Source organism: Narcine bancroftii, chromosome 8 (genome assembly GCF_036971445.1).
Source record: "Narcine bancroftii isolate sNarBan1 chromosome 8, sNarBan1.hap1, whole genome shotgun sequence".
Taxonomy (NCBI): Eukaryota; Metazoa; Chordata; class Chondrichthyes; order Torpediniformes; family Narcinidae; genus Narcine; species Narcine bancroftii.
In genome coordinates, this window is record NC_091476.1 from 132,110,843 (window position 1) to 132,255,021 (window position 144,179).

At 41.2% G+C, this 144,179-nt stretch overlaps 1 long non-coding RNA gene across 3 annotated transcripts; it reads left to right on the forward strand.

Annotated features, from left to right (window-relative positions):
- Positions 1 to 7,971: 7,971 nt before the first annotated feature.
- On the forward strand, positions 7,972 to 89,963 carry LOC138741190 (uncharacterized). Of its 3 annotated transcripts, none has more exons than XR_011343374.1 (5): positions 7,972 to 10,095; positions 22,767 to 22,854; positions 66,958 to 67,206; positions 67,827 to 68,006; positions 88,976 to 89,963. It is a non-coding gene; the product is annotated as an uncharacterized lncRNA (long non-coding RNA). The 3 variants fall into 3 exon arrangements; XR_011343375.1 differs by lacking the exon at positions 88,976 to 89,963 and adding an exon at positions 66,589 to 66,713 and having other exon boundaries at positions 67,827 to 68,104; XR_011343373.1 differs by lacking the exon at positions 88,976 to 89,963 and having other exon boundaries at positions 67,827 to 68,104.
- Positions 89,964 to 144,179: the final 54,216 nt, after the last annotated feature.

Below are 144,179 nucleotides of genomic sequence, written 5' to 3' on the forward strand. Positions count from 1 at the left end.
CATCCGATTGCATTTTCCGTTCCTCAGTGCAAAACATGCAGACACACAACCTGACATAACACACATTATACATATTCAGGGCAAGTATTCACACACAAATAAATAGTTTTGTAAATATGAGAGTCTCAGATAGTTAGTGTGAGCATTTCTTTTGGACAATCAGCATTCTCACTGATGGTGAGAATTACTATTCCTCAGCCTGGTGGTGCTGGGTCTGATACACCTGTATCATTTTCCCAGCTGGAGCAGCTGAAAGATGTTGTATGTGGGGTCCTCAATGATTTTGTGTGCCCTCTTCAGACAATGACCCTAGTAGATCACATCAATGTGGGGAGTAGGGGTGGGTGGTGCAAGGGGGAGGAGACCCAAGTGATCCTCTCTGCCACATTTGTGGTCCCGTGGAATGACTAAAAGACGTCAGATCCGCCTATTACTGCATCAATACACTATAGTTTTGATGGTCATGAGAGAGGCTTCTTCAGTCTTGGCCCTCACTTGCAGATGAAGCTGGTGGGAGCAGGGAAAAAAGGCAGGAATGATGAATGAGTGATGGAAATGGGGAGTTATTGGAATGGCAATGAGAAATGGGAGCAGTGAGGTGATGAAAAAAAGAAAACAGATAGCAAGGAGAATGTGAGGAAGAAGATGAAGAATGTAGAGATGAGATCAACTGGCAGAAAAACTGCAGCAGACAAAAAACAGAAGCTCAATGATGTTGTCCAGGGTGATCCGTGCTTCCTTTTGGATTGTAACAGGACAGGTAAAATGAATTAATGTGAGATGCATTCATTAAAAAAACAAATCTGAATGATGTCTCATTATTTTATAGAAACCTAAATCTGATTTGAATTTTATAATCAGGCTTGGTTTCTTATTTTGGTAGCTGAGCTGCAGTCAATAAAAGGACATCCACTTACCAGGAAAAGGCAGTGGGTGATCCAAAGCCCAGAATGATTGAATTGAAATAAAGTAAAAGCAATTCTCAATGGATCTCAAATATCATAATTAGTTCAATGTCTGAAACAGCCCTGAAGCCTCTTTCTGAAGTTCTGCAACTTGATGTGTTTGAAATGAAATATCTGCAGAAAGGTTGATGAATTTTGACAGATTAAATCTGGAACAAATGATGCGATGCAAAGCTATTAAAAAAAAATTGTTCCTGGGATGCGTGTGCCACCGACATAGGAGAGGTCTGTGTCTGATCCCCCGGACAATGAGAGCAGGTGGTCAGATAAACTCTGGGCTGTTTCCACCTCGAAACTGGCAGCGTTCCCAGCACAGGAATATCATTGTGCCATGGCTGCTCAACATCAGATCCCCAGGCTCTATTCTGACCTCCGGTGCTTTCTATGTGGAGTAGCACCTTCTCAACTCTGGGACTCCAGTTTTCTCCCATATCCCAGATCAATTGTCCTCTGCATCATCACAAGTGTGAGGGATAAATGGTGAGGGTTAATTGATGGGAATGTGGGGAAACTTAAATGGGATCGACTTTCAGCATGGATTTAGTGGAACAAAGGGCCTGGGTGTTTCTATGGTGTGCGATTCAGTGATGAAAGTTTGACAGCAACTCCCCCTTCCCCCCCAACCTTTACTATCTAAGACAGTGGTTCGCAACCTTTCCCAACTCAAATACCACTTTATGTATTTCCTATGTCATAGGTGCTTTGTGATTAGTAAGGGATTGCTTAAGGTGGGATGTGGGTGGAAAGAAATAAATTTGAGAACCACTGTTTTAATCATGCCTAATTGACTTGTTATGTGCATGGTTTCATAACTCCAAAGGAAATGGGCCAATGACAATTTTTTTTCAAGCAAAATATTTTGGTAACAATTGGGTCTAGAGCAGTGGTTCTCAACCTTCCCTTCCCACTCACATACCACCTTAAGCAATCCCTTACAAATCACAGAGCACCAATGACATAGAAAATACTTAAAGTGGTATGTGAGTTAGAAGAAAAAAGTTGGGAACCACTGATCTAGGAGGACAAGGGCTTTGGGTGCACTAAAACAACCATTCAAGTCACATGTCACACTGATTTGAAAATAGATAATTGGTGCATCAACATCATTGGGCCTAAATCCTCGAGCTACCAATACAGCATCCTTGATCAGAAGGACTGCTGTGGTTCAAGGAGGTGTCTCCCCACCACCTTCTCAAGGAATTAGAAATGATAAATGTCAGTAACATCCAAATCCTGATAGAACTAATAGAACCAGAGGGAGTTTATTGGGAGGTACAGGTTCATGGACCAGAAGGGCCTGTTACCATGCTGTTATGTCTAAATTTTTTTAAAATTAAAATCAAAGTCTTAAAGTAATGATCCAGAGATAAGAGTTCAAGTAGTAATCATGGCACTGATTTACAATTCAAGTAATCAGTAATGTACAGTCTAAAAGTGGATGTTAATGAGAGAATGAATTGGGATTTTAAAAACCTCCCTTCTTTCTGTGACTGAGTCTGGCATGAATGTGACTTCAGATCCAGAGGAAAGTGATTGACTCTTAACTGGTCTTGGAAATGATCCAGGGGGAAAAAAAAATCTTTGCTTCCGTAGCAATATCACCCCTATTTCCACCAAAACAGACATTTTTTTGAGATAATAAATACCATCTGTCTCTGTCTGTGAATAAAAATATCCTTACTGTTCTGTACCTGAATGGCCAGGGATGGGAGTTCCCAAGCTAGTAAATTAAAAGGGAAAGATGCCACTGTTATTTATCCAATTTCTTCCAAAATATCAGACAAAAAAGTTGTCAATATTAGCAAAATTTGACAGGTCAAGTTGGAAAGAGAGATTGCGCATTACCTTAAAGAGGCACATGCAGAGCTTATTCCAAAATTCTTCAGAATTCCAAATTCTGATGGTGCAGCAAGGGTTCCTTCTGTGTGTCTATTGCGAATGTTGTGTACCACTGCCTCAGTTATCCGAGTGTGTCTGCCTGCTTCTTTGAAAGCCATTTGGAAGGCCAGAGCAGGGGTTAATAAGGAGGAACTTGTGGCATCATGAACCAAGGACAATGTTATTTTCCTATCAATATTATCCAGCAAAGACTGGCATCCAACAAGTGCCATTCATCTGTTTGGGGGGGGGGGGGGGATATTGGTGGAGTTCCAAATCAAGTAATCAGAGAACTTTCTGCCTTTATTTAGATGCAACGGTGTTAATCTGATTGAAAGTCATGCGGAGTTGCTTGCACAAAATAGCAAATATTTCCACAGCATATTGGTGTTTTATATGTCCAATTCTAATGATTTCAGCGGGACGAGATTTCAGAAGCAACAAACCTGGTTATTCAATTTAATCAACTGAGGGCAAAATCATATCCAGCCCAGCAAAGTAGTTAACAAAATAGCTGAACAACTTGGAAAGCTTGTATCCTTGGCAACGAGGCACTCCCCGCATTGAAATGTCAACTGCAATTATCCGCTCAACTTTATTGTTTAATCCCCAGTTCCATCTCAGAGATGGTGTTAGCATTCGAGTCAAAATATATTGGAAGGCATCAAAATTAAGCAGCCAGTGAAGAGCAGCACTTTGTCATCCATGAAGCTAAAACACTGGAAAGAAAGCATTGCTATGCCTGGAGGGAATCATTCTAACTTCACCGCTCATTGAATTCGGGATGTGCTAGTTGATATTAGAAGCATATTGATCGACAACAATTAGATGAATACAAATTTTCATTCTCATCGAAAGTTCGATAGATCAAAATAATAAATAATGGCAGAGGAATCCCTTTGTTGCGTACTCCCAAAGAAAAGGGATTTTCCATAATAAATGGGCTGCTTGCGATGCATTTTCTGTTGCTTATTCAAACAATGCGTCTTAAACCAACACAGAGCAGCTTCTCTGCACCATTTTGTATTTTTCATATCACCTTTACTTCAAGAGCAATACTCTAATTATAGCCAATTAGAGTCAAATCTATCGAAACAAAATGACAGCTCATTCCTATCTTAGTTCTTCAACTTTTTTTAAAATTTAAGACAAAGCCTGCAGCTAAATCGCCAATGATATACAAACGAAGCTCATTTCGACAGGATATTGTTTTAGAAACTTTCATTTCCATTGGGAAGATTGCAGCAGATAAATTAAGAGGTAAAATTCATTGCAATAATTACCAAAGTGCCTTCAAGTCAGCATAAATTTAACTATTCATCCTAGAATTATTTATTTGAATTACTGTATAATTTTAAGAAATTTATAACTGTTTGAAATCCCCTCTGACACATCCACAGAGTGGCAAAACTTCTCTTTTCTCCCTGACTTTAAATGTCGCTCCTTAATTGAATAGGATACCAAACAAACAAGATTCAGTGCAATCATCTTCTGCCATCGTGGTACTGTCGGCAGGTTTGGAGATGGTGTTATTGTGTTCCGAACCACACTGTTGTATGGGTAAACTGAGTAGAGCAGGGGGTCAGGGACGTAGCTGTGTTGCTCTAGTATTGATAGATTGTGGAGATGAAGATGCATGAAGAGAAATGGAGAAAATTCTATTGCACTATTAACTTTTACCCCAGTGATGGTGGGACAGGTTTGGGGAATCAGGGAGTGTATCACTTACTGCAGGATACCAGCCTCTGTCCTGTTCTTACAGCCACAGTCCTGTTCTTACAGCTACATTCATAAGAGTGCTTTGTAAATATAATCCATGGAAAATCTCATCCAGCCTTTAACCCAGTAGAGTCCCAATGTTTGCAGAATTCTATTGCACCACGAGATGCAATTAGACTATTCTACATCTCACACCATCTTCACAGCACCATTTCCTGCCTGTCTTCATCTCTTTCTCATGGACCAGTTTGTCTGCATTTCACCAATGATTGTGGCATTGATTGGAGGCACTTATGGTCCCTCCATGCCAGCTGGTCAGTGCTCGGGGTAGCTGTTCTCTTCTCTGTTCAGCTGCCCCAATTCCCCACACTTACCAGAGTTGCTAGCAGACGTGTGCACCTTCCAAGTCTTCCATTTCTCAGCATACAGCATTGCTCAGTCATAACTTCCATGCTTCCATTTTAGAAGAACATGAAATACTGTAAAAACATTCTACCCGACCCCTCCCCTCTTGCCTCAAAATCCTTCAAGGATCATTTGAAATCCCCAGGAAAGATCAACATCAAACAAAAAAATGTTTTCAGTTAATTAAACTTAATCAAATTTAAAATTTTTGTTGGGCTTTTGGAAAATGAACTGATTCTGAAATGAAATAAAAACATGGATGAAAGAAAAATAGAGGGTTATGAGGTAGAGAGGGTTTTTCAGTAGGTTATATAGAGGTTAGAACAATATAATTGGCTGAAGGGCCAGTTCTGTGCTGTAAGGTTCAGTGTTCCACATGCAGTAAAAACATTGTGGATGCAGAAGGAAACTGTACTTGCTGGGAACCTGAAGTAAAACCAGAAACTGTTGTGAACATTCTGCAGATCAGGAAACAGAGAGATGCAGTTAGTCGGTCTTCAGTTCAACATTTATTTCAAAGCAAGCTCCTTTACTTTTGGTTCCGACTCATCAGGAGGTTATTTCCTTGTTTTCACGTATTTGTTAAAGAGTTGGCTATACCCAGAGTAGACCAGATCAAGAAGAAAGGACTGGATGGAACAACTTTGATAATTTCTTCTCTTCTATTTTAACTGGGTACCTTCTCATGTTAAGACTGTACCCTCTTGTCCTGGATTCAACCACTAAGGGAAACATCTTATTCACATCTACTCCATCCGTTCCTTTCAGCATTCAAGATGTTTCACGAGATCCCTTCATTCTTCTGTACTACAATGAATACAGTACAAGAAGCAATAAATGTTTCTCATATGTTAGCCCTTGTATTCCAGGAATCATCCTAGTAAATCTTCTCTGTACTCTCTCCAACATTATTACATCCTTTCTAAGAAAAGGGGCCCAAAACTGCATACAAATGAGGTCTCACTATTGCCCCCATAGAGCCTCATTAACACCTTACACTTGTACACTATTCCTCTTGAAACAAATGCCAAAATAGCATTCAATTTTACTACTGATCCAACCTGGTGGTTAACCTTTAGGTTATTCTGCACAAGGACCCCCAAGTCCCTTTGCACTTCCAAATTTTGAATCTTCTCCCCATCCAAATAATAATCTACCTGCTTATTTCCTCTTCCAAAGTGTACAACCGTATATTTCTCAACATTGTGTCTCATCTGCCATTTTTTTTGTCCACTCTCCTAAACTCTCCATGTCTCTGCAACTTTTTGGTTTCTTCAACACTTCCTACTCCAACACGTATCTTGGTGTCATCCACAATATTGGCCACAAAACCGTTCACTCCATCATCTAAATTGAAAAAAGAAACAGCCCTAACATTGACCCCTGCAGAACACCACTAGTAACCGACAACCAACCAGAAGAGGATCCCTTTATTCCCACCCTTTGCTTTCTGTCTATTTGGCAATGCTTCACCCAATCTAATATCTTTCCAGTAATACCACAAACTCTCATCTTAAGCAGCCTCTTATGTGGCACCTAATCGAAGGCCTTTTGAAAATCAAAATATACCACATCCACAGCCTCTCCCTTGGTGATCCTAGATATTTCCTCAAAAAATTCCAATAGGTTAGTCCAGCAGGATCTTCCCTTCATGAAACCATGCTAGTTTGGGCTTATAATGATATGCACCTCGAGATATTTCATAACCTCGTCTTTGAGAATCAACTCAAATAACTTTCCAACTACCGATGTCAGACTCGTAGGCCTATAATTTCCTTTTGTATCTGACCGAGCAGCCGCACAGCTGGACAGGCAGAATTGCCACACTGAGTGGCTGGCACAGAATGGTGTGGGCTCCCCTCCTTGTCCAGAAGCTTGTGTTTAAGACCCATGTGGGTTGAAGCGCATTGCTTCCCTGGTGGCATGTTGCCAGAGAGACAATGACTCTGAAGCGCCCTGACATCCCTCCCCCTTTGTGAGGCGCCCTGACCTCCCTCCCCCTTTGTGAGGCGCCCTGACCTCCCTCCCCCTTTGTGAGGCGCCCTGACCTCCCTCCCCCTTTGTGAGGCGCCCTGACCTCCCTCCCCCTTTGTGAGGCGCCCTGACCTCCCTCCCCCTTTGTGAGGCGCCCTGACCTCCCTCCCCCTTTGTGAGGCGCCCTGACCTCCCTCCCCCTTTGTGAGGCGCCCTGACCTCCCTCCCCCTTTGTGAGGCGCCCTGACCTCCCTCCCCCTTTGTGAGGCGCCCTGACCTCCCTCCCCCTTTGTGAGGCGCCCTGACCTCCCTCCCCCTTTGTGAGGCGCCCTGACCTCCCTCCCCCTTTGTGAGGCGCCCTGACCTCCCTCCCCCTTTGTGAGGCGCCCTGACCTCCCTCCCCCTTTGTGAGGCGCCCTGACCTCCCTCCCCCTTTGTGAGGCGCCCTGACCTCCCTCCCCCTTTGTGAGGCGCCCTGACCTCCCTCCCCCTTTGTGAGGCGCCCTGACCTCCCTCCCCCTTTGTGAGGCGCCCTGACCTCCCTCCCCCTTTGTGAGGCGCCCTGACCTCCCTCCCCCTTTGTGAGGCGCCCTGACCTCCCTCCCCCTTTGTGAGGCGCCCTGACCTCCCTCCCCCTTTGTGAGGCGCCCTGACCTCCCTCCCCCTTTGTGAGGCGCCCTGACCTCCCTCCCCCTTTGTGAGGCGCCCTGACCTCCCTCCCCCTTTGTGAGGCGCCCTGACCTCCCTCCCCCTTTGTGAGGCGCCCTGACCTCCCTCCCCCTTTGTGAGGCGCCCTGACCTCCCTCCCCCTTTGTGAGGCGCCCTGACCTCCCTCCCCCTTTGTGAGGCGCCCTGACCTCCCTCCCCCTTTGTGAGGCGCCCTGACCTCCCTCCCCCTTTGTGAGGCGCCCTGACCTCCCTCCCCCTTTGTGAGGCGCCCTGACCTCCCTCCCCCTTTGTGAGGCGCCCTGACCTCCCTCCCCCTTTGTGATGTCTGCGATTGTTTAAAATAAAACAGTTGATAGTTGATTCTTCTCTGGTGGCTGTGTTTCTGTAGCTCTGCAGTTAGTCCCACTAAATTGTTGACCCCGATAGGTGCTCAACATCTTTTGAGCCCCAACAGTAAAAGAATGAGAAAGCTTGCAGAATGGATGCTACTACTGCGCTGCACGCAATGGCTGTGAAACTGCCCACCTTCTTGCCTCACAGACCACGTCAATGGTTCCAGCAGGATGAGGCTCAGTTCCACATTAAGAACATAAATGAAGCCATTAAATTCTGGCATGTCTTCGCTTCATTAGATGAAGATTCTGCTGCCAAGGTAGATGAATTATCAACAACCTGCCCGAGGAGGATCAATACAGTACTTTTCAGGCACAGGTCCTCGTGACTTTCGGCATGCTTGACCTGGAAAGAGGCACACACTTACTCCACCTCGATGATCCGCTGATGAATGAATTGGTTGCATTACCAGGCGGCCATTTCGACTGCTTAATGTTCAAGGCAGCCTTCTTGGAATGGCTCCCTTGTGACATTGTCCAGTTGTTCTCTTCTGCTGACTTCTCCAAACCAAGAGAAGTGGCGAGGAAGGCAGACAGACTCCACAGGGTACTGCAGCCTCCTGTGGCAAAGTTTCAACAGATCTCCTTGAACAGTCAAGTCAATGCAGCCTCCAGTTCTACAGTACTCCACCAGCTACCGAGGAAGAAAAAGCCATTGGAAAGCAGTGAGTGGTGTTTCTACCAAAGGAAGTGGGGCAGGGATGCACACAGCTGTGTGCCACCGTGCAGTTATGTGGTTGACTCCTAGGGAAACAACAATGCCAACCGCCACTGATGGGCTCGGTGGTTGGCGACCAGACCGGCCTGTTATATGCTGCTGATCAACACACGGGATGCAAACTGCTAGTCGACTCCAAAGCTCAGCTCAGAATCTTTCCGCCATCCTCTTATGAGCAGGAATCTTTTGTGCCTCAAGCCAGCTGGTGTGCCACCAATGGCACTACAATAAGCAGTTATGGTACCAAGTTGACACAACTGGTATTAGGTGACACACCTCATCATTGGAGTTTCATGCTAGCGGCCGTAGGACAGGCCATTTTTGGAGCGGACTTCCTGAGGGCACATTGGAAGATGTGAAAGGGTGCCGTTTGGTCCACACTACCACATTCCACACATGCCGACATTCTCCAGGTCATCGGCTGGCAACACTGCTAGGTGTGCAACCACTCACCACCAATGATTTTGTGAACTTACACTAGATTTCCATTTAGTCTTTCCATGTCATGGAGTTCAACACTACTTAACCACTACTGGCCTGTACATTCCAAGGCACACAGACTTCCCCCTGATAGGCCACTACAGGTCAAGAAAGTTCAAAACTATGGAGGACCGAGGCATTATCTGAAGTTCTGTTAGTCCTTGGGCATCGCCACTCCATTTCGAGCTCAAAGTATTCAGCAGCCTAAGACTGGAGATTACCAATGCCTCGACGGCACAACACTGGATAGGTATCCAATATGACACATTCAAGATTTCGCCGCCAACTTCCATGACAAATGTATCTTCTCGAAGGTAGACTTAGTTAAAGGTTATCACTAAATCCTGTCCACTTTGAGGACATCCCTAAAATGGCCATTATTACTCCATTTGGTCTATTTGAGTTTCTGAGGATGCCTTCAGCCTTAAGAACACAGATCAGGTATTCCAACGCTTAATAGACGCTGTCATTAGAGATTTGCCTTTCATTTTCATCTACCTCGATGATATCTTAGTGGTCAGCAAGTCAACACAAGAGCACAGACAACAACTGCGAGAATTGTTCCAGAGGCTTTGGGATTTCCGCCTTTCTATCAACCTTGCGAAGTGTGCATTTGGCAAACACACAATTGATTTTTTGGGACACAGAATTTCGAACGCAGGTGCAGCCACCCACTTCCAGACAACGTATCTGCCATTCAGGCCTTCCCAAAGCCCACTACAGTTAAAGGGCTACAAGAATTCCTAGGAATGGTTAACTTCTATAACAAGTTCATCCCAGCAGCTGATGGGATCATGAAGTCCTTGTTCCACATCCTCACCAACAAACCTAAAAAGCTGCTCTGGACTACAAAGGCCACAGAGCATTTGACAAAGCAAAAGAGGCATTTTCAAAGGTAACTATGTTGGCTCACCCCCCGTATGTACGTACCGCTTGCACTCATGTCAGACTCATCGGACATCGCTGTGGGGGCAGTGCTAGAACAGAAAATCAGCAGTCACTGGCAACCCCTTGCATTTTTCAGCTATCATCTATACCCACCCCCACCCCCTCTTCCCTTCCCTCTGAGATCGGGGGCCAGCCTCTGCACCAGAGACATGACCACCTCAATGTCCCTGGTTGGTCACCTCAACCAGCAATATCTAAAACAATAAACCTGCTGTTGACTGGAATGGGCACAGGAATACTCTGCACTGTCTGCATCTTCCCCTTCCCTCTTCTGAACCAGCTTGTTGATGCAAAATATAACATTTTTGCCAGATTTTATTTTTCTGGCAAAGAACTAGTGCTGAATTTGAGAGATACCCAGTCACCCAGCTACCTGCCTCCTGAATTTTAGGGTTGACGACCTCCATGACACTCCTGCTGTAACTACCTCTGCCTCCCTCAAGGTCCACAGTTCATCCAACTCCAGCTCGTTTCTCAACTGAAAAATGAGGCTGAGGCTGAATGCATCTGCTGGTGTAGTCAACATGGACAATACACTGTCTCAGATTTCCCACATACCGCAACCAGAACAACTGCCTTACTAACGCCATTATCCAAATCTAAATTAAAGGATTTAAACTACCTCACCTCTCTGGTAACAGGCAAGCTAGCTCTTTCTCAGCCCAAGCCTCTCAAGACAAAGCTTCACTTGGCCACTCCTTCAGCTACCCCTGTCGATTAACTCAATTGCCCATTGCTCCCTCCAACAAATCAACTCTCAGCCTAACCTTTTGCCCTATGTTACTTTTAAACCATCAAATACTAATACTCACCAACAGCCAGCCACTCGCCCCACCTCCGACTCCAACTGCGACTTGACTGGGAATGAAGGAGAAGGCTCATCCAAAAGAAATCTTTTGCACATTTAGGATTTGAGACCTGATTTTAAAATATGCATAAACAAGCTATTAGTTTATTGCTCTCTGTCAATACTCCAAGGTTCTTATCATTTAAGTTTAGGTTTATTTATCATCCAATAATACCAGTACAATCTGATGAAACAACATCCTCAAGTTCACGGTGCACAACAGTGCTAACATTTTGACAAGACAAAATACACATGCAGACAAATTATATGTATACACAGTCCATATTATACGCACATATATTAAATTTAGCAGACATTCAGGAGTCTTACTACTCATGGGAAGAAGCTGTTCCTCAGTCTGGTGGTGCTGGCTCTAATACTCCTGTACCACTTTCCCAACGGGAGTAGCTACAAGACGCAGCATGCAGGGTGATAGAGATCCTCACTGATTTGTGAGCTCTCTTTCAAACATCGATCCCAGTCAATAATAAATATACTGTTTTAGATACTGTGGGGGGAGAGAAAGAGGGGGAAGTGACGTCAGGGTGGTCAGGTCTCTGGCACAGAAGCTGGCCCCTCAGCTCAAAAGGGAAGGGAGAAAAACAAGGAGAGCTTTTGCAATTGAGGACTCATTGGTTAGGAGAGAAGATAGGTTTGCTGGACGAGATGAGGGCTCCCGGATGGTATGTTGCCTCCCAGGGTCAGGGATGTCTCTGATCAAGTACACAGTATTCTGGAGGAAGAGGGTTGGTAGCCAGATGTTGTGGTCCATGTGGGGGCCAATGACAGATAGAAATGGTGATGAGATCCTGAAGAATGTAGGGAGTTAAGGAAAAGTTTAATAAAAAAACCTCAGGGGTGGCAATCTCGGAATTGCTGCCTGTGTCACATGCTAGAGAGGGCAGGAGTAGGAAGATATGGCAAATGAATGCGTGGCTGAAGAGTTGGTGCAGGGGTTTAGATTTGTGGATCATTGGGGTCTCTTCTGGAGTAGGACTGATCTGTACAAAAAACATAGGCTGCACCTGAACTGAAAAGGGACTAGTAACCTGGCAGGCAGGTTTGCTAGATCTATCATGCAAGGTTTCAATTAGTTTAGTGGGGGGTGGGAATCAGAATGAGAGTGCAGAGATTAGGGTAGAAGGACAACTAGATTTAAAGCGAGAGAGGAAGCAGAATGTTAAAATGAATGAAGGAGAGGGGGATAGAAAAAGCAGTGGTCATCAAAAGAGTGAATGTGGGGGACATTCTCTCAACTTCATATACTTCAATGCAAGGAGCACATGGAAATATGATATTGAAAATGTCAGTGAAACAGTTTCAGGAGGGGCATGATTGGCAGCTAAATGTTCTAGGATTTTGCTGTTTTAGGTGTGATAGAATGGGAAGATAAAAGGGTGAGGAGTTGAATTGCTTGTTAGAGAAAACATTACAACAATGCTAAGGCAGATAGATGGAAGGCTCATCCAGTGATACTATTTGGGTGGAATTAAGGAATGGAAAATGCATGAAAACATACCAGTGTATTATAGACCACCTAATGGGCAAAGGGAATTAGAGGAGCAAATTTGCAAGGAGATAGCATATATGTGGTAATTATAGGAGATTTTAACTTTCCACACATTGACTGGGATGCCCAAACTATAAAAGATATGGCTGGGTTAGAGTTTGTCAAATATGTTCAGGAACAAGATAGGTCAGATGACAGGTTTGTGTTGGGGAACATTTTGGGTCTAGTAATCATAAAACTATTAATTTTAGGTTAATTATGGAGAAGGATAAGGCTGGGCCTAGAGTTGAGATTCTTGACTGGAATAAGATCAATTTCGAGGAGATGAAATTGAAACAAGGAAAAAAAAATCAGTACAATAGTCCACAACCCCTTGACTCAGTGAAGGCATGGCTCTATATTACAAGGTACACTAACTAAATGCTCCCAAACCTTTTAGCAGATCACATCTTACCAACAGTTTCTCCAGCAACTGTCCACATTTCTAGGCCTGGAGTGAAGCAGGATAGTCCCAAACTGGTGTAAAAAAAAAGTAATGAATAGATGGCACCTTTATAGTGCTGGAGGTTCCAGCCCAGGTCATTAACAAGAACCAATGGCTCAGTGCCAGGATGGTTAATCCAATTACAACAGCCAATGGCCCAAGCCATTGGCAGGCTGGAGAGTCCAGTCAATTTACTTGGGACCAATAGCAAGGTGTGTACTAATGGGTGGGGCAGAACTAAACCTTGATTTGCAGCTGATATGTCCTCTGAGTAGATGGTGGTGTGCGTTTGGGGGGGGGGGGGGTGCAGTGTGATCACATGAGAGCCATAACCCTTAACACAGTGGTGAAGAAAGCTTTTTTTGGTATGTTGGTCTTCATAAATTAGAGTAATAAGTGTAGGAGTTGGGATGTCATTCTGAAGTCATATAAGATATTGGTGAGGCCAAATTTGGAATAACATGTGCAATTTTGGTTGCTGAATTATAGAAAGGATGTAAACAGAATAGAGAGAGTGCAGAGGAGATTTACAAGACTGTTGCCTGGGTTTCAGGGTTTGAGTTACAGGGAAAAATTAAACAGGCTAAGACTTTATTCCTTAGAGAGGGAATGTCTTCACTCAGGGGGTGATGGGAATATGGAGCAAGCTTCTAGCTGAAGTGATAGATGCAGGCTTGATTTTAATATTTAAGGAAATGTTGGATAGGTGTATGGATGAGTGCAGTATGGAAGGTTTGTGGCTGGGTGCAGGTCAGTGGGATTAGGTGGGAGAAGGTGTTTGGCATAGACTGGAAGGGCTAAACTGCCCTGTTTCTGTGCTGTAGTTGTTATATAGATACTGTTGATGGGGTGGGGAGAAGGAGAAGGGGGACCCCAATGATCCTTTCATGTGGTTGTTTCAAGCAGACACTCCAATCCACTCATCCATAGACATCCCTTCTGCAATCACCTGATCCTTTCCCATCAGGAGCATGGATGTTCCATGTTCTGGTGCTATTGGTGGCAAAGAGAGTTCTCCAGAGTGGTTAGCATTCCACTTGTAACGTGTGTTGCAGCACATGGGCACTGTGCCAATCCTTCAACAATGCAAGCCAGCTGTATTTATGGGGAAGAGTTGTTCCAAATATTAAACCTTAGAGTTCTGAATGAGTTGCAGTCTGATCAAGCTGCTGTTCACAGTTAACAATGGACTGAATGCATTTTGGCAGGTTTATTTTGAACTCCAACATTCTCTTTGCTTCAGGACTTGCTCAGTGTGTTCAAGGGATCCTGTTATTGTGTGAGAGCACCCTCTTGCTACTTTGCTTTCCTCCCACACCCAAGACATTGAATTGCTTATTGTCAAAGATATCCAGATGCATTTTTACATGCCATCCAGGCAAGTTAACTGATACAGCAATTAGGGAAGTTATACCAAATAAACCAATAATTTGTTGCTTGGGTTTCAGGGTTCGAGATACAAGGAAAAATTAAACAGGCTAAGACTTTATTCCTTGGAGAGGGAATGTCTTCACTCGGGGTGATGGGAATGGGATTCCCCCTTCTCCTTCTCCCCACTGCCCACCCCATCAACAGGATCTATATAACAATTAGAGCACAGAAACAGGCCAGTTCAGCCCTTCCAGTCTATGCCAAACACTTTCTCCCACCTAATCCCATTGACCTGCACCCAGCCATAAACCTTCCATATTGCTCTCATCCATACACCTATCCAACTTTTCCTTAAATATTAAAATCAAGCCTGCATCTATCACTTCAGCTAGATGCTTGTTCCACATTCCCATCACCCCCTGAGTGAAGACATTCCCTCTCCAAGGAATAAAGTCTTAGTCTTAACCAAAACAATAATTTCATAGTAATACAGAAGTAGTTTTACAATATGATTTTGAGAAACACAGTTAAAACTGCAGTGTGACTGACATGAGTTGCTGTGAAAGAAAGCTGCATTCCTATAGTGCCTATGACATTCCTTGGCTGAAAATTCAGTATGGAGTATGTTTACATTGGTTGGCCAACATTGTGAGCTGAAGGGGTTGTGTTGTGCTCGAGTGTTCCAGGTTTTGCTTCAATATAGGATAAACAGGATATAATGTTCACACAGAGTAAATTCACAACACAAGCAAGGTCCAAACGTTATGGAAGGGAACACCTTGAAGAGCTTAGAGTCACGTCCGTTTGTACAGTCGTTTTTTCTCGCCTGTGGCTTTCGCACCAAGACAATTTTTGTCAACTTACCTGCCTTGTGGAGAGATAATTCCCTATATCCCTAGGGAGATTTGAGTTCACCCTGCAGAATTTGTGACTCAATAACTTGTAACTTTTCAGAAACATGGACGAATACATGGATAGGACATGTTTAGAGGAATATGGGCCAAATGCAAGCAGTTAGGACAAGTGTAGGTGGGGATTTTTGGTTAGTGTGGGAAAGTTGGGTTGTAGGGGCTGTTTCCACACTATATGATTCTAACTTAACCACTAAACAACCATATCTAAAGGGAATGGGAGATAAATACAGGCCAAGATTACCTACCCAGCTATTTCTTAATTCAGAGCTATGGGGCTTTCTGCCGAAGACAACATCTCTGACAGACTCAACTCCCTAAACATGCCACTGAAGGATCAGTTTTGATTTTTGTTTAATCCAAGTTTTTGTGAAGACAACCCCTCAACTCTACTGGATATGACACACACACTATTGACAAAAAGGAGATGACTTGTCTGCAGACTGATGATTCCTACCTCTCCCCATCATCACAGAATAAGTGACAGAAGTAGTGCCAGAAAAGAACATCTGGTGTTTGTTTCTTCTGCTTTGCAAATGATTTCAGTGTTCATGTATACTCTGTATAAACATCTCAGAGCAGTACTTGGAGAGGAGTGTTTAAAAGCACCAGGAAAGGTAGGTGCTTCTTTATATTTCTCTACTGGCTAATTAGCTGTAGCCAATAAAGAGGAGAGATAAATGGAAGGACTGCCATAGGAGAGGCCAGAATGGATTTTGTAGTTTTGGCTTGAGAGGCTGCAGTAGTATAGGAATTGGGTTAAGGTAAGGGCAAACCCTTTGAATAACAAAAGCATTCAGCAAGGAGGCACAGGGAAGAATAGGATTTTCTAACTCTTTTTCTATTTCATAGACTATGGAAATGGCAGCCAGGGCAAGGGTATGTTCCTCTTGCAGAATGTGGATATTCAGGGAAGCAAACAATATGCCTGATGATTTCATCTGTGAGAAGTACATCCAACCGCTGTTCTTTACAAGCCTGGTTAGGGAACTGAAGCTGGATGAACTCTGGATCATTTGGGAGGTGATGGACAGGAGATACAGGGGAACAATCACACTTAGGATGCAGGAGGATGGAGTTCAGTGATAGGAGAGGGAACACGCAGTCAGTATAGGGCACCCCTGTATCTGTTTCTTTCAATAACATGTATGCAGTTTTGGATAGTGATGTCGGCGGGGAGGGGATGACCTAACAGACACAAGCCAATGGTGGTCAGGTCTCTGGCACAGAGTTTGGTCCTATTGGCTAAGAAAGGGAGGAGAAGAGGTGAGTTGTAGTGATAGGGGATTCCATAGTTAGCAGGACAGATAAGAGACTCTGGAAGAAATGGAGAATCCTGGGTGGTTTATTTCCTTCCAGGTGCCAGGGTCTGGGGTATCTCAGATTGATTTCACTACATTTTCAAGAGGGTAGTTGAGCAACCAGATGCCGTTGTCCATGTAGGGACCAATGTTATAGACAGGAAAGGTGATAAGATTCTGCAATGAGAGTTCAGGGAGTTAGGTGTGAAGTTGTTAGAAGGACCTCCAGGGTTATGATCTCTGGATTGCCACCTGTGCCATGTGCTAGTGAGATTTGGAATAGGATGATAATACAGCATAACGTTTGCCGAAAGATAGATTCAGGAGGGAGCGCTTCAGGTCTCCAGATCATTGGACTCTCTCCCAGGGAATGTGGGACCTGTTCTGGGAGAAGAGTTGGCATCTGAACTGGAGGAATACTAAAATCCTTGTGGGAGAGTTTGCTTGTGCTACTCTTGGGTGGGGGCGGGGGAAGGGCTTAAACTAGATTTGCAAGGGGATGGAGACTAGTGCAAGAGCAGATAGTCGAGTGGAAGAAGAAAAAGATGACAGAAATCAAAGGGTTGTGTCTGGTGGAAATAATGTTCTCAGGTGCAACCATTTCAATACAAAGAGTACTGTAGGAATAGCAGATGAGCTTAAAGCATAGATTGGCATGTGGAATTATGACATGGTGGCCATTAGTGAAACTTGGTTGCAGGAGGGGCAGGACTAGCAGCTTAATGTTCCAGGGTTCCATTGTTTCAGAGTGGAAGAGTTGAAAGGGGGAGGAGTGAAAAATATCACAGACAAGAGTTGTGATAGCAGATAACTTTAACTTTTCACTTATTGACTGGAAGTCCCATACTGTGAAAGGACTAGATGGCTTAGGGTTTGTCAAATGTATTCAGGAAGGTTTACTAAAATGTTGCCTGCATAGCAGGTATAGGTAAAAAAGAGCAAATAAGGTACTTGAGGTGTAAACAAAATGTGGGGGTGAAAAAAATGAGAGGGAGATCTGAAAGGCTAAAAAAAAAAAGGCATGAGGTTGCTTTGGCAGGCACAGTGAAGGAAACTCCTAAGGGCTTCCACAAATATATTTAGAGCAAAAGAATTGAAAGGTACAAATTTGGTCACCTTGCAGATCAGAGAGGGTGACTATACATATATGGAGCCAGAAGGGATAAGGGAGATCTTAAATGTGTTTTTTCTTTGTCTTTGTATATACACCAGAAAATGGCACAGAGTTGAGGGAAGTGACACAAATAACAGTAAGGTCATGGAACTTAAACAGATGAAAGAGAAGGAGGTGCCTGGTGTCATAAAGGGAATAAAAGTGAATAAATCATCAGGGCCTGACAAGGTATTCCTTCAGACCTTGATGCAGCCAGTCAGCCACTTTCCACCACACCTTTGTAGAAATTTGCTAGGGTTTCTCGTGTCATACCAAACCTCTGCAAAATCCTGAGGAAGTAGAGGTGCTGACATGCTTTCTTCATGATCCCATTGGTTTATTGGGTACTAGAAAGATCATCCGAGATAGTGATTCCCAAGAATTTAAATTTTCTCACTTAAATTTGATTTCCCCAATGATCACTGGACTGTATACCTCTGGCTTTCCCTTCCTGAAGACAACAATCAGCTCCTTAGTCTTGGTGACTTTCAGTACAAGGTTATTGTTGCACAATTCAACCAAGTTTTCAATTTCCCTCCTGTATACTGACTCATCACCTTTATACAAGCCACCATAGTGGTATTGTCAGCAAATTTGTAGGTGGTTTTATTGTCGTATCGAGACACGCAGACGTGAGTAGAGCAGGGTTCTAAAAAGAGAGCTCTGTGGTGCTCTGGTACTGATGGAGATTGTGAAGATGTTCTTATTGATCATCACTGTTTGTAGTGGTCTGTAGTTGATGAAATCCATGATCCAATTAAACAGTGGAGCGTTGAGTCCCAGGTCCTGGAGTTTGCTGATCAGTTTTGAGGGGATGATGGTGTTAAATGCTGAATTGTAGTTGATAAAGAGCATCCTGATGAATGCATGTTTACTGTCCAGGTGTTCCAGGGCTTTGTGGGGAGCCAGTGAGATGGCATCCATCGTAGACCTATTTCTACAATAGGCAAACTGGAACATATCCATGTCACCAATCAAACAGGGTCTGTTTGCATGCTCACCCTGCGACTTTGTGTTCCCTCTAGTTTCTCCAGTTTCCTCCCATGTTTTGAAGATGTGCAAGCAGTTTAATTGGCCAACATAATTGAATTAAGTTGCAAATGATTCAAAGGAGAATTTATGTGCATATTAAAGAACTAGTTCCAGGTGTCAAAGAGAAACAAGGAAAGGAGGCATGCAACCAGCATCTTTGATCTGCAGGAAGTCAGCATGAAGCAGATGGGTTGAATGTACAAATGAGATTGACCCTGTCCTTCTCAGTCTCCTGCCTTTCTCCTACATATGGGCATGGTATTACCCTGACCCAGAAAATATAATTGAATCTTTGAGGTGCATCTCTTCATGGTCATTAGTGAATGCAGGGGATCTGTGAATCAGCCAGTGGGAGGCAACACATCTGGTGTTAGCTACACCATCTTCCCTTTGAAGTTGAAACAAATGCCAGGGGAATGCAATGGGTTGAACAACATCAGCATGAGAAAAGGAATAATCAATATTTGGGGTTGGAACCTTTCACCGAGACTTTGTTGCTACAGATTTCAGAATCTGCACTTTCCCTTTGAAGTTTGTTAGCTTCAACTTAACTTGTATTTTGGTTTCAATATCTTTATTAAAATGACAGTTCAAACATTAGATGCAGTAAATATGCGTTCACAGAATGCATTCACTTGGCTTCTAATTTGTCCCTCATCCTGAACTCCATTCAGCAAGGATGATCTGATCAGTTCTAATGTTATGACATCCAATACTTCTGGAAAGTAATATCATATCATTGTTAAAAACCTGGCTTAATAACATTCAGCTACATCCAACATCTTGCAATGGCTGAGCTTAGGGAAGAAAAAACTCGGCACCTTTGAACAATGCAGCCTGGATTTTTCTGTGTAGTTGCCTGACAATTCCCTGGATAATAAATCAAGGTACTCACTTTGCAAGAAATAGAAGTATCCACATTTCTGGACCACCCCCCCCCCCCCCCACCACCTCACTCCCTTGTCCCCAGAGGCCTGCAAGGAAACACTGGACTCGGTCAGTATCCATCTGGAAGATGGATGCTTTGTTTTTAAAAAAACTCAAATGTTCCGATCAAGGAACAGTCGATGAGACAAAAGCCTCCCCCGAGAGATCCCCAGGGTCTGCAGCACCTGTGAAGAGTGAATAAATCTTTCATTCTTTGCATTTTGAAGTCTGAGTCTTGAAAGCATTGCTCCAGAGAAGGTGCTGGGATACTGGTGGATTGAGCATTACATCTTTATGAATATTAATTCCCTTGTTGATGCTAACTTTTATTGTTCATTATTAATTTTCCTTGAGCTGAGAGGTTTACAGGGATGTTACTTTGGGCGTTAAATTTAAATTTAGACATATACCACAGTAACAGGCCATTTTGGCCCATGAGTCCGTGCTGCCCATTTTGCAGCCCATTAACTCAGGGACAGCACCAGAATAAGTCTTAGCGGATGCCATTAGGTTAACCGTGGGGGTTAGGGTAGGCTAGTGCCTACCTGTCTATTGTGAGCCTCTTTCGTGCCGCAGCAATGCTGCCACCATCCCTTTGTAGCTTTCCAATTTAATGGATGATGAAATGAACCTCACCTCCTGTTATGAGCGAATGGAAGTACATCTCCCTGTTCAGTCTGACTTCTAATCCCTGCCCAGTAATCATGGCTTAATGCCCAATGGCTTTCATAAGGAACACAGCATCACAAGTTCAGTGCATCCTCTTGCACCCCTTTCCTCAGCTTGGTCTTGAGGGTCTGAAGCCTGGGATCATCAATGTATGTAAGTTATAAACCACACTAATACCCATTCTCCCAGTATCTTGGTGAGTGGGATGGTCTCACGGATAATCCTTCATGAACGGACAACGTCGGCCCAAACATCTGTCAAAGAACCAAGGTTAACAAGACTTTCTTTTGCAATTAAAATAACTTTCAGCTTGAGTGAATTAAGAGCTAAATTCCATTGGGGGAAAAATATTGCCAATGTTGTTTCCTTTTTGACAATGAACACAAACACTTCTGTGACTAAGGTCAGACATGAACTGTTCTCTACAAACCCTGCCAAATGCTGATTGGTCATAATCATCTCCAGTTCTTGTGACACCATTTCCATTTTTTCCACATAATTTACAACATAATAAGATTATCCACAGGACAAAACTTGACTCTATAACTAACTGTATGTTTGCCTCAGACATGAGCCATATAGATCACAACTTGGTCTGGTTTCTTGGTAGATTACGATTTTCAGTCTCCTTCCATCTTCATTTCGAGGTTCCCTTCTGAAGCAAGGCTCACCCTGATTTGGTATCGTCGTTCCTTCATGTTGTTCCCATGCGAGGTGGCTTGTGATTAAAAGGAAAATGGAGATGAGCACTAAATAATGGACTGGTCAACAAACTGCTTATGACATTTTAAAAATGGAATTATGACATAGTTGAAACTCATTTTACTGTATTCAGCAAATAAATGAGCAAAAGGGGTGGATGTCAAAAGATACATCAGCTTCAAGAGATGTGATTCCTCTATCTGGAATGAGCTAAGTAGAGAAAAATCTAGTCTCCAATCATCTTCTTGCACTCCAAAAATAGATGACTTTTTTTTATTCTGACGAAAAGCATCTCCAATATTGACATGTACTTAGAGATTAAAACATTAAAAAGAAAATGCTTTTTCAATCTAAACCTTTTCTCCAACTTTGTGCTGTGCTTTCTCAACTCTGAGTTAGAATGTGATTTTTATTTCATGACTTGTGATTGAATAACCGTACAAGTAAATGGTGTTACAAATGGAGCAATGGGAATTTTAACAGATCTATTGGCGGCCTGGACAGGAACACGAGTCACAAAATGGAATATTATAAGTCATTAACAAAGTGAATGTCATAAAATATCTGCAAAACACGACAGCGAGAGAGGAATATGCAGAGTGAGATTAGGTACCTTGGTTTTATCAGCAGAATTTACATCACAAACATTGGGAATTTATGCATGGCAACTCCTTGCCCATTTGTGAAAATAGCTACCTTACTCAACAGGTCAGCATTGACAATACATTTTAGAAAATATATTTCCACAGTTGGCACACATTTCATATAATGATTACAGTTTAATTTGTCTTGTCTCTTTCAGAAATGTTCATTTTTATGCTGCCGTGAGGTTGAACGTGTTATTTTCTTTGCTTGATAGATCAGTTATATTTTCTGGAGACTAACCTCATTATATATTTCCTATAACTAGTTGACCAGAATTATACACAATACCCCAAGTGTGGTCCATAAATGACAGTCAGGGAACGAAAAGCAAAAGAGAGCCCCCTCCCCCCAGAGCCATTGAGTGTCCATGGATTTGCCCACTGTGCTCCCACTGCAACCCGAGCACAGATGCAAACCTCCAACAAGATTAGGAAGCTTCCAGTACATTTGGTATTCTTTTGCATCTTAGTTCTGATACTTAGTACCCCTTCAGGCAGTCTCAAGCCAGTCTCCAGCAGTCCCCTGACCACAAGTTGCTTGCAGCCTGAGTGGGTTCCTCGCCTCAAGTCACCAACAGCCCTCCACTTGTGTGCTCTTAAGCCTCAGAGCTGCTCACTGGTCTGCCAGTCACCATTCCATGAGTCGTCTCCTCTGCTGCTTCTCCCTCTCAAATGGAAATGGGGGGTGGTCTCCCACTTTCTGGTGTCCTGCACTCGTCTTTTACTCCCCTCGAGTCTGCAAACCCTCATGGCTGCTGCCAAACCTAGGTGCAACCATCTTGGACCCAGAACCCATGTTCACAAGATTTTAAAATAAACTACCATTGGCTGCTATAATGAGCCATTTAAAGCCTTTATGGAGCTGACCGGTGTTGGACTGGGCAGATGGATTTCACAGGAGACCCTTGTATCTCCACTCCCTTCTCTCCATGGATCTGCACCAGCAGTAGCACTGAGGTTACTGCAACTCTGGCAGCACTGCCATTTAATTTGAAAGACACAGTAAGTAATTTTCTGTGATCCATGTTTGATCTTCTCCCTCAAATCTAACCTACTTTATATTTCAGGTGAAAACAAATACTGATGTTGAACTCGGAAAGGTCTTTGACCTGGAACGTGGACTGAGTTCTCTTTCCTTAGATGCTGCCTGACTCGGTGAGTCCTTCCTATGTTTGTTTTATTGTTTTAATTGAGGGGGACTTGCTGGAGAGAGGTTGGACTTTCTTCACTAATGTGATACAGAGAGAACAGAGTGTCAGGGACAAGTTCAAATGCTCACAAAGGAGCACACACTCTGTGGTTACCAAGCATACGTTTTGGGGAAAAGTAAATAGGATCTACTGGCCAGGTCTGAGTTTCTCCATCCAAAATGGCTTCAAATGGACATCTGAATTGTAAAATGCAAATGCCACCCCCTTCCCGTGTAATATATCCCTGACCAAAATAAAGGAATGGGAAATAAATGATGTAAAGCTGAGTTTAATCTAAATTTATGATGAAAGGTGTATGGTGACAACATTCAGCAAAATATTGGATTAATGATATATTACTCGGAAGTGTAAACAAAATGACAGGGTCATCTGTCATCTCTTATATTTTCATGAGTGCATAGTTTTGGGGCAAGATTCTCCTGTGCCTTCTGCCAAGAAATGCTACTTAATGTTGAGTTTCAGCTGCAAATGTTTAAAAAAAAGGTTTTGCCTACTGCTGAATAAGTCCTTGGGGTGGCACGGTTAGTGTAGCAGTTAGTGTGACTATTAGAGTGCAAGTGACCCGAGTTCAAATCCAGTGCTCTCTGGAAGGAGTTTGTATGTTCTCCACATGTCTGCTTAGGTTTTCCCTGGGTGGTCCAGTTTCCTCCTACTTTCTAAAATGACAATCACCTCCCTCCCCCCCCCCCCCCCACAGACCATTCACCACCTCTCCCTCGGTGTCATTCTCTCTCTCTCTCTCCCCACCCCCACCCCACTCCCACAGACGGAAAAGGAGTGCTTCCTGATGGAAATCCAGGGGCTGAAGCAGGAGAATTGTGTAATTGGGCAGCACAGATTTAAATTTAAAAAATTTAAAATTTAAAGTAACATAATTTGACCTTGTGTCCACAACTATCTCTTCTGGAGACCGTATTTGTGAGTTATCTGCAGTGTGCAGTTGTCTATTTGGCTCGTGTGCCGTGGCCAAGCAAGCTGGGACGTGGCAGCGAGGTCCTTGGGTCATAGGTTTTATATCGGAGTGGCCTTCTCCTATGCAGGTTTCTTACCCGGGCTGGAGGGGCCTGCCTCCCCTCCTAGGTCGGTCCATACTGCCCGGACCGGGGCCGAGGCCGCTGCTGCTCACCCTGTGCCCGGACTGGGGCAGCCGCCTCCCACTCCCTGCCCGGACCGGGGCCTCCGCCTGCCTCACTCGACCGAGGCCGGGGCCGCCGTCTCCCCCTTGCTCCTGCCCGTATTGGGGCCGCCGCCATCTACCCTTCGCCTGGACCGGGGCCGGGGCCGCTGCTGCTCTCCCTGTGCCTGGACTGGGGCCGCCACCTCCAACTCTCTGCCCGTATTGGGGCCTCCGCCTGCCTCACACGACCGAGGCTGGGGCCGCCGTCTCCCCCTTGCTCCTGCCCGTATCGGGGCCGCCGCCGTCTACCCTTCGCCCGGACCGGGGTCGGCAAGTCCAACGACAATGGGCGCCTCCTGTTGGAGCTCTGCGCAGAACAGCGGCTTGTCATTACAAACACCCTTTTTCAGCAGAGGGACAGCCTTAAGACCACCTGGATGCATCCCCGATCCAAACACTGGCACCTCCTGGACTACATCCTGGTGCGAGAAAGTGACAAACGAGATGTGCTCCACACCAGGGTCATGCCTAGCGCGGAATGCCACACTGACCACCGGCTGGTTCGCTGCAAGCTCAACCTTCACTTCAAGCCAAAGCCCAGGAACAATAAAGCCCCCAGAAAGAGGTTCAATGTTGGAAACCTGCAGTCAGACGAAGCGAGAGGAAACTTCCAGGCAAACCTCAAAGCAAAGCTCGACGATGCAACCCGCCTCACGGACCCGTCCCCTGAAACCCTCTGGGATCAGTTGAAGACTACCATACTGCAATCCACTGAAGAGGTACTGGGCTTCTCCTCCTGGAAAAACAAGGACTGGTTTGACGAAAACAGCCAGGAAATCCAGGAGCTGCTGGCAAAGAAGCGAGCTGCCCACCAGGCTCACCTTACAAAGCCGTCCTGTCCAGAGAAGGAACAAGCCTTCCGTCGCGCATGCAGCCATCTTCAGCGCAAACTCCGGGAGATCCAAAATGACTAGCCTCGCCAAACGAACCCAGCTCAGCGCGGACATTGGCGACTTCTGGGGTTTCTACGAGGCTCTAAAGGCTGTGTACGGCCACTCACCCCAAGTCCAAAGCCCGCTGCGCAGCTCAGACGGCAAAGTCCTCCTCAGCGACAAGATCTCCATCCTCAACCGATGGTCAGAACACTTCCAATCTCTTTTCAGTGCCAACCGCTCAGTCCAAGATTCCGCCCTGCTCCAGCTCCCTCAACAGCCCCTAAGGCTAGAGCTGGATGAGGTTCCCACCCTGGATGAGACATATAAGGCAATCGAACAACTGAAAAGTGGCAAAGCAGCAGGTATGGATGGAATCCCCCCAGAAGTCTGGAAGGCAGTTGTCTATTTACTAATGGTCTGCCTATGTTACCTGTTCTAATTGATAACTCAATTACATGTTGCATTTGAAAGTTGTAGCACTAGTGAAGTAAACAAAACTTTTTTTTTGCAAGGAAAAACAGTGGGGATGCTCGTTAAACTGCATAACATGCCTGCAGAATGCACAGTTACCGTTGTTCTCTTCTCTAAGTCAGAAGATTGTGATTCAGCACCTTTCACAAGACTGTTGAACAGAGCGATACCGAGCTGAGAGAGTACTGCAGTGTTGCAGGCGCATGTCACGTGCTTGAGTTGATGTCCAGTCAGTTTTCCAGGATGGAATTTTTAAAAATTTTGGAGATACAGCATGATAACAGGCCCTTCTGGCCCAAGAGCCCTGTGACCATTTAATTGACTAACCCTGTAGATTTTCAGAATGTGGGAGGAAACCCTCACAGAAATGGGGAGACCATGCTATATTCAAACTCGGGTTGCTGGTTCTGTAAAAGCATTTCACTTTCCACCGCACTAACCATGACTACACTCACTGACACTAGTTCAAATAGGAATAGTGGAGACCGCCCCAGTGATCGTACTGTTGCTCTCACTCTTCTGCTCATTCACACTCCCAACACGAACCCCCTCCCACCCCGCCCCTCAGCTGGAGGCACAGGAAACTGCAGATGCGGGAATCTGAAGCAGAATTAGTGGGAGAAAAAGACAGGTGTCAATGCTTTGAGTTTGAACCCTTCATCAACATGCATCAATATGCCATAATAAAGATTCTGATCTGAAATGTTGACCATTCTTAGAGGGTTATGGGTGTGAGGGAGGGAAGGTTGAGATTGTTGAGTAGGTTTACATAGGTTGACACCTGAGCTGAAGGGCCTGTACTCTGCTGCAATTTTCTATGTTCTATGAAATGTTAAAAGTTCTTTCTCCCTCACTGATGCTGTTCGACCCACCAGTTCCTCCAGCACATTGTTTTTTTATTATCGATTCACTTCCTGTCACCTCACTGTTAAATCTGCATGGAAACCATATTTTCCAGATTTACAAAGCGGTTGCACTAGGAGTGAAGCAATTTTTCTTCCATTTTGGAATCTAGTTAACTAGATCTGACAATCATTCCACTGTGGTTTAGTTTTGGCAACTTTGGATGAAGCATAAAAACAGCTGTTAAAACTTGAAATGTACATGGAGTCCTGATAAAGGATAAAAGTGGGGGGGAATGAAACAAATAAGCACCAACAAAAAAAAACAAGGAAACATGACTGCTTGTTTGAATGAACCATAAATGTAACTAATTTGGGGATTGGCGAAGAACGAGCCATCAGTTTTTTTTTCTGCCCAGTTCTGTGGGACTACATGCCAGAGCAGGGTTGACAATCAACTTCAATCAGTTGTCGGAAAGGTCACAAGGATGTCGAACCCTGCAAAACAAATTGATTTGATACTCCAGACTGGAGCTGCACATCTGCAGTTTCCAATTAGCATTTATAATGAACAAATAATAATAATAAAATATTAATGCCCTGTCAGAGATATTGAGGGCCCAGGTCAACGCTCTTGGAACTCACTAAGCACGTATTTGTTTGAAAGGTCTTACATCCTGCATTTTAATATTTTGAGTATTTTGTTAACCATTGCCTTCTTCTAAACTGCATCTCAATGGAAATGAGTGATGTTCCAAGCAATGCTTCAATATACTCCAGGTTCACATTCCATTTGCTGACGAAACAGCAATTCTGGTTGTGCACAGCTTTTTTTCAACCTTTTTAATTCAATACCAGACTGAAAACAAAGCAAAAAAAACTTTGGGGAACTCAGCGGGTGTGGAATTCTCTGTGGAGGGAGAAACCAAGGTAAAGTTTCAGACCTGTGGCCTGTAGCAGATTTCAGATTTATTGTCAGAGGTATACACGACACCGCCTACACCTCTGAGATTCATTTTCCTGCGGTCAAGGCAGAATTACCACTAATTGGAAGTGCATAAAAACTACTCAACGCACACATGTAAACACATAAACGCATAAATGTGAACAAACTGTGCAATACAGAGAAAAAAATTCAATAAAGTGCAAAAGTAAGAGTCCTTAAATGGGTTCCTGGTTGTTATTGAGGAGACTGATGGTGGAGGGGTAGCAGTTGTCCCTCAACCTGGTGGTATGAGTGTGGTGGCACCTCCACCTCTTTCCTGATGATAGCAGTGAGAACAGAGGAAGTGCTGGGTTGTGTGGATCCTTGATGATTGCTTCTGCTCTCTAATGGCAGCATTCTCTGTAAATGGGAGGGATTTGTCTGTGATGTTCTGGGCTGTGTCCATTACCTTTTGCAGGGCTTTCCGCTCAGAGGTATACCAGACCGTGATGCAGCCGGTCAGCACACTTTCCACCGCACATTTGTAGAAGTTGGACAGGGTTTCTGATGTCATACCAAACTTCCGCAAACTCTTGCAGAAGTAGAGGTGCTAACATGCTTTCTTCATGCTTTCCTTTGTGTGTTGGGTCTTGGAGAGATCCTGTGAGGTAGTGGCCCTTAATAACTTAAATTTGCTCACCCTCTTCACTCTGATCCCCCAATGACACCTCACTGAAGCATTGAGGGAAGTGCTTCTCTGTCAGAATTGCTATCTGTCTGACAAGACTTCAATCCACCTGCATGCTCAAAAAGACAGAAGGAGTTCCATGACACAAATTTGTTGAATTTTGTGGGATGACATTTTGGAAGAAACATCATTTCATTATCACATTTCTGTCTGTGGGACATGTCCATGCACAGGCAGCTTTTTCACTACATTTCAAAGGTGCTCCTTTGAAGTGCAGTGAAGTGTTTTGTGGTGTGCAATATCTTGAAAAGTTTTAGGGGTAAAAAACACCTTTATTTGCTTTAATTTGATGTTTTATTAATTCTTAGTGCTTTTATCTTTGGTAGATTTTGACAAATACGCAATAGTCTCTTTTTCTACCAGTTTTCTCCAATGTTGCTTTGAAGAATTCTGGAACATTCCATAAGACCTACTATCTATATTAATTGTCTTGGGTTTCTTTGTCCTTAATGTCTTTAAGATCTATATATTTATCATTCAATTTTAAGCTGGTATGATGAGATTTTGTATCTGCTGCCTCTTGGATATCAATGTGAAAGATTTAACACTCATTCAGAAATCCAGCAACAGTTTTATTCTTGGAATTCTATCAGCTTTGTTCATGTTTTAAAATGATTTGATGTTTTTTGATGCTGCCCCTACTTGCAATAAGCTGCTGTTCATTTTCAATGCTCTTCATTTCAGTTTTCCTGAAGGAAGTGGGGAAAAAATATTTTACGATTTTTTCTGTTGTTGGAAGGAAGTATTCATCTCTCAGGCACCTTATTTTCTGACGTTGTTGTCTAAGCCTTCCTCTTATTTTATCTTCACAAAGACAAACTTTCTTTTCTAGATCTCTTAAGGCAGTAATCAAATTTCTAATTTATCTGAGCCATTTTCTTTGCCTTTACACCAATGTAACGGGTGACACATTCTGTTGGCTATTTTTGAAACCTTCAGTTCATAAATGGACAGTGACACTTCCCTACATAGCAGTGCATATATTTCATAAAGTGATTCATTGTATATGAATTGTTTTGAAATGCCTCAAGGAAGTGATAATGTGTTTAAAAGATTTTTATTTTGTTGGCTATAACTTAAATTTCAGTTCTTTTGGATTCATTGTAAATTGATACAAGTTATGCTAGCAGATGTAACAAGGGAATAAAACTGAGCTGGCATGCACCTACCTTCAAGGAAAGAATAATTTATGGTAGACTTTCAAATATTAACTGACTGCTGCTCTGCTGTAGTATCTTACTGCAAACACTAAGGCTGCCTATTGTCTTTACTGAATTGTTCTCACTTTCATGTTTCAGTGAGTATTATTGCTGATGTCCACTTTATCTCCAGGATACTTTCACCCCGCTGAGCTCCTGCTTCCACTCTCATTCACCAAGCAATTTATGATTCAGCCATTGTATTCATGGAATCAGGAGTCACTGAGCATTTGCCAATTACTTTTTGCAATTTTTATCATTGCTAATTTGGACCCATCCTGCTTGAATCATTACCACCTGTAGTTATTTCAATCTTTTGTTAGATGTTATTATATTTTTTCTTCCCAACAGTCTCCTGTACCTAATGCCCATTGCCCCAGTTATTAGGGGTTGAGGAAACTATTATGGACTTGAGTTACATAAAGGAAGGGGATACTGGAAATAGAGGTTGATCATCTTGGCGTCTGGACAATTCTGCAGGAATTGCCCAATGGGCATCCAAAGACTAATAGTCTTCAATCTTTGGCTTGGCTTCGTGAATGAATATTTATGGAGGGGTATGTCTACATCTGCTGCAGGCTCGTTGGTGAATGACAAGTCCGATGTGGGACAGGCAGGCACGGTTGCAGCGGTTGCAAGGGAAAATTGGTGGGTTGGGGTTGGGTGTTGGGTTTTTCCTCCTTTGTCTTTTGTCAGTGAGGTGGGCTCTGCGGTCTTCTTCAAAGGAGGTTGCTGCCCGCCGAACTGTGAGGCACCAAGATGCACGGTTGGAGGCGAGACCAGCACACTGGCGGTGGTCAATGGGGCAGGCACCAAGAGCTTTCTTTAGGCAGTCCTTGTACCTCTTCTTTGGTGCACCTCTGTCTCGGTGGCCAGTGGAGAGCTCGCTATATAACACGATCTTGGGAAGACGATGGTCCTCTATTCTGGAGACGTGACCCACCCAGCACAGTTGGGTCTTCAGCAGCGTGGATTCGATGCTTGCGGATTCTGCCAGCTTGAGTACTTCGATCTTGGTGATGAAGTCATTCCAATGAATGTTGAGGATGGAGCGGAGGATGGAGTGTAATTAATAATCACCATTTATAGGGAAACCTGATGAATGAATAAAATGTGCAATTTCCCAGATCATAAATCAGATGTGAATGTATGCCTGAAAACCTGAAGAACATCAGGAAAGGAGACCATAGTGGCAAGAAGTGTTTAGTTCCTACAATTGCAATGTAATCACCATTGATAAAAAAAAAAGAATTCTAGTCAGGAGGACCATCGACCATCTCATCACAAAAGGATGTAGAACAAAAACTAGTTAGTTGTAAATTTCATACTCACTGGTGCATGGAACTCTGGTCAAAAAATACTGTCTCTAGACTGCAGAGTTGAAGGGAATTAATACAACCCTCTGTCACAAGTTCCCTTGATCATTTGATCTCTATTGCCGAATCAACTTCCTGCTGATCTATTTTTCAAATCCAACTGCCTGAGTCACCTGACTCCCATTCCCAAGAACAGCCTTCAGATAAAATCTCTGTTGAAGTCTGCTTTAGGGAGAAGAGAAGAATGGTAAGAAGCTTTAAAGATGAAGTTGGATGCTCAGATGAAGGAAAAAGGAATAGTTGGATATAGAGATTTGGGAATGTCAGAGATTTGCAGGGAACACAAAAACAGAATAGATCTGTTTGAATTTCAGCTTCTTTTTGTGTATTTCATGTGGGGGTAAAAACAATGGATCTTCATTGGACTTGCAATTTTATTCTGAATATAACATTTGATATCTCTGGAATGCTAATATTGAAACAAATTTCTGTTATGATATTATGATATCAGGATACAAATGTCAAAATGTCCTCATCCATCAAAGAATATTGATAAGACCATCAAATAAAGGAACAGAAATAGGTTATTCAGCCTATTGAGTCTGCCTCTCCATTTAATCATGAACTGATCCATTCTCCCTCTCAGCCCCACTGCCTAGCCTTCTCCCCATAACCTTTGATGCCCTGCTAGTCAAGAACCTATCAACCTCTACCTTTTTTTGTAATTCTTTATTTATCGCACTATGAACCATATCAACCAATATATTTATGGATGCATCTCTTTAAATGTTCACAGTGACATTTTCTCCTTTTTTCCCCATCCCTCCCTTCCCCCTTCCCACCCCCCTCCAATAACAGTAAATATTGGACAAATGAAATACAATAAAACAATATATTTATATAAAAGGAATGCAAACAAAAGAGACGAATAATCTACTTATTCATATTTTATCTGATCGTGTTTATCTTCTTATCATTTTAAGCGGTGGAGATCCTAGGCCTGCTCTTTCTGCCAAGTTCTATATCTGGTTCCCAGGTTTCCCCAATCATTATAACTTTGTCTTTTAAATTATATGTGATTTTTTTTTCCCAATGGGATACACTTAAACTTGGTTATATATTCCATTAATATTTATAGTCATTAAGTCCAATGTGGCCATCTTATATCTTTATTTTCACTTCTTTTCTGCCTCTCCACCACCTCCATCCCTTTTTTCCATTACTGTTTCTTAAGTTTTCCTTTTAAATCTCAATATATGACAATGCATTTAAGACATGAAATATCCCAACAATCCCCACAAGCAATAACCCTTTAACCCCAAATGAACCTCCCCTCCTTGGATTGCCTCCTGTCCCTTGACGGCAACCACAACTCCCCTTTCCATTCGGTTTGCGTACTTACTCACAAGCGTCAACCAATTTCGCAGTGACCCTTATTCTCCCCCAGCCTCCCCCAGAGAACACTATTTTCCTATACTTATAACAAAGCTCTCTCTCTTTTTTTCTCCTTCTTCCCCTTCTCTTATCCATCTTTAAATCTTTACCTTATATTTATTACATATTTTTGTATATATTTTTGCCGGTCATCCTTCTTATCACTCCTCCTCCTCTCTTCTCTTGTCCTGCAAATATTCAGCAAATTCTTGGGCTTTCTTTGGGTCCGAGAACAGTCTATTCCATTCCCCAGGAATGAATACTATGAGTACTGCTGGATGTCTTAATATAAATTTATACCCTTTCTTCCATAAGATTGTTTTCGCTGTGTTAAATTCCTTCCTCTTTAAAAGTTCAAAGCTTATGACTGGGTTAAAAAAAAAAATTTTGTCCCTTGTATTCCAACGTCTTATTGTCTTCTCTAGCCTTCTTTCTTGCCTGCTCCAGTATGTTTTCTCTTGTCGTATGTCTTAGAAATTTTATCAATATGGATCTCGGTTTTTGATGTGGTGGTGGTTTCGGAACTAGCGCTCTATGCGCCCTTTCGATTTCTATTTCTTCATGTGAGTTTGTTATTCCCAGCACCTTCGGGATCCATCCTTTTATAAATTCCTTCATATCTGACCCTTCTTTGCCTTCTTTCAGGCTCACTATTTTTATGTTGTTTCACCTACTGTAGTTTTCCAATACGTCAATTTTTTGTGACAATAAATCTTGTCTCTTTAATTTTTTTTCAGTCTCTTCCAACTTCCCTCTTAAATCATTTATCTCCATTTCTACACCAGCCTCTTGTCCCTCCACATTTTCTGCTCTTTTCCCTATTTCAATCATGACCAACTTTAAGCTTTGCATTCTGTCTTCAGCTCTTTTCATTTTTTTTTTTGATTGAACTAAATTCTAATGATAGCCATTCTTTTAATGACCTAATTTGTTCTTCGAAAAAGACTTTATCTAAACTTTGTCCTTCTATTTAACCTTCTTCTTTCTTTTGAAATTCTTGGTCTTCTTCCTCTTCTTCTGTGTCTGTATCTATGTCTGTGTCATCTTCTCTTCTCTGTATCTTTGTATCTTCATCCTTCTCTGGTGAGCTGCCTCTGTATCCTTGCTGGGTCTCCAGCTGGTGTGTCTCCTGTTGTTGGGCCTCCTGCTGCAGGTCGACCCATTGTTGGGCCTCCCGCTGCAGGTCAACCCGCTGCTGGGCCCCCCCTGCTGCAGGCCGGCCCGCTGCTGGGCACCCCCTGCTTCAGGTCGTCCCCTTGCCGGTTGCCCCCGTTGCCGCTCATCCTCTTCCTGCCCTTCATTCTCTTTCTCACCATTCTTCTTCTTTCTTCTTTACTTCCCCCAACCGAACGCCCCAATATTGGATGTCTCTCAGCTGGCAGCTCCACAGCTGAGTCCCCTTCCCGTCGGCGTTGACCTTTTCTTTTACTTGCACACTGCGCATGGGCAACTCTTTGCTCATGCGCAGTTGCGCACCTCTTCTTGGCTCTGAGAGCCATTTTTGAAGTCCACTGGTGGGAGGACACCGCTCCTCTGGGGACTCACCAACGCCGGAGATCAGCCTCTCCTCTCCACGGTGGCTCTCTGTTCCGACATGCAGGTAAGGCTTTCTTCTTTCTTCTCAGTGATTTTCCTTCTTCCCTTTTCTCTGTCATTCTTACTTTTTCTCTTTAGGGAGCCATCTTCTGTCTCTTCTCTGTAACTTTATCTTTCTCTCTATTGAGCTCTGTTTTTTCACACTTTTTGTTTCTGTTTCCACCCGACCAGCCACTACTCCATCACGTGACTTCCCAATCAACCTCTGCTTTAAGTACACCCTAAGATTTCACTCCACAGATTTACTACCTTCTGCCTTGAGAAATTCCTACACATTTCTGTTCTAAGTGGATGCTCTTCAACAATCCTGAAGTTGTGCCCTCTTCTCCTGGGTTCTCCCACCATGTGAAACAATCTTTCAATATCTACTCTGCCTGTGCCTTTCAACTTTCAAAATGTTTCAATGAGATCCTTCCCTCTAATTCTCCTAAATTCCAATGAATACAGGCAAAGAGTTGTCATACACTGCTTGACATAACCCTTTCATTCCCAGTGTCATGTATTTACCCAAAAGAATAGTCTCACACAATAATAACTGTAATCACTCTTTATTCTATTCAAGATGCTGTTTAACTCAACACATATCGAATGTAACTTATTACATGATGTCATAGCGACATTCACGTTCCCTTAACACTCTTCCCCCACAAAATAAAATTGTGCTTTTTTGTAAATAACTATACAGTTTAAATTAAATATGTTAACACTTGTGGACACTCCAGTGAAACCTAAGCACCACTTCAAATAATTATTTTAACTAGAAGTGCCAAACAATCTAACTTGAAAATGCATTAAAATGGGAAAGCACAAGTCTTAAAGTCACAGCACATAGTCTTTGGGATGTGCTGGAGGGTGTTTTTCTCTCTTGGATCTTATCAGGGATGAAGAACACAGAACAGGAGTCCGACTTTTCTGGAACAGGTAACCTCTCATCGTTGGCTCACACTACTGGCTGTGTGTCCAGTGCTTGGCTAGGATCTTGTCCCCATGATGTCTCAGTAACTGGTAACCGGGCTATCCATGGGACAGTAGAGTCAGGTTGTGCTAAAGGGAGAGCGTCAGGGGATCGTCCGAAATTGGTACTCAAACGGGCTCCTCTATTGCTCTGAATGGGTTAATATATTGTTTCCATATCTCGTCACCCACAAGTACTGAATATGAACATGAATTTAGTTTGTTGAGAAGCATGCCCCTTACCCATGTTTCTTTATGCTCCCTGTAATCTCTTACCAATACTTGTTCCCCAATCTACAGTGATCTTGTTGGCTTACTCAAGGATGTCGACTACTGAATGTGAAGCCCGATGTTTGGGTACTGAAGTAGCGAGCCATCATCAGTTTTGCTGGCATGTGTTTTGTAGTGGAGTGCGGTGTTGTACTGAATAACAGAAATGTTGTGATTTTATGATTCCATGATGTTTTTAATGAACATTTTGCTTTCATTGCCTGTTTAAAAGTCTGAAATAAGTGCTCCACTTCCCCATTCATACTCAGATGGTAAGGATGCAGATAATATGTGCAGCACATTGTTGTTTTGCAAGAACTGCTTGAAAGTGATACAAACAGAGGTCCATTGTCTGAAACCACTTCTATGGATAATCCATAACCTGCGAACACACATCTTAGTCTCTCAATTGTCTTTACTGTTGATAACCGCATTCACCACACAATAAGCCATTTTGAGTGTCCATCAACCATAATCAAAATGTTTTCACCCATAAATGGACCAGTGAAATTAGTATGAATTTGGTGCCATGGATAGGATGGGCATTTAATGGGTTAGCTCCTGCTTATGGTGCTTTCAGTTGCTTTTCTTGACAGATATCTCCGAACCATGTGTTCAATGTCTATGCTAATCGATGGCCACCAGATGTGCATGCATGCCAGAGCCTTCATCCAGACCATTCCTGGATGATTAGTGTGGAGCTCCTTTAGAATGGCCTCTTGCCATTTTATGTGGCTGACTGTTGTTGTCCCCCACAACAAGCAACCCTCTGCGATTAAGATTTTGTTTTGCTGGGTATAAAAAAGCTTTCAGTTCAGGGATAATACTGTTGGCCTTGGGCCACTCATTCAAGGTGAAGTACAAAATTTATGATAGTGTGGCTTCTTACATCTTTGCTGATGGCCTTTGCTGTAATGAGCAAGTGGTAAAATTGTTCCTGGTTTAGAGTTGTGACTTCTACTGTCCAATTTATGTTCCCTTCTTTGTTAAATATGTTCTGTTGTAGGCAGTGGTAAGTGCAATAATACACAAGATTGACTGTTCTTGTCTGCAGGGCGATGCTTTATATCATAATCATACATTGTAGACTCCATCTCCCACCACTGAATTCTTGCAGTTGCTAACACAAGAAATCCTTTCTTGGGGCCTAAGATCAAGCTCAGTGGTTTATCATTAAGGTGAACTTCCTACCATGTAGGTATTGGTGAAATCACGTGAAATCAAAGATTATGGCCAGTCCTTCCTTCTCCAGTTGCAGAGAGTTTTGTTCACAGGCCAACAAAGAGTGGGAAGCACAAGTAATTTGTTGTTCTTGCTTTTCTGCGAAATGTGACAATACCGCCCCTAAACCAACAGGGGAGGTATCAGTCACTTCATTGTTCATTGTCTGGGTCGTAATGAATGAGAACATTGTCCCATGAGGTCAGCAGTTTCTTCAAATGATTGAAAGTTTTGTTGGTTTCAGCAGTCCACCGTCATTTCAGGTCTTTTTTGAACAGTTGGTTGAATGGGTTGCATAGGGTTGACATGTTGGGGATATGCTTTTGATAATGGTTAACCAAGCCTGAGAACGATTGTAACTCGGCTTGATTCGATGGTGGGGTGCAGTGTGAATAGCTTTAGTGCAAGTTACATCCATTCTAACTCCTTCATGATCAATTGTAAATTCCAAATATGTTACTGAGGGTACCATAAATATACACTTGTCTTGAGGCAGTCAGACTTTAGCTTGTTCCAGCCAGGCTAGGACCTTTTTCCAAGTTTGTTAGATGCTCTGCGTCCTCATAACCTGTAATGATGATCCCATCTAGGTGACATCCAACATTCAGTCCTTGCAATAATTTGTCCATAACAGCTTGAAAAATTGCTGGGGCTGATAATATTCCATACGGCATCCTGATATAAGTGAACAACCCCAGGTGAATGTTGATAGCAACATACTTCCTTGATTCAGGATCCAATTCAACTTGTTGATATGCTTGTGATAAGTCATTTCATGAACTTTTTTCCACTATTCAGAGCTTGAAATAATTCCCCTGGTCTTGGAATTGGATGTCCAGAGACTTTCAGGCTTGATTAATTGTGACCTTATAGTCAGTACAATTTCTAATTTCACCACTGGCTTTTCTGATCGGTTCAATAGGAGCTCCCACATCACTGTATGGAAGTTCCTCAATTATTCCTTCACTTTCTAATCTGTTGAGTTCAGTCTCATTTCCTTTTTTAAATAGCAAAATGTACCAACCTTGGCTTAACGAACTTAGATTTGGCTTCCAGTTTTAATTGCAATTTGACCTGGATTCCCTGAAATTTTCCCAAGTTCTTTCCAAACACCACTTTGCTTTGATTTTTTTTATCATCAGCAGTTTGTACATTGTTCATCGCATCAATTGCCTTCCAATCCAGTTGGATGTGCGACATCCAATCCCTTCCAAGCAAGGAGGGTCCTTTTGTATATGTAAAGAGTTGGTCCTTTCTTTGCCTGTCCCTTATACTCGATGTCCACTTCACATTTCCCTCGCACTTTAACTTTCTCTGCTGTAACTGTCCTTAACATTGTGCCAGACTTTCATTTTAAGTTTGGGCAGTAGTTTGTCTTTCAGATTTTTTGGCATTAATGACATAGCAGTCCCCTGTATCAAGTTCCATCTGGACAGGCCCATTGTTAACTTTAACACAGACAAGAATTTCTACCTGCAACCAAATACACTATGGATGTACATTAATGCTAATGCCCTGTCATCCTTGGAGTCGCTTTTGTTCTCTGGCTCACTGCTAGAACTTCTGTCCTTTCACATTATGGTTTTAACTTTGGAAGATTGTTTTTATACTTAAATTTGTTTTTTTTTATTCCTCCTGTGACTATCTTTCTCTTGGACAATTTGACTTGTGTCCTACATTGTCACACATATGTGCTCACCATGTGACGATCGGCCATTTTGGAACTCATAGCTATCTCATAGGTGGACAATGTCCAGATTTCTTGTGATCAGCAATCATTGTTTGTCATGGCAGTCAGCCAAATTGATTACCAACATGTTTCTCAAAGCCTTGTTCAAAAAATTTCCAAAACGACACGTCTCCGTCAACTTATGCAATTTGGCCAAATATTGGCTCACTGTTTTGCCAGCCTTTTGGTTTCTGGTATAGAATTTGTATCTTTCCATGATCCCTTTTGGTTTTGGGGACAGATAGTCTCTGAAAAGGTCACATAACTCTTCATAAGACTTGGTGTGCCGTTTTACCAGTGTCAATAGAGTCTTGATCAGTCCGTATGTTCTTCTCCCCATCTCACTAAAAAACAACACCTTTTTTATTGCAAGTCTCAGCATCTTTCACATCATGGGCCATACAGTACATATCAAACCTATCTACATAATCATACCAGTCTTTATTCTCTCTATATTCCCCAAAATGTCTTTCTGCCATTTTCATTATTTAATATTCAGTACCAAAATAAATCCACTATCCAAGTATTGTTTATTGTCTCTCTTTCATCGCCTTCATTCCAGTTTTTTTCCCTGATGATGAACACATGCTTTCATCCCATTGTCATCCCAGTCACCATTTACACCACAAAAATTCTCACCTCCAATGACCTCTTTACCCTAAATCCCATAGATTCTGTCATCTGGAGTGTAAAATTTTTGTTTTATCTTCGTTGCCAATTCCGTTGTGTATTTACCCTAAAGATATTCTCACCGGATAGGAACTATGACCACTCTTTATTCCATTCAAGATGGTGTCTAAGTGAACACACATATTGAATCAACTTTTTACATGATGTCACACGGATTCTCATAACACCCAGAATCATCCAAGAGAACCTCCTTTGAACCTTCTCCAAAGTCAGAACATGTTTTCTTAAATGAGGAGCCTAAAACTGCTCACAATATTCCAAGTGGGGTATAAACCCTTAATAATGCATCCCTGCTCTTATATTCTATTAGTCTTGAAATGAATGACCCATTGCATGTGGCTTCTTCACCATTATCTCAACATGCAAGTTTACCTTCAGGTAATCATGCTCAAGGACTCCCAGGTCCCCTTGCTCATCTATTTCGACTCATAGATCTGTTGAATGGCAGTTATTTTGAAGATTATTAAGGTGCACTGTTTCTTTTATTAAACAAAATATGAATTGAAGGATCTACGTTTAGCTTTGATGGGTTGTTCAGTGGTAATTCTGGAGCAGTGGAGCAAGTGATATATCAGACATGGTTTTTGCCAAAAGTGAAGTTCTGCAGTCACTGGTGACTCTGGGTAATGATTCTACATCACATGTCCCAACGCACTGAGGGGTGCAGTAGAACAGAGCGATACCACAGTTCAAATATATAATTCCTTGAAAGTGGTTTCACAGGTAGATTGGTTCTTAATGAGACACATTGGCCGTCATAAATCAAAGTATTGAATTTAGGAGTTGGGGTGTAATGGTGAACTTGTAAAAGACTGATGAAAATTGGAGTATTCTGACATGACAAAAGCACTTGATAAATAACATTTTGAGAGTGGAGCCTTGAAGATGTTGGCTAACACTGAAACAGTGGTTCAGAGACCTCTTCGCCCGCTCCTTCTTAAGTCCCAGGAATCTATTCAGATGCTGGGGAGCATGTTCTATAAATATATCACACTCACAGATAATTTCATAGAATAGGAATTGAAGAGTGCTCTGGATTTATTAACCTTTATTTCTTTCCTGATGTAAGCAGGTAATTTTTTTTCAATTTCCTGTCTTTCTTCTTAAATGAAACAGACTTGTTTGCTTCCTGCGTTAATCAGCTAGAAGCTGACCACAGCCTTTGAGGAAAATGAGGCAAAATTGCAACTTCATCGAGAGCAGAGTGAAAGTTTTGCAAAGAAATTTGAATTTGAGAGGAAAAGTAAAGAGGGATATGTAAAATGTAATTTAGATGAAGGCGAAGTATAGTATTTGGCTTTCAGCACAGGGCAAAGAACCAAAGTGTGGCCCAGAGGCCATCTCACCTATCAAGAAACAACCAATCTTCCATGTGCAGTCTCAGTTGCAGTATTAAGGCTGTTGTCTCATTTGGAACCATTTTCTAGTTTGTGTTAACAAAATATTGATGAAGAAGGACATTTAATCAAAAGCCAAGAACAGCAGATTCTGAAAATCTGAAACAAGACCAGCGAGCTCAGGAATTATCAATGGCTGAGGCAGCAAATACTGACTGAGAAACTGCATTCATGTTCGGGTCAATGACTTTTCTTCAGATCCCATCTTTGCATTTTTTCAAAAAAAATCATTCCTGTGCTCTGCAATTAATCCACTTGAGCAGATCCCTGCTTTTTGCTTCCCCTGCTCATTATTTCACAGACGTCCATTGAATTGTTGATCAAACTTTGCAACGACAAGAATTTTCAAGCATGAGTTCTGCTTGCCTTTTAGTAATTTGAACCTTGACTCACTGCCTTTAGACCAATTGAACCTTTTAGTTTGACATTCCTGCCTTTTCACTTCTGGTCCAACAGCCAAAGACATTAGAAGGAAGTCATATTATTCCTATTATTCAATCGTAGATGATTGAACTTTATAACTATGCAAGGTTACTTTTGGTGTTATTCATGTTAAAATATATTTGTACAAATTCTGTCTCTAACACTGTTGAGTTTCTGTTTGAGGACTTCCATATATTTAATGATGAAACTCTGAGATCTTTTTCAGTCTATTGCAAGGGACATCTTTGACTGGGAACATTTGTTGAATGATGATGAAAGTATCTCAAGACAAAATCTCCCACCCGTACTGCTACTCTGTGCAGAAACAAATGTACAATTTATGACTAAATGTCATTTATACTTTGAAGATCAGTTGCTTCTGGAAAGCAGTTGTGCATCCACTTCCACTGCAAGGCAAGGCTCCGAAATCATTCTGGTGGCACCGAGTGACTGTGTCGGATAACCATCCACTCTCTGGGGATTGAGCGGCTCCTGGAATGGCTGGAAGCTACTGGGAACAAATCTGATTTGCCTGTTGTCTTAAAGTGCTTGAACCCTAGTGTGACCATTCACGATTAATTTGGTTACATTGGTTTTCCCATGCTTTCTGTAAACGTTAAAATCAAAATGGAGAAAGGGTGAGGTGACTTTCTTGTGATGCTTGGATAGCACACAGATGTAAGCTTTTCAAACTTATCTCAGTAAGCATGACAATAAACTAAACTAACTGGACAGTCAGATCAGATCAGGAATCATTTATTGTCATGCAATAAAACAGAAATGTAATATTACATAAAATTGCCTTTAGTTTGTCATATGGCAGACAAAGATTTGTCATTAGCATTGCCTGGAGCCCCATACAGTCAGACAAAGAAAAGCAAAAGAAAATCCTCAGATTCACTGAGTGTCCATGGATTCCCCTCCAGTGCTCCCACAATCTCGTAGAGACTCCAGTTCAGTTCAAACCATCGCAACCTGAGCCAGATCCAAACCTCCGACACAATGAGGAAGCCTTCAGCACCCAGGGTTATTTGGCAGCCCTTCTTGCTCTCATCACCCTCTCAAATCCAAGTTCCAATATTTGGATTCATAAGCCAGCCCACAGCCTGTTATGAGTTTTTTGACCTCAAGTCACCAGAATCCCATGGCCTTTGTGGGTTCCTTGCCCACAAGTAGCCAACAGCTCATCACCTGTGTGTGTCCTTTGGCTGCAGAGCACCTCGCTGGTCCGCTACCATGGTCATCGTCCTTAGAGTTGTCTTCTCTGCTTCTCCTGTACAGGGGGTGTACTCCCCATTACTGGTGCCCTGCACCAGTTCGCTGCTCCCCAGAGTTGGCAACTCCTCAAAGCTGCTGGTGTATGTATGCACCTCCATGTTAGGCCAAGACTACGCGGTCGCAGGATTTTAATTTGAACACCTTTGGCTCCTTTAACAGGTCATTTAAAGCTGTCAGCAGTTGGACTGGATGGTTGAACCCCATGGAGATCACTGTGTCTTCACTCTATGCTATCTGCAGGTCCAACCAGTGGTAGCGCTGCTGTTACAACAACTCTGGCAACACGGCCAATTTTGTTGGATATTCTTGCCCGAGTAATTTGCAGAGGTGGGCGCTGACCCTTCCCGAGTGTTAGACATTTGAGTTACAAAGGGAAGATGGTGTCAATTGAATTTTTCTGTTTGTGAATAGTAGCTGTGATGGGATCGCAAACACGTTCCTTTAATGGTAAAGCAGTCAAATGGACAGTTTGAAGCTGAGAAAGAGAAAATCAAGGGAAAACTTAAATTCTTCAGACTGTAGGTGGTCACCTCGGGAGTATGGAAGAGGGAAGCATGTCGTTATCTTAAAGGAAATGAACAATATGGGCTGGTGTGATAATACATCATGAAAGGCTCACTAGATAGCCTCTCTCATCCAGGTTTGTAAGCAGCAGTGATTTCCCAAACACCCTGATCAAATGCAAGCTGCTCAGTTTGGCAGGTGCACTCAAAAGTTTTGGTCGAGAATTATTTTCGAAAGTGAAGATAGTAAACAAAGACTAAGCAAGCTTCTCCAAATGATTGTATAAAAATTCAATTTCATTTAAGTACTGCTTCTATCATAAAATGATTAACAGTATTAAAGATGAACGGCAAATGGTTGAAACAATTATGACTGGCAAGGATCTAGTTGAGGGATTGAAGATCAAGGTGCAGATGCATTGATTGGGAAGGTTGTAGAGGATAAAAGGCAATGATGAATAGTTGTAGTAGGAAACAGTTGTATATGCATATGCACACCCACACCCTCTTTGATGCATACAGGAAAATAAAGATTTATATGCTTTTCATACAGCTTCAGAGAAACTGCCACATAAAGTTGTATACTGTGTATACAAAGGTGCTGGAGAACAAAAATCTCCTCTTCATGTGGTTCGATTCTTCATAAATGTGCAATAGTCAAGGCTAAAAAGAAGATCAGAAATATCACCCCATGATGAAATGTGTTGTCCTGACAACCATCGTGTTTTGCCGAAAAGTGCAACTTGCAGAGTTGAGAATGCAACAATGAGGAGGCCTTGGGTTCATGTATATCTGTGTGAAGCTGTTCAAGACATAGTATAACTCACAGAGACACCTTCATTTTCAATCAAGGAAATGATGGAAATGGAAGGCCGTGACAACATGTGTCACATTTTGAGTTTTAGGCAAAAGAACTATTGGCATTTTTAAAAATTTGCTAATTATGGAAAATAAGTCAAAGTTTACAGAAACTGAAGGTCATTTAATGCAAGGTCTAATATTAACAAAATGTAGCCCCAAGAAATTGAATGTCTGTTAATGCTGGATTTAATGTTAGTCTGCTGAGAAGAAGGTCAGAGCAGGTTTGCACACCCAGTTTCAAGGTCACAGTGGCCCAGAAATTCACTAAAAGAAGTAGACCCATTGGCCCATCGAGTCTGCTCTGCCATTCATCCACCCACTCAGCCCCACTGGCCGGTTTCATCCCATAACCATTGACTAATCAAATACCTGTCGATCTCTGCCTTAAATACACCCAGCGATCTAACTTTCACAGCTACGTGTGACAACAAGTTCCACAGACTTACGATCCTCTAACTAAAGACATTTATCTGCATCTCTCTTATAGTAAATCTTCTCTGAACTCTCTCTCCAATGCCCAACACATTTTTTTCTCAAGTACAATGCACAAAACTGTACTCCAGGTGAGATCTCACCAGTGCTTTATAAAGACTCATCATTACATCCCTGCTCTTGTAGGCTGTCCCTTTAGAAATGAATGCCAAAATTTTATTCAGCTTCTTCACAGCTGACTCAATCTGGAGGTCAGCCTTTGGGGTATTCTGCACGAGGGCTCGCAAGTCCCTTTACCCCTCCAAATTTTGAATTTTCTCTCCATCTAAATAATAGTCTGCCTGTCTATTTCTTCTACCAAAGTGCATGATCGTACACATTCCAACCTTGTATTTAATCTGCCACCTCTTTGCCCATTCACCTAATCTATCGGTTAGCTTAACAGTTAACAAATTTGAACCCAATTCCCAGTAATCGGGAATTGGGTTCAAATCCCACACTGTAAAGAGTTTGTTTGTTCTCCTTGTGCCTGCATGGGTGTTTTACAGAGGTTCTGATTTCCTCTAACCATTCAAAACATACCGGGATTGGGTGGGATGTCCAAATTTAAAATTTAAATTTATATTCAAGTCCCCCTGCAGCCTTTTGGTATCCTCACCACCACTTCCCCTCTCATCTATTTTGGTATCATCTGCAAATTTAGACACAAAGCCATCTATTCCATAATCAAAATCATTTATAGATGATGTAAAGAGAAACAGCTTCAACACTGACCTCTGGCGCTGCCCATGTGTGCATGGAAATGCTCACATCAAATTGTTAAATAATGAGATTTATCCATGTTTGGGTCAGATGACCAAAAGCTACATTTTAAAATTTAAAGTTCTATTTAAACTTAAATTTGGAGATACAGCACGGTGACAGGTCCTTCTAGCCCATGAATTAATGCCACCCAATTACACCGATCTGACCAATTAGCCAACTAACCTCGTATATCTTTGGAGGGGGGAAGAAACCAGAGTCCTGGAGAAAACCAATGCAGACACAGGGGAAATGTACAAACTCCATACAAACAGCAGCAGATTTGAGCCTGGACCACTTACGCTGCACTAACCTTGCTGTTGGGAGGTGGGGATGTTTAGTGATATGGGCCTAGAGTCATTTTGTATCCCAACAGTTGAAGATATGGCCAAGGAATGATCACACGGCTAGTCTGAAATTGTGCAGTCATTTGAGGTTTTTTGGACTTCAGAAATTAGAGCTAGGGGAAGGCATATAGAATCTTCACTGCCAATATTAATGAAAATGCAGTGTTGATCCATTGCCAAATAAAGTGTGCTCAGTTTTCCCAAAATGTCATCTTGGATTAGCTTCAGAACATTATCTCTGATATAATGTATTCGTTATTTGGAAGTGAAAAACAGAAGGTTTATTCGCTGGATAATACATCAGTGTTGAAATTAATATTGATGTCTTTACACAGTGTTTTGAAATCAAAATCCCACAGAGAATTTTGATTATCTTGCTTGCTCCAGTTGTTTATCGCAATCTGTTCTCACAAACTGATGTGCAGATTTTCCCATATTCATATTTTATAACTTTTAATTCTCAAGCAAATCATTTACGAATGTATCTTCATAATTTAACTGTGCTCAATTATTGGCTGATTACTATTTTCCAATAGCAAGAGATAGTTCTTCAGAATTACAGCCTCACACTTTGCTACAAACTGACCAATGAATGAGATCTTCATTGGGACAGCAGAGAGGCCGCTGAATATTCTCAGCCAGAAGGTGAATCAGATCTCTTGGTTTGAATTCTGAATGGTAGAAAGGACCAAAAATGAAAAGTAGATGAAATTGTGCGACTTTGAATTGTACAGTAGATTGACAACACTCTGAGGTATGACTCAGAGACCTTCAAAAAATCCCAAGCCACAGGAGCAATATGCCATCACCTGGGCCCTTGGGGTTAATCATAATTTTAATTTAATTTAATTTAGATATTTAGCACAATAACTGGCCCTTCTGGCCCACAAGCCTGGCCACCCAAATACCCCAATTAATTTACAACTCCCATATGTTTTGAAAGGTGAGAGGAAACTAGAGCATCCAGAGGAAACCTAAACAAACATGGGGAGAATATAGAAACTTCTTACAGACAACAAGGGATTCAAACCTGGATCACTGGTACTGTAATAGATTTGTGCTGATGTACTTTTTTATCCTGTTACGAACCCAAAGGACCCCAAAACCCAGCAGCAATAGACATTCACCAAGAAAAGTAGTTACTTAAATAAAAGTTGTTTATAATTATCTTTAAACATGAAAATAGAATCAAACTTTAACTTATCTCTATACTTAACTAAACCAAATGAATCCCCTTCTAAATCTAAGCGCACGTGTATGATGTGTGTGTAAATTTAAGAAAAGTTATTTGGTTCACAGTTCAATCTCACTTCTTCTTCTTCTTCCAAGTTCTCTGGTTGCAGCCAATTCTTATACTGTGCACAGAATTTAACATGTATAAAGTTCACCAGGCTTTGGTGCTCGAAAGTTAAATGCTTACTGCTCAGGAAGATTATTGTAGGGTTTGCAGAGAGAAATTTGTTGTTCCAGGATTTCCACAACTGAGGTACCACCATTAGTCACCTCAATGTCTCGCTGATGAAACTTGCCCCCATCAGGTTTCTCCAGATGATAGCCTCTTTCTTTCAGGCTATCACAGAGTTCCTTTCTGTTCCGCTTATTCCAAGAGAAACATCAGACAGATAGCACTTTCAGCCATCTGCCACTCTGGAACTTTCAGTTTCCCACCTGCTTTTCCTGGCTTGTTTCAGGTGTGAATGTTCAGTCTCTTTCAATGTCACACACACACACTGGCTGAGAGGGCTTGTAGAACTTGTCTTCTCTCTCTCTCCAACCATCAACTGCCACAAAGCCCATGTCACTCACTCACTTGCAAAAATTCCCACCATCTTCAGTAAACAACAGGAGTTATCCTTCTGCTCCCATCTGTTGTTTTAGATAATCAAAACTCGGATGTGACTTTTCTGTGAGCACTCTGTTAGGTACTTGCAAACAGCCAGTTTGTCTCCTCTTCCAAACAATGGTCTATTCATTTCATGGCATCATTTCAATTAACACCTACTTGTGAAATAAGATCTGTTTTAAAATGCGTGTATGTATGTAACCCACTAATCTTACCAAATTCCTCCCAATATTTACCCATTACAATCCTACTCAAGAGGGTTGAACCCCCCCCCCCCCCGACCCACCCCAGTCAAAAAATTTATATAGTTAAACCTTGAATACACTTAGCCTTAGACCATTGCTGACTGGAGTAGAAATTCCAAAGTTGGGAATTTGGTGAAGATTGAAGGTGAAAACTAAGGACTGAAACAGGACATTCTGTGCAACAAGAGAGGGGACGTGGGAGAATTCTATTCCGAATGGCAGGAAGGGCCAAAGACTGAAAGGTAGATCAAACTATGAAGTGAGAAAGCTCATCCTCACCTTGACACTTGCCCTTCTCTGCTGCCAGTTGCAGATTCTCAAGCAGAGAAAACATATACTTGTCATCTCCACTATCAGGATGTTTCAATGAAATATTTTCTCCTTCTACTGTCTGCACAATCTGCTCTTGCACAAGATATTTCTTTTGTCTTTCCACCAAAACTTATCTGCACTGCATTCAATTCAGCATATTTTATCTAGGGTCTTATTCCTTCAAATAACACAATCAAACCTTACTGATGGCTCTCTCTAACCTTTTATCAAGCATTAAGCTTCAATGGATTCATGAAGTTAGGGTATGATATTTGGATTGAGCAGTTAAAAAGCTATTCACATAGTATAATATATGAAAAATGATTAAGTTAGCACAAAAAAATCACTGGTCATTGCAACTTAAAGGAAAATATTATTAAAAATGGAATTTGATATCTCAATTGATACAGAAGTTTGATTAGAACATATTTTAATTTTACATTATTCTTATATATCATTGGTTCAGTTAGTTCTGCTTTTTCTCAGTTTTTAGCACAACTAGCAGGTTGACTTTAATGTAATTTGACAATTATGTGAATAGAGATGTAAAGATGGACTAGAGGTGGAGATCTTCAGACAGGATCTACAGAAGTGCTTTGCTTTAATGCTCTTTGATATTGTCTGTCCAATTTTAAGAAATAGGAGCAGAAATAGGCTATACAGCCCAATGAGTCTGTCTCGACATTTAATCATGAACTGTTTCATTTCCCCACTCAGCCCCATGCCCAGCCTCCCCATAATCTTTGATGCCCTGGCTAATCAAGAACCTATCAATCTAGGTCTTAAATACTCCCAATATCCTGGCCTCCACAACTGCTGTGGTGATCAATTCTATAAATTCACCACCCTCTGGCTGAAGAAATTCCTCTACATCCCTTTTCTAAGCAGACGCACTTCAATGATGAAGTTGTGCCTTCTTGTTCAAGACTCTCCCAACATGGGAAATGACATTTTAACATCTACCTTTCAATATTTGTAATGTTTCAATGAGATCACCACCCCCACAACCCCCCCCCCCCCCCACCACCTCCACACATTCTCCTAAATTCCAATGAATACAAGCCAAGAGCTATCGAATGCTCCTCACGTGATAAAGATTTAATTCCTGGAATCATCCAAGAAAACTCCTCTGAACCCTCTCCAACATGAAATGAGGAGCTCAAAACTACTCACAAATCTCACTTCTCATTCCTTGCTGCTTTTTACAGGACAGCCTTGTGTATCTGTGTCCGAGTGCCCACACAATGTTTGGAGATTAATTGTCAGGTTGGGCGAGAGTTATCTTGCTTTGTGGAGGCAACTCTGTAGGGAATGAAATCATCTCAATTTCCAGGAACTCTGCTTCAATGGCATCTGCAAAACCCTATAAGGAAGGCTATGATCTCCTTTGGTGAGAGTTAAAGAGTGAGATTCCAGTGCATTGTCCAGGCATGTCTAGCTTGTACATGGTCAGCACCCACCTGCTCACTACCCATGACCCTATGTGAATGGTCCTCTTCATCCTCACACCCTCACGTCAACCTCCTGCACCTTCCCCACCACCTTCAAATCCCATTTGCTTGTGGAGGTGGAGACAGAATAAACTAAAGCTGAATTAGGCCATTCAGTTCCTCCTTCAATAAGACCAAAGCTAATTGTGGCTCTTTTGTAGTGGTTCCCACATGCCAATTAAAATTATGGTCAATTTTGATCCACTCCAGCCCCCAAACAAAGTACAGAGATATCTCACAATGTTTATCTATTCCCTAGAATAATGTTCCTTCATGTCCTACATAACAATTCTGCATTCATTGTTGGCTACAAGCATGTTTACTTGTTGTAAGTGAGCTTCTGGCCTGGTCCCATATCAATCTGACATCTTCAGCGAAAGATTTTAGGATGATTATTCTTTTGCCTTGAAATACAATCTCATATTGGACGGGAACAGGGGAGTGAATGAGCAGATCTGCTTATCTCATCCCTTTTTGTGTTAAGCTTCAAGGTAAGTGTCCACAGAATTGGAAAGTTTTTCACTCTTCAGCCATGGCTCTGAAATGCCAAATCTTCAATCATGTTGTCAGTACCAGGCTTTGGTTTGTCCTTGGAAGGGTGCAGTGGATGAAGGGATGAGTAAGTTGCATCAGTCTCCCATGGTTGATAATTCATCTAATATTTCAAATATAATTCATGATCCAAAAGTTGTTTTGAATTGATTTCAATTTAACCTTTACAACCAAAATAGTTGTTTTATTGAAGTGCTGTGATTGACACAGTTTCTCCTGCTCAATGGTACATATCTTTCTCAGCCAGTATGTTCATCTGCGATATGCAGTGGGCTGTTCTAGTTGTTAGTGGGATAGAGACATTTCCCTACCACATCAGCATGCTTGCCTCTCTGCAGAAAAGGCTCAGTTCATGCACCTTGATGCTCTAGGTTGATACTGAGTTCAGTGTTGCTGGAATGCTGCAACATTTTGAATGAAATATTCACCTTCTCTCATTTGCACGAGGCAATAAGAACAATGCAGGCACTTGCGATATTTATAACTCAGCCAGCATCACAAACCGTGATCCTTTTATAGTGGGGTTATTTGCATGTCAGGCTCCAGAATACTGTGATGAATAAGTCTGAGCATTCTAGAAATCGAGGAAGAAGAATCTGTAATTCTGTGTTGCATGACATTAATTAGCATAAGTGGTTGGACATAGCTAAAGTTTACAGTTACTGCACAGTCATCTGTGGGAGCTTGCTCTGTGCTGTGTGCTTCCCACATTACAAGAGTAACCACACTTCTGACAGAATGTTGTCACCTGAAAGACACCAGAAAATCTTTCTTTCTCTGACAGCACAGAGCTGAAGGACTCAATAGACTCTACTCTGCGGTTTCTTGAGTTATCAGGTGAAATAGTTCCTGCCCCATGGAGTGATGCATCCTAACAGGACTTGTTAATTGTGAAGCACCATTTTCTCCACTCTCGAGTCTGCTCCAACACTCTGATCTCAAACCACATTAGTATTGTATGAGCACCATTGCCCCACACTACATCACTTGGTAGAAAACTCCTCAACATCATTCATTACTTCAGGTCAGCAGCAAGAAGGGAACTCCAAACATTGCTAATGTAATGTTTGAAGGTGACTGACAATACTTGACATCTGTTAGGAACCTCACTCCAAAGCTACCATTTATCTCCAGAGCTGTTCTGCTTGTAAGGTATCAACATGATGAATGAAAATGGAAACTATTTCCAGTGTACAATGATGCCTCCCGTGTTGCAGACTACATGATGGTTTCATAATACGCAAATTTGTACACCTACATGATTCCTGACCTGAAAGGCACCAGATTGAACTGCTCACAGTGGAAGCTTTCACTGTTTCTAATAGAGACAATTTTGAATTTAATAGGGTGAGCAAAATAAAAATATGGGGAATGAAAGAGTCAATGAGAGGTCTGCACCTTGATATTTTGTAAAATGGTGCATTCTCCTAAAATCAAATTATTCCAATCAATGCTGCATGCAGATTTAACTAGAGCATTGGGAGCTGTGGACCAGACTGAATGAGCTCAGGTGGTTATTTGCTGATCTCTTCCACTTTTCCTTTTGAACAATTTGAATACATGTAATTATCTAGCGATAGCCGAACTTTCTTGAAATGAATTGGTGAACCAGCTGCTGGGGAACTGATTTTGAAGCCCCTTTTAGAATCCACAATGGAATATTTAACTAAAATGGATGGCACCGTTAGCACAATGATTAGTACAACCCTGTTACAGCGCCGGTGACCAGGGTTTGAATCTTAGTCTGTCTGTGTCTGGTGGGATTCCTCTGAGGGTGCTCCAGTTTTCTCCCACGGTTCAAAAACGTACTGTGGATGTCGGTCAAATGGATTTAATTTGGAAGCGCAAGGCTGTATGTCTAAATTTAATAAAATCAAATGTGTAATTTCTGCATTTCAAACATTGGATTGTGGTGATAGTTAAAGGGAAGGGCAATAGTGATGGGGATGGTGACGGGGATGGTGACGGGGATGGTGACGGGGATGGTGACGGGGATGGTGACGGGGGATGGTGACGGGTGATAGGAATGGTGGTGGGAGATGGGGATGATGGTGGGAATGGTGATGGGGAATGGTGATGGGAATGGGGATAGTGGTGGGGAAGGGAATTGGGGATGACAATGACGATGGGAGATGGTGATAAAGATGGTGATGGGGTGGTGATGGTGACAGGGGTGGTGATGGGAATGGTGGTGGGAGATGGGGATGGTGGTGGGTGATGGTGATGGGGGTGGTGATGGGAATGGTTGTGGGAGATGGGGGTGATGGGAATTGGGGATGATGACGATGGGAGATGGTGATAGGGATGATGGTAGGGGTGGTGGTGGGAATGGTGGTGGGGATTGGGGATGATGTGGGTGGTGGTGATGGGATGGGAATAGAGGTGGGAATGGTGGTGGGTGATGGAGATGGTGATGGGAGATGGTGGTATGGGTGGTGATGAAGCTCATGTTATGCTAGGTTTGATCTGTCCAGTTAGTATAGAAAAGATAATGCATTGCACTTCCCAAGAAATTGGGATTTTCTCTTTAAAATATTTTTATTGAATTTAATATATAAACTTGCAAACAAAATTCAATGAGATAGATCACCAGTCTTCTCACATACATGTAAAGAAAATCAGAAAGATTAATATAGCAGAGTTAGCCAGTTGACTATTGATATGTAAAATAAAATAATTAACATATTCTTAATATACATAATTAAACCCATTTACCAAATTGGGTACAAAAGATTGAAAAAGAAAACCTATAAAACTAAAACTAACCTACCCCCTCCCTCTAATCAAGGTAACCATGAGTTATACAAAGGAAGTTTGGGATCAGATAGCAACCTCCAAGCATTGTGGACTTTTTGTCGTCTTAATTCTTCCAATCATAATAGTATTCCAAGAATGGGCTCCACATCTTTACAAAATGAAATTTTATATCTTTTATATTGTATCTAATTTTCTCCAAACTTATGTAAGATATTACATCATGTAATCACTGTGCATGGGTAGGTGAAGAATCATCCTTCCTTTTCAGTAAAATTCCTGGTCTGGCCATCAGCATATTAAAGGCTAAAATGAGACTAAAGGCCTAATTTACAGACAAAGCTACATCTGGCTCATGCGAAATACTAAACTGAGCAATTAAAGGACAAGGCTCTATTTTGATTTTGAAAATCATGATAAAATTTGAAAAATATCTGTATTAAAACTCTCTAAATTTGGGCATTCCCAAAATGTGGATCAGTGAAGCTTCAAAAGTGTTTTTTCTCTCATAGTGGATCAATATCTGCATAAAAACAAGATAGTTTATTGTAGAGATGTGTATTCTATATATCACCTTAAACTGCAAAAGGCAATGCCTTGAACAAAATGAAAAATCATAACTTGATGAAGAATGGAATACCAGTCCTTGTCTGAAAGGGTTATATTGAAATCTCATTCCCAATCATTCTTAATCCCAGCCATTGAGACTGATCTTAAATCCAATAATTCATCGTAGATAAATGATATTAATCCACCTTGAAAAAAAATTGTAAATTAAAAATGAATCAAGAGTGTTAATGTCTAAAATTAGAGGAAAATCAGAAAGCTTAGATTGAATAAAAAGCTAATTTGTAAATATCTAAAAAAATGTCTATTGGAAAGATTAAATTTGATAGATAATTGTTCTTGTCAATCAGGATTGAATCCTGAACTTTGGAAAGGAGAGGATCCCACCCTCTTTCTGTAGAACTGTCACTCAATGATGCAGACAGCTATCTGAAACACTGCTGCATCAGCAGAACTTACAGCGGGAGTTTAGCATAAAGGCTGTATGTCTGTTGGCATGGTTCTAACAAGGCAGTTCTCCTAGCTGCAGCCCAGTAAGCTGGATGCATGGGGCTATATTCACAGCATGGCATCGGTTGGTATTGCTGCTTTTGTTGCAAAGCCAATGTAATGAAGATGGGAGGGGCTCTGGTATTCTCTTTGAACACTGTTGAGTATTGAGAAATGGTAGCTCTGTCAGAGCTACTGTAAAGGCAGTGCTCCTACTGGTGTGGACCCGGGCAGAGGAGAACAGAGACCTAGTGCTACTCTGAAGGGTTCAACCGCCTGGTCCTAATGCCAGAATATTTCACGTTCAGTACTATTACATGATAATAAAATAATCTTGAATCTTGAAATGCTTTACTTATCATGCAAGAAAGGTGGAAATATTTTGGAAAGCTAATTTTTTTTTTCTGTTACAACTTGCAGTTTCAGTGCCAGTGGACCCACTGATGCTTCTTGGGTCAACTCCAATGGCCGGTGTGCTTCTGTTCCCACCCACACCAAACAAAATTAGTTTAGTCAAAGCTGGAGTTTTGGAATAGTTGCTGCTCAGCATGTTTGAAAGGGAAATATCAAGTACTTTCCTCACTCTCTCCCTCTCTTTCTCTCCCACTCTTTCTTTTCTCCTTCTCTCTCTTCCCCCACCCCTTCTCTCTCTCTCGCTGCCCCGCTCTCCTGTTAGGGAGGCCGCACAGTGATTACAGAAATTGATGATTATATATTGAACTTCTGCATCAGCACACAATACACTAAGCTTAACAGTGTGAGCAACTCCCTGCCAATAATTCCCACACTTTGACTTATCAAATGAAGCACGACGTGGGGGATGATTGATAAGGTCAAAATTCCATGATGATAAATATGCTGATTATTACTTACATTATAAAATGTGCCATATGCACCACAATTCGTACTTTTGCTGCATCTGAACAAGTATCTGGTCTAACTAACACTGAGAGACAAAGGGGGAAACACATCCAGGAAGGTAATATTAGTCCAGACTGATCTTGCATATCACAAGCTAATTGCAAAAGAGCCATTACAGTCACTGTCACAGGGAAGGTTGACACCCTCTTGACATTGCTCCGAATGACTCCCCTGAAAAAAAAGTTGATTGAACAAGTTTTTATTCAGAAAATGTAAGAAATATTTGGCAGGTCAGGCAGCAGCTGTGGAAGGAGTAACAGTTCATGTGACACATTCAACAGTGTTTCACAGGAATTTTAAAGTGAAAGTCAGAATTGAAAGCCAATGAAAAAACTGTACATTAGATCAAGGTTTTGATAGACCTACAAAACCATAAAACATTACAGGATAGAAACAGGCCACCTTGGCCCTTTTAGTCAGTGCCGAACCTTTTTTTTTGCCTAGTCCCACTGACCTGCACTCAGTCCATGTACCTGTCCAGATTCTTCTTAAATGTTAAAATTGAACCCACATTCACCACCTCAGCTGGCAGCTCATTTCACACTCCCAACACTCTCTTGTGTGAAGAAATACCCCCTCAGGATCCCAGTCAACTTTTCTCCTTTCACTCTTAACCTATATCCTCTGGTTATCATCTCACCTACCCTCAGTGGAAAAAGCCAATTTACATTTACTCTGTCTATCCGCCTCATGTTTTTATATATCTCTATTAAATCTCCCCTCATTCTTCTATCCCCCAGGGAATAAAGTCCTAACCTGTTTAACATTTCCCTGTAACTCAGTTCCTGAAGTCTACTCTATCTCTATCTTATTAATATCTTTCCTGTAGTTAGGTGACCAAAACTGCACACAATACTCCAAGTTTGTCTTATACAACTTTACCATAACATCCCAACTCCTATACTTAATACTTTGATTTATAAAGGCATATATGCCAAAAGCTCTCTTTACAACCCTATCGACCTGTGATGCCACTTTCTGCGAATTATGTTTCTGTATTCCCAGATCCCTCTGTTAAACCACACTCCTCAGTGCCATTCCATTTGCTGTACATGTCTGCATTAAATTCCATCTGCCCTTTTTCCAGCTGCTTCAGATCCCCCTGCAAGCTTTGAAAATATTCTTCATTGTCCACCATCCCTCCAATTTTAGTGCCATCTGCAAACTTGCTGATCTAATTTACCACATGATCATCCAGATCATTGATATAAATGACAATGGTCCCGGAGGTACACCACTAATCACAGGCCTCCAGCAGTGGTGGATTAACTATTAAGCTGACTAGGCCGAAGCCTAAGGGCCAGGAAGATAAGGAGGCCCGTCAACCACTGGTACACAAATGTAACAACTTATCAATATGCACTCATGTTACTCCTGGGTCCACTTGTCAATCAAGGCACACGGAAGTACTGTGTTCACCTATCAATCAGCAGTGGGGTCTCAGTCCCAATGCTACTTGTCAATCATGCTGACGTTTGTGTGAGTGCGTGAGTTTGAGGTCTGCTTCCTGCAGCAGAGTTCGGCTCATAGAGTGTCGCTCATGGGAGGTTTACTTTTTTTTTAAAAATCTCTCCCTTTTCCTGTGTTATTTTGTATTGAAACTTTTTTTGGAACTGATTTCATTTATCCTTTTGTAACAGACTTTTCAAATTATTTGGAGCTAGCAGACTGCTTGTATAAGGTAAAATATTGTTTGATTTTAATGAAGCTTTTCCTCCCTTCCTCCAACAAAACACCAACTAGTGTATTGCCAGAACTATCTGGCAGATAAATTTAGAATACGTGAGGGCATCATTCCCAAAGGCTAATAATGGAACAATTTCACTTTATTCAATGAAGGGGAGGGCCATGGGCAGGGGGGAAAGGGTGGCCTTACTAAAGTTCAGCCTAGGGTCTGGGTGGTAGTTAACATGCCACTGGCCTCCATTTTGAGAAGCAATCATCCACCACTACTCTCTGACTTCTCCTGTCCGACATTTTCGAATCAAGTTCACTACTTCACCATCGGTACCTAGAGTCTGAACCTTCCTGACAAACCTCCCATGTGAGACCTGGTCAAAGGCCTTACTAAAATCCATGAAGACAAATTCAACAGCCTTTCCTTTATTAAATTGACTTTGTTGCGACCACTTCTTCCAGATGTTTATTCCACTCAGCCACCACTCTCTGAGTGAAGAAGTTCCCTCTCACATGAACTTTTGCCTCCTAACACTTGACTAGTGACTTCTTGTTTGAATCTCACCTACCACCAAGGGAAAGAGCCTATTCACATGTACTCCATCTATCCCTCTCATAATTTTAAATACTTCTATCAAACCACCCCCCCTCAACCTGCTACACTCCAATGAACAAAGACCTAATGTACTCAATCTAGATTCTTAAATCCAGGCAACATTTTAGTAAATCTTCTCTACACCTTTTCTACCATATTGATATAGTTCCTATAATTTGGTAACCAGAATTATACACCGAATTCTAAATTTGGCCTCACCGGTGCCTTGAATAGTCTCAACTCTTCAAGTAGTATTATACTCATTTGCTCCCTGTTGTCTATACCTGCTATACACCTCCCTCTATTCCAAACCAGATCCCCAATATACCTCGAGAACTAAGGTTCCCTCTGCCTGCTAACCTTGCCTTTAATCCTGACAGGAACACAAACTCTCAAAATTTCCCTTTTGAAGGTCTTTCACTTGCCCTTCCTTGCCCAAAAAACAATTTATTCCAATCCATGCATTCTAGATCTTTTCTCATTTCCTCAATATTGGCTTTTCTCCAATTTAGAATCACAACCTGAGGCCCAGAGCTATCCCTCTCCATAAGTAACTTGAAACTAATGGTATTATGATCACTGGACCCAAAATGTTCCCCTACATACTTTTGTCACCTATCCTGTCTCATTCCCTAATAGAAGATCCAGTATTGCCCCGTTTCTAGTTGGTACCTTTCCATATTGATTTAGAACACTCTCCTGAACATATTTGGCAAACTCCAAGCCATCCAGCCCTTTTACAGAATGGAATCCCAATCAATATGTGGAAAATTAAAATCTCCTACTATCACAAACTTGTGTCTCCTGCAGCTGTCTGTTATCACTCTACAAATTTGCTCCTCCAATTCTCGTTGACTCTGGTGGTCTATAATACAAACCCATGAGTGTTGGCATACCTTTCCAGTTCCTCAGCTTCACCCATATAGTAGACGAGCCTAAAGGATGTCTAAAGGAACCAAAGCCTCGAACATTGAGCCTGCCCCTCCTGCAACCAAGTTTCACGAATGGCCACAGTCATAATTCCATGTGCCAAATCCCACTGTAAGCTCGTTTGTCTTTTCTACCATGCTTCTTGCATTGAAATAGATGTACCTGAGAACATTTCCATCATGTACAACCCGTTGACTTCTAACAGTGCATTCATTTTTCACATCATCTTTTTCCTCCTCCACTCCTCTAGCTGCTCAGGCACTTTGGTTCCCTCTGAAAATCTAGTTTAAACCCTCAGGAGCAGTACGAGTAAACCTTCCCGCAAGAATATTACTTCCCCCTCCAGTTCAGATGCAAACCATCCCGTTGAAACACGTCCCAACATCCTTGGATGAGAGCCCAGAAACCTGAAGCCCTCCCTCCTGCACCATGTCTTTAGCCGTGTATTAAGGTGCATTATCCTCCTATTTCTGACCTCACTAGCATGTGGCAGAGATAACAATCCTGAGATCACAACCTGGCCTACGGATGACTGATTTGATAGGAAGATCAAACAACTGTTCCCTACCCCTATCTCTGTCAGTGTTTGCTGCGATTCCAAAAGTATAGCTGCCTACCTACTCTTAAGATTGTAGAGCTCGTCGAAAGAACCAAAGACTTGTTGATCTAAACCAAGGCTTTTATTAGCGAAAGACAGGAGCTCTTCACAGGTGGCCGACCAGTCCGGAATGATCCGACCTGGCTAGGGACACAACCCTTTAAGGCCCAGACAATAAGTGTGGCTTAGCTCTCAGCCAATCGCTGTAAGCACAGTCTAGATACAGTAACTATATACACTATGTACATTGGTGATAAATCTGTACTATCACATTCACCCCTTCTTGGAGAACTGACCCTGGGAAAAAAAAAATGAGGGAGAGAATGAAAGGAAGGGGTAGGTCAAGGACTGTAGCGGTCAGGGGGTCTGATCATCCGGCGTGACCGCCGTGGTGCCGGGATTGGGGTCGCTGGAGTGGTGTCGCCAGCGGGCTCATCGGGTGCGACTGCTCCGTCGCTCAATTCCCCAGTCGTGTTGTCGGCAGGGTGGCCCGGGTCATTGGGGTGCTGTTGGTCCTTCTGTTGCGGCATGGGGCCTGGGGAATAAAGAGTTGGGGAAGGTTGGGTTGGGGGGTTTGCTGGGTCTACCGCGTCCTGAGCTAGGTCCCGCACCGAAACAGTGTCCTCCTGCCCGTCTGGGAACTCAACGTAGGCGTAATGTGGGTTCGCGTGGAGTAGAGTCACTCGGTCGACCAAGGGGTCGTTCTTTGAGTGCCGGACGTGGCGTCGCAAAAGGACGGAGCCAGGGACGGTAAGCCATGCCGGTACAGTGGTTCCTGATTCGGATTTCCTCGGGAAAAGGAACATCCTTTCGTGGGGGGTGGCATTTGTTGCAGTACATAGGAGGGAGCGGATGGAGTGTAAGGCACTAGTGAGAACCTCCTGCCAGTGAGAGGTGGGGAGATCTTTAGACCGGAGAGCCAGTGTAACCGCTCTCCATATGGTGGCATTCTCCCTCTCAACCTGGCCGTTACCGCGTGGGTTATAGCTCGTGGTCCTGCTCGAAGCAATATCACACTCCAGAAGGTACTGTCGCAGCTCTGCGCTCATGAATGAGGACCCCCTATCATTGTGGATGGAATTGGGGTACCCGAAGATGGTGAAAATACTGTGAAGGGCCTGTATCACTGAGGTGGCAGTGGTGTCTGGGCAGGCCACAGCAAATGGGAAGCGGGAGTACTCGTCGATGGCTGTAAGGATGTAGGTATTACGGTTGGTCGACGGTAGGGGCCCCTTAAAGTCTACGCTAAGACGCTCGAAGGGGTGGGTGGCTTTGATAACGTGGGAGTTATCCGGACGGAAGAAGTGGGGCTTGCATTCAGCGCACACCGAACAGGCTCGGGTCATGGACCGGATCTCCTCGACTGTAGGGTAGGTTGTGCGCCTTGACAAAGTGAGCAAACCTAGTGACCCCTGGATGACAGAGCGCCTCATGGAGTTTCCGTAGTCTGTCCATCTGTATGCTGGCGCACGTCCCCCTGGAGAGCGCGTCAGGCGGGTCGTTGAGCTTACCAGGCCGGTACAGGATGTCATAGTTAAAGGTGGAGAGTTCGATTCTCCATCTGGCGATTTTGTCATTTTTTATCTTACCACGCTGGGTGTTGCTGAACATGAAGGAGACCGTGCGTTGATCAGTCAACAGTGTAAAGCGCCTCCCAGCGAGGTAATGTCTCCAACGACGCACCGCTTCAACTATGGCCTGGGCCTCCTTCTCGACCGAGGAGTGTCTACTCTCCGGACCCTGGAGGGTTCTGGAGAAGAAGGCTACAGGCCGACCGGCCTGGTTCAAGGTGGCTGCCAGGGCGAAGTCAGATGTATCACTCTCGACTTGAAACGGGACAGACTCATCGATCACGTGCAGCGTCGCAGCAGCGATGTCGGATTTGATTCGATCGAAAGCCGCTGTGGCTTCGGTCGAGAGGGGAAAGGAGGTGGGCCCAGACAATAGGTGTGGCTTAGCCAATCGCTGTAAGCACAGTCTAGATACAGTAACTATATACACTATGAACATTGGTGATAGGTCTGTACTATCACAAAGATGCTGCGTACTAATATTGTCATGCAATAAAATGAGTGCAAAATAACAGGGAATTTGCTTTCATCTGCAGTAAGGCAAACAGATTTCCCATCCACACAAATTGCCTGAAGCACTTCTTACAGTCAGAGAAAGAGAAGCAAAAGGGAGTTCCCCTCAGAGTCCCTGAGTGTCTACAGATTCACCTCCAATGTTGCCGCAGCCCCCACAACCACACACAGTCCATTTCAAACCATCAGCAGCCTGAGCTCCAAATCTGAACCTCCATCATGAAAAGGAAACCTCCAGGGAGCTTTGCACCCTCGCAGATCCATTCTTGAACCGCTCTCCAGCATTCAGCCACCTGGTGTGACTCCCATAACCACAGTCGCCAGCACCCTGCAGTCTGCATGGGTTCCTCACCTCAAGTCTTCAGCCTCAGAATCCCTCACTGGTCCGTCATCATAGTTACTCTCCCGTCGTCATCTCCTCTGCTTCTCCTTCTCAAATGGTGGGGGGGGGGGGGGTTGTTCTCCTCATTTTATGATGGCCTGAACCCGTCCTCCGCTCCCCTGCAGTCTGTCACCCCTCATTGCTGCTGCCAACTATAGACACCGCCATCTTAGGTGCAGACCCAGCGGTTGCAGAATTTTTAAATAAGATCACTGTTGGCACCATTAACAGTCTATTTAAAGCTTGTATGGATCTGATAGCAGTTGGACTGGATGGTGAGACCCTGTGTGAGAATTTTGTCTCCATTCCCCACTCCCCGTGGGTTTACACCATTGGCAGAGCTGCCGTTACAATAGATCTGGCGCTTCTGCCAGTTTTCCACCCTGCAAAATGCAATTAAAGCTCAGAAAAATATTGTTGGTTCAGTCACCGAACAACTTAATTTGGTGCGTCATAAGACAAACAAGCAATGTAGGTTGTTCAGCCCATCGAATCTGCCCCACCATTTAATCATCAGCCAATCTATTTTCCCCACTCAGTCTCAATGCCCTTCCTTCTCCCCATAACCTTTGATGCCCTGGCTAATCAAGAACCTATCAATCTATGCAACTTAGCCTCCACAACAGCCTGTGGCAACAAATTCCTCAGATTGATCACCCTCTGGCTAAAGAAATTCCTCCGCATCTCTGTTCTTAGTGGATGTTCTGCAATGTAAATAACTACTATATTCATTCAAAATGTTTCAATGAGATCCCCCTCATTCTCCTCGGCAGTACAGAATATCGCCAAAGATAATGAGGAAGAGGGTTATTTATAGTTACGGTGCCTCCCAATATTAACTTCAATCCTCAGAAGATTTGTGTAGCACATTAGGATGCCTTCCTATCAGCCAGTTCATTAATCTGAAAAATCTCCTGCAAAACAATATTCGTATCTTGATTTTTTTTCAGTTTTTCTCTTTGTTATAATATTTTTTCTCTCTACCTGTAATCGTGCAGTGATGTTTTTTTAATAAATAAATAAAACTTGGAGAAATAAGTGAAACCAAGTTGCTCTAACAGTGCAGTTATTCCCTTTCACAATACTAATGCAGTGATTATCAAAAGTAGAACTTGAAGGCTTGTGAGCAATTTCCCCTCAAGCAAGCTCAAAGCTGCCCTGGCATCAAAAATAGAGTTTTTAAACATTTTAAAACAATGAAATATATTATTCCTTCGCTATATGTGGCAGTAAAATGTTATTTCTTTCTAAAATGGGCTAACATTATTTAAAGTGATGTACATTGCAATTTATTCTGTTGAAGAAGTGCTTGATTGAAACGAGACTCAGAATTAGAATCAGGTTTATTGTCATCACCATATCATTATGAGCCCAGAGGACCCCAAAACCCAGTAGCAATAGATATTCACCAAGACAAATGGTTACTTAACCAAAAGTTGCTTTTAATTATCTTTAAACATGAAAACAGGATCAAACTTTATCACTATTAACTTAATTAACCTAATGTAACCCCCTTCTAATTCTAAGTGTATGTGTATGTAATGTGTGTGTAAGTTTAGAAAAGTTCTTTGATTCACAATCCAAGCTCTCTTCTCATTCCTCCAAGTTCACTGGTTGCAGGCAATTCTTACACTGTGCACAGAATTTAACATTTATGAATTTCACCAGGCTTTGCTGCTTGAAAGGAAAATGGTTATCACTCAGGAAGGTTCTTCTTCATTTTCAGAGAGACATATGTTGTTTGCTGGACACCCACAACTGATTTCTTTTAATCAGCCACTTCACTGTCTTGTCGAAGAAACTTGGCCCATTAGAGTTCTCCAGATGATGACCTCTTTCTTTCAGGTCACCACAGAGTTCCTTTTTGTTTCTCTTATTTCAAGTGAAACATTAGGCAGCCAGTCTTCTCAAACCACAAGGGCTTTGACCAGACTGAACTAAGCACTCACAACCTGTCTTCCAAATGGGGTTTTCCACAAGCTTGCAAGCTTGTCCTGTTCCAGAACCAGCTGCTGCTGCTGACTGTAAAACTGCAGAACTGAATTCTCTCTCAGAGAAAAAAAAGCCTGTTTGACACTCTGCTTGCAAAACCACATGATCTTCTTAGAACCAAGTTCCACTCCAGACAGCCTGCAGCTCTGATGAGTTCTTTCATCTGTTGCCTTTTTGTAAATTGCAATCCATTAGTGACATCTCATGGGCACTCTCCAAAGCTTTTGCAAGGGCTCTTGGTGCCGGACTGTCAAGTATGAGCAGAGCTCCAGTATTTTAAATAAGATCTGTTTTAAAGTGTTTGTATGTGACCTGCACTAAAAAACCTGCCCCAATTTATCTCCTAAAAACATATCTATTATCTGTCACAATATGTAATGAAATTTGTTGTTTTGTAGCATCGGTAAGGTGCAGATCAAGATGCAAAAATTAATATAAATTACTATAAATTACAATTTCAGAAATACAAGTTTTTAAAAGTAAATAATTATGCCAACTGGGAAAAAAGTGAGGTAGTGCCTGTGGTTCATTGTCTGTTCAGGAACCTGATGGTGGATGGAAGAAGCTGTTTTTGTAACATTCATGGTCCTGTACCTCCTTTCTGATGCTAGCAGTGTGAAGAGGCATGGCCTGAGTGGTGAGGGTCCTTAACTAGACACCACCTCTTAAAGATGTCATTAATGGAGGGAAAACTACTGTCCATGATGGCCCTGGCCAAGTTTACAACCAACTGTAGCTTTTTCCTGTCCTATGTATTGACAGCTCCATACCAGATGGTGATGCAAGCAGTCAGAAAGCTCCCCACAGTACACTTGTAGAAATTTGCAAGAGTCTTTGGTGACATATAAAATCTCTTCAAACTTTTCGCAAAATATAGCCGCTGGCATGACTTCTTCAGGTTTGTATCAATATGATGGCCCAAGATAGATCTTCAGAGATGTTGACATCCAGGAATCTGAAGCCTCTTACCCTCTGAACTGCTGACATCTCGATGAGGACTGGTTTGTGTTCTTCTGGCTTCTCCTTCCTGAAGTCCACAATCATTTCCTTTGTTTAGCTAATGTTGAGTGCAAGATTGTTGTTGTGCATTTCCTCATTGCCATCTGTAATTCTGCCATTGTGTAATCTGCAAAAACTTGGAGTTATTTTATATTTGAAGTAACCGATCTATCTTCCTGATGTTCTGATGTAGATGATAAAGCTGGCCTTTATTTCTGAATTGGCCCTCCTTTATGAATAGAACAAATGCTGATTAACTTTTAATCTGTTCATTTCTGGGGGAGTGCAGTTGCTGGCAAAGCTATCATTTATTGGCTGTCCCTTGATGTCATGACAAAAGCAAGGAAAGAACACGCTCTGGATTACTGTTGAATGAGGTCCCACACAGGAGTTGGAGATCCAGTGATAATGAAGGATGGAGTACGATGTAACAAGGGGAGGGAGGAACGTGCCGGTGGTGGTGTTTCCATGAGGCTGCTGATCTTGATGGCAGTGGAAGTTGACAAGAGGCTGTTAGAATAACCCAAGAAGGGAGCTGCAGTGCATTCTGTAGATGGTATATACAGATATGCCTACACTTCACCCTTGAGCTTCTGTCTTTAATGTAACTGCTTATGTTGTACACATTATAACCAGCAGCATAATCTCTAGAAGGATATCTCAAGACGCACCTTTGTTCCAGTTTGAACCTTACCAAGGGAAATAACTGAATGAATGCTTTATGAGGTGGTGTTCTGGGGCTAACAGAAGTGAATTTTTGATGGACAAGTAAGAGTTTGGAGCCTGCCAGAGCAGCTAAGAAAGTTAAATGCAAGTCATGAAATAAATTTGGAGTTAGAAAGCTAGTATTGCCAATGCCATGGTAATGAGGGATGCTGTCAGATTTTTATTAAAGCCTACTTACTCAATAATATTCATCAGAATAGGAAATCTTCCATCCTTATCAAACTGACATACATATGTCTCCCTTTGTTGTCTTCTTTTGTTGACCTAACTAAAGCCAGCATTTCCACTGACATCATATCTGATGTGCTGACATTTTCTCAAGACATGTGTAAGTGACAAAAAAAATGATAAAACCACAATACTGGAGAAACTCAGCAGGTAAACAGCATACTTTATATCGCAAAGGTAAAGATACACAACCAACATTTTGGGCTTAGCCTTTCATCAAGGTATGAGCAAATGTAGACCGAAGCCTAAAACTCTGTCTTTGCTATATAAAGTACACCGTTTGACCTGCTGAATTTCTCCAACATTGTTTTCATGTAAATCATGGTGTCTGCAGACTTTTGTGCTTTACATATGTAAGTGATCCTACCACACTACTTGGAGGAGTACCTGGGGAGCTGCAACCCAGGCCAAGGTTTATTCTGCAACCGGGCATCAAAGAAAAGCAGGTTATTTCGCACTGGTGGGTGTGGGAGCTGTTTGTCAGGATAAGTAACTGAGTTTCCTACACTGCAATGGTGAAAATGGATCTTCTCATGATTAAATGGGCTGAATAGCCTATTTCTGCTACTATGTCTTTTGGTCTCAAATTAGGACCTTCAAGTCAATCCACTGCATACCACTTACTTCACTCCCTTTTAACAAACAAAGTCTGTGAATGTCTGCCTGAAGATTTCTCATTAAAAGGGCCAATCATAATTAGAAGAGTGAGCTATAATGTGGGTGCTCAAATCATAATTAAATGTCATATTGTGTGTATTAAGATAATGCATGACTGGACTTTGTCATTACATTAATTTGCATGAAGTATGAGTTTCAGGACATCATTCAAGGTGGTGTCTTGTCCCACCTGTATCTAATTTGCAGAACAGTAATTATCTTAATTAGAGTGGGTGGGATGAAGTTGCTAACATCATAATTATCTCTTGAAGTCAAGCAGGCAAAGTGACATGCCAACAGCATGGCAAGTATGAGGTGAGTGTGGAATTCAGTGTGTTAGCTAATCTGTGGGCTGTGAGAAGCTGATGCGACGTGCAAGATCCCCTTCCTTGGATTTGAAGTGAGCAATGTGAATCCCAGAGCATTCTCACCACCAAATTCAAAAACCATGAAGAGAAATCAGAAAGGGGACAATTTTTGAGGCTAGTGTAAAACAAGGACCCACAAGCCCAATAAAAGGGCTCTTAGATAGGCACATGAATGAAAGGAAAATAAAGGGTTTTATATATATATATATAGGTCAGCACAACATTGTGGGCTGTAGGTCCTGTACTATGCTGTAATGTTCTATGTTGTATCCAAGTTCAGTTTATTATCAGGTGCAGTGAAAAGGTTTGTTTTGCGACCAATCCAGTTCGACATCCCATACATGGTACTGCAAGTGAAACACAGTCCAGAAGTTCAGTCAGGGAGAGAGTTAAGTTAGAACAGAACAAAGGCAATACAATTTTACTAGTGTGAGTATTAAAAGTGTAAGAGGAATAAGAATGACCATGAAATTGGTGGAGGGACACTCACAGAAGCAATCCCAAGGGTTAGCTGACTTCACCATCCCTAAATCCATTCCAGTGAACCCGTTGGAGATGCAACCAGTGAATGAACCTTTGCATGATTGCTGGTGACCGTCGACCAAGGAAGCCCATGGAACAACCCTCCCCTCTCCTGTGTTAACTGGGAGATTCCATCCATCCAATTCTACAGGGTGATGGGACTTGGCTACATTGCAGGCCGACCTTGAGAATTTGGCATTCGTCAAATAACAAATGTGTCTGCGCACGAAGGCAATCGTAGGCTTCTGCTGATGGACACCATTAGATTAAACAACGGTCCCCATATTTTTATGTGGCTGTAACCTGTCACAGGATTCTGGTGAAATCGGCGACAGCATAAATCTATCTGTGCATTGCAGACAGAATGGATGAAGCTGCCAACTTCTACAGCAGTGCATCACTCACCTGCAGAATGCAGGTGGACACATTGTACTTTGAGTAATGCCAGCAAAATCACTCCCAGTGCTTTCAACATCACTGTGGGAAATAAATTTATGGCTGCTGTCAACTTAACACCTGCAGGAAGAGAGGTTGGAGTCACTTTGCACTCTGTCTATCCAGCTGCTATTCATTGGCATAGAGCAGTTATATCTTTTTGTTCATCTCAAACATTCCAAGGATCTGTTCTACTGACAGACATGCATTTTCTGAGAGGTCAACACATTTTTTAATGCTAAAGCGACTTGTTTGATGGACAAAGCCTTGAACTTTCATCGGCCTTGACAAATCTGTAACCATAATCCTGCACTAATGTGACCAATGCTTAACTTCCATGAAAAGGCTCGACCCACAAATTAGAGGAACACCTCATATTCCATCTGGGTGCCCACCAACCCCTGGATAGCATTAACATTGGCTTCTGGTTTCCGTTGGCCCTACACCATCTACCCCTGTGTCTCTTTTCCTCTAGCTCTCTCTCTTTTCCCTTTTTCCTCCATCTCCTTTACCTCAGCTCTGCGTTCAGAAAGTCAAACCCAACATTCCTCAATTAATTCTCATGTTTCCTCTCTCCTTTCCTCCTCTTCATAGCGAATCAAACCTTTTGACTGTTGGTCTGTACTACTCCACCAGCCCGTTCTTTAAATTCATGCACCTGCCTGCTTTATGCTTATACCTTGAAGAAGGACTCAGGCCGGAAATGTTTGTTACCTATCTTTACCTCATATTAACGGAATGTGACATGCTGAGTTCCTCCAGAATTTCTGTGATTTTACTGCAATCAAAACCTCTGAAGACTTTTGTGTTTCATTCCTCTCAGCACTGCCAAGCCAACAATGGTTTAAGATGATCGGCATCCTAGTGATATGAGTTGAGAATTCCTTGCCCTGTACATAAGTACAATGTACAGATGCACCAAAACCCTTACCTGCTGCCACCAAACAGGTACATAATATACTGCAATAATATAATTCATACAATACTATGCCAAGATAGAAAAAGAGATATATATAAATGGATAAATGACAGTTGCTGTGAGTGCAAGAAAAATAGTGTAGACAATGTTTTGGAAGTCCCGGAGTAGTCTTTGATTCGGGTCAAGATGGTTTACAAGCCTGTTGGCTGTTAGATTAAAAACTGTTCTTCAAAGTAGAGGTGCTGTACATAAATCTTTACCTTCTGCCTTAAGGAAGCAGTGAGAAGAGGGTGATGGAGATCCTTTACAACGTTGGCTGATCTCTTGCGACAGCACCTTGTGTTGACATCTTCGATGGATGGGAGGTCAGCGCCCATGATGGACCTGGCCATCTTCGCTACATTCTGCAACCTTCTGCATTTAAGTTTCCAAACCAGGCTGCGGTGCAATTGGTCAGCATACTTCCCACAGCGCACCTATAGAGATTTGATGGACTATTGCCAATCACATTAGGAAATGAAGGTACTTATGTTACTATAGTAATAAAGGGAGGATCACAGAGGTGCAAATCCTTTTAATAAAATGCCTTTTGCAAAATAATTATTGAAAGTGCCATCTTTGCTTTTGCTCTTTGCTGCTGTGTAAGAGTGAAGCTGAGGAAAGTATAGGCAGATTAGCTTTGCTGAACTCTTGATGTTGATAGTTCTGGGCAGCTGAATGAGAATCTTGGATAAGGATTAGCCTAAGGATACTTCAGTATGTTAATTTTTTTTTATCTTCTGGCCTTCAGTCTCTGATTCTTTTCAAAAGCCAAAACTATCTCATTGATTTGTTTGTTAAATTAATACATGGGATATGGGCAAGCTGCAAAGGTCAACAATTCTTGCCCTATCCTAATTGCCTTTGGACCAAATAGTTTGCTAGAACATTTTGGAGGGCAGTTAAGAGTCAGAACTTTTGCTGAATATATATATATATATATATATATATATATATATGCAGGGAAGGTTGGTAGATTCTCTTCCCTGAAGAGAGTTAGTGAACCAGATGGATTTTTGCAGCTTTTAAGTATGTTCATTTCCAGTATTACTGATACTCAATTTTTATTAGCTTATTTAATTACCTAACTTTAAATTCCACAGATGCAGTGGTGGGATTAGAGGTTTCAAAAACATCACCTTTCTCAAAACATTACATCTATCGAGATGTAACCATTAATTGGCACATTAGCCACAGGATCCTTGGCAACTCCTCAAACATTTCACACTTCCACTGCCCACAGTGTATTGTGGAGCTTGTGAAACACTTAACGAATATCGCAGGTAATCAAAGGTTTGTACGTGATAGAAATATTCTCAGGTGTATTTATTTCAATGCAAGGAGTATTGTCAGAAAGGCAGACGAGATTGGGGCTTGGGATTATGACATTATTGCTATTAGTGGGACTTGGTTGCGGGAGGGGCAGGACTGGCAGCTCAATGTTCTGGGGTTCCTATGTTTGAGACGGGATAGAGGGGGAGGGTTGAAAGGAGAAGAGTGACATTGCTTGTCAGGAAAAATATCACAGCTGTGCTTAGACTAGACAGCCCAGAGGGCTCATCTACAGAGACCATATGGGTGGAGCTGAGGAACTGGAAAAGTGTAACCACACTGATAGGGTTGTATTATATTCTGCCCAATAGTTAGAGAGAATTGGAGGAACAAATCTGTAGAGAGATAGAGACCAATGTAAGAAACAGAAAGATGTGATAGTAAGAGATTTTAACTTTCCACATATTAATTGAGACTCCCATACTGTAAAAAAGCTGGATGGCTTAGAGTGGGTCAAATGTGTTCAGGAAAGTTGTCTAAATCAATATATAGAGGTACCAACGAGGGAGGATGCAATACTTGATCTCCTATTAGGAAAGCATGTGTAAATGAACATTTTTGGTTCAGTGACCATAATGTCATTAAAGTTAATTATGGATAAGGAAAGGTTTAGACCTCGAGTTGAGATTCTAAATTGTAGAAAGGCCTATTTTGTGGAAATGGGAAAGGATCTAGGAAGAGTGCATTGTGATAAGTTGTTTTATGTCAAGGATGTGTTTAGTGAATGAAAAACCCTCAAAGGAAAAATTTGGGAGTGTAGAATATGCATGTTCCTGTCAGGATTAAAGGCAAAGTTACCAGGCATAGGGAATATTGGTTTTCAAGGGATATTGGCAAACTGGTTAAGAAAAGAGAGGTATATAGCAGCTATAGTCAACAAGGTGCAAGTGAGATACTAGAAGAGTATAGATAATGTAAGAAAGTACTTAAGAAGGAAATCATGAAGGCAAAAATAAGACATGAGGTTCTTTGTGAAGGTAAACCCAAAGGGTTTCTATAAGTTTTTTCTTTGGCTTGGCTTCGCGGACGAAGATTTATGGAGGGGGTAAAAAAGTCCACGTCAGCTGCAGGCTCGTTTGTGGCTGACAAGTCCGATGCGGGACAGGCAGACACGATTGCAGCGGTTGCAGGGGAAAATTGGTTGGTTGGGGTTGGGTGTTGGGTTTTTCCTCCTTTGCCTTTTGTCAGTGAGGTGGGCTCTGCGGTCTTCTTCAAAGGAGGTTGCTGCCCGCCAAACTGTGAGGCGCCAAGATGCACGGTTTGAGGCGTTATCAGCCCACTGGCGGTGGTCAATGTGGCAGGCACCAAGAGATTTCTTTAGGCAGTCCTTGTACCTTTTCTTTGGTGCACCTCTGTCACGGTGGCCAGTGGAGAGCTCGCCATATAACACGATCTTGGGAAGGCGATGGTCCTCCATTCTGGAGACGTGACCCATCCAGCGCAGCTGGATCTTCAGCAGCGTGGACTCGATGCTGTCGACCTCTGCCATCTCGAGTACTTCGACGTTAGGGATGTAAGAGCTCCAATGGATGTTGAGGATGGAGCGGAGACAACGCTGGTGGAAGCGTTCTAGGAGCCGTAGGTGGTGCCGGTAGAGGACCCATGATTTGGAGCCGAACAGGAGTGTGGGTATGACAACGGCTCTGTATACGCTTATCTTTGTGAGGTTTTTCAGTTGGTTGTTTTTCCAGACTCTTTTGTGTAGTCTTCCAAAGGCGCTATTTGCCTTGGCGAGTCTGTTGTCTATCTCATTGTCGATCCTTGCATCTGATGAAATGGTGCAGCCGAGATAGGTAAACTGGTTGACCGTTTTGAGTTTTGTGTGCCCGATGGAGATGTGGGGGGGCTGGTAGTCATGGTGGGGAGCTGGCTGATGGAGGACCTCAGTTTTCTTCAGGCTGACTTCCAGGCCAAACATTCTGGCAGTTTCCACAAAGCAGGACGTCAAGCGCTGAAGAGCTGGCTCTGAATGGGCAACTAAAGTGGCATCGTCTGCAAAGAGTAGTTCACGGACAAGTTTCTCTTGTGTCTTGGTGTGAGCTTGCAGGCGCCTCAGATTGAAGAGACTGCCATCCGTGCGGTACCGGATGTAAACAGCGTCTTCATTGTTGGGGTCTTTCATGGCTTGGTTCAGCATCATGCCCATTCAGAGCCAGCTCTTCAGCGCTTGACGTCCTGCTTTGCGGAAACTGCCAAAATGTTTGGCCTGGAAGTCAGCCTGAAGAAAACTGAGGTCCTCCATCAGCCAGCTCCCCACCATGACTACCAGCCCCCCCACATCTCCATTGGGCACACAAAACTCAAAACGGTCAACCAGTTTACCTATCTCGGCTGCACCATTTCATCAGATGCAAGGATCGACAATGAGATAGACAACAGACTCGCCAAGGCAAATAGCGCCTTTGGAAGACTACACAAAAGAGTCTGGAAAAACAACCAACTGAAAAACCTCACAAAGATAAGCGTATACAGAGCCGTTGTCATACCCACACTCCTGTTCGGCTCCGAATCATGGGTCCTCTACCGGCACCACCTACGGCTCCTAGAACGCTTCCACCAGAGTTGTCTCCGCTCCATCCTCAACATCCATTGGAGCGCTTACACCCCTAACGTCGAAGTACTCGAGATGGCAGAGGTCGACAGCATCGAGTCCACGCTGCTGAAGATCCAGCTGCGCTGGATGGGTCACGTCTCCAGAATGGAGGACCATCGCCTTCCCAAGATCGTGTTATATGGCGAGCTCTCCACTGGCCACCGTGACAGAGGTGCACCAAAGAAAAGGTACAAGGACTGCCTAAAGAAATCTCTTGGTGCCTGCCACATTGACCACCGCCAGTGGGCTGATAACGCCTCAAACCGTGCATCTTGGCGCCTCACAGTTTGGCGGGCAGCAACCTCCTTTGAAGAAGACCGCAGAGCCCACCTCACTGACAAAAGGCAAAGGAGGAAAAACCCAACACCCAACCCCAACCCACCAATTTTCCCCTGCAACCGCTGCAATCGTGTCTGCCTGTCCCGCATCGGACTTGTCAGCCACAAACGAGCCTGCAGCTGACGTGGACTTTTTAGGAGTAAAGGATAGTAAGGAACAAAATTGGTCTCATAGAAGATTAGAGTGGTTTTGCGGAGCCTTACGAGATGGAGGAGATCTTAAACAGTTTTTTTTTTTGCATCAGTATTTACTCAGGAAATTAACTAAGGAAGGAAGTAGTGTCATGGAACATATAGAGATTAAAGAGGAAGAGATGCTTTCTGCCTTACAGCAAATAAATGGAGATAAATCCCTTGGGCCTGACATGATATTCCCTCAGACCTTGAGGGAGATGAGTGTAGAAATTACAGGGGCCCTGGAAGAAATATTTAAAATGTCCTTAGCCACGGGTGAAGTGCCAGAGGATTGGAGTGTTGCTCATGTTGTTCGTTGTTTAAAAAAGGTTCCAAAATTAAACCAGGAAATTACAGGCCAGTGAGCCTAACCTCAGTAGTAGGTAAATTATTCGAGGGTGTTCTGAGAGATCAGATATACAAGTATTTGGGCAGCCAAGGGCTGATTAAGGATAGTCACCATGGCTTTGTGCATGTCAGGTTGTGTTTAATGAATCTTACAGAATTTTTCGAGGAGGTTTCTAAGAACGTAGATGAAGGAATGGCTGTGGATGTTGACTATATGGACATCAGTAAAGCCATTGACAAAGTCCCACATGGGAGGTTAGTTCAGAAGGTTCAGACACTAGATATCCATGGATAAATTTAAACTGAATTTAAATTTAGCTGAATGGGAGAAGACCGAGAGTGGAAGTGGATTGCTTCTCAGACTGGAGGCCTGTGATTAGTGATGTGCCTCAGGGATCATTGCTTGGACCATTGTTGTTTGTTGTCTATATCAATGATCTGGTTGATAATGTGGTAAATTGGATCAGCAAGTTTGCTGATGACACTAAAACTGGAGTCGTTGTGGACAGTGAGGAAGGTTTTCAAAACTTGCAGAGGTAGTTAGACCAGCTGGAAAAATGAGCTACAAAATGGCAGATGGAATTTAATACAGACAAGTATGAGGTGTTGCATTTTGGAAGGACAAACCAAGTTAGGACATACACAGTAAATTATAGGGCACTGAGGAGTATGGAGGAACAAAGGGATCTGGGAATTCAGATACATAATTCTCTGAAAGTGGTAGTCAGGGTTGTACAGAAATCTTTTAATATCTTGGTCTTCATAAATCAAAGCATTATATAATCAGGATAATGTGAACTATTTTATACCTGTGTATGAATATACCTTTCTCACTGTAGTAAATATACAGTGGGGTGCATATGTATGTATATGTATCTGAATGTGTGAACACTTTCCTGAGATGGTGGAAGACATCAATAAATAAAATCTCTTTTGTTATTTGAATCTTGAATCTTATGTAAGAAGCCTCCTAAGGAACACAGAGACATAACACAGTGGTAGCGGTATAAGAGAACAAGAATAAAGCCATACAATTGATATTAAGTCACTGAAATACAAAGGGAAAGAAGAGAACAAGAGGAGCTGGAATTAAACTTAATGCAGACAAATGTATTATAAAAGAGAATGAATGCCAAATCTTCGGAATGGTGTACACTCCTGATGGGGTAAAGCCAAGCCCAGAGAAGGTTTAAGCCATTGCCGAGATGGAGCATCCAAAGGGCAAAAAGGAACTCAGATGTTTCTCTGGGTTGGTCCAGTATATGAGTTCCTTCATATCACATATATCAGACTACACAGCAAATATCAGAGAGCTGTTGAAGGAAGATGTGGAATTTCAGTGGTCACCTTCATATCAGAGAAGTTTTGACCATTGCAAAGAAATAATATGCAGAGAAGTGGAGTTGAGATACTATGATAGAGAAAAAGCCCTCACTCTGCAAGTAGATGCATCTAACAGAGCCTTTGTGCAGCATTAATACAAGAAGAAAAACCAATAGCTTTTGCCTCAAAAGCACTAACAACAGCAGAGACCAAAAATGCCAATATTGAGAGAGCTGTTAGTGCTTGTATACAGATGTGAGAAGTTTCATAGTTTTTGTATGGAAGAAAGTTTATAGTAGAAAGAGATCATCACCAACTGGAACACATCCAGAGAACCTAAACAAGGCACCAGCTAGACTGCAGAGATTACTTCTATTACGACTTTGACTTAAAATAGATACCAGACAAAGATATGGTGCTTGCTGATACCTTGTCACGACTTTCCCCGAATGAAAAATATGAAATGGAAGACATGGGGATCAAGATACATCATCTCACAGTGTGACCAGTAATAAATTAAGCCAGGTCAGAGAAGAAACCAGTAAGGATGACGTGTTGCAAATGCTTTCTCAACAAGTAATACTAGGATGGCCAGAGAGGATAAAGCAGATACAGCCTTCAATATGTCAGTATTGGTCTATCAGAGATGACATATCACTGGAGAATGGTGTTCTGCTGGCTGGATCAAGACTGATTATACCTGAAAAAATGTAGAAGGAGATTCTCCAGAAAATACCTGAAGCTCACATGGGAATGGAGAAATGTCAACTCGGAGCTAAGTCAGCGTGTACTGGACTGGTATATGCAAAGACATTGAAAGTATGGTGGTTACATGTCAAATATACCAAAAGTACAGAAACATACCATAAAAAAGATGAAATGATTTCCAAGAAGTACCTGCCAGGCCATGGCACACAGTGGAAGCAGACTTATTCACCAAAAATCAAGACTGGTATTTAATTGTAGCCTGTTACTACTCTAAGTTTCCATTTATCAAAAGGGTGAAAGACCTGAGAGCATCAACTATCACTTCAGAAATGAGCGCTCCTTGTTGAACAAGGAATACCAGAGCAAGTAATATGTGACAATGGAACACAGTTCACGTCACAAGCATTCAGAAAGATGGCTGCAAAGTATGGGTTTGTTATCACTATATCATTCCATACTAACCCAAAGGTCATGGGTTCATTGAAAGACAAGTGCAAACTGTGAACGCACACTAGTTAAATGTTGTGAAACAAAAGAAGACCCGTACCTAGCTCTTCTATCATTACGAGCAATACCTTTAAGGACTGACATTAAGTCCCCGGCAAGAGATATAAAACAATTCTACCAAGTAAAATACATCCCCCAGAAGACCAGGAGGAAACCAGAAGAAGACAGGCTGACGCACAAGAAGAAGGATGTCAGCGTTATAACAAACATTGCCAAAACTTTTGAGAGGGCAGCAAGAGTTGATGTTGAAAAGATGGACCCCAGCAAAGGTCATCAGAGAAGTTGAGACATCAAGATCATACATTGTCGAGACAGACTCTGGCAATCAGCTGAGGAGGAACAGAATTCATATCCAGCCGACACAAGATGTGATAAAGCAGAAAGCTTTAATCCCAGCAAAACCTGCAACACCAATATCAAGTGATGTATCAAATGAAGAGACCACAACCACTAATACCGAAACATCAACACAGCAGTTGTCAGGTAAAGCACCACAAGCCAAGTCACCTACACGTGTACCAGCAACACAGAGCCCAACAGTCACTGCCAAATCCACAAGATGACAAAGCAACATACTGCCGCCAGTGTGATATCAATAAAAACTATTTAAAAATGGTCGTGTAAATAAACTAATGTATAATTTCAGCTACTTAAGTTGCACTGGAAAGAAAGTGATAAAGAACACTTTTTTTCTTTATCTTGAGGAGGAGAGATAAATAGTCAGGATAATGTGAACTATTTTGTAACCACGTAATAATACACCATTTTCACTGTAGTAACCGTCGTGCACCTCTGTGGGGCGTATGTATATGTATCTGAATGTGTGAACACTTTCCTGAGATGGTGGAAGACATCAATAAGTAAAATCTCTTCTGTTATTTGCATCATGAATCTCTAAGTTATTTAAGAAGCGTCTCAAGGAACCCAGAGTCATAACACAAAGTATTGAGTCTATGAGTTGAGATGTTATTATGACATTGGTGAGGCCAAATTAGGGTGATTGTGTGCAGTTCCTGTCACCTAACTACAGGAAGGATTGAAAGAGTGCAGAGAAGCTTTACTAGGATGTTGCCAGGTCTTCAGAAGTTGACTTATAGGGAAAGATTAAACAGGTTAGGAATTTATTCTTTGGAACATAGAAAAATGAGGGGAAATTTGATAGAGGTTTACAAAATTATAAGTGGTAATGACTGAGTACATGCAAGTAGGCTCTTTCTACATAGATAGGAGAGATAACTACAAAGCTTTAGGGTAAAAGGGGAAAGGTTTAGGGGGATCATTAGGGGGAACCTCTTCACTCAAAGGGTGGTGGCAGTGTGGAATGAGCTGCCATCTGGCGAGGTAAATGCAGGCTCACTCTTAGGTTTTAAGAATAAATTGGATAGATACATAGATGGGAGAGGCCTGGAGAATTATGGACTGGGTGCAAGTCAATGTGATGAGTGGATTAACATTATGGCACAAACTAGAAGGGGCGAATGGCCTATTTTCTGTGCTGTAGGGTTCTATGGTTCTAGGTAGGTAATATGCTTCTTAATTCATAAAAAAACCTTGTTAATTTTTTTGGTATTTCTATATCATCCTGTCTCTTGCTCAAAGAAATCAAGCGTTACAATGCTAGGGTTTTAGCACTAATATTAATAGCTGGTCCTTCCTCATCCTTCCAACTTCTTATTGGTTGCTCAATTCCAGCATTTCTTTTGTGCCTTATCAAATGCAATGACATTGTCTGTCAGGTGTTAGTTATTATAGGGAGCCATTTCTGAATGATTTATTATGCCATAATTTATCAGCTCATTTTTGAAGATAATTGGAAGTGTTGTGAACAGCAAAGGAGGCTTCCAAAGCTTGCACAAGGATCTGGACCAGCTGGAAAAATGAACTAAAAAATGTCATATGGAATTTAATGCAGACCAGACTAGTGTGAGGTGTTGCATTTTGGAAGGACAAACCAAGGTCAGAAACACACGGCAAATGGTAGGGCACTGAGGAGTGTAGTAGAACATCCGATACATAATTCACTGAATGTGGCGTCACAGGTCAATAGAGTTGTAAAGAGAGTTTTTGGCATATTTGCCTTCATAAATCAAAGTATTTAGTATAGGAGTTGGGATGTTGTGGTAAAGTTGTATAAGATACTGGTGAGGCCAAATTTGGAGTATTGTGTGCAATGTTCATCACCTAACTGCAGGAAAGATATCAATAAGATTGAAAGAGAGCAGAGAAAATTTACACAGATGTTGCCAGGACTTCAGAAAATCAGTTGCAGGGAAAGGTTAAATAGGTTTGGACTTTATTCCCTCAATCATAGAAGAATGAGGGGCGATTTAATAGATGTATACAAAATTATGTGTGGTATACATAAAGTCAACGCAAGTAGGCTTTTTCCATTGAGGTTAGCTGAGATACAAACCAGATGGTGAAAGGGGAAAGGTTTAGGGGGAACATTAGGAGGAATTTCATCACACAGAGAGTAGTAGGTATGTGGTATGAGCTGCCTGCTGAAGCGGTGATGCGGGCTCAATTTTTAACATTTTGGACTGGTACATGAATGGGAGGGATCTGGAGAGCTATGGACTGGGTGCAGGTAAGTGGGATGAGGCAGAAAAATAAATTTGGCACAGATTTAAGGGCTGACTAGTCTGTTTTCTGTGCTATAATGCTCTATCGTTCTTTAACCTATTATTGCTATTTATAGAATCTGGATAATTTATTCTACAAAAAGAGCCCTTTTGCCCAACCTGCTCACAACCAAGAAAGATACATTCATCCTAATCCCACTTTTCCGATCATGGTCTGTCGTTCAATATGTGTTGCTCATCAAATGCTCGCACCCAGGTTAATTAAATGTAATTGGAATTTTTTGCTTCCATCACCCTTTCAAGAAAGGATTCCCAGGTCTCTACCTTGAATGCTGGTAGTACTCAGTAGGTCATGCAGCATCTGTGATGAGAGAAGCATAGCTTTCGGTTGATAATGCTTCTGAGTACTTCCTGCATTTCAGATTTTATTTCAGATTTGCAGCATCTGCAGATGTTTTCACAGTGGATCACTTCAAACCAAGTCTCTTTAGTCATCAGCCGCTCTACCAGGGACAATAGAAACTTTCTGTTCAACATGCCAAGGTCTGCTTTCATTTTGTGCAAAGCCTCCTCTGTTGCAGGGAAAACAACTTTGGTCCATTCAAATCTCTCTCGCAACTAACACTCTGTCACTGGCAATATGCCATGAATCACCTCTACACTTTCTCCACTACCATCTCGTGCTTCTCTATCAAGTGACTGATTCAATCTTGCAATTAAAATCCCAATTATAATTGGGTGCCAGTAACACCAGAAGAGGTCAGGGGAAGAAGCTGAGGAACTCAAGGGCACTGGAGCATTTCAGAGGTATCAGCTGAGAAGAGGGGAGAGGTACCTCATGAAGAGTTCACCTACGTGACCTGATCTAGCTGCAATTGTTAGGCTTAGACTTGATATAGCTCTCGATCCAGAAATGTGCCAATACTTAGGCTGTTGTCATTAGGTGCACCAGTTGATAAACAAGTCTCTTGTTATGGGTTATGAAGGGTGTTACAGGATCAGGAGTGTGCAGAATGTGTGTTGTATACCTGGGATCAGGCAGGATGGAAAGGATTAGGTTGGTGTGAAATAAATTACTGAATCACATAAATATGTCAGAGTCTATGGTTGTGCTTGGATCAAGTTTGGATTGTGTTTGCATTACACATCCTAAGCATTTCTCCTCTTCTCTGCTTAAAGTTATACAGATAGGACAGCATAGAGATATAATGATAATTTACCACTGCTCTGCACCGCCTTGGAACACAGGATTGCTTCGCTGATTTTTACAACCAAATGAATCTAATGAATTAGCAAATGAACTAATAGATATCTGCTAAACAAAAAAATCTGCATATCAGATTTTTGCTAATGTACAAAAGTACCTGTGCTGACTGTTAGAGACCTGTTCAAACCCTGCCAATAATCGGTCGGCATTTAGGCCATCACACAAATGTACCTCCCTCCATCAATTCTGTTTATTACCTCCCACCACCTTATGAAAGCTGCTGGAACATTAACAGATCCATCCGACCCTTGTCATATTCTTTTCTACTCCCTTCCATTGGGCAGAAGGTGCACGAGCTTGAAAACACGACCCTCCAGGTTCAAGGACTGGTTCCTTCCTGCTATATAAACAAAATCCCAACTCCCTGAATTCCCTCCCTGAACCTCCACTGATCTCTTCCTCCTTTTGAAATCCGTCCCTTTACCAGGCCTCTTCTACCATTGATTCTTGGCTCAGTGACAATGGGAAGTTTCTTATGATGTTTCCACTATTAGAGATGCTATGTAAATTCAGGTTGCTGTTTTATAGTTTAACCAAGCAATGTTGCACTTGAAACTATTTCTAATGCTTGCAGATAACTAGCCTGTTTAAAGGAATAAATGGAAGTTAATGTAAACTTCCCACTATTGAATTCATGCCTGTCAATTCATTGTGGGAACAATGAAGGGTAGAAATGAGGTACACAAGAATTACTCTAATACCTGTAAGAAGTTTTGATTGACAGGAGCCACAGAGCTATTGATTGATTGGATTAAATTGCTTACATCTTCAATGACCAGTTCTGAACTGATCAATCTGTGTTCATTGAAAACAAATCTTATTAATTATTAATTTCCTAATGAGAATATCGAGTATGAATGTTTACAGAATACACTAATTCATTTTGAACAATTAAATAAGAATAACAAATAACCATATATTAAGTTTAACATGCAAGAAACCATTAGAAATTGTAACATACAGGTATTCTCCAACTTACCACCTATGCGACTTATGGCCATCTGTACATACGACTGCAATTTTTTAAAAAATATATAAAATGTACGTATTTACGGGTGAAAGTCCTATCTATTGAAAGTAATGCCTCTTGCGAGAGGTTGGCAGTGGTGGCCAACCTCATGCGAGAGCTGGCTGGTGGCTAACCACTCGCGAGAGCTCACCTTAGTGGCCGCCATGTTGCATTTGATGAACGATAACATGGATACGGTGCTTTTCTGACATATGCCCATTTCGAGATATGATCGGTGGCCAGAACAGAACCTGGATGTAAGTTGAAGCATGCCTATATATTGAACAAAAAAATTGAATTTAATCTTTGACACCAAGCTGTTCCAAAGATTCAAACTCCTGATAGGAGGTATCTTCCTTGAATATAATACCAAAAATCTGAATGCCAAAAATCAGGACATCCCGAGAATCTGGACTCTCAAACTTTTAAAATTTAGCAGGCTTTTGTGTGCATGGTTTCATGTGTGCATGCATAAGTGCTACAGATGCACAGCGACAAGAAGTGACTACGCTTCATATAGATAATCTTATCACAAATAAATTAATTTATATACTGTATTTTTTCTTTTACAAGGGCAGCATGGTTAACACAACACTGTTTACTGTGTATGCCTAAATTAAAATTAAAATTACTGTTCATTTTTAAACATAGTTTCAAACATTACACAGTCTTTCAGTAGTAAAAAAAATTATGTTGACACTTTTGTCAAGTGTTGACTTTATTTTTCTTTAAAACGACTCATTTTGATTAATAAAAAATGCTATATTTGCTAATGAATGAACTATCAAAATTTATCTGTTCATCTTCCTTCTTAAATTTGAATTTTAAAAGTACTGCCCGAGAATCTGAAACATCAGAAAATCTAAACCAATCCAATCCCAAATCAGATGGATTTTAGGACTTTTACTGTACAAAGCACCAACCATTTACTCGCTCTCATTATAAACTACTAATCACAAGCTGCAGGTGTTTCACTGGTTGGGAAGTGACTTCCAAATTATGGTGCTTTTACACAGAATTAACAATGTCGTGGTTTGATCAAACTGTATTGTAATTGGAATTTTTTGCTTCCATCACCCTTTCAAGAAAGGATTCCCAGCTCTCTACCTTGGATGCTGGTAGTACTCAGTAGGTCATGCAGCATCCGTGATGAGAGAAGCATATTTGATAATGCTTCTGAGTACTTCCTGCATTTCAGATTTTATTTCAGATTTGCAGCATCTGCAGATGTTTTCACAGCAGACAATAGCAATGCCAATAGAACATTACTTTGAAGCACTTTTGATGTTTTCACTGCATCCTGAATTTGGCTGCTACATTTGTGTGAGAAATTATAGGCTATGGTCATACTCAATTCCTGGCAATAGATTCCATGGATACACTGAACAACAAAGATTTTGCCTCCTTTACATTTTATGGGTGTATTTTATGCATTTTGGCCTGCTGATCACAAAATTCATCTTAATATGTTCCTATCATGTACCATTTTTTAGATATGATCTATTTTTGTGACGTCCTATCATATTTTAAGTCTTCTTCAACCATGAAATGCAGCATATCATTGAGAATTCATTTTCTGCATTCGCACTTGGGCTTCTTCCCTGTTGATTGTAGTGCAGTAATTGACGAACATGGTGAGAGGTTTCACCGGGACATTTGCGACCATGAAAAAGCAGTATCAGGGCAACTGGAATACATCAATGTTGGCCGACTATTGTAAGACACTGATACAAGAGGCATCAGATGTTGCGTTCAATTGAAAATCAGTGACACAATTGGTGTAGCACCTGTGATCAGGACCGAGGCTTGAATCCTTTGCTGTCTGTAAGGAGTTCTCCCCATGTGGGTTGTTCCTGGGGGCTCTGGTTTCCTCCCATCGTTCAAAATGTAATGGGGCTATAGGTTAATTGGTTGTAAACTGGGGAGCACAGACTCATGGGCCGAAATGGTCTGTTACTGTTTGTCTAAATTTAAATAATTTTTTTAGGTCATTTGAACTAACGCAATATGTCAGCATTATTATGCAATTAAATGTGGTAGATTCAATAAAAGTTAATTTAACATTTCTCCAACTTCCTTCATGATGCAATAAATCTGAAATTATCTGGATAGATAGAACCTAGTTTACTGGATAAATAATCAAGGGGTTTGCACTAATGATCCGGAAGTGTGAGACGTGAATCTGCAATCATTACCTCAAAGTTCAAGGTTCTTTTTGTTGTCACATAATAGTACATATAAATGTAATACTGTACATGATATCTGGTCTGGTTTGTAAGGGAATCTGGATTTACAGTGCAGCCAAATCTTCTCTGCACTATGAAATGTTCCAGCAATTCTAGGTCAATGAGAAATGGTCAATAAATAAAAATTTAAAATTGCAGGTGTTAGAAATCCAAAATAAAATCTTAAAATTTTGGAAAAACTCAGCATGTCAGGCAGCATCTGTGGTCCAAGACCCCCCATCAGAACTTCAATGGGGAATAACTGCCAGTGACACCTCATCCCTTGAATAGGTACAAAAGGTCCCCCTGGACTGAACATCCAGAATTAGCAGGTGACACTCTTGGCCCTGGATGGTGCTGGTGACCAGAAATGAATTTCATGCACTTGGTCTCAGAAATCAATGCTATATTATAATTTGTTTTTCAGTTCCGACTCATTCTAAATGTGGCTGTAATCCAATCAGGGGCCGATCAGTCACTGAGCAAATGCGTTCTCTCCTTTCACCTAGAATTACTGTAGACTCTTATTCCTGTCCTTCAGAGCCACATCCTTCCATCTCTTCCATGGAGTTTTATAAAGAACATGATCTGGTGCATTGTGCAGTTCTTGAGAAACAGGTGCCTGAGATGCTTGGAAAAGATCATTTCTTAAAGATTCTTTAGGGTTGCCCCCTATTCATGATCCCTATTACAAGCGGAGGAGAGGCAAGCAGTCAAGTTTACCTCCACGGGATACAATCGTATAATTCCAGTCACAGCGCGATATGAACAGATGGTATCTTGGGAGGGTCAAGAGGTGGAAATGAATTCTCTAGACTTTTCTTCCCCTAATAGCCTGGGCTTTCAATCTTTTTTTCCCCCAGGAGGCAATGTAATCAGGCCTCAGGAGAGAGTATCCATGCTACAAGAAGCATCAATGTGTGGGCTGTAACTGTTGCCATGGTCACATTCATTATTATTATCTTCTTCAGTGGAGACAAGATAGGGAAGTATTGCTATCACAATCTTTGAGGGAAATAACTCAAACCAGCTACATTGTGGGTGAGGTTGGGACTCCCTGTGTAACCTGGCAATGATGCATGTGGCTCCGATATTCAACAGAAGGCACTGTTCACCACTTTGCATATGAGTGAGGATTCTGCTTGACCAAGCTTTCCCACCCCAACCTGTTAACTGCACAGGAGGAATAGGTGAATAAAAATAATAGATTAATGCATTTCTCTAACAGTCACAATAAGACCAAACACTTCATAGACTGAAAAATCACTTCTGAAATGTAGAAAACATGACTGAGAATAGTTGCATAGCATGATCCCACAAATAGCAATGTGAAAACATGGATGTATTCACTAACTTGGTTTCCACTGCCTTCTATGAGACATGATCATCCTCTAGGTATCAAAAGTTCTCTCGTGAGTCCAGAAACTGGCATCCCTGCCTCTGAACTGTTCAGTGAGATGCAGCATCCTCCCATTTCTTACCTGACAACCTCTGTTAGAATTTGTACAATTTAATGAGATCCCATATGATTCCTAAAACTCCAGATGACACCACCTGTCTTTGCACGTCCTTCTTACTATTGCAAGAATCAGTCAGGGGAACTTTTAGTGACTCTTTGCTAGCAAATAGATCATTTCCATTAAGGAGACCAAAAACAGTCCACAGATGTAATAAAACCAGGGCCCAATCTAACTGTGGTAAGATGTCCATGATCTTGTACTCAGAACACTTCAATAAAGGCCAATCCACCTTTTGGGTCAGAAAAGAGTCCTGACCTAAAATCTTGACTGTTCACTCTCTCCAACGATGATGCCTGACCTGCTTAGCTGGATGTTTTCAATGACTGGGATCCAAGGACTCACTCTCTTGACAACTCCCAATCTCACACCATTTATCTTGTGTCCTGCATGCTTGATTCCCCTATCACAGTGGATAACTTCACATCCAGCCACAGTGAACTCACATCCATATTTTCCCACTCACACAACTTGTCTAAATCACATTAAAATTTATTTGCAACCTTATTATAGTTCTCTATCTCATGATTTTTGTGTTGCCAGCAACCTTGGTCATATTACATCTGGTTTTTCCTTTCTTGATCTCCCACCCTGGTCATAAAGTAAATGTTCAGGACCATTTCCAAGATGGGCATTCTAAGTAGTTCGCATCAAAAGCATTAATTTAAAGAAAGGAAATACCTAGAAATATTTCAGATTTGTATGCTTCACTTTAAAATTGATTTCTGTTGCTCAGTGAGTCATGTGTAACTTTTGACATCAATTTGTACTGAGCAGACATGATGTGAACAGTTCGAACCTCTGACCATTCTGTGCATCCCATGGTTTTAGCAATGGATTATTTTGAGAATAGATTGAATGCCATCTCCAGCTGTGATTGTGTCTGCATCTGCACTTTGGAAATACATCAAATTCTGACTGTTCAGGAAAGTCCAGCACCTGTACACCTTCTGACACAGGACCTGAAGATTATGGAAATCTGGAGAGATACTAAACCAGCTGAGATTGCTTAATTGTGTAAGATTATAAGAGCAACGTTATGTGAGTTTCACTCCCCATACCCAAAGAAAGCCAGATTTCAAAAGTGCATTTAGATCCTTATCTTTAAATGAGATCAAATGCATTTCCACCATTTTACATTGTTGTAGTTGGAGGTTCCCACCTGCTTCAAAAGCCCAAGAAGAGCAAGGTGAGCTGCCTCAATGACTCACAACTACTGCCATGAAACTGATGAAATGGTTTGAGAGATTGGTCATGCCCAGAATTAACTCATACCTAAGTAAAGACCTGGATCCATTGCAATTTACTTACTGCCACAATCGTTCCACAGCAGATGAAATCTCACTGGCTCTGCACTCAGCCTTGGATAACCTCAGCATAAACAAGACATACATAAGGCTGCTTTTCATCGATTGCAGCTCAGCTTTCAACTCCATCATCTCCTCATGTACTGGTCAGCAAGTTTCAAAACCTGGGCCTCTGCACCTCACTCTGCCACTGGGTCCTTGACTTCCTCATCAGAAGATCAGTCAGTGCAAATTGGTAACAACGTCTTCTCGTCACTGATCATCAACGCAGGCACACCTGGATGCTTAGCCCTCTGCTCTACTCTCTCTACATCCATGATTTTGTGGCTAGACACAATTCAAATGCCATCGATAAATTTACCGATGTCACCACAGTCGTTGCCAGAATCATAGACATCAATGAGGAAGCATACAGGAGTTAGATAGATCAGCTAGTTAAGTGGTGTCACAACAACAAACTTCCACTCAACATTAGCAAAACTAAGGGATAGCTTATGGACTTCAGGAAGGCAAATCAGGAGAACATAAACAAGTCCTCATTGAGGGGAAAGCAATGGAGAGGTGAAGAAATTCAAATTCCTGGGTGTCAACATCTCTGAAGACTTAACCTGGGGCCATCATGTTGATGAAATCATGAAGAAGGCTCATCAATGGCTATAATTCATTGGGAATTTGAGGAGATTTGGTAAGTGAGCAAAGACTTTTTCAGATTTCTATAGATGTACCAGGGAGAGCATCACTGTCTGGTATGGAGGTGCCAATGCATAGGACAGGACAGGAAAAGACTACAGAGAGTTGTAAACTTGGCCAGGGCCATTATGGGCATTAGTCTTCACTCCATTAAGGGCATCTACAAGAGGCAGTGTCTCAAGAAAGCAGCCTCTATCATCAAGGACCTCAGCACGCAGACCATGCCCTCTTCTCACTGCTACCATTAGGAAGGAGCCTGATGAATATTCAATGGTACAAGGACAGCTACTTCCCCTTCACCATTAGATTTCTGAATGGAGAATGAACCATGGCACTAGCTCACTTTTTTTCTTCTTTTACACAAATGTATTTATTTTATAAAAAAGTATATTAATTGTTGCACCTATAAATGCTGCTGCAAAAGAGCAAATTATTTAACATTTTCTTGACAATAAATTCTGATCCTGATTTGTTCTGCTTAAAGATGCTTGTTAGTCCAGAGACGTGTTTAGTTATCAGACCTTATCGTTATAGTTGATGCACTGTAACTTTTAGCTTCCAGGCACATCATGAGATTCCACTTTCCTGATGAGAGACACCTTGAATGAGGGTAAATCAATCCAAAAGAAACTTTCAGGAGAAACAGCTGAAGTCATTCATTGTTACTGACCCAAAAATTGCTCTTCACTATCCCTGTTTATCCTGGTAATCTTGTCATTGGTTTCCCTGGAACACTATTGGAAATCAGGTAGAACCATAGAAAACTACAGCACAGAAACAGCCACCTTTTGCCCTTCTAGACTGTACTGAACATTTTTTTTTTGCTTAGTCCCACTGACTTGCATTCAGTTCCTCGCTTTCCATACCTCTCCCATCCATGTACTTGTCCAAATTCTTAAATGTTAAAATTGAGCCCGCATTCACCAGCTCAGCTAGATGCTTGTTCCACACTCCCACCACTCCTGGTGTGAAGAAGTTTCCCTTCATTTTCCCCCTAAACTTCTCCCCTTTCACTCAACCCATGTCCTCTGATTTGTATCTCACATACCCTTGGTGGAAAAAAAGCCTATCAACATTTACTCTGTCTATCCCCCTCATAATTTTAAATATCTCTATCAAATCTTCCCCCATTCTTTTGCGCCCAGGGAATAAAGCTCCAACATGTATAACCTTTCCCTATAACTCAGTTCCTGAAGTCCAGGCCACACCCTGGTAAATCTTCTCTGCTTTCTTTCTATCTTATTGAAATCTTTCCTGTAGTTAGGTGACCAAAACTACTCCCAAGATTCCAAATTTTACCTCACCAATGTTTTATACAACTTTACCATAACATCTTAACTCCTATACTCGATACTTTGATTTATGAAAGCCAATATGCCAAAAAGCTCTCTTTACAACCCTATCCACCTGTGATGCAACTTTCAGGGCATTATATATCTTTATTCCTAGATCCCTCTGTTCTATCACACTCCTCAATTCCCCACCATTTTCTCTTCTTTCTTGGTTTGTCCTTCCAAATGCAACACCTCACATTTGTCTGCATTAAATTCCATCTGTCATTTTTCAGCTCATTTTTCCAGCTGATCCAGATCCCTTTGCAAACTTTGAAAACCTCATTCGCTGTCCACAATGCCTCCAATCTTAGTGTCATTTGTAAACTTGCTGATCCAATATATAAGAAAAAAATATAAAATTTACATGGTTTATGTTATATTTGGCAAACTATAACAGGGATACATGGCATCTAAGAACCAAATTGTGCGTATTTACCTTGTTAGACAGTGACCTGGGGTCCATAGGCTGGGCACAGCCATCTTGATTCCTGTGTGCATGCATAAGTCTTCGGTTGGCATCTTGGAGTTCAGTTGGCTTATGTGCGAGAGGTAAAGGCACAAATTCAATATCGTTAGGGCGCTTAATTCTCGCACATGTGCCAACCAATCTCCAGTACATGAATCCACAGCATATGTGGCTACCAAAGACTTGTGTATGTGCACAGGAATCAAGATGGCCACACCCAGCCTATGGACCACGGGGCGTCAATTAATAACATACGTCCGATCCAAAATATGACCCGTCATCCAGAAAGGAACACAGACTTAAGTCAGTGAGTACCTGTACATGTCAAACAACAATGGTCGGGGCGTGGCAAGATGGCATAAGGATCAGACGTGCCTTCCAGTCCTCTCCCGACTCTTTGTTATTGTTTTGTCTAGGAATGCCCGTTAAAACTTTTTAAAAGTTTAAAAATAGTTAGAGGTGCTAGGCTAATCCCCGATGGTACAGTTGTTGAAGAAAAGTAAAAAAAAAACGGCAACAGATTGTCAAGAAACTACATTTTCCAGGACTTAAAGATTCCAAGCCTACCTGCACACGGGAAGCCAGACTACAGTGCGAGATGGACTGGTGCGAGGAGATCCGAGGTTCGGCAGCGGAGTCCAGTTCTTTGTCGGTAGGACTCTTTGAAGATGGCGCCCGGCAGCCCTTAGAACAAAGGGCTAGCCGGGCGCATGTGCGAGAATCAGCACTAGCTGTAAATATTATGAATGAACCTTTACTCCTACAACCAGCTGAGACGCTGTCTGCTGAAAATCCGACAGGGAGTGGAGATTTAACCTTGGATAAAGCACCAGTGCTGCAAGATGTACTATTAACAAAGGAGACTTTACTAAAACCCGATTTACAAGAAGTATTTGATAAAATATGGGGTAAGAATATCCCTAGCCACAGACCTCCAGATACTGCTGAGGAGGCTGTGGCAGGGGTTTCTACATGCAGCCAAACTATAAGAAAAACTGCTAAAGTTAAAATGAGGGAAGAAATAGAAGATCCTTCAGTGAAACAGAAACGGCAGGAGCCTATTGTAGTTGAATCTACTCAAATGGATATGTATTTTCAGAATTTTGAAACCAAGATATATCTTACAATGACGCAATTATCCAGAGTTGTAGTTCAAACTAATACTGAGCTTAAGGTTTTGACGGAAACTATCACTAAACAGATGGCTGATTATGGAGCTGTCAAGCTTGAAGTGAAAGAAAAATTTGAAGATGTTGATCATGAAATGGATATAGTACAGGAACAAATGCAAGAAGTAAATAAAACAATTGAAGATTTACAAATTCAGAATAAGAATCTGATGAAAAAGGTTGATTATTTAGAAAATCAATCTAGACGGAATAATATAAAAATTGGTGGTTTACCAGAAGGTATGGAAGGACCGGATCCAAGAAAATTTTTTACTGAATGGATCCCGCAGGTGTTAGGATGGGATAAGTTCCCGGACGGTTTAATTTTGGAACGTGCCCATAGAGCTTTAAGAAGAAAGTCTTTTTCAGGACAAAATCCAAGATCGGTTTTGGTTCGTTGTTTAAATTATTGCGATAGAGAGACAATTTTGTGCACGGCTATAAGAAATGCACAACAAAGAAGATCCCCCTTGATGGTCGAAAATAATCGTGTTTTCTTTTATCCGGATTTGAATCAAGAAGTTATGTTTCAACGGCGTGAATTTAATTCTGTGAAACAAGTGTTATGGAGAAAAGGATATAAAGCAACATTTAGATATCCAGCAGTATTGAAGATTTTTCAAGATGGTTATCAACCCAAATTTTTTGATAATACTAAGGAGGCTATGGATTTTGCTCAATCTTTGTCAATTACACAATTTCAAGAAAGACGTAGTCCACCACGGTCTCCAAAGAGAGTGGAGACAGAAGAAGGGAGTCGATTTTCAAGAAGAAATGGAGATAAGGGAGATAAGAGAGATAAAATTGTTCAGAAAAATTTGGAGATGGAAGAAGGGAAATGATCCCTAAGAAGAGATGGAGATAAGGGTGGCCGTAGAGATTAAATTGATTAAAAGAAAATTCTGGAGATGGTTTTAGATAATGATTATGTTAATATGATATGGGGGTTGGGAGAGGGGGCTGGATGGGCAGTATTTTCCAGCAGTCATCAGCTACGTGTGAGTTATCTCACACCCATTTTTTTTGGGGAGTTACCGCATTGTGCGGTTTAGACGGGAGGAGATATTTTTAACCTCCTACCCGGTTTTTCTTTTCTTTTTTTTGTATTATCAGATTAAAGAGTGAAGGGTTTTTTTTTGTTTTATAAAAAAAAAAATTCTTTTTTTTCTCTTTTTTTTTCTTTTTTTTGATTGTATTAAGAGAGGGTAAAGGGGTAAGAGTTGGGTTTTTTTTCTAATTGTTGAAAGATATGTCGAAATTTAAGTTTGCTTCTCTTAATATTCAGGGTTTGAATAATCCTATAAAGCGTAAGAAAGTACTTGCTTATTTAAAAAAAATTAAAGTAGATGTGGCCTTTTTACAGGAAACTCATTTGACAGATAAAGAACATTTGAAACTTAAGCAGGATTGGGTTGGACAAGTCTTCTATTCTTCATTTAATTCAAAGGCAAAAGGAGTTGCGGTTTTGGTACATAAGAATTTACCGTTTTAATTGCAAGACGAGGAGAAAAATGGAGGAAGACTACTTTTGATGTTTATGCCCCAAATGTTGAAGACTCTGCTTTTATTACAGAAATATCTTTATTATTGGGATAAGCTAATTCCAATGTGATGATTGGGGGGGATTTAAATATGGTATTAGAACCGTTATTGGATAAGTATCCAAAGGTAATTAAGAAATCAAAGATGGCGATACATATGGCTAATATGATGAAAGATTTGAATTTAGTTGATATTTGTCGTAGATTTAATCCTACACAGAAAGACTTTTCTTTTTATTCTTCTCGACATAATTCTTTTTCAAGACTTGATTATTTTTTAATTTCGGCACATTTACAGGATAAAGTTATATCTGTGGATTATAAGGCAAGGTTAGTCTTGGATCATTCATTGTTATTATTGGAATATCAAAGTTCTCAAGTTACACAACATACTTTAAGATGGAGATTTAATACTATGTTACTACAAAAGCCAGAATTTATTGTTTATTTGAAAAAACAAATTGAGGATTTCATTGCTAATAATGTTCATTCTGTTTCTGATCAGTTTGTTTTGTGGGATGCAATGAAAGTTTTTTTACGAGGTCAAATTATCAGTTATGCATCTAAATTGAAGAAAGAGAGAGTTAGAGAAACTGAGGATTTGGAGAAGAAAATAACAATCTGTGAAAAAGAATTTCAAAAGAAAGCTACTGAATTTCAAAAGATCCAATTAACTAATTTAAAGTTGAAGTATAATAAGTTACAGTCATATCGATTTGAATGTCTGTTGAATCGTTCAAAAAATAAATTTTATGAATGGGGTGAGAAAGCCCATAAAGTATTAGCTTGGCAATTAAAAAAAGAACAGTTATCTAGCATTATATCAGCTATTAGAAATAAATAAATTAATGATGAATTTTGTAATTTTTATAAAAAAACTTTATTTGACTGAATGTAAAGAGATAAAAGAAGATGCAATAGACTCTTTTTTGAAAAATATTTATTTACCACAGTTAACTCAAGAAGATAGACAGGAGTTAGATAAACCTTTTATGGATAATGAAATTGAAATGGCTATAAAAGATATGCCAAATGGAAAAGCGCCCGGTGGAGATGGTTTTTCTATTGAGTTCTATAAGACTTTTTATGTTGATATATCTTCCTTATTTAAGAATGTAATACAACAACTTTATGATACTTTTCATTTACCTGAGTCCTGTTCTAATGCTATAATTACAGTTATACCAAAAAAAGATAAAGACCCTTTACAGGTAGCTTCTTACCGTCCTATATCATTGTTAAATGTAGATTATAAAATAGTGGCTAAAGTTATGGCTAATAGGTTAGCTCAGTATTTACCAAAGATAATACATCATGATCAAACAGGATTTATTAAAAATAGGTATGCTTCGGATAATATTTTATGATTAATTACTTTAATAAATAGATCTAAATCTCAGAAGAATTATCCAATGGTGGTTTCATTGGATGCAGAAAAGGCATTTGATAGAGTAGAGTGGAAGTTTTTATTTAAAGTACTTGAGAAGTTTTCGTTTGGTCCCTCATTTATTGGTATGATTAGCGCTTTGTATAATGGCCCGAAAGCTAGAGTTGTTACTAATGGTTTGCTTTCAGAATCTTTTAATTTAACAAGATCTACTAGACAAGGATGTCCATTATCACCCGCTTTGTTTGCTTTAGTTATTGAACCTTTAGCACAATTAATACGTCAGAATGAAAGTATCAAAGGTATGAGAGTTTTGAATGAAGATTATAAAATAAATTTATTTGCGGATGACGTTTTGCTGTATTTGGTGGATCCTGATGTTTCTCTGCCAGCACTTCAAGATTCTTTAGAGATTTATGGTCAATTATCTGGTTATAAGGTTAATTGGACTAAAAGTGAAATTTTATCAATTAGTAAAGATGATTATTCAATGTTTAGAAATATTACGAATTTGAAGTGGACGAAACAAATTAAATATTTGAATTAATGTTAATACTGATTACCAAAACTTATATTCACGTAATTATCTTCCTTTAATGGTTGGCGTTGAAAAAATTGACGTGGGATTTTCAATTTGGAGGGTTACGACTACCTAATTTTCAATTTTATTATGAAGCAGCTCAATTTAGATTTCTTAGCGTATTAATGGCCACACAAGAAACGGCTATTTGGACACAGATAGAATTGGCAGTTATTTCTGAAAAATTTTCGAATGAATTTTTATTTCGATGGAATAAAAATTTGTTACGAGCTTATGATGTACCAATATTGAAACATTTAATAAATTTATGGACAAGTAAATTACAAAAAATGGGATTGAAAAATAAGTGGACGGAAAGATTACCATTATTTAATAATCAACTTATTCCTTTCACGGTATCTAATACTATTTTGAAACAATGGGAGGAGAAAGGAATACATAATTTATCTGACTGTTTTTTAGAAGGTCATTTTTGTTCTTTTGTAGAATTGCAAAAGAGATTTGATATAAGTGGTCATTCAATATTTGTGTATTATCAGTTAAGATCTTTTGTAAAACAGGTATGTGGTCGCCAAATGAATTTATTGTCTGAAACTGATTTTGAGAAATACGTGCTCTCATTTCCAAAAAAGGGTTATATATCAGGCTTGTATCGTATTTTGTTGGAATGTGAAAGTAAAATAGATTGGGATAAAGATAAAATGAAATGGGGAAAAAGATTTAAGCTTAACAATAACTGAAGAAGATTGGTTTGAAATTTGTCGTAACAGTGTTCGAAAATTGATCAATGCTAGATTGGCGATGATCAATTATAGTTTTATACATCAATTATATTTAACACCCGAAAAATTAAAAAAATTTGGTTTTAGTAAGTCAGATCTTTGTTTTCGTTGTGATCAGGTTTCTGGTACTTTTTTACATGCTGTTTGGTTGTGTGATTGGTTACAACAATTTTGGAAAGGTATTCAATCTGTATTTAATAATCTATATAATCTTCATATTGTATTAGACCCTGATATATTTTTATTAGGGAATATGCAACCGTTGATTGATTTAGAATTAGATAATTACCAGATTTCTTTTATTTATTTAGCGTTGGCAGTGACCAAGAAATGTATAGCGATTACTTGGAAGAATAGAAATGTATTGTCTTTAAATAGGTGGTATTCAGAGATGAAGTTTTGTTTGGTCATGGAAAAAATATCATTTTCTATACAAGATAAGATGTCTTTTTATGAGCTAAAGTGGACCCCATTTATTGATTATATACAATTTAAATAAGTTTGAATTAATTTTTTTTTCATTTAAAAAAAAACTTTTCATTTATATATATAATTTTTTCTATATATATGTTTTTTTTCTTTCCTTTTTTAGTTTTTTTTATTAGTTGGCTTTTTTTTCGTTTTAAGTTGTTTTTTGTTTGTTTTTTTATATATCGTTTTATATAATAAAAATTTTGTGGACTAATAATTAATACTTAATTAATATATTTTTTAATATATATATTGATTTTCCTTTTAAGATTTTTTTTTTAATTTTTTTTCTCTTATTATACTAACTATTAATTCTTCACTCTTTATTGTGGGGGTGGGGAGGGGGGTTTTAGGGGTTAAAAATAGTTTCTTTTCTTTTAGTCTTAGTTTTTAGTTGTCAGGGGGAGATTTTGAGATTGGTATTGTATTAATTATGTTACTTTGTATTTGTATTACTTCGTTTTGTATTTTTTTTGTATGTGAATTACTGACTTTCTTTATATGTTAAAATTAATAAATAAAGTTTCAAAAAAAAAACAACAATGGTCACGGTGCCAATCCCTGAAACACACTGCTAGTCACAGGCCTCCAGTCTTGAGAAGCAATCATCCATCACTACTCTCTGGCTTCTCCCATCCAGACATTGTCGAATCCAGTTCACTACTTCACCATGAATACCTAGCATCTGAACCTTCCTACCTGACCTCCCATGTGTGTCCTTGTCAAAGACATTACTAAAATCTATTTAGACAACATCCACAAACTTTCCTTCATTAACTTTCCTGGTAACCTCCTCGAAAAACTCTACAAGATTTGTTAAATAAACATGACCTACCATGCACAAAGCAATGTTGTCTATCCCTGTGATAGTACAGATCTATCACCAATGTATATAGTGTATATAGTTATTGTATCTAGACTGTGCTTACAGCGATTGGCTGAGAGCTAAGCCACGCCTACTGTCTGGGCCTTAAAGGGTTGTGTCCCTAGCCAGGTCGGATCATTCCGGACTGGTCGGCCACCTGTGAAGAGCTCCTGTCTTTTGCTAATAAAAGTCTTGGTTTGGATCAACAAGTCTTTGGTTCTTTTGACGAGCTCTACAATCCCTAATCAATTTCTGGCTATCCAAATAATTGTATATCCAATCTGTTAGAACACCTTCCAATAATTTGCCTACTACTGATGTCAAGCTCACTGGTCTATAATTTCCAGGGTTACCTTTGGAGTCCTTTTTAAAGAATGGAACAATGTGAGCTGCCCTCCAATCCTCTGGCATCACACTCATGACTAAGGCCATTTTAAATATATCTGGCAGAAAATTTCTAAAATAGCCTCCCTCAAGGTCCGAGGGAATATCTTCTCAGGCCCTGAGGATTTATCCACCCTTATTTGCTTTTAGACAGCAAGCACCTCCTCCTCTTTAATCTGTACAAGTTCTATGATCTCATATCTCATTGCTTGTTTTCCTTAACTTCACATGACTCTGTGCCCATTTCCTGAGTGAATACTGATTCAAAAATCCCATTTAAGTTCTCTCCCATCTCCTTTGGCTCTATACAAAGCCAACCACTCTGATGTTCAAGGGGACCAGTTTTTTCCCTTACTATGGTTTGGCTCTTAATATATCTGTAGAAACTCTTAGGAGTTTCCTTCACATTTTCTGCCAAATCAACCCCATGTCTTCTTTTAGCCTTCCTGATTTCTTTCATGAGGTTTTTATTGCATTTTTTATATTCCTCAAGTCCCTCATTTGCTCCATGTTGCCTATACCTGCAATACTCTTCTTCCAAACCAGATCCCCAATATCTATCAAAAGCCAAGGTCCCCTGTGCCTGCTAACCTTTTCTGTGATCCTGACAGTAATATACAAACTCTGTACTCTCAAAATTTCACCTTTGAAGGCCCTCTTCTTAAGTCAAACATCTTTGTCCAAAAATAATTTATTCCAATCCATCTATTCTGGATCCTTTCTCATTTTCTCAAAATTTAGAATCTCATGCTAAGGCCCAGACCTATCCTTCTCCATAATTAACATGAAACAAATGGCATTATGATCACTGGACCCAAAATGTTTCCCTACACATACTTTTGTCACCTGTCCTGTCTTGTTTCCTAATAGATCTAGTATTGTACTCTCTCAAATTGGTACCTCTATATATTGATTTAGTAAACTTTCCTGAACACTGAATTTCTGCATAAAAGCAGCCAATATCGGAAATGTCAATGGGTCAGATAGCAGAAAAGGAATGCGGAATATTCCTGTTAGAAAACTGCTAGAACTGGGAATGAGAGAATACACAAGACCATGACCAAGGAGCAGAATTAGGCCATTTAGCCCATTGAGTCTGTTCTGCCATTCAAACCATTAAAATTTTTCCTTGAAATCCTATTTTCCTGTATTGTCCCCATAACCTTGATGCCTTTACTAATCAAGAACCTAGCAACCTCTGCTTTAAGCAAACCCAGTGACTTGACAGCCACAGCTGCAAACAGTAATCAATTACCATCACATGAACTGCATGTGTCTGAAGGAGACGAGACTCACACAATCAAGGCATGCCAGTGACCCATGTGAACAGATTAGTCTTCAATTGTGGAGATGATGAACAAGACAAAGGCAAAACTTTTGAAAATGCAACCATGCACTATGTCAGGGAGAATTTGAACTGGTTCTAATCTCTGGGACTGCCCTACCTTGGCCTGTATGGACATAACCAATTGCTTTTAGATATTTTCTGAAAGGTGGATGAGGCTGGAACAATATGGATATTTAAAAAACTCAAAGGCAGGCACATGGATGCAAAAAAAAAAGTGTTATGGGTGTGAGTTGGGGTAGGTTTAAATTGTTGATTAGGTTTATATAGAGTGGCACAACATTGAGGGCTGAAGGGCCAGTACAGTGCTGTAATTTTCTATGCTCTAAAGATTCACCTTTTCATCTTTTCCATAAATTAATTTAAAATGTATTCATTCAAAGGTTTAAGACAAAAGTAATTTTGGATTCTGTCTCTGCTTCTGTTCTTTGTACCTTTCATATCTTTTGTAATTAAATCAAGCATCGCCAAACGTTTTGATGTTAACTTTTGAAAATTTAGCTATGGAGCTAACTTAGTTGATGGAAAAAATTTCCCCTTTGGTTCTGACCCACCGCCATCAGATTTCTGCTTGAACTCAGTTTTTAGGCAGGATGTGCTCCAGTTTTTCAAGTCATTCCTCAAAATTAGGTGGCATTTCACTGTTTCTATTTTGGTTAGATGCTGATACTCGTTGTGTGGAAAAAATCTTCCTGATACATTGTATATCTTTTTATTTTGCAACTTTGCTCTTCCAAATATAAAATGCATTGTTTTAGTTTTCTCACCAAGTCCACAATGAATAACCTGTCATTACTGCCCCACATTGATCTTCTACAAAAGAACTTTGATCCCTATTTGCCCTTGAGGAAGTGAATTGAAATTTTATGTGAACTATTGAAATAAATGTGTTCAAGATCATTTTACACTAATAAATGCTTCTAAAGCCTAATTCACAATATTTGTTGACTTACGGGAATATTTTTGGTAAACCCTTTTTTCAATTATATTGTTAGTACATCAAATGAAAGAAACATCTTTGTTTTCTCTCTTCCTGCGTAAATTCGATTGTGGAGTAGATATGATTAATGGCTTTGTGGAAATGCTCTACATCACAATGAACGATAATATGCCAACCACTTATCTGTCAGAGTGAATGTACAAGACAAATAACCCAATAACAGAAGAGAAAACAAAAGAAACAAAGCATCAGCAGGAAAACTTGAGAGATAGATCAAACTTCCCACATTGAGAACAAGCTATCACCAGATAGAATACACCATCACTTGTCTGTCACGAATTATGAGTTGGCCTTCAGAAAAACAATTATGCAACAGGAAGCTGACTTCTTATTTAATCTGGACCTGGAATGTTACAGCTACAGCATCGACTGGAGTAAGTGGGCCAGAGACCACAACAGCATTTAGCAAATGCAAACCATAAAAATGATGTGAGAAATAAATGAATATCTTGCACCAGTCCTCTAGCTCTATCAAATGACACTATCCAATTATTACTAATGTCGATCCATCTGCTTCAGGAGTTGGGGGATAGAGTGTCCTTGATGATCCATTTGTCTTTTAGCTATGACTCAAAGTGTTAACTCTTCCTCTCTGAATCAGATGGTCAAAGGTTCAAGGGTCACTCTGAAACTGAATCAAGTGATGAAAGGTTCAAGGGTCACTCTGGAACTGCATCAGGTGATCTTAGGTTCAAGGGTCATTCTGGTCATCAAGAGGTTTCCAGAAAATGCAAATCTCATTGTTATAACTCGCATAACATCAATCAATGGGTGGGATGACTGTGAAAATTTTACTTATTGTTATTATTGAAGGTCAAATGTAAGAGGAAAGTATTTAGTAAATGGCATATCCCTTGGCGGATTAAAGCACGGGGGAGTTTTGAAGTACATATCCAAAGTTCCTTATAATGGCCACACAAGTGGTAAAGAAAAGATTTGGCATGTGTGCCTCTTGGGACAAATCACTGAGTATAAAAGTTGGCAAGTCCTGTTACAGTTGTATAAGACTTTGGTTAGTCTACATTTGGAGTATTGAGAGCATTTCTCATCACTCTATTGCAGGAAGAATGAGAATGCTCTGAAGAGGTTTACTAGAATGTTGCTTGGCTTGGAGAGTATTAACTCTAAGGTGAGACTGGACAAACGGGTTGTTTTCTCTGGGGCCTCAGAGGCTGAGAGGAGACTTGATGGAAGTTTATAATGTTATGAGAGCCATAGATGGGGTAGATCATCAGTGTCTTTTATCCCACAGTAGAAACCTCAAATACTAGTGGGTATCTCTTTGGCTTGGCTTCGCGGACGAAGATTTATGGAGGGGTATGTCCACATCTGCTGCAGACTCGTTGGTGACTGACAAGTCCGATGCGGGACAGGCAGGCATGGTTGCAGCAGTTGCAAGGGAAAATTGGTGGGTTGGGGTTGGGTGTTGGGTTTTTCCTCCTTTGTCTTTTGTCAGTGAGGTGGGCTCTGCGGTCTTCTTCAAAGGGGGTTGCTGCCTGCCGAACTCTGAGGCGCCAAGATGCACGGTTGGAGGCGATATCAGCCCACTGGCGGTGGTCAATGTGGCAGGTACCAAGAGATTTCTTTAAGGAGTCCTTGTATAGGCTTAAGGTAAAAGGGGGAATGTTTAAAGATGTATGCAGCATGTTTTCTTTCATCCAGAGAGTGATAAATCCCTGGAACAGGCTGCCAGCGAAGGAGGTTGAAGCAATTACAACAGAGGTGTTTAAACAGACACATGAAGCACAAGGGATACATGGATATAGAACATGAGCAGGATTAATTTAGCATCATGGTTGGTGCACGTATTGTGTGTCGAAGGTCTTATTCCTTGCCGTACTGTTCTAGATTTTGTTTTATAGCTTTGTGATCACTTTAAATAAGACTATATTCTGATTACGAACTGCATTTTATTTCCACGTCCATTATCAGTTCAATGATTTTCTTTCTCCAAGGATTTGGATTATTAATCCACTGCACTACTATTTTATCCTTGATGATGGAGACTTATCTGCTGTTGGAACCCTTGTGTGAGTACCTCTGGCATTGTGCAGTGAGACACCCCTGTGCTGGTCATTGTGAAGGGCTGGGAATTGGGCTCCAGCATAATTATGACTGAAGTAAAAACACACAATGCTGGAGAAACTCATAAGGCTGCACTGGGGAATTATTGACATGGAAGATCTATCCTGTCAACCTTCCTGTTTTCCTCTAATTTCAGAAACCTCATCTTGGGCATGACTTTCAGGAGATCAAGGATATCTCAAGATATTATCATCTGGTTGCCCAAGTAAAACCATACAAAACAGCGTTCTCTGGTCTTTGGTGCATAACATGCAGACGCACAACCAGATATAGCACACATGCAGTCAAACAATACATATGTAGGACAAGTATTCATGTAAATAAACAAACAAACTATTAAATAGATAGTTAGATATTGTTTCATAATATGAGGGTCTCAGGTAGTTATTGTGAGCAGTTCCTTTGGTCATTCAGCATTCTCATGGCCTGTGGGAAGAAGCTGTTTCTCAGCCCTGGTGGTGCTGGTTCTGATATTCCTGTATCTCTTTCCTGATGGAACTAGCTGAAAGATGCTGTGTGGGGTAGTAAGGGTCCTCATTGATTTTGTGCACCCTCTTCAGACAATGATTCCCATAGATCACATCAATGGGGCGGAAGGAGAACCCTGTGATCCTCTCTGCCACTCTAATACTCCTGTAGATTGACCTCTGATCCATTTCTCTGCAATAACAATACCACAGTGATGAGGCTGGCCAGGATGCTCTCTCAATAGAGCTCATATAGAAATCGACATGATCTATGTTGATCTATTTAATGAAACGCGAAAGTCTGCAAAGGAACGTGGAGCATCTGAGCAACAGCAACATGGAATGCAATGCGATGTTGTGCTAGAGCTTTGAAACCCACAGAAAAGGCAGTGTTATGGGAAAGGCACTTAGCTGCTAATATTCAGACCCAATGTTAATGATTTTTAGTTTCTCTGTTGTGTGATTAATTTTTTTTATTTCCATGAGGAATTCTGAACACATTGGCCATTGTCAATTGTGTCATCATTTTGGGAAAATAATGTCTCTCATGATGCAGAGATAAATTACATTGGTATGGCAGTTGCTGGCATTAATGCAGACCTTGACACGTTCCATCATGTGGGATTGCTCACGGGCTTGTGTTCTCACTGAGGCACCCACGGAATGAATCAGCAACTTCAAGTTTGCTTCATGGTTTCCTTAAGCAAATCCTGATGAAAAGCTCCATATTATGCCCAATCAAGACATCTTGTCAAAGCCAATGAAAAAGCAGGGCAGTACAATGTGTTCCACAATTGCAGGCTGCTCATTGGTGCTATCACTCTTGGTGGGATGTTTGATGTGGGGGTCCATATTATCTTTAATTTCTCATCCGAAAAATGTCAGGAATTCCGAAGTACAACGAGGTAAAAAATGCCTGATTCCATTTCACAATGGACAGGATTTCACTGTTGAGTTCAAACAATATTTGCACAGGGTAAACAAACACTTTTTCATTCTCCAACTCTTCCCTGTGAATGGAAAAATTCGGACCTCAAGATGAAAATGAACAACATTTTTCATAGTGCAGCTAAATCTGAGAATTGAAGCACGGTGACAAATGTTTAACTTTGTGAAAGATTTGTGTATGTACAAAAAAGAGAAGTCAAGGTGGTAAACACTAGTTGTCCAGAACTTTCTGGCTGCCATTTGTTGGATTTTTCCCAATTGCTTCAATGTCTCACAGTGGAGTGTAAATTTTCCATAGTTTCATGATTAATGGAGTACCTGCTTCAAAACCATCGCTTTTTTTAGCCATACAGCATGATAATAGCCCTTCCAGCCCATGAGCTCAGGCCACCCAATTGCACCCAAATGACCTACAAACTCCACACATTTTTGAAGGGTGAGAGGAAACCAATGCAGTCAGGGACCATCGATCTGTTACAGCTGAGTGCAGTGAATGAAAATAATACCTATGGACAACCTGCTTAATTAATTCAGTGTAGCGAAATATGACTGTTTATTTTAAAACCATTAAGGCTTTTGGAAATGGAAATTGATTGATTTTCAACAGTATTTGAATAATTCTTTGGTTTGAATGTAACTGAAGGTTAAATACTTTTGGACTTGCTTGGGTTCATGTCACCATCTAGTTTTTTTGAAACAGTGCAAGGATGGTGCTTGTCCTGCTACTTCTTAACATAGAAGGGCATATTTGTGTTACTAATATTACAGGCCAAAACTCAGCAGCAATAGAAATTCACCAGGACAAATGGTTACTTAAACAAAAGTTACTTTTAATTTTCTTTAAGCATAAATACAGGATCAAAATGTAACTTATTACTATTAACTTAACCTAACTTAACCCCCTTCTAATTCTAAGCACACACGTATGTAATGTGTGTATAAGTTCAGAAAAGTTCATTGATTCATCGTACAATCTCACTTCTCACTCCTCCAAATTCACTGGTATCAGGCTATTCTTAATCTGTGCACAGAATTTAACATTCATGAATCTTCACAAGGCTTTGGTGCTTGAAAGGTAAATGGTCACCGCTCAGAAAGGTTCTTATTGGTTTTCAGAGAGATATTTGTTGCTCGTTGGACACACACAAACTGATTCCTTCCGACCAGCCACTTTAGTATCTTACTGAAGAAACTTGCCCCATCAGGGTTTTCCAGATCAAAACCTCATTCTTTCAGGTCACCACAGAGTTTCTTTTCTATTTACCTTATCTCAGGCAAAACATTATACAGCCAGACATCTCCTCTTGTATGGACCACAAGGGCTTTGAACAGGCTGAACTCAAAACTCACAACCTGTCTTCAAAATGGGGTTTCAATACAAGTTGATTGCAACTGCAGAAAAAACAGCTCTCTCTCTCTCTCTCTCTCTCTCTCTCTCTCTCTCTCTCTCTCTCTCTCTCACTCTGTCACACTTAGAGAAAAATCTGTTTGACTGTGTCTGCTTGGAAAACCACATGACCTTCTTAAAACAGCATACTCCACCAAAACAGCTTGCTGAGAGATCTTATCAGTTTCCTGAGATGGGCCCTTCCATTTTCACCTCATTGCGAAAATCTCCAGAACAGGAGTCTTTTGTCTTTGCAGACTTGTAGTCACTACCTTATGCATAACTCCTGCATTTTAAAATGCGATCTGTTTTGAAGTGTTTGTATCTTTTTGTGACATAACTAAAACCTCATAATCTATCTTCCAAAAACATATCTATACATAATATAAAATATAACATAATCTGTCACACTGCTAGGTCAAGATACCACAAGGAGCCTGCTATTGGTAGTGAGTTTGAACATAGAACATAGAACATTAACATAGAACATTACATTACAGTGTAGGCCATTTAGCCTGCAATGTTGAACTACATGAACCCATTCAACAAACTAATCCTTCCCTACCTCACACTCTTTATTTCTCTTGCATCCTTGTGCCTGTCCAAGAGTCTTTTAAATGTCCCTATTGTACCAGCCTCCACCACCACCCATGGCAATGCATTGCTGGTACCTGCCACTCTCTGTGTAAAAGCTTACACCTGATGTATCCCTAAACTTTCCTCTCCTCACCTTATGCAGACGCCCTCTTATATTTGCTACTCCCACTCTGGGAAAAAGATCCTGGTTGTCCACCCATTAAATGAAATTAGAACTAGTAAACAGAAATTTCTGAAATGATGCTTATACTTCAGTGAACTTGAAGAATATTATACTAACTGAACCAAAGAAGAGTTAAGGTGGACAAGACGTAAAGTGAAAATTAATACACAAATATGGCTCATGCTACATCATCCTCAACATAACATGGTAATACATTTGTAAATAAATCATTGATTTTGAAGGTCATTGTCAAAAGGCTTCAACTACTAATATGACCAATAACACCAATAATATTGAGAATGCAAACTCATTGAAAACGTATCAATAATTTAAGCTGACTTACATTGTGGGAATGTTTTTTATTGGACTGTGATGAGGAATAAATCCAATATTATTTTCACATCAAAATATAATCTAAATATTATATTCTATAAATATGTTGTCAGAATTCAACAAATCAAAAGCATATTCATTGTGTTACATTGTGATAGGATTTACTACACAATCAGAGATAAGAATAGAAGCTTTTTTTATTGGATTATGATGTGAAAGAGAAATAATGGGCACAATTAGACAATGATATATTTCTCTACTATGGATATAAAAACATTCCATTTGTGATACTAACTGTCTCAGTTAATAGTACAATGCTTTGATTTTTCACATTGTAGTTTCACACATATCATGAAAATTAAATTGGATTGTTAAAATTTTCACCTAAAGTTTTACTCACAGACTAAGATATATGAAAGGAGACTTATATGGGAAATAAAAATCATCACATATAATGTTACAATTGGGAATAGGAATGGGCCAAGTGCAGAGCAAATTTTAAAAGGGGATAGATGTTGTAAATGAAAATAAACAAGTTCTAGACATGAGGAATGATCACTCTGTATCAGATCTGCAGCAGAAGGTGAAGGTGACATTCTGGCCATGTGGAGATATCAACATTAGATTTCCAAAACTAACATCAATCAAGAAAATAATGGTAATCCCCAGGACTAGATGGTTTCCCTTAAAGGACTGTAATGTAAAGAGGAGACCACGCCTGAAGAATCTGACTGAATTTTTGGAAGTGATGGGTTACATTTCTCTGAACAATATTTCTATGGAGCAAAAAATGAGAAGCTGGGGGCAGTGTGAACTGGCCGCCAGGATTAACTCTCCAGTCCCTTTCATTGGAACCTTTTCTCTAGATTTATCAGGATCATTTCTCCAGATACATTCACTGGAATCCTTTCTCCATACCCATTGGGATCCTTTCTCCAGAACTTTTCTATGGATATTGGAAGGAGTGCTATACAATACCTCCACAATTTACACGGATGACAGAGGGGTTTGTGTCAGAGAAACAGGCAGCTTGAGTCAATCTGCCTCCCCACTTCTCACTTCAAATAAGTCAATTACCATCTTTCCTCATTAAGGTCCATGTGTCATTCTTGATTCCCTTCTCTCCTCCTAAATACATCTGTACAATTTACCTAATTAACCTATTAAGAACAATAATCCTAACGAATGGTGGAGAAGACCTGAGTCAAAAAGTTATCGAGTTTTATAGCACAAAAACAGGGCTAACCTGTCCATGGTTATCAAGTTATCCACCCAACCTAGTCCTATTTGCCTGCATGTGGCCATATCTCTCTGAATATTTCCTATCCACGTATCTGTCTAAATGTCTTTTGAATATGACAGCTGTATCCACCTCCACTGATTCTTACAGCAGCTCATTCCGAACACCCATCTTTTCCTACTCCTATTTTCTATGTTGTTCAACAGTCCATGAGGTAGTGAATTAGCCGCCTGCATCACCTGTTGGGTTATGAAGTTTTTTTTTCCCCCAATTCCCTTCTGAATTTCTAGGTGATTGTCCTGTACTGACACCCACCAGTTCTGCTCTGAACACATGCCCTCTGTGTCCACCCTGTCAAACCCTTGGTTGAGTTCAAAATTCGACTCAGTCATCCCTCCACCTTCAGTACTTAAAAACAAAAAAAAAATAAACAATCTACTCTTCAGGAGAAATTTTGCAAACCAGTGCTGTGTTCCCTGAAATTAGAATGTTAAAAGATAATTTGATTGGTGTTTTCAGTTGATAAAGCATTCCACAAGAAATGCTCAGCTAAAGTCACAGCTAATGGCATTAAAAGCATTTTAGTAAGCTGGTTTGGAAGCTCACTGTGCATCATGAGAGAGGAAATAAGGATAATGGCCAGGTATCCAAAGTGGCACAATGTAATAAAAGGATCCCACAAAGGTCTGTGATAGGATTACATTCATTTACTGAATTTATAAATGACTTGGATGATGAGACTGAAAGTTACTAAAGCAAGTCTGGCAGTAAGACAAATAAAGGCATTATTACTAAGGAAGGCAAGATTAAACTACACCAGATGTCAGTTGATTGAACAATGGGCAAAATCATGTCAAGAATATGTATCAATATAACATCTCTACTGTGGAAGGAAAATGAAGAGAACACAGTACTTCACAGAACATTAGGTAGTATTTGTGAGGGGAGGCACTGTTTCTCCATCCGAACAATTAATTGGTGAGTCAAGGCTCCTGTTTATTGTTTAAAGAGTAGAGCCAGGAATTTAGGAATGAAGATAGGAACCTCTCCTCTGGTGTGCTAGCCTTCATTAGCCGGGGATTAAGTTAAAAAGCCGTGAGGTAATTTTGCAGCTCTATAAAACTCTGGTTGGACCATACTTCTTTACATTACTTTCTTTTGCATATCTATCTTGAGTACAGTTTTTTTGCACGACTGATAAATAGAATTTTTGCCTGGCTGCAGGAAAAAAGAAACTCGGGATTGTATGTAATGAGTATGTATGTACTCTGACAATAAAACTGAACTATGAACTTAGAGTAATGCATTCAGTTCTGGTCGCCTCATTTTATAGGAAGGATGTGAACGGTTTAGAGAAGGTCCAGAGATTTACTAGGATGCTGCCTGGAATAGAGAACATCTTATGAGGTTAGTTTTGATGAACTAGGGCTTTTTTCCCTTTGGAGTGACAGAAGATGGAGGCAACTTTATTGAGGCATACAAGATTATGAGGGGCACAGGTAGAATGCACATTCAACACCTTTTATTTTGCTTAATCACCAATGTCAAACATAGGTTCCACAAGGAGCAAAATATTTCCACTATGATGAAACTGACACAACAAAGATTTTTAAACAATACTTGGCCCGCATTCTCTGTTGGGATATGTAAATTATAATGGCTAAAAGACAGGGATAATTATAAAAGACTTTTTGATAATCATATTTAAAACAATTTCAGAAAGGCACAGGGATAGGAAAGATTTAGAGGGATATGAGCTAAATGCAGGCAAAATGGATGAACTCTGATAGGTAACTTGCTCAGTATGATCAAGTTGGGCCAAAGGGACTGTTGCTATGCTGGAAAACTCTGTCTAAAACTCTTCCCAAAGAAAACATTCAACTATTTTCCCTTGAATTTCAAATATGGATATGACTAGAGGAGAAAAATAGGTTTCAGAATGGTTTGAGGATCATCTTTTCAAAACTATACTTTTTATCATGATGGTTTCAACCATAACCCAAGGAAAATGTGAAATAAAAACAGCCAATGCCAGAAATATTCAACAGGTTGGGCAGCAAATGTGGAGAGAGAAACATCTTTGATAAAGTCCTATTGATCTAAAATGTTTCTCTCCTCACAGATACTGCCTGATTCATTGGATAGTTCCAGCACTTTTCACTTCAATGCATGCATTGTATAGATTGCACCTCAGCCCAGGTATGCACAGCAGCCAGCAGATGTTCTTGTATTGAATTGAGTCAGTGGACATTTATCAACCAGGTTATGCCAGGAACTGACCTTTACAGCAAGGCTCATAGATGGTGTAGTCCGCTAGCCTTTGGTGGGGAACATGCAGGAGATGTGGCAAAAACAGGAGACACAAAAGACTGCAGATGCTGGAACCTGGAGAGAAAAAAAAACAAACTGCTGGAGGAACTCAGAGAATTTGGCAGCATCCGTGGAGGAGACATTTGGGTGGTGACAATTGGAAATGAAAAGGTCAAGAAAGGACAAAAAGCCAGAAAGGGGTGTCCAAAAGGAAGAGGCATGTTGGGGACAGAAGGAGGAATCATTAGTATCATGAGAAGAATTGTGTTTGGTGGTGATTTCAAAGTCCATTCCTTGCCTTCCCTTTGGGGAACATGGTCTCCACTGTGAAACCTCAGGATGAAGGATGGCCATCGTGTTGATGACACACAGCTATTGCAATACCTCAGGGGAAAAAGAAAATGTTTAGAAGTTCAGATTTATAATCAATGTACATTCATGACATCACATATATCCCTGAGATTCTTTTTCAGCCACCTTGAGAGCTTGGAAGTTGCTGGAACCCCAAGGTTGATGCCATGGGGTGGGGGGAATCTGTGGGCATTGCCTCCCCAAGTGAGATGCTGTGCCTCTCCCATTCGGTCATAGTGAAGCTTCTAGCTTGACACATGCTAGTGACTCTCCACCTGCCCCAGGCCATGTCACTAACCATAAAAGCAGCCCTCTCAGCACCTACATTACATGGTCACTGCACTTTGACCCCCCACCCCCGCTGATCAAGTTTATGAGCCTTGCACCGTGCCCTGCCCCCCCCCCCCAACATGCCCTCTAACATTCATTCTGGCGCCAATGCTGAGCAACCCACTGTTTGGCAACAGAGCAATTTTATGCAGAGGCTCGGAGGCTTGGTTGGTCAGGGAGTTCCTGAGATGGTGTGTAATAGTGCTCATCAACAGAAAAGCAACAATCAGTAGTAGCTACAGGTTGGAGTATCCTCCTGTTTTGTCAACAACATCAGAATCAGAATCAGGTTTATTGTCAAGAACATGTGTCATAAGCGTTGTTGTATAGTACAGTGCATGAAAGGTGCAGAAATTGCTATAAATTACACTTCTGTAAATATACTATTCAAAAATAAATAAATTAGTGATAAAGAAGAGAAAGAAAAATGAGGTCTGTGGTTCATTGTCCATTCATAAGGATATTGAAGGAGAGGAATCTTTTTTTTAATGTTGGGTGTTCATCTTCAGGCTCCTGTACCTCATTCCAGATGGTAAAAATGAGAAGAGGACATGAGTTGGGTGGTGAGGATACTTGATGATAGACACTGATTTCTTGAGGTCCTCCTTTTCTAGATGCCCTTAAAGGAGTAAAGACTAATGCCCATGATGGTACAGGCTGAGTTTACAACCCTCTGTAGCTTTTTCCTCTCCTGTGCATTAGCAACCAGTCAGTATGCTCTTCACGGTACACCTGTAGAAATTTGCAACAGTTTCTGGTGACATATCAAATTTCCTCAAACTCTTAACAAAATATTGCCACTGGCAAGCCTTTTTCATGATTACATCGACATGATGGCCCCAGGATAGATCTTCAGAGATTTTTACACCCAGTAATTTGAAGTTCTTAACCCTCTCCACTGCGGACCCCTCAGTGAGGACTAATTTGTATTCTCCTGATTTCCCCTTCGTGAATTCCAAATCATTTCCTTCCTGCAATGCGCGTCGAAAGAACCAAAGACTTGTTGATCCAAATCAAGGTTTTTATTAACTAAAAGACTGGAGCGTATCACAAGTAGGTCGACCAGTCCAGAATGACCTGGTCTGGCTAGGAGCAATCCTTTAAAACCTGCCAGTAGGTGTGGCTACACTCTCAGCCAATCACAGTCATCCTACACATTTTTTTTTCTTTGGCTTGGCTTCGCGGACGAAGATTTATGGAGGGGGTAAAGAGTCCACGTCAGCTGCAGGCTCGTTTGTGGCTGACAAGTCCGATGCGGGACAGGCAGACACGGTTGCAGCGGTTGCAGGGGAAAATTGGTGGGTTGGGGTTGGGTGTTGGGTTTTTCCTCCTTTGCCTTTTGTCAGTGAGGTGGGCTCTGCGGTCTTCTTCAAAGGAGGTTGCTGCCCGCCAAACTGTGAGGCGCCAAGATGCACGGTTTGAGGCGATATCACCCCACTGGCGGTGGTCAATGTGGCAGGCACCAAGAGATTTCTTTAGGCAGTCCTTGTACCTTTTCTTTGGTGCACCTCTGTCACGGTGGCCAGTGGAGAGCTCGCCATATAACACGATCTTGGGAAGGCGATGGTCCTCCATTCTGGAGACGTGACCCATCCAGCGCAGCTGGATCTTCAGCAGCGTGGACTCGATGCTGTCGACCTCTGCCATCTCGAGTACTTCGACGTTAGGGATGAAAGCGCTCCAATGGATGTTGAGGATGGAGCGGAGACAACGCTGGTGGAAGCGTTCTAGGAGCCGTAGGTGGTGCCGGTAGAGGACCCATGATTCGGAGCCAAACAGGAGTGTGGGTATGACAACGGCTCTGTATACGCTTATCTTTGTGAGGTTTTTCAGTTGGTTGTTTTTCCAGACTCTTTTGTGTAGTCTTCCAAAGGCGCTATTTGCCTTGGCGAGTCTGTTGTCTATCTCATTGTCGATCCTTGCATCTGATGAAATGGTGCAGCCGAGATAGGTAAACTGGTTGACCGTTTTGAGATTTGTGTGCCCGATGGAGATGTGGGGGGGCTGGTAGTCATGGTGGGGAGCTGGCTGATGGAGGACCTCAGTTTTCTTCAGGCTGACTTCCAGGCCAAACATTTTGGCAGTTTCCGCAAAGCAGGACGTCAAGCGCTGAAGAGCTGGCTCAGAATGGGCAACTAAAGCGGCATCGTCTGCAAAGAGTAGTTCACGGACAAGTTTCTCTTGTGTCTTGGTGTGAGCTTGCAGGCGCCTCAGATTGAAGAGACTGCCATCCGTGTGGTACCGGATGTAAACAGCGTCTTCATTGTTGGGGTCTTTCATGGCTTGGTTCAGCATCATGCTGAAGAAGATTGAAAAGAGGGTTGGCGCGAGAACACAGCCTTGCTTCACGCCATTGTTAATGGAGAAGGGTTCAGAGAGCTCATTGCTGTATCTGACCCGACCTTGTTGGTTTACGTGCAGTTGGATAATCATGTTGAGGAACTTTGGGGGACATCCGATGCGCTCTAGTATTTGCCAAAGCCCTTTCCTGCTCACGGTGTCGAAGGCTTTGGTGAGGTCAACAAAGGTGATGTAGAGTCCTTTGTTTTGTTCTCTGCACTTTTCTTGGAGCTGTCTGAGGGCAAAGACCACCTACACTACCATCTGTACATATGTACATATACACATTGGTGATAGAATCTGTACTATCACACTTGCTAACACTAAATGTAAGGTTGATGTTGTGACACCAACCAACCAGTCGATCTACCTCCCTCCTGTACGCTTCCTCATTGCCACCTGTGACTCTGTTGAAGACCGTGAAGTCATTGGCAACTTGTAGATGCATTGGAATTGTGCTAGCCACGCAGTCATGGGTGTAGAGAGAGTAGAGCAGTGAACTGAGCATGCATCTTTGAGGTGTGCCTTCAACACTTTCAACCACTTTTAATCTGCTCCTCCAATCAGCTGGGCAATTTTAATTATGATGTGGCTTAGAATGGAACCACACAAAGCCAGACAGTTGACATCAGATTAAAAGGATCAAGACAGGTTCCCTCAGCTATTCCACTGATCCACGCTTTTGGTGGAATTATTCAGAAATAAAGTTAACAAGAGCAATCTCATCTACTGCTACACAATGCTGTATTCAATCAAGATCACCACTTATTTTAAACAGTCATATTGATTTAAACAGAACCAATGTGAAGCAGCTGTCACTCAAGATATATTAAAAAGATGCTGTGATTTCTCACCAAGGTATTCATTGTGGATAAAACACTTTTAAACTGATGAAAGAAAGAGAGCTCAATGTTTTCAACAGAACCGGAGTTCCAAGAAGACTTTACTGATAATTTTGTTAAAGTTATGTTATTTTAAAGTAACTGAGATTGTTCAGTGTTATTTGGTGCATTAAACTTCTTCACATTTTTTCTGTTCAACAGTTTTAGATTCATCTGTCCTGGAGAGAAAAAAAAACGATTTGACTATTTATCCTATCTCTGCCTCCAAAGGATCTCACCTGATCCTCCTACACTCCAGGGAGAAGAATTCCAGCCTCTCAGATTTCTCCTCCAATTCAAGTCTTCCAAACCCAGCGATGTATTGTGAATCTTTTCTACACATTTTCGAACTGAACCATGTCTTTCCCATAGCTAGGTGACCATATCTGAGCACAATACTTTAAGTGCAGTCTTGCCAACATCCTGTACATTTGTCACATCACTTATCAGCAAGGAACAATCTGATTATTGACCAATTAAACTTGATGTACACTGTGACATAATACATAAGGACTCATTATGCACTATGGATCACCAATAAGATGCTTTGCACTTTCTAACTTAGGCTCGTCTGAGAGCATTAAACCAGCAATGTCTACCAACCAGAAGGAGAAAGGCAGTGAGTTTTGCTCCAAATCCCACACTACCCAACGCTGAAAGCATTTTCAGAGACATGAGAGAGTACGGCTGCTGCAGTCTGGAGCATAAAGAACAAACCACTCGAGAATCTCAGTGGGTCAAGTAGGATCTGTGGGAGAAAGAGAATGGCCACAGTTTCAGATCGGAGCCCTTCACCAGGATTGACTGATGAAAGGTTCCGATCTGAAATTCCTGACCGTACAGTCTCTCCCACTGGTGCTGCTCAAACCATTGAGTTCCTCCAGCAGTTTGTTTGTTGAAACCTTTTTCCATTGTTACTGGGTCTCAATGGAGTCCTTTCTTCAACCCAACTGCAACTGTTTGAGAAAGGAGACTCAAGGTACACTCCACAGAGGAGAATCCCAGCCTCTCCAAACTCTACACCAATCAGGCCAAGCAACATTTTGTGAATCTTTTCCACCTACACAGTGTCTTGCCCATAGCCACTGAGCACACAGATCCTGCTCAAGCTACAGATTCTCTATTGGCCTTGTCTGCAGTCTCTGCACTCTGTAAATGAATAAAAGAACGCCGTGTGTTTATAAATCACATATTCCTGCAGCATTAAAAAGGGCTTTGGGATGGATAAATCAAATTGATGCCATTTTGTTCACTGAGTGTGATTGAAGTATGCAAACAAACTCTGTGACAGTAACAGGATGATGGGAAATATGTTAAAGCAAGTTTGATGAATGATTGGTATGGAAATTGGGCAATTTTCCAGAGGATTCTGATGCCACATAAATTTGACCGACAGTCAAGACTTCAAGGAGTAAAAACAACATCACTTTACAAATATTATACATAAAGTTTGTAATTTATACAAGCAAATATATATCACTGTCTATTGGAAAAAAACTGGGTTCCATAAATATTTATTCAATTAAGGAGTTTTCAAATAGTACTTAACATGCAAATTAGGGTACAGAAACTCAGAATTAAGTCTCACAACAGAGATTTAAAAATAAACTCAGAAAGCTCACATTTTCACCGATGCTGATTTTCTATTGACTCTTCTGTGAATTTTCCCTTGAAGTTTCATCCCTGAAATGTCCTCTTAAATTATTAGACATTTTTATGTTTTAATTAAAATGTTCTTTTGGATTGAGGTTCAAAATGCTTACTGTTTCTGGGACAACATGGACAGAAAAAGGAGTGGCAATTGCTGTGTTAATATTGCTATCTCTTCGATGTACATTCCTTCAATCCATTCATCCAAACAGCAAGAAGAATCCAGCAATTCCACTCTGCACAATTTTCAGGGCAAGTGAATCCTTTGGTGAGGAGGGAGACATGAAGTACACTGTCTGCCGCAATAGCTAGAATCTCCCAGTGACCACCCATTTAAATTCCTCGCCCCATTCCTTTGCCAACATATCTATCCATCATGGTCTCATGCACTGCCAGACTGAGACCACCAGAAAATTGGAAGAACGACACCTTGTATTCCATCTGGGCACCCTCCTACCAGATCAGGGTCTGCGCCAGAATGAATGGAGGGCATTATAAGTGGAATGCTCATATACTCGCTCTGCTGAGGGGGGGAGATCCTATTGAATACCAGGACCTACCTGTCGACCGGGATGGGGGGAGGGGGGGGTGTTGTATTGGATGCTGGGACCATCCACCCCTCCGATGTAAGACATGAAGGTGCTGCTTTTATTGTGTCAAACATCTCTAGGTGGTAGTGATGTGGCCGGGGTCGGGTGGAGAGTCGCTAGCTTGTGTCAAGCTAGACACTAGTGATGCAGGAGAGGGTGGGGGAAGGTCTGATGATGAGTAATAGCTGAAACCGTATGAGGAGCACATCACCTCGCTATGGCATTAACAGTGACATCTCCAATTTTTGTTTCCCCACCCCCTCCCCCAACTTTCCCTATGTCTCCTTCTTCTAGTTCTGTCTCGCATTCTCTCTCTTCCCTATTCCCTCGGTCTCCTTTCTCAGAGCCACAACCAACCCCCTCCCCAATTAATTTGCACTTTTCATCCTGTCCTCTTATCATGTCCAATTAACACTGTTTGTTTGTTAGTTTGTATTCCTCCTGCCATTCTTCCTTTTTCACCAGACCTTTAATATAGGTGCCTGCCTGCATTTTACTCATGAAGAAGGGCTCAGGCCTGAAACATCAGTAGTATATCTTCACCTCCTATGAACGCACTGAAATCGGCTGAGTTTCTCCAGCATTTCAGTGTTTTTTACCATAATTACAGAGTCTGCAGTCTTTTGCATTTTACTCGTGAATACACAATGGTCCAGGCCTGGTATGGAGAAATCCCACAACATTGCAGCAAGAGCTACTTCAATCCATTTAAAGATGGATTCTCCTCACTTGTAAGTGATTGCACTTTCTGAGAAGACTGAAGTGGGCAAAGCTACTGCCCATCATTATGTCAACATTCTACAGGAGCTCTATTGAGAGCATTTTGGCCAACTGCCTCACAGAGCAATATGGCTGCTGCAAAGAAATGAATTGGATGTCAATCCACATGACACTGGAGTCTCCTTCCCCACCATTGACTTTGTTATAAAGTCAGGATAACGTGAACTATTTTGTAACTGCGTAAGAATACAACCTTCTCACTGTCGTAACTGTAGTGCATCTCTGCGGGGCATACGTATTTGTATATGTGTGTGTGTGAACAGTTTCCTGAGATGGTGGAAGACATCAGTAAGTAAAATCTCTTCTGTTATTTGAATCTTGCATCTCTAAGTTATTTAAGAAGCCTCTCAAGTTACACAGAGACATAACAGACAAGATCTACTGGGATCATTGTCTGAAGAAGGCATGCAAAATCAATGAGGACCCTTTCCACCCCACACACAGAATCTTTCAGCTGCTCCCATTAGGAAAGACGTACCAGAGCATCGGAGCCAGCACCACCAGGCTGAGAAACAGCTTCTTCCTTTGGGCAGTGGGAATGCTGAACGAGCAAAAGAACTGCTCACACTAACCATCTGAGACTTATATTTACAAAACAATATTTATTTATTTTTATCTATGAATATTTGACCTGCTCATGTATTGTTTGTCTATATGTATGTATGTATGTTATGTCTGGTTGTGTGTCTGCGTGTTTTGCTCCGAGGACCGGAAAATGGTTTCTTTTGTCAGGCTGTACTTGATGAAAATAAACTTGATTTGACTTGACTATCCTGCACTCCAGTCCCTTGCAGTGAAGGACTTCCTCACTAATTGCTGTATCCACAGGGCTATTTTCTGCTCCTCATGAATCAGCACACTGATCCTGCTCTGCACAAGCATTAACTGAGAGATCATTGCTCCCTTAAAAATGGATGATCTGTTCTTCCTGCCACAATGAATAACTTCACATTTCCCATATCGAGGCACATCTGCTACCTTCCTCCTCACCTGGAGAAATAACAACAGTACTTTCACAGACTCCTTGCAATCTCCAACCAGCTCACTATCCTGCCGAGGTTTAACATGGAGCAAGTTCATCCCCAAATGGTTGTTAGAGAAATACGAACAAAACTTTATTACAGTGCAATAACACTTCATTTCCATGCCACAATTAAGGCAGCAATATTGTTTCTATAAACCACTGAAAGTGGTGCTACTGGATGGTGAAAAAGGTGTTTTGCACCCTTTCTTTCAGCAGTCAGTGATTTGAGCGCAGGAGGTGGAGCACCATGTGACTACACTTGGAGTATTGAGCACCCAGCTTCAGGACAGATAGCAGGAAGCTGGAAATGATGCAGAATGTAAGCTGACACTTTTCTCCCTTGTGAGTAGGAGGCTAAAGGGGGAGGAACCTTATAGAAGTTTTACAATCATGTGGGGCATAGATAATAGTCAGTCTTTTCCCTAGGGTAGTGAGGATTTAAGGTGAGAGGGTTACAATTTCAAAGGGACTAACTGGGCACCTATTTCACACAGAGGATGCTGGGTATATGGAACAAGATGCCAGAAGAAGTAGTAGAAATGGGTGCAATAGCAGCTTTTATACTGGTACATGGATAGGAAAGGTTTAGAGGGAAATGGGCTGATTGCAAGCAAGTGGGACCATCTTGGGTCAGCAGGATGAGTTGGGCTGAAGGGCCTATTTCTGAATTAGAAAAAAACTATGATATCATTCTTTCTAAAGGGGCTTCTTAAATAGACAAATAGAGAGACAGGAAGTTTTGGGGATGTCATAGAGGGCTTTCCATAGTAGAGCTTAGATCTTGTCACCTTCCTCCCTCTCCCTCCATTAACTCACCACCAAGGCCCAGCAACTTGTGTGCACAACAACTATCTTTGCCTTATATGAGTTAGACTTTGGTCCTTTCCAACACTCCACACATACTCTTCCACTTAAAACCAATCTGCTTTCTCTCTTTTCCAGTGTTTTTGACCTGGAACTTAAACACTCTTTCTCTTCCATCAGATGCTGCCCAACCTTTCGAGTGTCTCCACCATCTTCTATATATATTACAGCTGATGTAAAGAACTGTGAACATTATTGAAATGTAGGAAACTAAATAGACAACTTTTGGACAATTAGCAATGCCATAATAACTAAATACTCCTTTTGTGACCTTGACAGAGAAAGCAGGTTTGGTCAGGGCACTACAGTAATTTCCATTTAAATTAGTGCCACAATACCATTCATTTGTACTGGACACAGCAACAACATCTTGGTTTGGTATTTAATCCAAAAGATGGATCTGTTGTCAGTGCCACCGTCTGTTGTGTTGCACTGGAATCAGGCTGCACACCCGTCATAAAGTCTCCGCATTGACATTTGAATTAACAACCTTCTCCCTGACATACAGCATTACTAACAGTGTTTTGGCAATGTTGCAGATTCAAAAACATGAACTTAAAGGGCTGAAAACATTGTCACAATGCTTTCCATACTTCCACTTGCTTGTCATTACCTTCCTATAAATCAGCCGTTCTTTTTTTTCGGCTACGGCCCACCTGGGACTTTGCTCAAAATTTATAAGCACCCTTCCCTGTGAAGCAGTCAAGTTTTGATTTCTTCCGTTCTTCTCTCCTAGCGACTACTTAAAAAAATTTACGTCACATAAGCTGAAAAGAAAACAAGCCTTTTACTCAAATGTTGTGGGGGGGCGGGGGAATGCTCTAGGGCCCCTGTTGGGAAAAGCTTCTGCAAAGTAATACTGGAAGATATTTAATGATGTATAATGTCTGGTCCATGACATATGATCCTCCAAGTACCTTCCATCTGAAGGCTTTCAACAATTGTGCTTTCAATTAACAAGAAGTCATCATTTTTGGACAGTGATTGAACTACAAACTTAAACATACTAGCATTTTCCAACATTCCACATTCAAATACTAATTAATCACAAAACAATCACTTAATAATTAGATCATGTGAATTCAAAGGGCTATTTTCTGATCTTACATGGATGTTAATCTATGTTTCATTGTGTCATCGAGATTGTTAGTTTTGAGTATCAATCATTAAGACCATTAATTCTTTGCTTTATATGAAAAGCATCAAAAACTAAACTCTCAAAAGAAATGGGAACAACAATTCATGCAATCTGGACATGTGAGAGAGTAGAAAAATTTTGGGAAGATCTCAATCAGATATTAAATAAAATAACAGAAAACAATATACCAAAGAATCCAGAGATCTTTCTCCTAAGTAACATAAAAAACAAAGAATTTGGAATTGATTTGGAGGATGCACAAAAAAGATTTGTTAAGATAGCCCTAGCCGTAGCAAAAAAATGTATTATGTCAACCTGGAAATTGGAAGATAATTTGAAAATACAACAATGGTATATAGAAATGAATAAATGTATTCCATTAGAAAAAATAACATATAGTTTAAGAAATAATATTGAAATATTCGAACAAGCATGGGAGCCTTACATTAAATACAATAGCGAAAACCTACCGGGGACAAACATTACCTAAGTTGATGGAAGGAGAAGGAAAGAAAAGAATGGACTCAGTAGAATTTCTGGTGTATTTTTGTTGAATGACAACATTGTCTGACTGGTTTAATGCAACCTAGATTGTATACCTAAAATGGATGGGGGGGGGGGGTGGCTTGGGAGGAGGGGGAGGGGGGAGAAAAAGTCACTGTATATGTGTGAAAAAGAAAAAGTGTATATCATGGCTAATGTGATTTATGGTGTGAAAAATAAAAAATTTAAAAAAAACAAAAAAACTAAACTCTCACACTAATGGAAATTAACCAGAATCAAGTTATTTCCAAGGAAGATCATATAAGATATAGTGAGAGGCATGAATGAATTAAGGGGCCAATTCTAAGTGAAGGTGGAATACATTTATAATTGACTTAATTTCCATTCATTCAGCTACAAGATTTACATGTTGTGGGAAGTTTATTTGTTTTCCATTGAACCTTGAGAAGGAGGCAGTGTGTTGTGCTTTGAGCTCTGCAATTGGTGTGTTGAAGGAGAGTCTGTTTCTTGACCCACTGACAAGGAAAATATGCTGCCCTTGGAGAGGAACATGTGCAAATGGTGTGATGATCTCTGTGTTCCACTGGGTGATAGGCAGTGCTGTACAAAAAGGAAGCCAAAACGAACATGTCCTATGATGTGTCTTTCAAGGAGGTACATCTCCATGTACGTGTATCGATGCTCGGCTAGATGGGATCAGGATTTGGGATGCACTGCTGGAGATATTTACAAATTCCCAGAGTTCTTCTTGGATGGAGAGATTTAAGATTCCAGTTGTTGTCATGTTCACATAATACACAAAAGATTTTCCAAAATTTTCCCTGTAAAGGAACACAAAGAGTCTACAACAAATCTGGCGCTATTCATCAAACATGAAAGGCAAGCAGAGAGTCCCCTCCGCATTTCTTCTAATGTCCACACCTCTGCCACACAGTAACATGTGTAGCAATGACCTTCAGCAGTGAACCTTGGCTTGAGGTTCTGTATCCAAGTTGCACTTCCTCTACTCTGGTTCCTGATTCCCGGTGTTATGAAGCCCTTTGTGTCCAAGGATTCTCACCTCCTCTACTCCAGTATTAACACACCTTGGTTACTGATTCTCAGTGTTAGGAAGCCATCAGTTCCTGAGGCCTGTCTGGGGCCGGCTCACCATCCAACCTCCTCCCAGAAACAGGTGGCCTACACCCTGCACCAGTACATTGATGTAAGTGGGAGAGAGTTTACTGTAAATGACGGGGCGAGTAAATCAAGTGATTTTCTCATGTTGGATATTCTTCAGCTTTTTGTGTTTCACTGCAGATGCACTCACCCAGGGAAGTTTGTAATATTGTGGAAGAATATTAAGTCAAGTCTGAAGCACATTGGGAGGGACCTCTCTGCATCTCTGTATTTTTTTAAGGGCATGGATGCACATGAATCACACCAGGAATCTCTTGATGGTCCTCTATTAGTTACACTCTGTCCATGTTTTGAAATGGAGACTCCAGATTTTAATCTGGTATTGAAGTAAGATTCAAGGGGAATATGGCATGGGGTAGACTTGCATGCCATCAAGCATAGTCCTCAATATTTCAGGTTCTACAAAAGCCTGAAGACCAGCACTTCTAAGTTCAAAAATAGTTTCTTTCCAACAGCTATTAGGCTTTTAAACATCTCCATGCTACACCAATCATAAACTGCTCTGACACCGCAAAATGACTGTCTGCACTATTGAAACACCATTTCTTTGTTGCACCATGTCAACTGTGAATATTTATTATATATTTATCTTTTTATTTATGGTCTCTTTTTAATTTAATGTATTCTAGTATAGTTTTATGAAATACCCGTTTAGCTACAAGTTCAAATTTTGGTGCATACACACATTGTATGATGTAAATGCTTATCATTATTATCATTACCTACACAACCACGGATGAGGTGAGGAGAGCCCTATCCAAGGTGAACCCACACAAGGCAGTGGGGCCAGACTACATACCTGCTTGTACACTGAAGGACTGAACAGATCAATTGACGGAGATCTTCACAGCCATCTTCAACACCTCACTGCAGCAGTCCATCATTCCCATAAGGTTTAAAGACAGCACTATCACCCAGTACCTAAAAGGGTGACAATAACAGGTCTCAATGATTACCACTTTGTGGCACTGACATCCACCATTATGAAATGCTTCAAGCATCTGGTGATGGAACGCTTCAAAGCCTACCTCCCAGAGATGCTGGATTCAGTTAATTTTGCCTATAGAGGAAACCGTTCTACAGACAGTGCAATAGCCTTGTCGCTTCATCCCATCTTGGCCCACCTGGAGAATATGACAGGCTGCTGTTCGTTGACTTCAGTTTGGCATTTAATACGATCATTCCCCAGAGGCTGGTGGAGAAGTTGTCCTTGCTGGGACTCCACACCCACTTCTGTAATTGAATCCTGGGCTTTCTAACAGAAAGACCACAGTCTGTCTGAGACGGTAGCAGAATATCAAGCACCGTCATGCTGAGTACTGGAGCACCTCAGGGCTGTGCGCTCAGTCCACTTCTGTTCATGTTACTGACCTATGACTGCATTACCTGATCCAACTCCAACGGAATCATCAAGTTTGCAGGTGACACAACAGTAGTCGGCCTCATAACCAACAACAATGAGTCGCACTTCAGAGAAGAGGTGGAAAATTTCGAGAAATGGTGCGACCGGAACAACCTGAGTTTCAGCGTGGACAATGACCACCCTCCACTACACATCAACAACTCTGTAGTTAGAGGGTGAGGAGCAACAAATTATTTGGAGTTCACTTAACTAGTGACCTATCGTGGACACTCAACATCGCCTCACTTGTTCGGAAGGTGCAACAATGACTGTTCTTCCTGAGAAGACTGAAGTTGGCAAGGCTATCAGCCACCATTATGTCAACCTTCTATAGGATCTTTATCGGTGGCATCACAGTATGATACAGTTGCTGCAGGGATATGGAATTGAGGTCAATCCACAGAGGATCACTGGGGTCTCTCTCCACTCCCACCCCCATCTCCCCATCAACATGACCTATAGGGATCACTGTCTGAAGAGGGCGCGCATAATCATTGAGGATCCCTTCCATCCTGCACACTCCATCTTTCAGTTGCCCCTGTCAGGGAAGAGATACAGAAGTATTTGAGCCAGCACCACCAGGATGAAGAACTGCTTCTTCCCACTGGCAGTGAGAATGCTGAACGACCAAAGGAACTGCTCACACTAACCATCAGAGACTCTCATTTGTACAAAACAATATTTACCTTATTTATTTCTATAAATGAAATTCATGTCCTGAATATTTGATATTTGTATGTGTGTTATGTCTGGTTGTGTGTCTGCATGTTTTGCAGCAAGAACTGGAGAATGCTGTTTTGTGGGGTTGAACTTGCACAATCAGATGACAATAAACTTGACTTGACTTGATTATTTTAAATATCAGAAGAATTTAGTGTGGTGTTCGTGTATTTTTCAGTGGAGTGATGAGGAGGGCCATGTCCTTGTTCCTGAAATTGAATGACAGCAGCTCCAGCTACTGTGTAACAGGAAGGATCTTCATCTTAGGTGACAAACGAAGGAACTGCCCTACTCGAGCCAGGTGTGAGATATCAGCACCGCTTTGTGCAAGTCATTTTGTAATCACTATTCCTACATTGATGAATAGGAAGAAAAGCATTTAATTAAACTGTAATAATCAAATTCACTTTCAAAGGTTCAATTGAAGTTGGTATGAAACAAAAGCAGACTCCCATTCCATTCAATTTGTGCCTGGAAATGGATTCTGTAACTAGAAATATGACTTATTAAATTCTTGCATCATCAATAGTAGCCCTTCAAGCCAATTTTAGTGAGGGAATAATTATCCCCAAAACTATCCATTTTACAAGCAGGGTTTTCCATTTTACTTAGAACAATTTTTATTTCACCACATTGACTGATTATTCGAAGGCAACCACTCCGCAAGAAAGTCTAAATACATCTTAGATTTCTGACATGTTATTATACGGCCATTTCGAAATATGTTTGTTTAAACCATAATTCATTTGTTTTATTGTGCAGTCAGAGGTTTGAATATGAGCAAATAGAATCCATTCTCCATTTGATATACTGAACTAACTCATTAAATTGAACATTACTTGGAGTTTATGAAACGAGTAAGAATATTAGTCATTGTTTCTTTTTTTGCTTTTTGTACCTTTGCTTGGATTTCCTCTATTAACCACTCCAAATTCCTTAAAGTGATGAATCCCTGCATAAAGAATAGGCCCCTCTTCTCTCTTAGAATCAGAATCTGAATCAGGTTTATTGTCATGAACATGTGTCACAAAATTTGATACTTTGTGGCAGCAGTATTGTGCACTAAAGATGCAAAATTACAATAAATTATTATTTTTTTAAAAAATAAGATGTAAATGATTCCAAAAGAAGAGAAAGTGAGGTAATGTCTGTGGTTCATTCTCCATTCATAAATCTGATGGCAAGCTATTTTTGTACCGTTAGGTCCTTACCTCCTTCCCAATGTGAGAAGAGGGCAGAGCATGGGTTGCGAATATCCTTGAGGATAGAGGTTGCTTTCTTGAGACATAGGCTCTTGTAGATGACCTTGATGAAGAGAAGACTGATGCCTATGATGGTACTGGGTGAATTCACAACCCTCTGTAGCCTTTTCCTGTCCTGTGTATTGGCAGCTCCATAACAGTCAATTCAAGCATCCCCAAAATAGGGGTACATAAATCAAGATTAAGATTGCAAGTGAATCTAAACAAATAAATGAGAAAGATTGGATGGAATTATATAAGAATAATATGACAAAAATCATAAATGTTAAACATAGATTAATTCAATATAATTTTTTTACATCAGTTATATTTGACTCCACAAAGATTTATGTTTTAGGTGTGGATGTGATTTTGGATCTTTTTTGCATTCTATTTGGCAGTGAACTAAAGTTAAATATTTTTGGTTGGAAGTCCGTAACATTTTGGAACAAATATGGGGGTTAATTTCCCACAGGATCCAATGTTATTTTTATTGAGTAATATTAAGGTCATAGTAAAGAGGATTGGTGCGAGGATGCAGCCTTGCTTCATGCCGTTGTCAATGGAGAAGGGTTTGGAGAGCTTATTGCTGTATCTGACCTGACCTTGTTGGTTTTCATGCAGTTGGATAACCATGTTGAGGAGCTTGGGGGGGCATCTGAGGCGCTCTAGCATTTGCCAAAGCACTTTCCTGCTCATGGTGTCAAAGGCTTTGGTGAGGTCAACAAAGGTGATGTAGAGTCCTTTGTTTTGTTCTCTGCACTTTTCTTGGGGCTGTCTGAGGGCAAAGACCATGTCAGTAGTTCTTCTGTTTGGGCGAAAGCCACACTGTGATTCTGGGAGGACATTTTCGGCGACATTAGATATTAGTCTATTAAGGAAAATCCTAGCGAGATTTTGCCTGCAATGGAGAGCAGCGTGTTTCCCCTGTAGTTTGAGCAGTCTGATTTCTCGTCTTTGTTTATGTACAGGGTGATGATGATGGCATCACGAAGGTCCTGAGGCAGCTTTCCTTTGTCCCAGCAGAGCATGAAAAACTCATGCAGTTTGGTATGCAGAGTTTTGCCACCAGCCTTCCAGACCTCTGGGGGGGGATTCCATCCATACCTGCTGCTTTGCCACTTTTCAGTTGTTCTTCAGCATGATGCTGAAACAAGCCATGAAAGACCTCAACAATGAAGACGCTGTTTACATCCGGTACCACACGGATGGCAATCTCTTCAATCTGAGGTGCCTGCAAGCTCACACCAAGACACAAGAGCAACTTGTCCGTGAACTACTCTTTGCAGACGATGCTGCTTTATTTGCCCATTCAGAGCCAGCTCTCCTGTTTTGCGGAAACTGCCAAAATGTTTGGCCTGGAAGTCAGCCTGAAGAAAACTGAGGTCCTCCACCATGACTACCAGCCCCCCCACATCTCCATCGGGCACACAGAACTCAAAACAGTCAACCAGTTTACCTACCTCGGCTGCACCATTTCATCGGATGCAAGGATCAACAATGAGATAGACAACAGATTGAGATCGCCAAGGCAAATAGCGCCTTTGGAAGACTACACAAAAGAGTCTGGAAAAACAACCACCTGAAGAAACACACAAAGATCAGCGTGTACAGAGCCGTTGTCATACCCACGCTCCTGTTCGCACCGAATCATGGGTCCTCTACTGGCATCACCTACGGCTCCTAGAACGCTTCCATCAGCGCTGTCTTCGCTCCATCCTCAACATTCATTGGAGTGACTTCATCACCAACATTGAAGTACTCAAGCTGGCAGAGTCCGCAAGCATCGAATCCACACTGCTGAAGACCCAACTGCGCTGGGTGTGTCACGTCTCCAGAATGGAGAACCATCGCCTTCCCAAGATCGTGTTATATGGTGAGCTCTCCACTGGCCACTGAGACAGAGGTGCACCAAAGAAGAGGTACAAGGACTGTTTAAAGAAATCTCTTGGTGCCTGCCACATTGACCACCGCCAGTGGGCTGATATCACCTCCAACCGTGCATCTTGGCCCCTCACAGTTCGGCGGGTAGCAACCTCCTTTGAAGAAGACTGCAGAGCCCACCTCACTGACAAAAGACAAAGGAGGAAAAACCCAACACCCAACCCCAACCAACCAATTTTCCCTTGCAACCACTGCAACCGTGCCTGCCTGTCCCACATCGGACTTGTCAGTCACCAACAAGCCTGCAGCAGACATGGACATATCCCTCCATAAATCTTCGTCCGCGAAGCCAAGCCAAAGATTAAGGTCATAAGTCCTAAATCAAAATTAACTATGAATCAAATTGAATTTGTACAAATTGCTTTAGCAGTTTCTAGGAAATGCATAGCAATATTATGGAAGTCAGATACAGATTTAGGTATGGAACAATGGCATGCAGAACATTGTAGCTATATACCACTTGAGAAAATTACACATAGTTTATGAAACAAATATGTATTTTGGAAAATATGGTGCCCATATTTACAAAATGTGGGTTTATTAATAGACTTTCTTGGTAAAGTCCAATATTAGACGTTATGACATAAATGCTCTATTCCCTTGGCATTCTCTGGTCCTTCTTTTTCTATTTTCTTCTTTTTTTTCTTTTCTTTTTTCTTTCTTGGGGTTGGGCAGAGGGGAGGTGAGAGGGTGGGGGAGAGCTTATATACCACATGTATAACTTTTGAATTGAATGTAATGCAATAATTACTGTGGTTTCAAATTAGTAAATATTTTTTTAAAAAAACAGTGATGCAACCAGTCGTAATGCTCTCCATGGTATACTTGTAGAAATTAGCATAGACCTTGGTGACATATCAAATCACCTCAAACTCCTCACAAAGAACAGCTGCTGGCGTGCCTTCTTCATGATTTCATCATCATGGAGGCCCCAGGATAGATCTTCAGAAATTTGAATTTCTTTATCCTTTTCACTACTGACCCCTTGGTGAGGACTAGTATATGTTCTCCTGGTTTCCTGGCTTCCCTTCCTGAAGTCTACATTCAGTTCCTTAGTTTTTTTTAAGTTGAGTGCCACATTATTGTTGTAACACCACTCAACTAGCTGATCTATCTCGCTTCTGGATGCTTCCTCATTACCCTCTGTGACCCTGTTGTCAACCATGGTGTCGTTGGTCAATTTGTAGATGGCATTTGAATTGTGCCATAAAGTCATGGGTGTAAAGCTTTTTCTCTCTTTTTTTCCTTTCACTTCTGTCAAGAAACGTGACTGTCACTGATGTCACAAGTGTGCAGGAGAAGTTAAATTGCGTGACTTCTGAGTGCAGTTAGAACCCAAATGCATTGCTCTGTGCCTCTCTCTGGAGTTCGGTCAAAGTTGCTTTTTTAAACATGCTGGCTTATTAAGTAAGTAGACAATTTCATGATTAGTATTACCTGTAAAACATCGCAAGCCAGGTTTAGTTCATTAACTGAACTTAATTCAATAATGGACATGGAAGGTTTGAATTGATTTCCAGATCATTATATCATGCCTTAGAATTGCTATGTCTGTTGCATAATTATTGAACCCCTGATATAATACCTCGCTTATTATATAAAGTTCAACAATATGTAACAAGAGGAGAGTTATTCTACCACCAATGGTCTTGACTTGTTTACACCATTATGTTAATGAATGGCAATCAGAAACTGAAATGACTTATTTTTGGAAACAATTTCAAGTTCTTATCTCTTGGTCCAAAGATAATTTTAGAATCTATTAAGAATTGATATGCTAATAATTGACAGGGATCTTCCCATCAATATCACAATCATTGATAGTCAATGTGCTTATTGTTGCAGATATTAGAGGCTGGTAAAGGAATTTGATGGCTATTCAGCCCATCAAGACTTTCTTGCATTTCAATCCTGAGCTTATCCATTTTTCCACTCAGTCCCATTTCCTGGCCTTTTCCCCCATAAAATTTAATGCCCTGGCTAATCAAGAACCTATCGATCTCTGCCCTAACTGCACCCAATGACCTGGCCTCCACAATCACCTGTGGCAACAAATTTGACAGATTTGACTCCCAGGACGTTTTGTATCGGGGTATTTTCAATTTTATCCCTATTTTTAAAATAGTTTGCTCATTTATTTTTTCTACCAAATTGAATGACTGTACTTTTTCCAACACAGTATTTCATTTTCCACTTCCCAACCCATTTTCCTAATCTGTCTAAGTCCTTCTGCAGCCTCCCTGTTTCCCCAACACTATTCACTCTTCCACCTACCTTTGTATCATCTGCCATCCTGGCCACAAAGCCATTCACTCCATAATACAAATCATTGTTACAATATAAAAAGAAGCAGCCCCAACATGGACCCCTGTGGAACACCACTAGCAACTGGCAGCCAACCAGAATATGAACCCTGTTTTCTGACCCTCTGCTTCTTGCCAATTAGCCAATGCTATACCCACACCAGTCTGCTTCCTGATATACCATGGGATCTTATCTTGTTAAGTAGCCTCATGTGAGGCACCTTAACAAAGTCCTTCTGAAAATCCAAATACACCACAACATCCACTACATCTCCTTTATCTAGTCTGTTTGTCACTTGAAAAAATTCAATTGGTTTGTTAAGCAAGATATTCCCCTAGGTTGTGTGATCACAGCTTAAGTAATGTCATTGACTATTAAGAGGGCTGTTCAGACTTTTTTTGGCCATAAATAGTCATTACTTAGTATCGATGAAATTATATTTAACTGACCAAAGCTGGATTTTGCCATAGTATTGCTTTTGGACATGACCTGTTTCATAATCTGATAAACTATGAAAGGAAAGGAATATTGCACACTCGAGACCAAAGATATAGTTTTGACCTTACAATGGAAAGTTGTTTAATAGCTGCAGATAATTTCTTGAATTATTGATGTAATTTGGCATTTTGAGAATTAGAATGCTTACATATTTTGCACGTGCCTGTGTGTGGTGTGTGTTTATATGTGCACTGAATGTGTCTGTCTGTATTTGTGTGTGTGTGTGTGTGTGTGTGTGTGTGTGTGTGTGTGTGTGTGTGTGTGTGTGTGCGTGTGTGTGTGTGTGTGTGTGTGTGTGTGCGCGTGCATGTGCATGCGTGCGTATGTATGAGATGAAAATATTTAGATTTTTCCAGAATTCAGTAATTGGAATATCGAAAGGGTTTGATGCCATGAAAGAAGAAGATTTGCTGAGAAAAAAGGTTATTTATGATTCGAAAGGGCCCGCGCGCAAATTACCAATCATCTGCCACTCATCATTATGGCCCAGCCACGAAGTCATGTGGAGCAGTGGGCAGCTGGCAATCATGGTGCGAAAACTAGCAGCCTGCCAGAGACTTGTTCTGCTGCTTTCTTGCTTGCCTTTGCGTGATTTCGGCTCTGCTGATTCCATTTCAACATCCAGGTCAGCAAAGCAAAGAGATACTTAACACAGTCTGGGTCTCAATTTATTTAAATCCCTAGTTGTAACCATATGAACACTTCAAGTGCCATGGTTAGCATAGCAGTTAGCTGAACGCTATTACAGTGACATGGCTTGGTTCAGAACCAAGCCATGAAAGACCCCAACAATGAAGACACTGTTTACATCCGGTACCGCACAGATGGCAGTCTCTTCAATCTGAGGCGCCTGCAAGCTCACACCAAGACACAAGAGAAACTTGTCCGTGAACTACTCTTTGCAGACGATGCCGCTTTAGTTGCCCATTCAGAGCCAGCTCTTCAGCGCTTGACGTCCTGCTTTGCGGAAACTGCCAAAATGTTTGGCCTGGAAGTCAGCCTGAAGAAAACTGAGGTCCTCCATCAGCCAGCTCCCCACCATGACTACCAGTCCCCCCACATCTCCATCGGGCACACAAAACTCAAAACGGTCAACCAGTTTACCTATCTCGGCTGCACCATTTCATCAGATGCAAGGATCGACAATGAGATAGACAACAGACTCGCCAAGGCAAATAGCGCCTTTGGAAGACTACACAAAAGAGTCTGGAAAAACAACCAACTGAAAAACCTCACAAAGATAAGCGTATACAGAGCCGTTGTCATACCCACACTCCTGTTCGGCTCCGAATCATGGGTCCTCAAACGGCATCACCTACGGCTCCTAGAACGCTTCCACCAGCGTTGTCTCCACTCCATCCTCAACATCCATTGGAGCGCTTTCATCCCTAACGTCGAAGTACTCGAGATGGCAGAGGTCGACAGCATCGAGTCCACGCTGCTGAAGATCCAGCTGCGCTGCGTGGGTCACGTCTCCAGAATGGAGGACCATCGCCTTCCCAAGATCGTGTTATATGGCGAGCTCTCCACTGGCCATCGTGACAGAAATGCACCAAAGAAAAGGTACAAGGACTGCCTAAAGAAATCTCTTGGTGCCTGCCACATTGACCACCGCCAGTGGGCTGATATCGCCTCAAACCGTGCATCTTGGCGCCTCACAGTTTGGCGGGCAGCAACCTCCTTTGAAGAAGACCGCAGAGCCCACCTCACTGACAAAAGGCAAAGGAGGAAAAACCCTACACCCAACCCCAACCCACCAATTTTCCCCTGCAGCCGCTGCAACCGTGTCTGCCTGTCCCGCATCGGACTTGTCAGCCACAAACGAGCCTGCAGCTGACGTGGACTTTTACCCCCTCCATAAATCTTCGTCCGCAAAGCCAAGCCAAAGAAAAATTACAGTGACAACGACATGGGTTCAAATCCAGTGCTATCTGTAACGAGTTTGTATATTCTCCCTGTTTCTGTGAGGGTTTCCTCTGGTTTCTTCCCACTGTTCAAAACATACAGGATTGTAGGTTAACTTGGGTGTGAATGGGTAGCTCAGGTTTAAATGGCTTCTAACTTGTTGTAAATTATTTAAAAAAAACAATGTCTGTGATTGGGTAAGGAATCTCTCTGGAAATCAAGACCAAAGTAAAGAACACTGTCTGTGTGAAGCATTTACAAATGAAAGGTAATGATTCATACAATTAACCAGTGAATAGCTGCTGATGTTTAATTCCAACCCTCTCCTTTGGGGTTTGCTTTTATTGCTTGTGGATTCAATGCTCTTGGAAGTGAATCACATGGCCCCTGACCTTGTGGTGATGAGTAATCTCCAATTCTCTTGTTCTATTGGGCACATCACAGTGTCCAGTGCCAATGTACAGAGGAGGCATGCAACAAAAACACCTGGGCTGTGTGACAGTGCTGTGCAGAGGGAGTGCTGCACTGTTGGAGGAGCAAAGATATTAGATGAAGACCCAATCTTCCATTTGAGGCAAATATAAAAGATTCCAAGATGAAGTTTTGATGAGGGGTATGGTGTAGTATTTGCAAGTTCCTGCAGCTATTTGTAAATGTCAGTGCAAACAATCCTGATTTCCGGTATGATGTGGTTGGAGGTTCTCCTTGTGACCACAAGATTTTTTTCTGGGAGTTTGGGCTTCTTCCCACATCTCAAAAAAGAGGTTAAATTTCACCTGGTGTAGATGCTGGAAGGAATTGATGGGAATATCTGTAAAATGAAAGGTGATTAGTGTAGGATGGGTGCAGGTGTGTGCTTGATGGTCAGTGAGGAGTGAATGGACCGAAGGTTCCACGTTGTGTAAGTGTTCCTTTGTTTTCTTCTTCTTTTAATTATAGTTATACAGTAGAGTTAAATAGTTAAATAATTACATAGGTTTAGTTTTTATTGTTAGGGGTATCTAATGTAACTACAGCCTACAGGATTTAAAGTCATTTAGAAGCACATCTACTTACCTCCAGGAAGATCTGCGGGTCAAGCTACACGACCACAGGCTGCTGCCGGGACTAGGCCTAAAAGCCACAGGATCGCGGAGGAGAAGGAAGCGATGCATGAGGTAGAGGAAACATGTTAAGCAAGCAGGGGATCATGGTAGGCTGAGGGTGAACCCCTGCAGCCTGGCTCTCCTATCCATATTGCTCACAAATGTCAGTTCCCTGGTGAACAAAATGGACGACATCCGATTCCAGAGATCTATGCAGTATGAGTACAGGGACAGCTATGTTTTGGTCTTCACTGAAACGTGGCTCAATGATGGAGTCCTAGGCATCGCCATTCAGCTGGATGGCCTCACTTTATTTTGGGCTGACAGAGATGCAACGTTGTGTGGTAAAATCTGTGGGGGTGGCTTGTGTGTTTACATCAACAGAGAATGGTGTAAGGACTCTGTACTGATCTCCAAGTACACTTCAGGACTGGTGGAATTTCTGACTATCAGATGTAGATCATTTTATCTACCATGGGAATTTAGCACAGTCCTCATAGTTGGAGGGTACATCCCTCTAGCACTAACATTAAGGAGGTGATCTAGGAACTGTATGGGGCTATAAGTGAACTGCAGACCGCATACCCCGACAGACTGATTATTATTGCTGAGTATTTCAACCAGGTGAACCTCAAGTCAGGGCTACCTAAATTCCATTAGTATGTGGATTGTGCTATGAGAGGGGTGAACATGTTGGACACTGTGTTTATGAACATTTCCAATGCCTATCGGGCAGAGCCCTGCCCCTACCTCGGATACTCAGATCACATCTCTGTAATGTTAATCCAAGCATACATACTGCTCGTCAGATGGTCCACGCCAGTTCAGAAGCAAGTTCAAACCTGGCCAGCACGAGCCATTCATGCACTTCAAGACTGCTTTGAGCACACTGACTGGCACATGGTCAAGGAAGCAGCAACCAATGACAACTGCATCAACCTGGAGGAGTATACTGCAACAGTGACCAGCTACATTAGTAAGTGTACTGACAATGTCACTGTGTCCAAGACCATCATTACTCACTCTAATCAAAAGCCATGGATGACTGCGGAAGTGCGTGTGCTGCTGAGGAGTCGAGACACTGGCTTCAGATTGGGCAACGAGGTAGCCCTAAGCTATTACAAGAGCCAAGCTGCCCAAGATCATCAGGGAAGCAAGGCATGTGCAAGCCCAGCACTTCCTGGACAGCGACGACTCTTAATGACCGGATAACATTCCCGGCAGAATGTTCAGGAGATGTGCGGTTCAGCTGGCAGATGTTTTCACTGACATCTTTAATATCTCTCTGAGAAGCGCCTTGGTCCCAAAGTGCTTCAAAGTCACCACCATTGTCCCTGTACTGAAGAAGTCGTCTGTGTCTTGGCTCAATGACCACCACCCTGTCGCACTCACCTCTACTGTCATGAAGTCATTCAAGTGGCTCACCATTGGGCACATCAAGCTCCTGCTGCCCCCGTCACTGGACCCCTTAAGTTCACATATAGATCCAACTGCTCTATGGATGATGCCATTGCCACTGCTCTACATCTAGCCCTCATCCACCTTGAAAATAAGGACATATATGTTTGAATGCTGTTTAGACTTCAATTCAGCATTCAACACAATCATACCTTGTAGGGAAGTTAGGCCCGTTGGGTACCTATTCTGTTCTCCCTTCTGCCATCTGGTACGAAGTACCGTAGCGCTTGGGCCCTTACATCTAGATTGGGCAACAGTTTTTTTTTTTCCCAAGCAATTCAGCTCCTGAATTCCCAGAACAGATGTGGATAGTGTAGCTGTGGACTTTTATTGTATATGTCTTAATATTTCAACTGCTATTTAACTTATATTTATGTAAATCTGCTCTGTGGTCCCGGAGAAACGCTATTTTGTCTTTACCATGGTATGAACAACAAATAAACGTGACTTGACTTGATCTTATAGATGATGCATATGACAGCCAAATGTATTAAAGCAGGAACTGCCCTTTCTTATCAAACCAGCTGCATCACTGATGAACAAAGTTTCTCATTATTATTTATCATCATGTCTTGCAATGTGTAACAATATTGGATCAACATTCCTTTATGAAAATTTCTGCTCTACCAAGATGAACAAATCTGTTGAAATTTGTCTTTGAGCATCTGATTCCATGATCACTTTGTTCAACACAGTAAAGTTGCCCACCCCCAAAAAAATCAAGGAAAGGAGGTTAGCAGGGCAAGAATTTGAATCCAAGTTTTGGGAATCAGATTTTTTATCAGAGTACAAACTTGAAATCACCCTGAGATTCCTTTTCCCTGCGGGCATGGCAGAATTACCACTAATTGGTAGTGCAAAAATAAACTGTACACAGCATAAACATGTAGTCAAATAAAAGAACTGTAAACAGATTACAAATGTAAACAAACTGACAGTGAAATACAGAGAGAACGCAAAGAAAATCAATACAGTGCACAAGTAAGAATCTAATGAACAATATTGTAGATCATTGCTGTCACAATCTTGGTTAGTGCACTGCTGTTGCAGTGTCAGTGACTGGGGTCTGTAAGGAGTTTATACATTCTCCCCGTGTTTGAGTGGGTTTCCTTTGGGTGCTCCAGTTTCCTCCCAGCATTAAAAATGTACCGAGTTTGTTGGTCATTTGGGCGTAATTGGGTACTGAATCAAATTAAAATTAAATAATCTGTTGAACAATTCTGAGGTTTTGTACAGTAAAACAATGCAACATTGGTATCTTGAGAGTGAAAACAAAGGCAGGCATTACTTCCTTTCAAATCCATAAGTTCTTGATTAGCCAAGGCATCAAAGGTTAGGGGAGAAGACCAGAGAGTGGGGCTGCTCATGGGATCAATTCATGATTAAATGTTTGGCAAACTCAATGGGTTGAATAGCCTATGTCTGCTATTATGTCCTATGGTCTTATGGTGAAAATATAATTCAAAAACTTGATTGCGGTATGTCAATGGCTGGCAAAGTTGGTCTTACTGAGAACCTCCTTAGGATTCCTGCCATGATATCTTTAAGGCAAGTACCTTTGTCAATGTGCCTGTGTAATCGTGCTAATTGTTCTATCACCTTGTCAGCATGTTGTTCTAGCAGTCTCCAGGAGCAACAGCAACCTTTCTGATTACTGAGCTGTTCCCACCATTCATCTGATATCTAACCAGGAAGGGACCAAGAACTTTGGTGGATGAACAGAAGATGAACAAAAAAGCCAGTTTGTTCCATTGGCTTCCATTAAATAAATTTTACAATTAAATGTATGGGCTCAGTTACTAGGTCGTGTGGGATGCTCCATTGCAAATTTCTGAAATATACCAGGATTATGGAAAGATAAGGACTTAGACAAACAAGCATCCCAATGCAGAGGTTCCATCATAGGCAATTCCAAATGGCTTAATTCTGCTCTTACATCTTATGATCCAAATGTTGATTCCAAATAGGTTGCCGAACTGGACTCTGAAAATAGACTATTATTAGGGCTCAAACATAATGGAATATGACTCCTGTAGAAGGGTGATTGTCCATGGATACTGGTCTCAGTTGCACCTGGGATAGATTCAATGAACCTGTTCAATAGAAAGCAGAACTTCTCGTGAGATCTTTACAGATGTGCACAGCATATACAGCAAGGGCAGAGGGTAAAACCTATTCTGAAAAATCCGAATAATTATATTTTGGTGCATTTATTGGAGGGAAATGTATCACCAATGAAGTTGGATCTAAATTTGGAACTTCAGATCCAAAGCATTGAGGGAGCACCTTCACCAGAACCCCACAGCAATTCAGGAAGATAAAACCATTAACTTCTCAACAGCATTTGGGTGGACATGCTGGATTTGCCAACAATGCCCAGATCCTCCCCAAAAGTAAAAAATAACATGATATTTTAATTTAACGTGAAACTGCTTTTAAAAAATTAAGCATTTTTGAATGATTTTGAAAATTATTTTTAAAAGTGCTTATTCCAATCTCAGTTTTGTGCCCTATGTATATAGTTATCTTTGTCGGTTGTAAATATGGAGCTGGTCCACCCATGGACGACTCATACCCTATGACTCCTCCCCCGTGGTCCTGGGCCATAAAGGTCGAGCCACCTTTCCCTTGCTGCCATTCCTATCCTGCGATCCAGGCCAGCAAGGTTCTTCTGTGTATTAAAGCCTATTGTTCCCTCAGTTTGTCTTTGTGGTTACTGGTAGCGCCCTACAGGGTGTGAAAAAACTGTTTTTGTAATGTTACCTACTCCCCTACTTATTATTTTTCCTTCTCTTTCTAACTTTCCTTCAGCCCCCCACCCCCCCCGTCTTAGTTTTCTCACTCTCTCTCTCTCTCCCCCCCCACCCCCCATATCTTAACCTCCCATACCTTTTGTCCTAGGTTCTTTCCCCCTTTATATCTGTAATATCACCCCTTTCCTCTCATCTTCATAAAGGGCCCAGTCCCGAAACATTAGCTGACAATTTCTACCCCTGCATGCTGAATGACCTGCTGAGTTCCTTCAGCAGTTCCCTGTCTGTTCATGGCTCCGGCACTTGCCCCATTTTTCTTCCTCCACTTCCCATTTGCCTGTCAAACTTTCCCCAAGCAGTTTTGTGGGGAGAGCGTGCTCTGGCTTCTCCACATTTTCAATTGTGTTCACACAGCTTTCATCCAATGAGATCTTCTATGAAGGTTGCACTGCATGCACTGAGGGTGTAGAGGGCCACTGTTACCTGATGAAGTTACTGTCCACCTCCACGAAAAAAGTTTTATTTGCATCCTACAAGTTTGCTCTGCGGTAATTGTATCTTTCTGAGTCATTATAAACTTACTTAGATTTTTTGGAATAAAGTATGATATTGTAAAGTAGAAAAGCACAAGAATAGTTTGTCAATGCCTCAAGTTCTTGTCAATTTAATTGATTTCCTCTTGCATACAATAGTGAAGGCTGCAGAGAATGAGAGTCTGTAGTGGAGCAGTAAATCTGAGGCAGCACCTTGAGATTTCTGTGTTAAATTACACCTGAGAAAAGCCTGAAGCTGTCATTAATTTTACAGAGTAATAATGAACAATGGAGATAGTATTGCCGATATACTTCCATCACAGATTGCTCTTCCCTACTTCTCAGATCATGGTTTCCTGAATTTTAGCGGAGAGTCTGGAAATAGTGAATTACCACTGTTAAATCCATTGCCTTGTGAACCTTGATTGGAAACGCTCAGAGTATGTTTATACATTCCGATGTATTAGTGACATTTATTTAATTGGTTGAAGCATATGAACCATGCACATACCTTATTGTACTATAGATGATTAATAAATGATAGTTTTTTTTCACTGCATGAGGCGGACATTCAATTAAATTGCTCGTGAAATTAGTGGTGGTTTGAGAGAGAGTCAGCCTGTATGCACTCACTCCATCAGTGAATGTATCTTGGAGCGCACTGTGTACTTTGTTATTGATTTTGATTTAGAAAGCTAAGTGTCAATGAGTAACATTTCAAACTTAAACAATCATCATGACTGCAATGGCATTTTCTCTTTCCTACTTGAAATGACAACGTTTTCACGAAATGTTGAAGGATTAATATTATTTTCTTCTTTGGTTAGAATTAGAATCAGGTTTATTGTCATGAACAATGAAATTTGTTGTTCTGGTGCAGCATTATTCTGCAGAACAAGGTGTAAAATTACTCTAAATTATAATTCTGTAAATACCACAACAGCCCCCCACCCCCCCACGAGCATCCAAGCCATGCAAGGAGGCAACTAATTGGAACTGTCCCGCTACGTAATGGTCCGAAGGGCTGACAGTTCAGCCCAACTTTGTACAATAGTGCAAGACAGGCAAGGGTGTGACTAGACCTCTGACTCCAACGCAGAACATGGACTGATGATATACGCCGGCTCCAAGCTGTCGATGGAAACCATGTCAGCTTTTCCATTCCTGTCGATCTCAAAAGTCTTTTGGTAGCATCATAATACCTGAAAAGGACCATCATAAATGGGCTGAAGTGGTTTGTGAACAGCATCATGCCGGAGGAACATGTGAGTATAGCATTGTAAATCATTCAGCAGATGCACTGCAGAAGGTACCTGCTACATAGACATAGGTTGGACTAATCTCATTTTTTTACTGAAGACGAATAACATAACTAGCTGGATCATAGAGCGTTGTGCTTGGACTCAGATTCCCAAACTGTCCTGGTTAGGTTAATGTAGTGCCATATATTAGCTCTGCTGCTGGACATGCAAGGTCTGCCTTAATAGCAGTACACACTCCAAGGAGAATCATGGACAAACATTCACTCCACATGGATGCATTATCGCCTGCAGTTAAAGCTGCTTTCAATGTTGATGGCAATGCCCAACGAGACTGTAGTGCGAATATGGGTAAGCTTTAATGTGAGTAAGGCGTAGAGTGAATACGGCAGTAAGCCATAGTGCAAATATTGGTAGGGCCCAGAAGATCAGTGAGAGCTTGGAACAATCCAAATCAAACTGAGACCCTTGATCCATTGTAATAGTGACCAGACACCAAAAGATGGTATCCAACAATCCATGAAAACCCTAGTGACCGTCTCCACAGAGATGTCAGTAATACGATTAGCCTCCTGCCACCTGGTAGTCTGGCCTTCACACGTGACCAGATAAGTATATCCCTGAGATGGTGGCAGTGGGCCTACCAAGACTAGGTGCACATGCTGGAAACAGAAATCTGGAACAATAAAATCCTTCAGCTTGGACTTTGTGTGTTTGGAGACTTTAGAGCGTTGACACAGCAAGCAGGTCCTTGCCCATAATCCAACATCCCAATTAACATGATACCATGTAAAACATTCTATAACTAGTTTGGTTGATGCTCTTCTACCATATGCGATAGATTGTGAAGAGATTCAAAAATCTCCCGCCTCATAGACCGAATGGCATTTGCAGGAACTCAAATGTGTTGAAAGGGGTAATTACAGCTGTCTTCGCAACTGGAATCTGATATTAAGTATGACTATATCAATTTTTGCAAATACATGTTTGCCGTGGAGGTTTGCTGAAAAGTCTTATAAATTAGGGGTATTAGTCCAGCATGGTAGAATTGTTCAGTGCACGATAATCACCACAAGGCCACCTTGTGGAATAAGTCAGGCTGATCTCCCTTGCACTGCATTAACTGCAATAAGTATGTCATTCTATGTGGGCATTGCTGACGAGGCCAGAGTACACATATTGTCCATCCCTTAACCACGTCTTAGTTATGTCACAGAAAAGACTTGGAAAGTGAAGTGGGTTTCATATCCTTTCAGTGTCTCAACATTAATCACAGATAAAGCACTGACAGGTTACTCATCTCTTATAATCTTCACATTTTTACTGACACTGACCCAGCAGAGAAACAGACAGAAAGGAAACCAAATTGTTTAAATTTCTGAGGCTGAATTTGGCTCAGATATAAACTCCCTTTCTTCAGAATTTGGAAGTTATGAGATCAATGGCTCATCTAGAGCAAACCACAGAGTTTATAGTTAGGCAGAGAGATTGTGTAAAGTTAAGCAAAGAACCCAGGCCACTTTTGACAGAACAATTACTGTTGCATTTTTCTGGTTGCTAGCGACATTTAACCTTCCCATCGTATCCTGGAGAATCTTGGTGAATCATCTTTTGATTATAATCTGAGTTCTTCAGAAGTCTGCATGATGAGCCTTCTCCACCTTGGAGACACCATCTAACTCAGAAAAGCATACCATCTGCAATTATTATATTATTGTGAGGTGTAATGAAGAATACAATCAATGCAACTTTATGCAATTTCATGGTCTTCCTGAACACACTCTGTCACAGTCCACTCTTATTTCCAAGCCAACAATGTATACAGATTTCAACCACAAGGTGTACATGATGTTGCAGTTACTTCAGCTCTCCCAGATCTGTACACAATGACTTTCTCTTCTGCTTTCATTTCCAGCCCAGTTAACTGACACTCATCTCATTGACATTATTTTCTCTGGACTCCAATCATTTGGCCATTTATGTACCTTAATGTAAATGCTGCTACATCTACCCCACCTGGCAAAATGCTGATCAACTGACCAGCCAAAGTTGAGTGTTTCTGTTCACTTAAAGGGGTTATACCTGGAGAAATAAGAGAAAGCGGATGTTGAAAAAAAAACCACAGGAGGAACTCAGTGGGTTAGGCAGCATCTGCGCGGATAAAGAAATACTAAATGGTTTAGGTCAGGAGTTGTGGTACCGAGTCTTAGAATATTGCTGTAGAGCAAAAAAGCAGCAGAAACAACAGTGGACAAACAGTGAGACCATTACTCTCTCAAGGAAACATGTTGACTATTTGTCTGTCACTACAAGAGCTGCTTGATACACCGAGTTCCTCAGCTTTTGAACATGGGTTTTGCATATTCTGATTCTGCTTTCATAGGCATATCCAAAATGTCTCTCCTTCAAGTCTCATCCTTGCCTCTTTGTTTTTGCAGTATCCTAGGTTGCTTTTTGTAAAGCTTCAATGTTCCAATATTAAGCACTCAAACTCTTTTCTATATAGAATGCTGTCCCCAGTACCTGTAATCGCTTGAAATAATGTAGTCTTTACATATCCTTTTATTTTCATGAGGAAGTAACTAAGAAGATTGATGAAGATAGGGTAGTAGATGTGTCTGTCTGGATGTTGGTGAGGCATTTGAAAGGTACCATGATTATCTAGGAATCTAAGGCAAGTGAGCGAATTGGATCTAAAACTGGTTTTGTAGTTGAAGAAAGTGAATGGTGGTGGAAGGACACTTTTCCGAATGGAAGCCTGTTGGCAAGAATTCATGCTTGTTTTATTTTAAATTTGCACGGTAACAGGTCCTCCAGCCCACGAGCTCTTGCTGCCCAAATACCCCAATTAACCTCCAACCTCCATATGTTTTAAAGGGTGGAAGGAAACCAGAGCATTTGGAAGAAACCCACTCAGACACAGGAAGAGCATAGAAACTCCTAACAGACAGCACCAGATTTGGCCATGGATCACTGGCATTGAAATAATGTGGCGCTCACCGTTATGCTATTGTTTGTCATATATATTAATGACCTGGCTGTGAAGGTGATATATATGATTACTAAATTTTTGGATGACACAGAAGATGGTGACAATATCTGAGTTTAATCTTTTCCACACTGATGATGGAGGTTATGAGGAATGAGTTGTAGGAGGAAACTATCCATCGCTGAGAGTCTCTGAACTGAGTAAGAGCTGAAATTAAAGTGCATTTAGTGAGTTTGAATAACAAACTGTCAAAAAGAAAGAAGATTCGTGATCCCAATCAGTTTTTGTGACAATCCTATGGACTTAAAGAAACTTATAAATTGATGAGGTCTTTTTAAAACTCAAATGTTATATAAAGATTTGAACTGAAATTCCCAGGTGGGCTTAGAATCAATAGTCCAAAAATCTGATTGACGTCCATTAATGTACCCTCCCCATCCATCTTCTGTGCAACTGGTGAGGCCTGAGCCTCCCAGATGTGGACTTAATGTTGGTCTCTCGCAAACTGGCAAGCCTACACAATCACAAGGTAATGATATGGGTGAAGTTGTCCCAGGGTACTGTTGGGGAGGGAGTTGAAGTACAGGGTAGAGCATTTTACCAGAGTGGGAAACATTAGGGAGTCAGGAGGTTCGTCCCTCCATAGTAACTGTCTATCCTCCGACCTGTCCTTACTGCTCAAAATTAAATATAGATTCATTAGTTTAATTGGAGCATTTGTGGGCAGCACAGGCTCATGGGCCAGAAGGGCCTGTTATTATGCTGTATCTCCAAATTAAATAGAAATTAAAATGTGAACCCACGGATTGCCAGGGATGTGGAAGAACTTCTGTCATTTCCTTGCATGACCCTTGTAGAGCAGATATCTTGTGGTCTCAGCATGTGAGGATTATTCAAAAGAGATTTATGTCCAACCCTAATTGGCAGGTTAGATTGCTGAATTTCACTGTGGTTTTTGAACCCCTGATGTTCAACTAAACATCCAGCAAGAATACTTAGAGCGAACATTTAATTTACACCAACGAGAATAAACCTGAAATCTGTTCTGTGTTCATTCAGTTCTCCCAAGGTGGCATGTTTAAATCACAAAACTGTCTTTGATTTTGGATTTAAAATATTCAAATGTGTAGAAAGGAGCAGGAGGAAAGAATATTAATTTCTTGGATTTCTATTCCAATAGAATCTGTAGTGAGTGACCTTGAGGCGTTCCATGCCGCTTTTCAAATGAAGTGCAGGGAACTCATCAGGACATACTTCACTCTCAGCTCACACATCTTCTTCTGGCTATCCATCCCATATGCTGATGGTGGTTCCTTTCAGTCAGTCTGTGGGGTTTGATATGTGAGTCCTGGAGTGGCTCTCCAGGCTGATCCTTGACAGGCACAGATTGCCATACAATAACCAGACTCAGAGAAAATACAGGACAATTTGTCTCATCAAGATCGGAGGCCACGACATTAGGGATATATTGCTTGGTACTCTTGACAAGATTATAATTCCTCCTTCTATTTCTCTTACTATCAGAAAAGGTGTCAAGTTAGAGCCTTGTCCCTCAGCACTGCACTGGCACTGCCAGTTTACTGGTTCCACTCAAATCCTTCAAAAATAACCCATATCTTTTAATCATCTGGCTCAGGCATACAAACTTTCTCCAATGGACAAAAGTTCTCCACAGATTATGCAGTTCCTATCTACAAATTATGTCGTTTCTCTCCACAAATTACAGAAGGACCAAAGATGGATGAGTTTCACCAGGTCCGCATTATCATCAACAACCCAAAAATTCTACCTTCACTATGCTTCATTGTAGAAAAACGATGATAATTTATGGCCATGTTATTGTATGTTCTTTCTCAGGTGACACAATTTCTGAGTTAATTACAAAATGGAAAATTAAGAGGTTTCCCAAAATCTGAATAAAGAACAAAACTGTAGAAAATGCTCAACAGACCTGATCATCGCTGTGGAGAAAGGAAAGGTTCAATATTCAAGTCAATGTCTTTTCACTAGTCCTTGTAAAAATACCTTTGTTTCCATTAAAATGAAAACTGAAAGTGTTTCAGAAGGGCCAAGTGAACCAGAGTTTGTCAGTTCAGAACTTGCATTAATTAAAATATAGATCACAGCATCATTTATGAAATAATTATTTCAAAGAACTGGGTTTATTTTTAAGTGCTCTTGATTTACAGTGAGTGGTACATTTGTCCACTGAATGCTAGTCAGCTCAGTGAAGACCCCTAATAAATATAATTAGAGAAAAACAGAAATAAAATGACCAATTTAAATTTCTCATTATTTGTCCCAGCTTCAGAAACTGTAAGGTTGTGCATGTCAGTTCAATTGTAAGTGGATTAGAAATAACCAGTTTTGCCAATCGTGTTGTGCTGTGAAAGCATTTACATGTTTATTTAAAGTAGCTGATATCTGTTGCACTCTGCAATGAGAATATATTTCCTTTGCTGCACTCCTTGGTGGCAACCATTTTTTTCGATAAAATTTTGTACCACAACAAAATCAATACCCAATCTCAGAATATTTGAAAATTTAAAAAAAATAAATTTAACAGCTTTCTCACATTCAAGTCTTATGTATTTCAACAGGAATTCAAGTCTTTTCATTTTATATTATGGAAGTCCATAAGGCCATAAGATATAGGAGCAGAACTAGGCCACTCGACCCATCGAGTCCAGTCTGCCATTCCATTATGAGCTTATCCATTCTCCCACTCAGCCCCACTCCCCTGGCTTCTTTGATACCCTGACTATTCCGATACATATCAATCTGTGCCTTAAATACATTCTCTGCTTAACACCTACAAAGATACATAAATAGTATTGATAACCCATGAAATGGGTCCTTAAAATATGGAAAACTACTATAAGAGTAAACTACAGGTTTGCAATTGGTGATATTGGTGAGCACATGACTCAGATTTCACATGGTATTAATTGGATGCTAGATTTAAGGACTGGATAGCTAAAGGAATAACAGTTCTTTGTAATATAATGAAGGAAGGAAGACTATGCAGTTTTGAAATGCTGAAAGAGAAATACTTATTAGAAAAACAAGATTTTTATCGTATTTGCAGATGCGACGTTATGTTAATAGGAGATTTAAAAATGTAAGTAAGGCTGTCTAGAAAAGCATATAATTCAGACATTGGTAGTAAAATAATTTCAAGTGTATATAAAGGTCTGTCAAATCTTAAAACACACTTGACTTCATATATTAAAACAAAAAGGGAAAAGGAAGAAGGGATAATTATATCTGAGGAAGAATGGAAAATAATATGGAGGTATCAATGGAAGTGAAAAGTTCACAGTAATGGAGGGAGTTTGGGTGGAAAAACATGATAAGATACTTTAATACATGCTCTCAGAAATCCCATTATGACAGTAACCTCTCTGTTTGCTGCAGAAATTGTGGAAATCAAAATGCAAACCATTACCATATTTTTTAGGACTGTTATCAAAGATTATGGGAGTGGGATACACAATGCCATACAAGACATTTTTAAATGTGAAATACCCTTAGAAAGGAAGTCCATATATTTTGGGTATATGCTTCAAGATTGGTTGAAAAGAGGGAAACATTAAATGAATATACTGCTGGTGGCTGGTAAAAAGACTTTTACCAGGAAATGGTTATCACAGGGGAGTCCAACTTCAAATGCATGGAAGGAAATTATAATGGACATTTATAAAATGGAGAAGATAACAGCATCTGTTAATTATAAATTGGAACAATTTGATCCATGCGGGGAAAAACAGTTTAACTACATAATAGCTCATAGGCCTGACCTTATTCTTACCAATCAATGGTTAGGTTTAAAAATAAATCACTCCCTATTTGCATATAGTTTTATTTTTCTTGTTCTGTCTTTTTTTCTTTTCTCTAGAAGTGTACACCTCAGATAAATATTATATTGGAAATCATGGCAAATATAAATATATGATACATATGTATAATATCTGAGCGATCACTGTCTTGGAAAGGAATCTCCAGGAGGCGCAGTGTGGCTTTCGACCAGATCGGAGTGCAGTGGACATGATATTTGCCATGAGACAAGTTCAGGAGAAGTGTATCGAGCAGAGCAAGCTCTTTACTCTTTCTTCATTGACCTGACAAAGGCGTTTGACACTGTAAACAGGGAGGCTCTCTGGATCATCCTGAGTCGTTACGGATGCCAAAGGAAATTCGTAAAAATTATTCAGCTGCTCTATGACAGAATGATAGGACAGGTCCTCTGCAGTTGTAACACATCAGCTGCATTTATTTGCCATTTCTAATAGGGTGAAGCAGGGTTATGTACTAGCCCCAATCTTGTTCAATCTGTTCTTCACTTGCATGTGGTCATGTGCTGTTCAAGTTCTGGAGAAGGGAGTGTACATCAGGTACCGACAGGATGGCCCTCTCTTTGACCTTTTCCATTTGAACGCACAGACAACGTGCCTCTACACAGTCATTCAAGAAACCCTTTTTGCTGACGTCTGGGCGCTCTTGGTGCACAAAGATAATGATCTACAGTTAAGGCTGAACAAATTCTCAGATGCTGTAACACTCTGGCCTGACCATCAACCTGAACAAGACTGAAGTATTCCGTGCCAAACACCAACGCCATAGAACGAAAAATCACTAATGATGACACCCAGCTGTCAAATGTAAACAGCTTCAAATGTTTGGGGAGCATCATCTCGAGTGATAGGTCTTTAGACAAAGAAATTGACTCACAGATCAGCAAGGCCAGCCAAGTTCCGGGGTGGCTGCATACCAGAATACCCAATCAACACAATGTCCGCATCTCCACAAAGATGAAAGTCTACAGAGCTGTTGTCATCCCCTCTCTATGGACGTGAGACCTTGACTCTGTGCTAACATCACATCAAACAAATGGAGAAATTCCTCATGTGTGCCATCCATTCCATCCTTGCCATTTGTTGACAAGACTGTGTCTCTAACCTGGAGGTCTTGGGTGGTGCGAAGTCCACCAGCATTGAATCCCTCATCATCAGAGCCCAGATGCGGTGGGTGGAACATGTCATCAGAATGGACAACCACCATATGCCTTGCCAGCTGCTTTATAGTGAACTGAAGAAGGGAAGGAGACCTTAAGGTTGTCCACACAAGTGCTATAAAGCCGCTGTGAAGGAAACTCTAAGCTACTGTGGCATCCTGCCAAGAGAACTAGAAGCTGTGGCTGCTGACAGCTCCCATTGGGGAGCCCTGTGTGATGAAGCCTACACCAGTTTTGAAGACAAGTGTTGCCAAAAACTGGTGGAAGGCCGTGAACCGTGTTGCAGAGCAGGAACCACAGTTATTACAATGGACCTCCAGTGCCCCCATTGTGCTAGAGTTTGCATTTCCAGACTGGGACTGCAGAGTCACCTTCATGTCCACAGATGAACTGCATAACAACGTGTCTTCCTCGAATCAAAGGACGACCAATATAATATCTAAGATGCATCTTTTGGAAATGTTTGTTTAAAACTTCAGTAAAAAATAAATAAAAATATGCATTCTCTGCCTTAAGTCATTGAATTGGACAGCACAGAAACAGGCCCTTCAGCCCAAATTATTTCTGCTGACCCAGTTGCCCAAGCTAGCCTGCACTTGGTCTGTATACTTTCAAACCTTGCTCGCCATGCACCTCCCTTAACATCTTGTATATAACACATTTATACCTATTGTCATAAGTCAAGTTCAAGTTTATTGTCACGGTGGTGGTACACCACCGGCCCACTGCAGGGGGCAACCTCTGTACCTACAGGAGTGTAAGAGGACAGGACAACACCTGTCCGGCTGTCAATCAGTCAGCCTGAGAGGATCAAGCCCCACCCGGTCGGGTGTCAATCACCCTCCGGATATAAGCCTGCGCCGGCCTCCCGAGGCCTCACTCAGAGTTGCTGCAGCCACAGCCAGACTGGCTCTGTGGAAGTCTTTGTGGATAAAAGCCTGTTGTACAGTCTTTATCTTTGTGTGTGTGTCTGATTCTGGCTAACAGTGCACCACAGTCACATTTACCAAGGTGCAATGATAGTTAATTTTGGGGGCAATCTAGCGAGTCTGCCCTTACATAGCAGCAATAAGACACAGTATAAGGTGCTGAGTTAGAGAGTTATAGAGAGAGATCAGTTAGAGCATAGGACAGGCAACAATATTTTACTTATGTGAGGTTCATTCAAGAGTCTAAAAATGTCCTTGGAAATGTGTGCAAATGGTGTACTAACAACAACCTCGCATTCAATGTAACCAAAATAAAGGAGCTGATTGTAGATTTTAGGAAGGGAAATCTAGAAGTATATAATCCAGTGATCATTGAGGGGTTGAGGTGGAGAAAGTGAGCAAATTTAAAATACCTGGGTGTCACTATCTTAGAGGACATTTCCTGAACCCAAAACACATATATCATCATAAAGGAAACATGTCAGCACATCTACTTCCTTGGGAGTTTGTAGAGGTTCAGTATGACATCAGAAAAAATAACATATAGTTTAAGAAATAATATTGAAATATTCGAACAAGTATGGGAGCCTTACATTAAATACAATAGCGAAAACCTACCGGGAACAAACATTACCTAAGTTGATGGAAGGAGAAGAAAAGAAAAGAATGGACTCAGTAGAATTTCTGGTGTATTTTTGTTGAATGACAACATTGTCTAACTGAATTAATGCAACCTAGATTGTATACCTAAAATGGATGAGAAGGGGGGTGGGGTGGGGGGGTGGCTTGGGAGGAGGGAGGGGGGAGGGAGAAAAAGTCACTGTAAATGTGTGGAAAAGAAAAAAGTGTATATCATGGCTATTGTGATTTATGGTGTGAAAAATAAAAAATTTAAAAAAAAAAAGAAACCTTGGCAAACTTATACAAATGTGAGGTGAATCGTATGCTGGCCAGCTGCACCATGGCCTGATATGGGGGCACCAATACCCCTGAGTGGAAAGCCCTGCAAAAGGTAATGGTCTCAGCCCAGTACATCACAGGCATCAAAAAAATCTA